The 121,850-nt window shown below is 34.5% G+C and overlaps 17 protein-coding genes and 1 long non-coding RNA gene across 30 annotated transcripts; 6 read left to right on the forward strand and 12 right to left on the reverse strand.

Moving 5' to 3' along the window:
* The first annotated feature begins 9,186 nt into the window (after positions 1-9,186).
* Positions 9,187-19,534, forward strand: EMB1187 (Protein kinase superfamily protein). Its single transcript, XM_022039483.2, has 11 exons — positions 9,187-9,405; positions 9,853-9,944; positions 10,129-10,235; positions 10,669-10,774; positions 11,292-11,414; positions 11,631-11,722; positions 13,099-13,183; positions 17,845-17,950; positions 18,071-18,137; positions 18,987-19,079; positions 19,166-19,534. The coding sequence occupies exons 1-11, from the start codon at positions 9,263-9,265 to the stop codon at positions 19,292-19,294; spliced, it is 1,143 nt and encodes a 380-aa protein (XP_021895175.1). The 5' UTR covers positions 9,187-9,262; the 3' UTR covers positions 19,295-19,534.
* A 1,017-nt stretch (positions 19,535-20,551) lies between these two features.
* LOC110812709 (F-box/kelch-repeat protein At1g55270-like) lies at positions 20,552-24,314 on the reverse strand. 4 transcript variants are annotated; one of them, XM_088207887.1, is made up of 3 exons: positions 23,983-24,314; positions 23,386-23,453; positions 20,552-22,070 (listed from the first exon to the last, which is right to left on the reverse strand). In XM_088207887.1, exons 2-3 carry the CDS (start codon positions 23,410-23,412, stop codon positions 20,811-20,813), a joined length of 1,287 nt encoding a protein of 428 aa, XP_088064013.1. In that variant the 5' UTR covers positions 23,413-23,453; positions 23,983-24,314; the 3' UTR covers positions 20,552-20,810. The 4 variants fall into 4 exon arrangements, with proteins under 4 accessions (XP_088064013.1, XP_088064011.1, XP_088064012.1 ...); XM_088207885.1 differs by having other exon boundaries at positions 23,386-23,590; XM_088207886.1 differs by lacking the exon at positions 23,983-24,314 and adding an exon at positions 23,812-23,964 and having other exon boundaries at positions 23,386-23,590.
* Positions 24,315-27,764: 3,450 nt separating this feature from the next.
* On the reverse strand, positions 27,765-31,700 carry LOC110812718 (testis- and ovary-specific PAZ domain protein). The gene is made up of 4 exons (XM_022039552.2): positions 30,859-31,700; positions 28,631-28,795; positions 28,484-28,535; positions 27,765-28,343 (listed from the first exon to the last, which is right to left on the reverse strand). The coding sequence occupies exons 1-4, from the start codon at positions 31,137-31,139 to the stop codon at positions 28,254-28,256; spliced, it is 588 nt and encodes a 195-aa protein (XP_021895244.2). The 5' UTR covers positions 31,140-31,700; the 3' UTR covers positions 27,765-28,253.
* A 1,425-nt stretch (positions 31,701-33,125) lies between these two features.
* On the reverse strand, positions 33,126-42,297 carry LOC110812691 (RNA polymerase II transcription mediator). Of its 2 annotated transcripts, none has more exons than XM_088207537.1 (9): positions 41,865-42,297; positions 41,393-41,642; positions 40,873-41,080; positions 38,953-39,063; positions 38,701-38,786; positions 35,585-35,960; positions 35,010-35,474; positions 34,588-34,908; positions 33,126-33,750 (listed from the first exon to the last, which is right to left on the reverse strand). In XM_088207537.1, exons 2-9 carry the CDS (start codon positions 41,479-41,481, stop codon positions 33,421-33,423), a joined length of 1,986 nt encoding a protein of 661 aa, XP_088063663.1. In that variant the 5' UTR covers positions 41,482-41,642; positions 41,865-42,297; the 3' UTR covers positions 33,126-33,420. The 2 variants fall into 2 exon arrangements, with proteins under 2 accessions (XP_088063663.1, XP_088063662.1); XM_088207536.1 differs by having other exon boundaries at positions 35,007-35,474.
* Positions 42,298-45,432: 3,135 nt separating this feature from the next.
* On the forward strand, positions 45,433-46,358 carry LOC110812640 (glyoxylase I 4-like). Its single transcript, XM_022039461.2, has 3 exons — positions 45,433-45,673; positions 45,772-45,877; positions 45,958-46,358. Exons 1-3 carry the CDS (start codon positions 45,531-45,533, stop codon positions 46,228-46,230), a joined length of 522 nt encoding a protein of 173 aa, XP_021895153.1. The 5' UTR covers positions 45,433-45,530; the 3' UTR covers positions 46,231-46,358.
* Positions 46,359-46,412: 54 nt separating this feature from the next.
* Positions 46,413-47,404, reverse strand: LOC148253115 (uncharacterized). The gene is made up of 2 exons (XR_015813618.1): positions 46,855-47,404; positions 46,413-46,771 (listed from the first exon to the last, which is right to left on the reverse strand). It is a non-coding gene; the product is annotated as an uncharacterized LOC148253115 (long non-coding RNA).
* Positions 47,405-48,749: 1,345 nt separating this feature from the next.
* Positions 48,750-50,274, forward strand: LOC110812641 (Dynein light chain type 1 family protein). Its single transcript, XM_022039462.2, has 2 exons — positions 48,750-49,441; positions 50,002-50,274. Exons 1-2 carry the CDS (start codon positions 48,974-48,976, stop codon positions 50,155-50,157), a joined length of 624 nt encoding a protein of 207 aa, XP_021895154.1. The 5' UTR covers positions 48,750-48,973; the 3' UTR covers positions 50,158-50,274.
* Positions 50,275-51,517: 1,243 nt separating this feature from the next.
* LOC148253116 (plant/protein) lies at positions 51,518-52,421 on the reverse strand. Its single transcript, XM_088207524.1, has 2 exons — positions 51,722-52,421; positions 51,518-51,588 (listed from the first exon to the last, which is right to left on the reverse strand). The coding sequence occupies exon 1, from the start codon at positions 52,096-52,098 to the stop codon at positions 51,745-51,747; it is 354 nt and encodes a 117-aa protein (XP_088063650.1). The 5' UTR covers positions 52,099-52,421; the 3' UTR covers positions 51,518-51,588; positions 51,722-51,744.
* Positions 52,422-53,276: 855 nt separating this feature from the next.
* LOC110812642 (CCCH-type zinc finger family protein) lies at positions 53,277-58,629 on the reverse strand. The gene is made up of 3 exons (XM_088207836.1): positions 58,292-58,629; positions 57,539-57,649; positions 53,277-54,885 (listed from the first exon to the last, which is right to left on the reverse strand). Exons 1-3 carry the CDS (start codon positions 58,361-58,363, stop codon positions 53,548-53,550), a joined length of 1,521 nt encoding a protein of 506 aa, XP_088063962.1. The 5' UTR covers positions 58,364-58,629; the 3' UTR covers positions 53,277-53,547.
* Positions 58,630-59,627: 998 nt separating this feature from the next.
* Positions 59,628-68,909, reverse strand: LOC110807597 (FAD/NAD(P)-binding oxidoreductase). Its single transcript, XM_088207153.1, has 13 exons — positions 68,443-68,909; positions 67,731-67,773; positions 67,414-67,489; positions 63,517-63,576; positions 63,330-63,380; positions 62,863-62,917; positions 62,665-62,735; positions 62,545-62,596; positions 61,532-61,609; positions 61,097-61,186; positions 60,836-60,949; positions 60,316-60,384; positions 59,628-59,833 (listed from the first exon to the last, which is right to left on the reverse strand). Exons 1-13 carry the CDS (start codon positions 68,614-68,616, stop codon positions 59,777-59,779), a joined length of 990 nt encoding a protein of 329 aa, XP_088063279.1. The 5' UTR covers positions 68,617-68,909; the 3' UTR covers positions 59,628-59,776.
* A 507-nt stretch (positions 68,910-69,416) lies between these two features.
* On the reverse strand, positions 69,417-73,463 carry LOC110818868 (aspartic proteinase A1-like). 6 transcript variants are annotated; one of them, XM_022047888.2, is made up of 14 exons: positions 72,884-73,463; positions 72,266-72,624; positions 72,112-72,172; positions 71,946-72,040; positions 71,720-71,856; positions 71,399-71,567; positions 71,270-71,309; positions 71,123-71,187; positions 70,939-71,052; positions 70,661-70,725; positions 70,402-70,552; positions 70,100-70,219; positions 69,785-69,879; positions 69,417-69,688 (listed from the first exon to the last, which is right to left on the reverse strand). In XM_022047888.2, exons 2-14 carry the CDS (start codon positions 72,605-72,607, stop codon positions 69,598-69,600), a joined length of 1,545 nt encoding a protein of 514 aa, XP_021903580.2. In that variant the 5' UTR covers positions 72,608-72,624; positions 72,884-73,463; the 3' UTR covers positions 69,417-69,597. The 6 variants fall into 6 exon arrangements, with proteins under 6 accessions (XP_021903580.2, XP_021903588.2, XP_021903595.2 ...); XM_022047896.2 differs by having other exon boundaries at positions 71,720-71,849; positions 71,942-72,040; XM_022047903.2 differs by having other exon boundaries at positions 71,720-71,832; positions 72,884-73,462.
* Positions 73,464-76,820: 3,357 nt separating this feature from the next.
* On the forward strand, positions 76,821-78,764 carry LOC110818839 (uncharacterized). The gene is made up of 2 exons (XM_022047845.2): positions 76,821-78,062; positions 78,141-78,764. Exons 1-2 carry the CDS (start codon positions 77,352-77,354, stop codon positions 78,438-78,440), a joined length of 1,011 nt encoding a protein of 336 aa, XP_021903537.2. The 5' UTR covers positions 76,821-77,351; the 3' UTR covers positions 78,441-78,764.
* A 214-nt stretch (positions 78,765-78,978) lies between these two features.
* Positions 78,979-83,971, reverse strand: NUDX19 (nudix hydrolase homolog 19). The gene is made up of 6 exons (XM_088208064.1): positions 83,249-83,971; positions 81,971-82,111; positions 81,793-81,897; positions 81,356-81,455; positions 79,652-79,744; positions 78,979-79,561 (listed from the first exon to the last, which is right to left on the reverse strand). Exons 1-6 carry the CDS (start codon positions 83,831-83,833, stop codon positions 79,272-79,274), a joined length of 1,314 nt encoding a protein of 437 aa, XP_088064190.1. The 5' UTR covers positions 83,834-83,971; the 3' UTR covers positions 78,979-79,271.
* Positions 83,972-84,371: 400 nt separating this feature from the next.
* On the forward strand, positions 84,372-100,593 carry VCL1 (vacuoleless1 (VCL1)). 2 transcript variants are annotated; one of them, XM_088208062.1, is made up of 15 exons: positions 84,372-85,487; positions 86,037-86,327; positions 86,583-86,722; positions 88,888-88,993; positions 89,081-89,173; positions 89,878-89,967; positions 90,065-90,184; positions 90,329-90,436; positions 90,568-90,641; positions 91,650-91,704; positions 98,010-98,191; positions 99,133-99,262; positions 99,439-99,541; positions 99,759-99,856; positions 100,107-100,593. In XM_088208062.1, the coding sequence occupies exons 1-15, from the start codon at positions 84,690-84,692 to the stop codon at positions 100,269-100,271; spliced, it is 2,553 nt and encodes an 850-aa protein (XP_088064188.1). In that variant the 5' UTR covers positions 84,372-84,689; the 3' UTR covers positions 100,272-100,593. The 2 variants fall into 2 exon arrangements, with proteins under 2 accessions (XP_088064188.1, XP_088064189.1); XM_088208063.1 differs by having other exon boundaries at positions 84,373-85,487; positions 90,071-90,184.
* Positions 100,594-101,017: 424 nt separating this feature from the next.
* LOC110812643 (Zinc finger (CCCH-type) family protein) lies at positions 101,018-104,648 on the reverse strand. Of its 2 annotated transcripts, XR_015813509.1 has the most exons (3): positions 103,161-104,648; positions 101,459-101,832; positions 101,018-101,282 (listed from the first exon to the last, which is right to left on the reverse strand). XR_015813509.1 is itself a non-coding variant. In XM_022039464.2 (2 exons), the coding sequence occupies exons 1-2, from the start codon at positions 103,921-103,923 to the stop codon at positions 101,579-101,581; spliced, it is 1,017 nt and encodes a 338-aa protein (XP_021895156.2). In that variant the 5' UTR covers positions 103,924-104,648; the 3' UTR covers positions 101,329-101,578. The 2 variants fall into 2 exon arrangements, 1 of the variants encoding a protein (XP_021895156.2); XM_022039464.2 differs by lacking the exon at positions 101,018-101,282 and having other exon boundaries at positions 101,329-101,832.
* A 3,350-nt stretch (positions 104,649-107,998) lies between these two features.
* On the reverse strand, positions 107,999-109,683 carry LOC110812710 (Ran BP2/NZF zinc finger-like superfamily protein). Of its 2 annotated transcripts, XM_022039540.2 has the most exons (4): positions 109,417-109,683; positions 108,976-109,296; positions 108,426-108,496; positions 108,002-108,323 (listed from the first exon to the last, which is right to left on the reverse strand). In XM_022039540.2, the coding sequence occupies exons 2-4, from the start codon at positions 109,287-109,289 to the stop codon at positions 108,310-108,312; spliced, it is 399 nt and encodes a 132-aa protein (XP_021895232.1). In that variant the 5' UTR covers positions 109,290-109,296; positions 109,417-109,683; the 3' UTR covers positions 108,002-108,309. The 2 variants fall into 2 exon arrangements, with proteins under 2 accessions (XP_088063719.1, XP_021895232.1); XM_088207593.1 differs by lacking the exon at positions 109,417-109,683 and having other exon boundaries at positions 107,999-108,323; positions 108,976-109,295.
* A 3,562-nt stretch (positions 109,684-113,245) lies between these two features.
* Positions 113,246-115,631, forward strand: OTP82 (Tetratricopeptide repeat (TPR)-like superfamily protein). Its single transcript, XM_022039571.2, has one exon. The coding sequence runs from the start codon at positions 113,283-113,285 to the stop codon at positions 115,491-115,493; it is 2,211 nt and encodes a 736-aa protein (XP_021895263.2). The 5' UTR covers positions 113,246-113,282; the 3' UTR covers positions 115,494-115,631.
* On the reverse strand, positions 115,606-117,102 carry LOC148253117 (early nodulin-93-like). The gene is made up of 4 exons (XM_088207148.1): positions 116,883-117,102; positions 116,137-116,198; positions 115,950-116,025; positions 115,606-115,838 (listed from the first exon to the last, which is right to left on the reverse strand). The coding sequence occupies exons 1-4, from the start codon at positions 116,977-116,979 to the stop codon at positions 115,744-115,746; spliced, it is 330 nt and encodes a 109-aa protein (XP_088063274.1). The 5' UTR covers positions 116,980-117,102; the 3' UTR covers positions 115,606-115,743.
* Between the last annotated feature and the right edge of the window lie 4,748 nt (positions 117,103-121,850).

Here is a 121,850-nt window from a genome sequence, read left to right on the forward strand (position 1 = left end):
CGGTGTTAAAAACTTTTTCTAGCCAATTTTGTAATTCTGGCACGACGGCACCGCCGCCTGCGGCGATAGTTTGCCTCGAACAGGCCGTTTTTGGCCAATTTTGGTCAGTTTTAGCCGGTTTTATACTTATCCCTGCGAAAAAACACGTTAAGGGAGCTTAGTTGGCCAAAAAAAATTGAAAAACAAAAACTTACCGCCCGCAAAATTTTTCGGTGTAGCGGCTCCACCGGCTCACCTTCGTGGCTGATCATTTTTCTTCGATCAACCTGTAAAAAATAGAATAGTGAACACAACGGTGAAAAAATTCCACGAAACGAAATATAGAAGGGGCTCATCGGAGGAGGATTTTTTATTTTTTCTGCGGCGCCGCTGGCGGGTTTTTCTCGTAATTTTTTGCACATCCGCCGTTCTTTTTGCTCCGATTTGGCCATGGGGGTGTTCAAAATCAAATTCGAAGCGAATATAAGAATTTTTACCATTTTTAGCGGTCGGAGGTAATTTCGGCGCAGCGGGGGGTGGCGGTCAGCTCCATTCTCTGGTGACTGGTTCTTCTTTTTCAGCAGGGGCTGACGGTTAGGGTTAGGATTCGATGTGAAGTAAGATATTTATACTTGTCTCCCTTAAATCTAGGTTGTTCATTACGTTTGATCTCGATCGTCTGATCGTGTTTAGAGAGGGAATGAATCTGAATTGTTCATCACGATTTGATCTGGATCGATCACGTTTAAAGAAGGAATAAATCTCGACTGTTGATTGCGTTTAATCGCGACCGTCTAATCGCGCCTGAGGAGGGAACAAATATGGACTGTCCATGCATATGGGAATGCATTCGGGCAATCTGATCGCAGGCATGTGGATTACCAGCATGGCCTCCCGCGTGGCACCGAATCAGCGTGCCTTGCCACATGGCGTGCTCCGGTTCGTTGAAGCTGCTGGCTGGGCAGTCCTACGTGGTGCAATTTTCTTTAATTGTGTTTTGACTCATAATTTCTGAATTTTCTTTCAAAAATATCTTTCGAACCCAAATTTTTACCATTTTTTCCCAAAATTATTTTCAATTTCATCATATACCTATTTTTTTTTCCTAATTTTACATTAAATAAAAATTTTTAAATTTAAAAATTATGCTTATATTTATTTATTTTTATTTTTTAAAAATTAATTTCGGACCAAATTTCAGGATCGGGTATTACAACTATTTTCTCCTAAAAAAAAATGAATCCCTTAAATTTGTCTCTCTCTCACTCAATTAAATATTTGGGGATATTGGACTCTGAAGTCTGATTCTAGCTCCTATGTGGCCTTCTCTGTGTGTGGTTCTTCCATAGGATTTTAACGAAAGGAATTTTCTGGTTGCGGAGTACTTTGTTCTTTCGATCCACAATACCCACCGGTACCTTCTCATAGGACATATCCTCTTAGAGTGAAATGGACTCGTGGGTCAAAACATGATAGGATCCGGGTTGTACTTGCGTAGCATAGACACATGAAACACATTATGGACCCTGAATACTTCTAGAGGTAGTGCCGGTCTATAAGCGGTGGTACCAATTCTATTTAAGATTTCAAATTGTCTAATAAATCAAAAATTTAGTTTCTCCCTCTTGCCAAATCTACTGATTTCCTTGAAATGAGTGACCTTAAAGAACACCTAATCACCTTTCTCAAATTCCAAATCCCTTCTCTGGTTATCCGCATAACTTTTCTGCCTACTTTGAGTCGTCTGAATGTTATTCTTGATCTTAACTATTTTGGCTGTAGTCTCCTCCATAAGATCTGAACCGAATAATTTTCTATTACCCACCTCTTCCCAACAGATCGGCGATCTGCATGAGTGGCCATATAACGCCTCATACGGAGCCATGCTGATACTTGCTTGGTAGTTGTTATTAAAGACGAACTCTATTAAGGGTAAATGATCATCCCAATGACCCCCGAAGTCAAGAACACAAGCTTGGAACATATCCTCCAGTGTATGGATCGTCTTTTCTGATTGTCCATCGGTTTGAGGGTGGAATACGGTACTAAGGGACAGTTTTATTCCCATAGCTTGCTGAAAACTAGACCAGAATCGAAAAGTGAACCTGGGGTCCCTATTGGACACTACTGTCACTAGCAATCCATGTAACATGACTATCTTTCGGATATACATTCTTGCTAGCTTGTCCAAAAGGTTGGTAATCTTGATGGTCAATAAGTGGGAAGACTTGATGAGCTGGTCAATAATTAACTAAATGACATCATGTCCCGAGTGTGCCGTAAGCAATCTTGTCACGAAATCTATTGTGATGTGTTCCCACTTCTACTCTAGAATTGGTAATGACTAAAGTAGCCCCCCTGAGCGTTGATGCTCTGTATCGACTTGCTGACATACTAAACACTTGAAAACAATGTTGGTCACATCTCTTTTTATTCAGTTCCACCAAAATTGGGGTCGCATACTTTGATACATTTTAGTGTTTCCGGGATGTATGACAAACTTTGGGCTATAAACCTCTGTCATGATGTCCTTTTTCAGCTCGCTGTCATATGAAACACACACCCTGTCTTTAAATTTAAGCAACCCATCGATAAAGACTCGAAATTCTGGATTTACTCCATGTTCTGCATCTTTCTTGAGGGCTGCCATGGTGGAATCGATGGATTCAGTTTCATTTATTCTCTGGATCAACTCAAGTTGAAATATCATGTGAGTCAAGCATGTAACTCTTTTTAGGTCCTGAAGTCGTACCTGTTGTGCGACCCCTATTACCTTGCGTTCTGAAACCACCAGGTGAGCTAATATACTTACACTTTTCCTGCTGAGTGCGTCAGCTACCACGTTGCTCTTGTCTAGGTGATACAAGATATTACAATCGTAGTCCTTGATGAGTTCTATCCATTTTCTCTAACGTATGTTGAGATCTTTTTGAGTGAATATGTGTTTCAAGCTCTTATGGTCGGTATAGATATGAAAAGTCTTCCTATACAAGTAATGACACCAAGTCTTTAAAACGTGGATAATCGCGACAACTTCTAAATCATGGGTGGGGTAGTTTTTCTCATGACTCTTCAACTGTCTGGACCCATAGGTTATGACCTTCCTATACTGCATCAAAACACAACCCAACCTTAGGTAGGAGGCATCACTATAAACTATATATCCATTTGTCCTACTCGGCAATGTCAACACAGGTATAGTAGTCAATTGCTTCTTTAATACTGAAAATTTTTTTTCACAGTCCTTATTCTACTTAAACTTGACGTTCTTATTTGTGAACCGAGTCAAAGAAACAACTAGGCTAGAAAATCTTTCGACAAACTTGTGGTAATAACCTGTCATCCCCAAAAAACTACGAATTTCCTTGATCGAAGTCAATTTTTCCCAGCCGAGTACTGCCTCAACTTTTTTGGGGTTCATTGACACTCCATCATTTGATATGATGTACCCTAAGAAGGTACTAATTTCCTTAACCGAAGTCAATTTTTCCCAGCTGAATACTGCCTCAACTTTTTCGGAGTTCACTAATACTCCATCATTTGATATGATATGCCATAAGAAAGTAGTCTGCTCGAGTTAGAACCCACACTTACTCAACTTTACACATAACTTATTTTCTTTGAGAACCTATAAAATCTGAGTCAGAGTGTGAGCATTTTCTTCTCTGCTTTTGAATAAATCAGAATATCATTGATAAATACAATAACGAACTGATCTAAAAATTGTATGAAATCGCTGTTCATCAAATTTATGAAGATGGCTGGTGCATTGGTTAGTACAAATGACATGACTAGGAACTCATAGTATCCGTACCTTATTCAAAAAGCTGTTTTGGGAATGTCTTCTGCCTTGATCTTTACCTGATGGTAACATGAATGCAGGTCTATTTTAGAGAAGACATGGGTACCCTGTAACTGATCAAAAAGGTCATCAATCCTGAGGAGGGGGTACTTATTTTTTATCGTGACCCTTTTCAGTCATTTATAGTCAATACATAACCTTAACATCCCATCTTTCTTCCTTGCAAATATGACTCCAACACCCCAAAAGAATACATTATGTCGAATGAATATATTATCCTGTAATTCATTGATCTATTTTTTTAGCTCCTCAATCTCAACACGACTCATGCAGTAAGGAACAATCGAAAATAAGCTGGGTGTCTGTCTGAAAATCTATGATGAATTCAATTTCTCTGTCCACTAATAGTCTAGGTAGTTCATCCGAGAACACGTCCAGAAAGTCTCAAACTACCAAAATCTCTCGAATATAAATTTCTTTCTTATGTTTGCCTAGTTAAAGAAAATAACCGAGTTAAAGCACTTAGTAATAGAAAAATTTTCATGAAGGAATAATGTTTAAGAAATTTTATTAATTTATAAGTGAATCTTTATTAGGAGGGTTGAATACAAGTTTTTTGTGAAAATAATTTACGGTGGCATGATACGCTACTAGCCAGTTCATTCTCAGGATTACATCGAAGTCCCCCGTGTCAATCTTTATTAGGTCTACACTCAATTTTCTATTTGTTATATCTATGATACAGACTCTGTATATAACCTCCCATAGTAGTGTCATACTCCTAAGAGTAGACACAAACAATATAGAATCAAGTCTTTCAGGTAATACATTCAAGTTTGATGTAAAAGTATGTGAAACAAATTAATGTGAGTCACCAGTATCAATCAAAACATGTGCAAGATGATTACATATAATATATGTACTTTGTATCACGTCTGGATTAGTTTATGCATCTTGCTGAGTAAGGTTATAAGCCCTGCCCTAGATAGGAGGTCTGGTCTGATTTTGATTTCTCGGGTACTCCCACATATATGGCAAATATTATTGAGGTGATAGCAGGGTTAGTCCCCATGATATTTGCTGTAGTGCTGACAAGTCTTACCGCATCCTGTTATCAGAATCTGAGGAGGAGCCTGAGTTACTGGCCTAGGTGTCTTGTTCTACTGAACAGGTGCAGTGGGTGCTGGTATGCAGTGTGAAATCGAGGGCCTGAGGTTCTCTACTGCTGGAGAAAAAATAGGAAGATTTATCTCCACTAGCTGTGTCTTGGCCAGAACGACTTAAGTATTGAGGTCGAACACATACAGCTGTTGTCTAATTTCAGACAGAGGCCCCGTTCGAACTTTTTTGTCTTTATGCCTTTATCCATCATGCTCTCAGGGGAATATCGGCCAACCTCAAGGAACTTTCAGGCATATTCTGATACAGTCATGTCACTTCGAACCAGGTATACGAACTCCATTTTCTTCAGATGCTGGAGATACTTTGAGAGGTATTTTGTATTAGAGACCATAAAGAACTGTTCCAAAGTGACTGGAACCGGCATGGTGGCCTACTTGAGTTGCTACCAGTGACCTGCCTCTCCCACCAGCATGTAGGTGACAAATATGACTCTCTGTTCAGAAATCACCCCAAAAGTCGAGAAAGCCTTCTCTATCTTAGCTAACTAGTACTCGGCATCTTCAAAAGAGGATCTTTTGCAAAAGTGGATGAGTCTAGTCTTTTATACATCTCAATATAGCCTAGGTCCATCATGGGAGGAACTAGATCCCGTGGAAGAGGGACTGGATTGTGCTGGGGATGGACCGGATGACCCCGTGGTGGTACTATATGATATGGTAGAGGCACCGAATTGTATTGTGGTGGTGCTAGGTGATGCGGTTGGGGCACCGATCTATACTATGATAATGCTGGGTGATGCGATTGGGGCACCGGATTATACTGTGGTGGTGCCGGATGGTACTGTGGAGGAGTAGGGTCGTACCGGGGTAGCTAAAGATCCTCCTGCTACAGGGGTGACTCAACCTATGGCAGTGAGGGAGGGTCAGCTAACTCCCTCCTTTCTTCTGGAGCTTGCTGGACAACGATGAGTCTCTCCATTATTTCAAATAATCGGTCAACATCCTCTCGAAGCGAACCCTCTCGAGCTGCTCGATTTAGTGGAGGTCTTTCTCTCCTCGTATATCTGTAACTGCATTTCATAAGGAATGGTTGAGTGATAATTCATTTTTTTTGTGTTTCCTAAGGTTTTTATGTAAGGAATGGTTTTGAGTAATGTGGCTTTGATACTAAATGTAACAACCCGGAACTTAAAAAGAAATAAATTACAAATTGAATGCGAAAACAAAATAATAGAGTTAGGTTTTATATTCCTTACACAATAATTTAGAATACCCAATAGGGCTACGAGAATGACCCTTTTAAAAGAACAAACGAAAAATTAAGAAATGAATGAAAAGTAATTAGGTATCCTAGAACGACCTTCACTAGCCTTTAAAAGGAGTTCGGATGGCGAACTATTCACAACCACCTTGTTGATCGGGGTCTGGATTTTGGTCCTCTTGATCTGAAATGGTTAATGAAAGGGTGAGTTATACTAGCCCAGTAAGAATAACACACTACTCACCGATACATAAATGAATGTTGGTAAAAATTATAAAAACAATTAATGAAGCTCTTAATTTAAGTAAATTCATTTATTATAAGTAAAATTATTTATTGTATACTTACCATTTGCGAGATTTTTAAAACTGATTTATAGAGACAATAGCTCAACAATATCATAATCTCATATTTAAGTAAGTAAATATAATAATTTTCTTTTTTTATTTGCCTATTGATATCCATGGGGGTCCATAGGGATATCCCGCTATGCGTGAACCCATATTAAAACTTGTCAACTAACCGGCCGTCCCCATACCCTGTCTAGGATGAGCGCCAAAAATACTATCCCTCAATACCCTGTTCGATATGAGGGTGAAACAAGCCGTCCCCATATTCTATCCGACATAAGCGCCAAAAATATCATCCCTCAATACTCCGTCCGGTATGAGAGTGAAACGGACTGTCCCCATACCTCATCCGATATGAGCACCAAAAATATTAATCCTTGATACCCTGTTCGGTATGAGACGACGTTCACGGTAGTGTTCCCTATATACCCGGTTTGTCCACCATCTTCTAAGATATCCAATAAGACTATCATTCATTCATTCATTCACTTAACCAATCCATTTGTATATTAATTACCAATTTCACAAGCAACCGTAAATCACGCAAGACAAACAATATATATATTACGGAAGCACAATTGAATCATCTTATCAATTTCTAGTATATTATCATGCATTTAAAACTATAGAATCAAACCATCAGTTAAAACAGGACAAACAGTAATAAATAACCGTTTCCGACTCCATTAGTAACCTGTAATTAATTATCAATTTTTTTTTAATTTTATAAAATACCGTATTATTGATAATTAGACTTCAATAACATAACATGAAATAAAGTGAGGGATTCTTACCCGAATCGATGTCCGAAATACTGAACTTTTTACTGCGCTTACTGGCGATCTCTGGATTTTTTAAATTTTTATGCGGAGATTAAAACACGCTTCACGTACCTAGAAATATCCCAAAAAACTTAAAATCGATGCTAAAAATTATTTTTTAGCCAATTTTGAAATTCCGACACGGCAGTACTACCGTATTCCGACGACGACACTACCGTCTGCGGCGGTGGTTTGCCTCAGACTGATCGTTTTCGGCCATTTTTGGCTGATTTCAGCTGGTTTTATATTTATCCTTACGAGAAAACACGCTAAGGGATATCAAAAATAAAATTTACCGGCGGTAAAATTTTTCAGTGCGGCAACTCTGCCAACTCACCTTCATGGTTGGATATTTTTCTTCGGTCAACTAGTAGAAAATAGAATAGTGAACACAATGGTAAAAAAATCGCACGAAATGAGAATCGAAAAGGGGGCTCATCGAAAGTGATTTTTAATTTTTTTCGCGGCGGCCCCGCCGGGCTTTTCTCACAGTTTTCAGCTCATATGTCGTTTCTTTTGCTCTGATTTGACAATGGAGGTGTTAAAAATTAAATTTCGAGTGAATAAGATAATTTTTACATTTTTTAGCGGTCGGAGATAGCTCCGGTGCGGCAGGGGGCAGCGATCGGCTCCCTTTTCCGGCAACTGATTTTTCTTCTCCAACGGGTAATTGGCGGCTTAGGGTTAGGGTTCGGTGTGAAGTAAGATATTTATACCCGTCTCCCTTAAATCTGGATCGTTCATTGCGTTTTATCTCAATCATCCGATCGCGTTTAAAGAAAGAATGAATCTGAACTGTGCATCGCGTTTAATTGCGACCATTTGATCGTGCTTGAGGAGGGAACGAATCCGGGCTGTCCAATCGCGGGCATGCGGATTGCCAGCGTGGCCTCCCGCGTGGCACTGAGTCAGGTTCCTTACCACACGGTGTGCTCCTGTTCGTCGGGGTTGCTAACTGGGCGGTCCTATGGCGCAATTTTTGTAATTACATTTTGACCACTAATTTCTGATTATTTTTTTAAAAATACTATTTGAACCCAAATTTGCACCTATTTTTTTCAAAATTGTTTTTAATTTTATCATTAACCTATATTTTTTCATAATTTTATATTAAATAAAATTTATAAATTTAAAAATTATATATATATATATATTTATTTTTTAAAAATTAATTATGAGCCAAATTTTAAACTCGAATATTACAACTCAATTACAAACTTTAACAAAATTATATAATATATAAACTATCGATTATTTATTTATTTTGCATGTGCATTTATCATAAAAATACTTTAACAAAATATAAGGTATGACGATTCTTTATATTTATATTGAATTAAAAAACTATGTTATGTGCATAATATAAGTTAAAAATTTAGTTAATTATTTATTTTATTACATAAATTACATTTTTTTTTCATTATTTTAAAATTGATAACGTGATATCTAAAGCATTTTATGTATACATGAATGTTAAATAATTTTTAAAGAAAAAAAAGTTACTTCAATATTTGACCAATTGTAATAACTTTATTTGGTTATTTTTTAATTATGGTTTTGTTGTTTTTATTTTTTTAAATTATTTTTGTTTTCTTTATATAGAATTGGCCTATCTAACTTATTATGTTGAATGTTTCTATTTTAAAAAAAAATACTTACGTCAAACTACATCTTTCTTCAGAGGATTTATGTTGAACCATATTAACAAGTAATAAGCAAAGATTTTATTTCTAATAAAAAATAATTTTTTTTTGGGGAATGAATTAAATTAAAAAAAGCAAAAAGAAATAGAAAAGTCCGGTCCATTTATTTAAAAAAAAAAAAAATTGTTTGAAGCAGTGAGATGCACAGAGAAAAAAAATATGTTTGAAGGACTATAAAAACAGGACCACTGTCCGTTTTTGGTTTTGTATCGAAATCCAAAAGTAATGGGAGCTGTGAAGGAGATCGGCGACGAAGTAGGGGTGGCCAAGGAGGAAGGTCAGGGCAAGTGCAGCTTCGATGATATTCGCTCTTCTTATCTTTCCGTCGAAACCTCCCTCTCTTTCCCTCTCATGACCTCCCGCGTCATGTTAGTTTCTGTTCATGCACTTTTTTGTTGAAGTTTTCAATTCATTTCGTTTTTTATATTTATTTCCTTTGGTAATTTATTGTTGTTGATTTGGTGAAGGTTTTAGCTCGGCAGTGTTTAATGATAATTTTTAGTTTTTTGACCTCTGATGGTTTCTGTTTAGTAGCTAAGAAAATGTTACAAGGAGGAGGGAAAATTGAAAACTTAGGTCTTAAATGCTTCGTTGTTTCAGTTTCGATGCTGTGATTCGGTTTCTTTTTAAATACATTTTCATTTCCGATATCTTCTGTTTTCTTTCAATTGTGAGAAACAGAATTCAACATTTGATTTACTCATGTTCTTTTTTTTTTCTTCGTCCATTTCTGTTCAGTTTCCTGCCAAATTCATGAATAACATTCTATGTACGGTTTTAGATTTATATTTACGAGAAATTGGAAATTTTAACAGAGAGCTGTGCAAAGATTTGTTCAAGAAGTGGGCGAATTTGGATAATTCATGCTTCTCTGTGGAGACTGTATCCGGTGGCATCACAAATCTACGTCAGTATTTACTTCTCTCTTTGCCACTTTGATTATCTTAAATTTTTATTAGAATACTGAAAACGCGTCGTGAAGCTTTCATAACTTTTTCTTCGCTGCTGTATCATCTCTGATTTTCATATGCAACTGTTTCTCTGCCTTACCATAGACTGTCTAATCGGGAGAACGTGTTTAATTACTGCAGTCTTGAAGGTTTCCACGACAGAAGAAGATGGGAAAGAGGTGTCTGTAACGGTTAGACTGTATGGGCCCAACACAGAGTATGTCATCAACCGTGAACGTGAACTTCAGGTGATTGCCTATGCATTATCTTGTCCCCACGTGGTTATGTATAAACATGCCATGTTATTAATTATGTTGTGCAGCTGCTGCTTTGTACTTTAGGTGATTTCCTTTCTTTGCTTCAATTTGTGTTTGTGATGGCATGTGTTTTGTGTACCGTTACTTTGTCTATCCTTCAGGTTATATTGCTTTCCTATGCTCTGTTTCTTCTGTGGCTACTATCAATATTTTTAGATTTTTCAGTTGCATTGAAATTCAAGCCCAGTGTAACATAAGAATCCAAAGTAGTGCTTCTTTGATGTTTATATGCCATTCATTCTGAGCTTTGTTTTATTAGGTGTGGTTTTAATCAACTTATGTTGTCTATGTGCTTCATTTGATGACCTTTTGCTAATGTGCTTTTCTGTGTTATTTTCTGGTGCTTGCCACGTCTTGTTTTTAGGCTATCAAGTACCTGTCAGCTGCAGGATTCGGTGCCAAGTTGCTTGGTGTCTTTGGAAATGGCATGGTTCAATCTTTTATTGATGCACGTACCTTAGTTCCCTCAGGTAGGCAATAGAAAGATAAGATGTAGCAGCATGATTAGAAATGGGATTTCCTGAAACTCTTTTATTGGTGCATGTACCAGAACATCACTTGCATGATGTTTGAAGTTTGACAATGTCATTTAATGCAAAGACACTGATTTGAAATTGTTGTGTAGTTTACCCTTTTCCATATGACATCCAAAAAGCTCACTTCTTCAAAGACTTCTATATGCCATTATTTTGAAGGAGGATTTACTTAGTCATTTTTGAGATGCAAGCCTTCTACAGCATCAGCCCTGTTCTTAGGGAGGCTTTTCCTTTTAGATATAACACACAGCAGTTCACTTTCTTAAAGAAACTTATATTTTAGCAACCTCTATTGGTAAAAGAATGTGAATGCATGCCTACTTTGGGCAAGAACGTAAAGGTTCAGAAGTGGAGGTTTGTTTTATTTTAAATTTAGCATTGATTTGAAAGCTTCTGTGTCCTTCTAAACTTTTTAGTGATATTTGCCTCTTTTTTACCCTACTTCTGGCAGACATGAGAAAGCCAAAGCTCTCTGCTGAAATTGCCAAGCAACTAAGCAGTTTTCATCAAGTGGAAATTCCAGGTTCAAAAGAACCTCAGCTATGGCATGACATCTTCAAGTTCTTTGAGAAAGGTTTTTCATCCCTCCAACCCCTCTTTTAATTGATGTATAGTTTCCTCTATATTAGGTTGAATTTAGTGTTTCTGGTTGAAAATAAAATAGTTGAACTAAATCTTGCTTTTTTTTTTCTTAAAAAGAATTCAAATGATTATAAATAAAATTCTCTGCAAACTTTAACTGGTCAGAACATATATATATTTGTCACCAAGATGCCACCTTTTCTTGCAGCATCCACTCTTCAATTTGATGATATTGACAAACAGAGGATGTATGAGACTATTTCATTTGATGAAGTGCATAAAGCAGTTGTGGAGCTCAGGGTAATTTTTTTTTTGTGTTCTTTTACATGTATACATATATAAATACTTACAAATATAAACATAAATGTACATACACATACAAGATATTATACATACACGCACAAACATAGACATGCATACGCAGTTAATAAACATAATAACTGTTTGGGAACAAGCAATGAAAACTAAAAAAATTATGTTTCCTGTGATCTGGCTATTTAACTTTCATCCTTATGCAGTACATGATGTAGCCAGCAGCCTGCTAAGAGTGAAATTCCTCTACTGTAATTTTCTAAAGGGACTGGGAAGCTTAGTGTCTTCTTACGTCGTCATTTTTCATTCCTACCGTAATTCTAGGAATACATTATTTTACTTATTTGACTTCTTTATCACCCATTAGCATGCATGTGATATCTTTTTTTCTTTCACAACCAACCAGGGCGTTCTACCTCAAGTTTCTTCCTAACATCATTTCTGGTACCAATAAGATGAGAAAACAAAAGGCAAAATATGATAGACTGATAGGAAGTAGTTTTTGTTCATCTTCACAAGGAGTCTGATAAGAAGAGTTCATGCAGATCCTTCCTTAATGCTATATTGTATATGTTCTTTTGTTTCAAGTAGTTTTGAGGTCCAGATCTTTTTTCCTATTTATAAAGATGTCTCTTATTAATGGAATGAGAATTGACATGCCTTTTTAGTGCTCCTGTAAGGCTGTTGTTCTGGTTGAATTGACTGGAATCTTATTTTTGAAGCCCTTGCTTCAAAGTTTGTTGTTTTAGTCATTGTATATTGATTTTGTGTCAAGTAGATTTAATGTCAAGATGTTCACTGTTAGTGAAACAGGAACTGACAGGCCTTCTTAATGATCCCATAGAGTGGGTTTTATTGCTGAGTTATCATGGATTTTATTGTTGAAGCTCTGTTTGTAGTTTGTGCTTGAGGTCATTATATATTAATTTTGGGTCGAGTAGGTTTAAGGTCAAAACCTGTATTCCCATTTATCAAAAAGCAGCTCCTGTTAGTAGAACATGAATTTACAGGCCTCCTTTATTGGTAACGCTCTTGTTTCAATGTTTGTAGTTGTTGAATTGACAGGAACTTTTATTGGTAAAGCTCTTGTTTGAAAGTTTGTAGTTGTGTTGTTATGTGCTGATTTCTCTTGTCAATCAGAGTTGAGAACAAAATTTTTATTGCTATTTAGCAAAATTATTTCTCCCGTTAATTGAAAATCAGCAAGCCTTCTTGATGCTCCCATGGTGTGGTCATTGTTGAATTTGAAGCTCTTGTTTTAACGTTTGTCATTCTGGTCCTTTTGTGTTGATTATGCGTTAAGTAGGTTTAAGTTCAGGATCTTTATTCACATCACCAACAGCTGCCTCTTGTTAATGGAACAGGAATTGACAGGCCTACTTAATTCTCCCATAGTGTTTTCTCATAATGACTTGCTTTCTGGGAACCTGATGCTTAATGATGAACAAGGTATTTCCATCCCCTTAATGTATTTCAATGTGTTAGAATAAATTGCTATTGGTTTCTTTTACAACACATACTATACTCTTGATACTACTAATAGGTTCTCTCCCCCACTGCCAACCCTCCCTAAAACAAAACTTCTCTCTGCTGCATCCTTCTTACTGCATGTCTATCTCTAACAATTTGTAAATTATGATACCTTTGATGTGAAACCTAAGGAAACACAGTAAGTTCATTATGTTTACCAGAGAGGGAAAAAATGCAAGGGATGCACGGCAGAAGGGTTTAATTACCACAGTCTCAATTATTTTCACGTGAAGAATGATTGAATTCCATGAATAGGGTCTTAGTGTGGTTTCAGATCATTGTTATGTAGTTCTATAAGTTAAAAACTGAAAGAGTTTATTCCATGCTACAATTACATTTTCTTACATTGGGGAAGTGGGTGGTAAAGAGCATTTAGGAATATCTCATATCTCCAGAAATTAGTAAATTTAATTTAATATTTTAGATTGGTTTGAAACTATTGGATATTTATCAACTATTACTTGAGAATTGTTGCATATCCAATTTGATTTGTTTATCTATGCTAGTTTTAAAGTTACTTTATGTAGCATTTAAGAAATATCACGTTTGAATAACTAGGTACATTTAGCTTAAGATTGAAGATTGCTTTGAAACTATTGGATATAGATCAACTAATACAAAGGAAGTGTTGCTTATCCAGTTTGATTAGTTTACCTATGTCAGGAACCTTGCTTATTGGTTTTTGACTGTAACAAGTATAGAGAAAGAGAGAAGAAGAGAAGAGAGAAGAAGAGTAGAGAGGAGAAGAGATAGCGGAAAGAGAGGTTTGAATTAGGAAATTTAAATTTGGAACTAAACTTGGATTATCTAGGATCACATCAATTTGGTTCGCAGCTCTGCGTTATCTCCAACCACCAACCTACTCTTGTTACGGATCATTCAATTTTTTAATGAAATAGAGGTCGCTATTGGGGAACACCAGGAGCTCTTCAAGTAATGGCTGGACCAAGGAATCATTGATGTAGTTGTTTAATATTTTAGAGAGCCATGCTAGAGTTGAAGTGGTTACGGTGGACAAGACCTCTGCTTCTGTCAACCCCGATTCTTTTCTAGAAAGGGTATTTGCTGTTGAATTAGCCGATCCTTACTTATATTGGATAGTAAGATTCCTTTCTATTGAACTATGGGCAACACCTATTAATTTAAAAGATACCTAAGGCTTCTTTGGTCTGTTTAGTAACAAATCGGGTACCCTCCAAATAATGCCGTCATTGGTTGATTGCATACAATAATGCCAATAGTTCTTTCTCGTACGCAGACTTAGGATGATTCCGGGGACTTAATGCCTTACTAATGAAAACTACGGATCTTCCTTCTTGCATCAAAATGGCCCCACTTGTCACTGGCGTTTGTTTCCATGGTAAAAAGAGTCTCTAGACTTAGGGAGGTATAGCACAGAACTGGATATTATGACAGTTGTGAGTTGTTGGAAGGCCTTGCTGGCATCTGAGTTACACTGAAAAGCTAATTTTTTAAGTAAATCATTGAGGGGCTTGACAATGATTCCATAATGCTATAATTTTCAGTAGTATCCTATCAAGTCCAGAAAACTCAGAGTGCTTTCAAAGTTCTTGGTGGTGGCCAATTTACCATTGCTTCAATCTTCCATGGATTTGTTTTAACTTCCTATTGGGAAATAATATGACCTAGATATTACACCTCTGGTTGTAGGAAACAAGACTTGGACTGCTTGACGTATAATTTGTGTACCCTCAATAATTTCAACACTTCTTCCAACTTCTTGAAGTGTTCCTATTCTTTAAGCTATAAACCAAAATATTATCAGAGAAAATTAATACAAATTTAAAGAGAAAATTTTTGAAGACATGGTTAATGAGAGCCTGGAAGGTGGTAAGTGCATTGGGGAGGCTGAAAGGCATCACTCTGAATTCATAGTGCCTTTGGTATGTTCTAAATGCTGTTTTACAGATGCCTTCTTCCCTTCCTTGGCCTTGGTGGTAGTCCACTCTAAGATCAATGTTAAAGAACGCTAAAGTCCATGGAGTTCATCCAACAGATCAATGGGTGTAAGAAACTTATCATTTATTGTGAGGGAATTGAGCTTCCTGTAGTTTACACATAACTGTTAGGATCCATCTTTCTTTTTAACCAACTGAACAGGGGATGAGAAGGAACTGTAGATGGGGCAAACTATGGTCTTCTAGCATTTTTGGGATCTGTCTCTCTATCTCATTCTTCTAATAATAGGAGTATCGGTAGAGACGTACATTCACGGAGACTCCTTTTGAGCCAAGGAAATTAGATGATCAAAAGTCTTGGGTGGGGTAGACCTTAGGGCTCATCAAAGGCATCCTTGTAATATTCCAATGACGCTGTAGAGACTTATGTGACCTCTTTGGTGCTAAAGTGTCTTTGATCTCCATTACGATTACCAAAAAATTGGCTCCTCCCTCAATGAAGTGCTTCTACTTAAACAAATTTTGGGCTACAGAACCCTTCAAGCTGGATGGATTATCTTGTATGTCTCTTCCTTTGTGGACTATTAACAAGTCACTGTAATGAAACTTCATTGTAGAGTTGATAAAATTGAAAACTATAGTATCAAATTGCTTCATCCAACCAACCTCCAAGATCATACCATACTTGTCTAACCCAATAACTTGAAAACTGTAATAGAACTTGTAACCTCGCTCACCTATGAAACATTTGAGCACTCATTGTCATTAGAAATCTTTGGGGCATTGATCTCCATTATTATAAACTTTTTTCCTTCTACCACCTTATTTTAGTCCACTTTGCAACATTCTGGTCAAGAAACGAGTGTGAACTGCTGCTGTTCAAAAGGACCGAAGCATCATGTCCTTCTAACATTCCCCTACTTTTCAAAGTACTGTCAGCAGATATTCCCTCAATAACCTAGATGGGAGAGCATATCTGTGTTATCTTCCTCACCTGTGATCAACTCCTTCGATGAAGCCTCGACCTTTCATGGGCAATTAACTCCTCTACAGCCATCATAGTTTTGGGTTTGCAGTGGTGCCTGAAAAAATAATGATCTCAGACTTATAACAGGAGGTGGTTGCTCTCTTTGTTTCATTCTCCTTCGGTGGGTTTTTCAAGGTTGAGGTCTGTAAATGCTCCAATTCCCTAGTTCCCTGTGTTCTAGGTTTTCCACCAAAGCGGAATGCTGGGAAGATTGTCCCACAAAGTAGACACTTCTTGACATCTTGACGATGAAGTACTCTTGCAGGAGAGTTTGCTCAAATGCTCGGTTGTGAGTCTGTGGCTTACGTAGCTGTATCATATGTTGTAATTCTGGTTTTAAGTCACTGATAAAGCTAAATATAAATAATATCTCTGAAAGAGTTGGATTGTCTGTCATCAAGGTCCTAAAATGCTCAAATGGTTCCTGATATTCCTGGATAGTCCAGTTTGCATGAGCTCATTGAACTCCTCAATAAAATCCTTCTTGTTAGCCCATTCGAATCTTCGGCACAGCCTCTCCATGTACGCCTCCCACTCTAAGTCTTCATTCTTTGTCAAGCACTCCTGGTACCACACATCTGCAACTTTCTCTAAGAAGAGAGAGGCAACTTCCTCAGTGTTGCACGCTATCAGAGTGGGAAGTGTTCATCAGGCAATTGGACAACTGGCATTGAGTAACTGGCCTGGTTTTTCGACTCCATGGGTCAAAAACCATGGCAAAACATTTTATTGATTTGGTCGAATTGCTGTTTGGTTTGGCACTGTGATTCGAACATCTCTGTTATGAATTTCGTAAGTCGTTGATCGACCGCTTTCACAGAATCCTCCACTTGCTGCATCGTTTATTGCTCATTGCAATGGTCTGGATTGAGTCTTAATGCTACAAAAGCATAGGTTTCACTGGACTCTACTGGCTTTGATACCAATTTGTCAGGAACCTTGCTCATTTAGTTCTTGACTGTAACGATGTAGAGAAAGAGAAGAAGAATAGAAGCGAGAAGAAGAATAGAGGGGAGAAGAGATAGCAGATAGAGATTTGAGTTAGGAAATTTGAATTTCGTTTTTCTGCTTATTTATTTCCCGCCAATTAGCTATATATGCTAATCAGAAGCCGCTCCCCTTGGTTACAACTGAAAAATAACAGGAAATAATACTGTAACTCCAATAGGATATTTTCCGTCATCCATTTATATCTATTTTATCATTTTACCCTTCTTCCTTTCATACACCTTCAGTGGCTTCCTTACAACCTACCATATTTTTTAGTTAATTAATAATCTATAGAATGGAATGCTAGTAGATGGGGTGATTATTTTTTCTATGGTAAAATGAGGATTGCTTGTAGGATTGCTCGGTGATATGAATGAATCATGTCTTGGAACTTGAAATACATAATATAATGCAGGGATGCCCTTCTCTCTCTTGATTTTTTTCCCTCAGATCTAGTTAATGAGGGATATACGATTATTTCCTGGTACTGAGATGCTAGTTGTCTTGAGAGTAGAAGAGGAGGAAATTTGTGTAGGTATGCAACATGGGGGTAGACAAAGAGTGGTATAATACGTCAGATCTACCTGGTGTGGTTTTCATTTTCTTCTCTTACTAACGTGATTGTTTTTTTAATGAATGACCAGAGAAACTCTACTTAATTGATTTTGAGTACGGGTCCTACAATTACAGAGGCTTTGACATCGGAAATCACTTCAATGAATATGCAGGATATGAGTGTGACTATAGTTTGTACGCTTTCTTTCTTAGTTATCACTTGGTGGCTTGTTTTTTTTGGGGGGGGGGGGGGTGTTTAACTACATTGCATATTTGGGCAGCAACCTATTTATTGTGCTCATGGTGTTAATGTAGATATCCAAATAAAGACGAACAGTATCATTTCTTCAAGCATTATTTACGGCCTGACAAACCACATGAGGTATGTACCATAAATCTTTTTGTATTTGGAGCTTTGACAATTACTGTTTTTCGCTTAGGAAAAACAGAAGAAGTTGCTATTCGGCTGAGTTCCTGTGTTTGCTTTATCTGGCCCAAAGCTAAAAGCAGAAGTGTTTTGAGACAAAAGCAGAATATGCAGTTTGGTTTTTTGATAAAGGTCAAATCAAAAACTGAAGTTAGATACTTTTGAAAAATGACACTATATTGAAGGATCTGAATAAAATTGTTAACGAGTATATTTATTAACTTTATGTTTTATAATTTTTATTTGAAATTAAAATAAGCATGATTTAAATCAGTATTTATAGTACAAACATAAATAAATAATTTAAATTATAAAATAATTTATTTAGATAAATTAAGTTATTTAAATAATTGTAAGAAATAATTTTTTTATTTGTCTCACTTTACCATTTCAATTTATTATTAATTTTATAACATAAAAATTAAATATAATATTACATTTCATACCGAAAATATTTTTATAATAAGTTTTATCAAACAATATATTGTTTTCATCTTAAAACTGCTTTTACTAAAATTACTTTTGGAACACTTCTAAATAACTCATATTACAAGTAACAATTGACTGAAACAGACGTTAAGTCCAAATTTAAAAATTTTGCAAAGCTCATTGAGCAGGCCATATGTATACGACATGCAATTGTTGCCCATAAGCATTCGAAGTTCAACTTTGCATATAACATGTTGCCCATAAGTTTATCTATATCTAATTTCTTATGGTACACGTTGGAATGTGTACATGGTGGAAGAGCTTCTATTCTTACAGTCCAAGTAACTTCAGATTAATCTTATCTGTTAACATCAGGTATCAGAGAAAGATCTGAGAGCTCTCTATGTTGAGACAAATACATACATGTTGGCGTCACACTTGTATTGGGCTTTATGGGCACTAATCCAGGTATTCTTATTTCCTTGCTGTGTTCATCACAACTCAAGAAAAGAATGTTTATCTTTTCTTTTTTGGTTGTATTTATTTGTTAATAGGCAAAGATGTCTCCTATCGATTTCGACTATCTTGGCTATTTCTTTCTGCGATACAAGGAATACCAGAAACAGAAGGAGACCAGCTTTTCACTTGCGCAATCTTTTCTCTCAGGATCTGGTAAAGCGTAAAACCGCATCCTACGTGCAAGAAGCATTGCTTTATGTTGTTGTCAATTTGTTTTTACTTCTTAACAAGAAAACTACCACTTCGTAGTAATAGTTCCAAAATTCATATAGGCATTCTTATAAAAATTATTTTTGTATCTGCTTATTGTGAAGGCAAAATGAAACAAATTTGAAGAAAGTGTCCCATCTTGTAAGTCCAACAACCGTGATTTGATTAATTCATGTATAAATTTTTCTTTGGTTTGTTGGCTTGTTGGTTCAGAATTTTCCTGGTGCTAATGAAGCAGGAAAACGTGCTGATTTTCCTTTTGCTTTTCTTATTTTGCTTGCTAATATTTTTATAAGCCAATCACCAGTAGTTCGGTCCACTGTCGAATGTTTACTATAGTTTAATATGGAAAGAAAATCCTCTGCATCTGGTTAGTTGAAATTTTGATACCTGCCACATGGTTTTCTTTCAATTCAATTGATTCCTTAAGTTAAATTTGCTCTATGCTCAAAAGGTAATAATAATGGGAAGAAAGGGCTGCTAACAAAATAGACGAAAATAATGGTGGCTCCTGCCTCGGAAGTAGACTAAGAGCCGTGTTATAATTGCTAAATTTACTGGCTTAGGGGCTAGGCAAGTAATATAAAAACAATAATGTAATTTTATTTTATTTTTTTTTAAAAAAACAAAAATTAATGTTAAAATGAAATTTCATCAATAAATTAAATTATCTTCTATGATTCTAAATTTTTGAAATTATTAATCACTTGAGTATAATTATTTTACATAAAATCAGAATCAGAGATTTTAAACATTTTGCAACTCCATATGTTTAAACATCAGAAAGAAGAAAACTGCAATAACGTTTTACCATACTTGGATCCATGATTTGAAGCAAACCCTACCTTCTCAATAACGTTTTACCATACTTGGATCCATGATTTGAAGCTCCAGTTTTGGGCCCGTGAAGGCTGCCTAGGAGGTCTGTGAATATTCAACTCAGAGTGTGATCTCCTCAGACTCTTTCATTTGAAGGGAGACACAAGTGAGTTTTCTCATTTTGTCACTTACCAATTTATTCTTTTCAAGTCTATTTCTAACAGCCCAGTGAATTCAACGTAGATTGAAACACATCTATTTCCAAGCTTTGGAAAATATGTGAATTCTGCGGTTGCGGACTCCTTGAAAGATCCGTCGGCAACGTAAAGATTAGTAATTGTAAAAGGAGATATACCTAATCAAGCATATAACAAGTTCTGCAATTTTCAACATGTAAACAACTGTGTATCATGTAGTAAAATATTAATAATACTAACAATCTAACAAAACAAACAATCCTCATTGACCCAGCACCTTTCATGGTACACATGATCCTCAGATTTCAATTGGAACCTAAACCAACAGACTATGTGCACTATTAGCTATGATCCTGGCAGGCTATTGTTCATCTTTCGAATCTAAAGATGCGAAAAAAGCATTAAGGTGTGCGAGGGAAGTGCACCTGAGATTCAGTGTAATTTTTTACAGTTTCTATGCTTGAAGAACCTGACAGTGAACTATATGACTCTTCAGACGGTTCCTCCCAGCCAGACTCGACCAAAGATTTGTAACCATAGTCTTGAATTGTCCCTTTCCAGCTATTGTTACCCACAGATGCTCTGAGTTTGCTCCTCTGATACCATCGGATTTCAACACATCAACAAGGGATATGCTCATGTTATTCCGGATAATGCAGAGTTTTCCATTCAGTGGAACAAGAGCTGCAGCTTCCAATGCACGGGAATTCCCCAAATGCATCTTGCTCTCAATATGCTTGCTCCAGGAATCACTCACTTCATCATAAACCCTAAGCTTGCAGCCATCCTTGCAGTCTAAAGCATAGAGGTGACCATTTAGGGAAGCACTTGGGTTTCTCCAGCCTGCAACCATACCGTCATATACTGGATACCAACCATCAGTTTCTGGTTGATAGACCTCGCTTAAGACCTGCCTGTGAGATCCAAGTCCCTTCAAGAACCACTTTCCGTCATATACAACCCCAATGAAGGGTACCATTGCTGTGCTCATATCTGAGATAAATGACCATCTATTCTTGTTGGGATCATATACCTCAGCGGATCTCAAGGACCGATGAACCCCCTCATTCTCCCCGCCAGCTACATATAGTCGGTTGTTTATAACACAAGAACCAAAGAAATGTCGTCTTCGAAGCATATCTGGAGCGCGATGCCATTTATTAGTCCTGGCACTGTAAAAAATGACTCGTCTCATTGATCCCTTAAGTGGGTCTTTGCCACCAAACAAGTAAAGGTGACATCCACTAAGAACAGCACAACCAAACCCAAGGGCTTCGGAATATTCCTTGGGAACAGGCGGGAGAGGTTGCCAAAGCTGGTATATTGGGTCGAAAGCATGCCATGAGATCTTCCCATCACGATCTCTCTTAATAACATATATCCATTCTTCTGCAATCCCGAGGCTCTTCCGGAGTGAGTAAAAGAAGTTACCAGACAAAAGTCGGTACCATCTTTTGCAGACTAGACGAAGTTTTCGGTGCTCAACCCTGGGCACTCGGATCAAGCAAGCAATAGCAAGATCATCAGGGAGTCCTGGAAGTAGGGGAGATTGATTACGGCTCCTGTCACTGCGCGATGGCTTGTTCCTGGTTGGATGAATTGAAGGTTTAATATCAGGTTGAAGACAAAGCTTTGTCCCAGGTACATATTTTTTAGCTCCAGCAACTGTTTTGAGCCCAGCATCTACTCTACATAAGCAAGCTGTTGTGTCAACCTGCATAGGTAAACTTAATATAATAAATAACATCCTGTATAACCACTTTGGCTAATAACAGGGGTAGAACATGATTTAGTTTGACCTAAGCACCAGAAGAAATTGCATTGTTATACACGGATCTTATTTGCTTTCTAAGTACAAAAAAATCAAGAACAAAGGTATTTATTTCTTCAAAGTATGTAATTCTAGACCAAAGTAGAGTGAAACATAAATAGTAAAAACGAAACAGTGCCTTAATATGATCTTTCATCGTGTCCCTGAATTCTTTAGATATAGATAATCATAACTTAACAAATCAAATTTTTTTCCATCTTTTGTTCTCCTTTTCTTTCAAAAAGATTATTTAGTTTGCAAAAGGGATAATTTGCTTAAAAAAATTAGATGGATTATACTTTTTTCCACGGCTACTTGTATCAAGATAATAAATATTGGTGAAAGAAAAGGAAATGAATTGCAGAATGGAAGCATCATACTGAATTAATTCCACTGGTTCTGCTACTACAAGAATGAATATATGATTCATAAAATGCAGGATTTCACAACACAAAAGCAGAAAATAGATAGAATTTAAAAATAAATGATAATACAACGAGAAATTCATCAAATAATCAGACCACAAGTATCATTCATCAACTGCAATGGAAATCGAGAGTACGATCCTTGGCTCTAATTAAAATAAGGAGCCCAAAAACCTAAATTTATCACCATAAATCTTGCTACAAGATTCATCGTATCAACCAATTTCAAGTAATTAAAAGGTGGAATCTTTCTGAATTTTAATGCTGCAGAGAAAACCAAGAATGTTGATTGCCAACTTCTATTCAAGCTTCAATCCAAATAATCAAATGTCTAATCTCTCTTGCAATCAAAGTTAAGGATGATGACTGGTGGAGATAGTTACAACCTTCAACCAGAATGACCTGATGTCATGAAAAATTTCCCTTTTCTTTTTTTCAATTGATTCTAAACAGATTGGCATGCTTAGGTTTAACCATCCAAAAAGAGAAGATGATACAGTTTATTTGTATCTAAATTCTGAGTAAAACTTAAACAAAGATTCTCCAATTAAGATTATATATTTATTGGACGACCGGAAAAGATTGCTTTTTCTGACTTATTCAAAGAAAACAAAACAGTAACAGGCTTAAGTTGCTCCAAATCAATAATTAGTTAAAAGGGGTTCAGACAAGAAGTTCAAACTCACAGAAAGCACAGCGATCAAGCATAATAATCAAGCAGATGCAGATAGTGGAAATCACATGAAGGTGTTTTGAAATTCTATAACATTATATAAAGAAGATGAACAACTTACCAGAGGAGGTTGAATCATTCTCTCCATTCTTCTCTGTTAAAAAAATGATACCCCAGATTTTTCACAACCTAGTTTCCAAAATCAATCACTCATCTTCAGTAATCATTGCCTTACGAAAACAGAAGAAACTACACCAGCATAGGTTGTAAAAAAACCCTAAAGTTTCCTTTCACCATTTTTCCATACTTCATAACCAAATCATCGCCTGTAAATACAGAAATAAATCTAATCTCAGTTCACCCAGGGCCAATAGTTCGTTCAACGAGTAATGAATTTTGAAATTCGCCTCCTAAATCAAAAGAGAACGCAGAAACTGAACAAAACAGCAGAGTCAACCCAGTCTGATAACATCAAGAGCCAACATTATTACCAAATTATAAACAAAATCCATGTCTACAATAAAAAAAACCCGCACAGAAAATCAACCTGACAAGGACGGACGAAAGAGAAAATAACACAACCACATATCCTATCCTTCTACTGAAAACCCAGAAAAGAAAAGAGAAACATATAAAGGAAGGAAATGCGAGACAGCAGGGAAATGGGGGCGAGAAAGAGAGCAGTGAAAGAAGAGATAGAGATAGAGACCCGTCTCACCATTAAATCTTCAGTGGAGTTGAGGGCCCATGGCCTCAACGGCACAACCTACCAAGCACAAGAGTCTGTTCAAGGTGACAGAGAGAGAGAGAGAGAGAGAGAGAAAAGCACACCTAAACCATTAAAGGGAGAGAGAAAGGGGAGTTTGGAATGATGACACTTGGGTGGTTGTTTTATTGGAGAAATGAAGACGACGAACAGATCACTGATCACGAATCACTAACGTATTGGAAGATAGCTATTGTTGGAGACTAGGAAGAGAGTAAAGGGCAGGGGGACAGAGAAAATGGAGGAAAAAGAAATTGAAATTTTTTTTTGTCAAAAGACTCGAAATCCTGAAAATGGAGATGAGAAAATTAAAATATTAATTTATTATAAATCTTGTGGGTCCCACACCTCCACTATGAATTCCGAGAAAATAAAAATTATTTTTGTAAAAAGTAAATATATATATATTTTAAAAAAAAAAAAACTAAAACTTTTACGTATTTAATTAAAAAATATTATAATTTTAAAATAATTATTTAAAATTCAGTAAAAAAAATATAAAAAAAGGAGGAGATAATCAGAATGGGCCACAGGCCCAATTTAATGAGATGATAGTGATTAGATCATGATAACCACGCCGCCTATATATACATACATACATACATACATACATATATATATATATATATTCTGTTTTGTTTTTCAAGTTATTTATTTTAATACTTTATTTATATTATTTGTTAATTTATAAGGATTTTAATATTGACTTATTGAATTGGAAAAAAAAAAAAACAAAAACAATTTGCTTACGAATAAAATTAAATTTATAATTAGATGGGTCTTGAAAAATCATGTAAAACAATTTAAAATATTTTTAATCTCGAGATAATTGATTTAATTTATATGTATTTAAGAATATTCAATAGTTAAGTAAATATAAATTAAGCGAAGCTTCTAAATTTATAAATATTAACGTTATGAAATAAAAATGTTAAACGTAATTAACCACAGTTAAACTAATTTCAAATAACTATTCCTATGAATTGGTATTTAATCAAATATATTAATAAATAAACAATAAATTGAATTATTTCATATCAACATAAAAATTTAAAACAATTAATTATTTCATGAATCTCTACGTTGCTAAAAAAGTTTCGATTTTGAACTTAATAACGTCATAAATAATATAACTTTATTTAGATCATAAGAATTAAAAAATAAAATTAATAAAAAATCGTGAATAATTAAAATACCCATCTCCCTTAAATCTCATGGCTCGTACCAAAAGGATTTTTACCTTATTTTTATATCTATAATCTCTTCGTTATACAAATAAAATGAGAACTTTATTTATATATATATTTTTTATAATTTTATTAAAATCTCTTTTTGTTCTGAAAATATTATTTTTTTAAACGCGTTCTATCAACATCGAACACAACTTATATATCTATTAAGAAATAAATTATTAAATTAGTGCAAAATTTAGAAAATTATTCATGCACTATAAGAGGCCAGAATTGTCATGTGGGATTTTCTTTTTCTTCTTTTTGAAGGAGGGAGAGATGTTGAAAGATGTTTTTTTTTTCCCCCTCCCCCTCCCCCTCCTTTCCTCTGTCAACTTGGGAGACAAGGCATGGTTGAGGTCTTCTGTGGGCTTCAAAAGAAAGTTATTATTATAGTGGGGTTCACATTAAACTATAAAGTTACATTAATGTCGTATATACTTTGGTTATTTATAAGAAAAAAAAAAAAAAAAATTAAGACTATATTAAGAGTAAATGTAAAATTTATTTTCTTTTTGTCGAGGGGATTTGATACCCGTAAAATATTAGTGTCTAAGAATATAAATTTCTTATAAAATAATATATATATATATATAAAGTATAGCAGAGCTGTTACATTATACTGTGAATGCATGCATAGATAGCTTTATGATAATTACTGTAGGATTTAACTCTTTGTTTACAAAGTGGGATTTTCTCAATCTTGTCAATAGAGATGAACTGAGGCAATTTTCAGTTCAAGCTGTGACTAAAAGTGATTGTTGAACCATAATGAGCTTGTAAACAGATTATGTACAAACCCACATGTACACAACAGATGCAAACATACCCATACACACACACACACACACACACACACATATATATATATATATATAATAGTCAATAGATGCACAGGAGGATAATATAGAACTGTGGAAACATGGATGCTCAGATCTGGGTCAACACAAGAATTAGATATTCATGTGAAAATCAGTGCTAGAGATCATATTAAATTAGGACAGTGAAGCCCATAAAAGCATTTGGAAAGAGGTTTGAATTGACTTAATTAGTCCAAGTCAGTCTGTGACACATGTACCCGCAATATTAAAATCTCTCACACCTAGACTATGCTTGTAACCAATTCGAATTTGCTTTGCAAAATTTATACATACAATTTGCAGAAGGCAGCAGTCTGGGTTAACTGAATGCAAATTACAAATGAAATGAAGAAATTATTTAAAATTACGTTCAAATAATAAAAGAAAATAGTTTTATATTCGAAAAGAATGTACTATAATATCTTATAGAGAAATATTAAATTAAACCTAAACTTTATATTTCAAATACGATTAGAAAAGAGTTTGGTGCGGAGAAAGTAACAAGTTTTAATATGCCTAAGATGGTTTCTATTTGTTTTTAAATCCCACCAACTACATTATTTACAATTTGACGGTGATTCAGTTGGAGTATTTCGAGACTTGTTCAAGTGTCCCATCTACTTATTATTTTTGATCGGCGTCCTTCAACAACAGAAGAAAACAAGAGGAGGTTGACAAGGGGAAATTGAAAGGGGAGAGGGTCCATTTATTGCAAGGCCATCATCTTCCTACCTAATAAAAATTTTTAATGTGGGCAATTTTACATTTAGCAAGCAAACCAAACAGGGTATACAACTTCACAAATGGAGAACAAATAATTGACTTCCTTTTCTTGTAGATGCCATACATAATAATATAATATAATATAATATAATAGAAGGGCTCATAAAAGTTGACCTAAAGTCTCAGTAACCTGAATTGTCCCCACAGATATCCTACTGCTGCCTTCACTCATCAAGCTCATTCTGATTGATTCCTTCATTACAGTATCCCTTTTTTGGCTTTCAAGTAATGTCTACGTACACTCATATATATATATATATATATAAATATAAATAAAAGAAGAGCTTGACTTGGTCCAAAGATTTTTTTTTTTTTTTCCAATTCTATGGAATGAAAGTCTAGTTTGGAAGTTCAAGCAATTAAATCAATCAAGTATTATGGAGAATGAATTAGACTTGACTTTTGCTTCAAAAATCTATGGTGTGTTCATAAATATCTTAAATATGTTGAGAAAATAATCATTTTAAGTCCATATAGAAAAGGTTCAAAGGACTCATTCTGTTGTCTTGCTTAAAGTTTATTATTTGGCAGAGGATATGCAAATAAGCAAGTCCCAAACAACAAGACCCTCTTGATTTTGTACTCTGTGCCTTCTCATGTCACAAGGAGTTCTAGACTATGTATCTAATCATTTCTTCATTGCATAAAACTAACAAAGGCTATTCCATCTCTAAATTTATTTTTAAACCTTTTTTTTTTTCTGGGTTTGACTTCTGAAAGTTCTATTAATAATTTTACGAGGATATTATGATACCGTACTTTTTTCTCACCAACCGATTCAATAGTAAACCTTAACCATATACAGTTTTCATTTCAACAGGATCTCAATTCCCAACAGAAACAGAAAAGAAATAGAATGTAGTTGATATCATAAAATTTCATTTCGTAACTATAAAATCAACTCCCTCCTCCACGTTCCAACAATCAGCCACCCTCATGGTGGAAAAGGCACATGAGATGACAGATATTTGTGCAATATGAAGAATGGAAAACAAATCTCCATCTAAAGAACTGTGTCTATGACTAAATGGGGTCTCACTACTATCTACTAGATTCTTTTCATCTTTCTTTAGGGGGTTTGGGGAGAAGAAAGAAGGGACAATTGGTAAGTCCTTCAGTTTCCAGAGAGTCTATCAGAATCTAACGATATATCATCGAGGTTGTGTCATGAAATCTGAAAATAAGGACCAACCTCTTACAAACCCCTTTGTTTTATCCTTGTTAGCAGCAGGAGATGTATTTCGTAGTGGAAAAAACAGAACCTCAATTCAATCCACCGCTGATGCCACTAACCTTCTACATCTGAGATATTAAGTCTTCATCTAAGTCAGTATTGTATCTCCCAAGAAACTTAATCTGTACGGAAGTCATCATACTGTGGCCTAAATCTCCCAATCATAAGATGGGGAAAGACGACTACGCAAGCCATAAACAGGGTGAACTGCAGCCACATAAAACAGTTATTTAGGCAGACTTTACAGTTAAAATATTTTTGTGCAAGGAAATTTTTTGGGGAAAGGACTTTGGACTTGCAAACTATCGTAATCATAAAAAGTAGAAATCAAAGCTTCTGAGATGTACCAGAAGAGGAAGGGTCAAGAAGCCCCATATTGGCCACAAAGCAAATGAGAGCCTGTACATGACATTATTAGTTAAACCAGAAGAGTAGTCATATAACAAAATATAATAAACATAAAAAGAAAGAAATTGCATTGTGATCACACTTACAGGCAAAAGGCGATGAGGCCAAATAAGGTGACATATGGCAAAACAGATAAACTTGACAACTCCCACTTTTCGTCAAATCTTCTGATACTCCATGCTAACATACTCGTATAAAAGAGGATGATAGCATTCACTCCGATCACAAACATCCCAAGATAAAAAGGTGTTCTGCAAGATTAAAATGAGATCGACCATGCTAATTAATTACCATCCTATACCAGTGCAGAATAACTCCTAGATATACATTGAGAAAGTTCCTGCTCTTGTCTCTGCAAATGAAGGAATCCTCTATAGTGTTTAAATAAAATTTTTAAATAAAAATTTCCATATACTAAACTAGTTTCCATATGACTAGGTTACCAACAGAAAAAAGCAAAAGAGAGAAACTTTTCCGCTTCAGAAAATAGCAAAGGCTTAGCTAGAATGAGATCATCAACTGTGTTATAAAGCCATGGGGCTCAAGATTTATTATTATGAAATGAGAATAAACTCCAAATGAAGTGAGCGTGGTTCTGGCTAATTGAAACATCTACCCAATGCTTGAAAGGTTCAAAAGAACCAGAGAAGCATTAGGAGCATAAGCCTCTGCGCATGAGATAAAGATCCTCATAATCCTTCCATTCCCCCATAAGAAATGAAATATTTAAGTTAAGAGGGGGAAGAAATACTTCTATTCATAATATGGACAGGTGATAAATCTATTTGAAAAAGCTGAAGCCAAAACAGAAAAGGAACATCACATAATCTACTTCCAGAGTTCGAAAGAGAGTTGACAAAGAAAAGAAGAACATCACAAAATCATAGTTGCAGAGTTCTAAAGGGGGTAGACGATGTCCTGTACCTAATAAATTGTATAATTCCAATGCTAGGCTGCAGTCAAGACCTACCACAGTCCACAATCTAATGAAAAATAAACCTCAATTATCCTGGAGGCTACTTTAATGGATTGAACTTCTCAGTATAAACTGAGTGACATAAGCAAAAATGGTCAGAGCATGAAGTCTCAATTTTCAGCTAGTAAACGAACCACTAGCAGGTAGATATTATCCCAAGTTGTGTTTCTACGAAGACAAGTAGAGTGCTGCATTTTAACAGCATTCTTACATTCAATTATCAAATGCCGTGAGTGATGTTGTTGGCTTATGGTTTACAGAAAATGTGATCCAGCATCCATGAATAACGATATTGTAGTATCTTCCCCAGTGTTAAATAGTTTAGTTTACTTACAATCAATTGATTCAACTTATTAGAATCTGCTATACAAAGCCTTGATACAATTTATTAGCAATACATAAATAGATCCTACGTGAAATTTGGCATCAAAGACATTAATATTTTATGCAACTAGCAATCGTGGTTTCACCATCACCCTCTCAGTTTAGGCAATTTCTTGGTTAAGACCAGCCAGGACAAAAGCAACATTACGTTATTAGTACCTGAACAAATTAACTTGACAAAGCCACGAACTTAATTGGACAGGGAAGTAACATACTAATTCAGTAATTTAGATCCATGTAGTAAAAACAAATAAAGAGATATTGAATCTATTGAGATCTTAATTCCCAATTAGATATCCCTTGATTGTTAAATGTGAACATATACAATGAATGTTCTACGTAAGAGAAATCAAAATATAACTCAAATGCCTTAAATGCTTCTCATCCAATTAGTACTTAAATTAAACAGATTGCACCATTTGGTTAAGTTGACGGATAACTGTTGCTTATTTAACATGCTTCTCCAATATGAAGTCAGAATTAGAAATTTTATCACAAACTAAATCAGCAGGAGATAAGTGTAGTCAGAAATCTATCTCACATTATCCCCTCTTTCCTAGATATCTAATACCCAATACATTCTCGCTTGAAAGAAAGGTTAGACACAGAAATAAAATCCATATTCATCTCTACTGTCTATAAAGATCAACAATCTTAATTTTTACGTGACTACGTGATTTGCATACAAAAGATTACTCCTTATAATTACAAATTACATTATAAGGTCATCTTGGAATCAACTGGATCGATGATGAGATATTGTATGCATCATTCTCAGTTAAGAAACTTCACCTGCTAACCTCTAAACCAAGTAATGAACTCTCTCTAACTCTAACACAAATACAATAATATCCGACACATAAATGATCTAATTTAGTAATCACCATCAAACATTAAATGTGTTATCAATGCTGTGAAACTACACAAACAAAAAAAGAATAAGCAAGTTGTTACCTTCTTATCCGCTCATCGTGCCACAACAGGTATATCAAGTTGGAGTGACGATCACCAAAATAGATAATGAATATGGCTGAAGCAATCCAAAGCACATTCTCCAAAACTTCAACCCACGTCCTACTCCTAGAACTCACAGGTGAGAGAGGGTGAGACCTCGAGCATGCATCATCCTCGAGATCATCACCGCTGGAGGCATAACCTTGACTGTGCCTTTGCCTCATATACCCACCTCCACTTCTCGGAGTCCCACCTCCACCTCTTGGAGTCCCACCAGACATTTTCACACAAAGAATGATAACCCAACAACTAATAGTCTCCTGGTGCCAAAGCAATGAAACCCTCTCTAATTTCTAAAAACCTTCCCAATAAGATACAAAACTCTCTTCAATTTCTCAACTCAAAACGAAATTCAATTAAAAGAAAAAGAAAGAATCAAGTATAATTGTGTATACTTCTTTTGCCACTCCTTATAATCCCTATATAAACGAAAGCAAAAAAGCAATTCAACCACTCTAATCCATGCAGCACTATGGACTAAGATCAATAACCTTAATATGATTGTATACGGTCCATGGAAAAGAGTTTCCAAAACATGAACAGATCTTTCTCATCTTCAATTCCCACATAGGAGCAAACCCAGCTCTGAAACTTGATAATCAGAGAGAGAAATCGATGGGTGAACGTGAGAATTTCAAGTTTCAAAGCATACCCAATTTTCGCTCCCAAATGCACGGCACTCAAAAACCCAGAAACAGATTCAAATTCTGGTCCGTACCCACATGTTACATTGATTCGGTTTCACCGATTCCTGCCATGAATACGACGCAGAAACGGGAATTTAGAGAAGAATGCGAAAAAGAAAACGTAATAAAGGGTAGGGAACAAAGGGGGTTTAGGTATTTTCCGTGAGTGTGAGTGTTCGTGTGTTCGTGAGGATGACGGAATGGATCCGCCTAACCAAACGCTGATAAGCTGAATTCACTGTCTGTGTGTAGGTGACGTAACTCGAGCCGTGAAGCTTTTGAAAAATAATTATGTAAGGATGGAAACTTCCATAATAATTTTCTTTTCTCACTCGATTTTCTTCCTTTTGTGAAAAAATCCGATTCGTTTCTATTACTGTTTTCGTGTTCTGGAAATTTCATAAACCTGTTTTTCTTAAATTGATTTGATGTAACAAGGGAGAGTCAATGATAATCAATAAAACGTGATAAGAACAAAACGAAGATGAAAATTAGAGAGTCGTCTAATCAACGATTACCTTTTGAATTTAATTTTTTGATTAGGGAAAGTTGTTGATGAAATTGCAAAAAGTTTAATTCAATACAAAAATTCAGTGTATACAAATTTCTAATACAATTAAATCTAACTGATTCTTAGATTTTTTTTTTTGGGGGTTAAAATATATAATTAACATAATTAATATTCTATTTAAAATAATTTAAGAAAATATATAAAGAAATATCCATGTTTTATATGAAAAACAAATTCAAATAAATTTCAACAAATGATATATTCAAAAAAAAAAAAAAACAATCCGTATCTTATAAACACACACATGTATATATATTCAAAATAGTAATTAATAATATAAATTTAATTTATGATTTTAATTATTAAGTATATTATTATTTAACACTATCATATACAATATATATTAGTAGTCATATTAAGAACTTATAAATTAAAATGTACAATAAATGAGAAGATTACATACAATGTATATGTCAATAATCACAAATTTAAGTTTATGTTCATCCACGAAACAAATAAGAGTGTTACATAAATTTAAATATTAATAGTTGAAATGGCTTATTTTGGTTATTATTAAATAAATTGTATAACATATATATATATAGTAAGAACTATAAATTTGAATACATATTTTTGGTTGAGATACAATCCGCGGTTTAAGGTTTCTTAAATTAGCGATATTAATAACCCAAATTCGACAGATCTCAACGGTGGATTGGCAGGTTTTTGTTGGTTTCGGTATCTGACCATATAATATACATACATACATACATACATACATATATATATATATATATTATATGGAGTCTTGTTTGTTATTGCATTTAAATCTTTTACTTGAAAAAATTTATTACAATGACTTAATGAAATAACTTAAAGCACCTTAATTTAAGCACTTTTAACTCCAGCGATCCTAAGTACTCATGTTACAATTCTATTATGAATTAATATAAAAATCTTTCTACGTATTGGCAGGGTGAATTTGTGACCGTAAGGAAAGCTGCAATGAATTGTGGCAGATTTAAAAGTACACATACGTATATTAAATTCGTCACAGCTATTTCCAGCCTATTTCCAGTCAAGTCCTGCGGTGATCATGGGCTTTGTTAAAAAAAAAAAAAAAGAACAGATAAGGTGAAAACTCCACCGCCCAATCTGTCGTCATCATCTTAATCAAGGGCGCTAACGATGCCAGTGATTATTATCATATACACTTTTCCACACCCTATCTATTCAATTTTGGAAATCGGGGCACTAAATAATTCTTACAATCACTATATTGTATAATTGACGGGTGCACGGGAATTAGCTACCACAACCACAACCACTGCATAAGCTCACCAAGTCCATGAGGGTTGAGTATAATACATCCAAGGATAAAGGCCCTAAGAACTTACGGTAGTCTGATGCACCATCAGGTGCATCTGTAGTAAGTTTTCCCTCTTCTGCAAACCCATCCTCCATTACCAACCACCAGGAGATGCATCCTTGAACGTCTTCAGGGTCCACGTGTGCCACCAGGCTCACGGTCTCACCCTGTTCGAGCTCAAAGGACAAAGAAAGGAAATCACAGTTTGCTTTTATTCCTACCATAAGAGCTTCCTCGTGAAGCCACCGAATAACTTGGCTGGCAACCTGTCACCATAATACAAGAATGCACAATTAAGTGGCTACATGATGAGAATTTTCTTGGTAAAAGTACGCATGCTGCAACCTACTCCAAATTTGATATGATATCTTTCGAAAAACTTAAAGCAACAAAAAAAAAAGACATTTGCAGAGAGAGAACAGATTGTTCTATAACAAAAATGGTAGTACTCAACGTTGATAGTATGATGTTTACTAATGCAGTTTCATTTTCTAATCTCTTGTCCTCGTACCGATTGTTAGCTTTCTCACACACACACTCTCTATCTGTCTCTCTCTCCTCTTCCTCCCCCCATCCCCCCTTCTCTCCTGTTGCTCTCTCTATTCCTCTTGCACGTGCAAACCACAGTGTCTCTCTAGAGATAGAAATGGTATTTACTAAATGTGGCAGGATTGAATTTATGAGTGTAGTTTCTTTTTTCCTACTCTCTCTCTCTCTCTAGTCTCCTATTGCTTTCTGTATTTATCTTGTGCATGCAACTGATAATCCCTCTTTCCTCCACCCACCACACGACAGATACCCTGCATATACCTTAAAAGGTATTCCACAACAAACCAGTCAGATCACTATAACTGGATGGAAGAAAAATAGCTGCCCCGGGCCTGTGGTCCCTTGGTGACTGCAGCACTTTCAGGCCAGGGTCACTGGGGAAGATCAGCTCAATTGCTATGCTTAATAATTCCGGTGATGCACAGAATTCTGACAGAAAACAACAAATGAAATGTGGAAAACTAAAGTATATAACAGCTGATGACACATCAATGCAGCGGAAATCAACAACCCATACAACCAAAACAAGGAGAGTTTGAGAATGACATGATTACCTGCTGCAGAATCATCACGGGAAGATCTGCCAAATCGCAATCATATTTGTTCACAGAACATAAATCATCAGAATTCCCTTTGAACAGGCGAACAATATTAGGAGCACATTCTCCTTCCACATTGATAGAGTCATCATTCACGACCACCTTGGTCCGGAACTGTGACTTAATTACATTCTTTTTGCCAGGGGTGTGATGTAATCGAGCTTGAGCACTTGCATGAAGAATGGACTGAGGGACCTTCATAAAGAGAGTCCATGAAGATTTTCGAGAATGCCATGTTGGATGTGATATCAGATGCAGATAAGAAACCTTGCAAACCTAAAGATAAAACAAAAAATTATACTGGTGCATAAATAGAAACATCAAAAGCAAAAACTTATCATCAGTCCATGCCTAGTGAGATATCAAGACGCTACCACGTTTTCCAGCTCCACAAGAACTCTGTTTGAAAAGATTCTATGCGCTAGTGACAAGCAGAAATGGCCAAGAAGTCCGGATACATCCTTGGCTGGTCGGACAGACGCTCGAGTAACAATACTATGCTTGGATGTATCTTTGGACTTTTCAAATACATATTCATGAAAGATCTGTTGTAGATATATCTCACAACTGGTACAGTTAGGAAAACCAAACTTCCTTGCATGAGTATCATTTTCTCCTTCTGCAAACTTCACCCCATCAAATGAGCCTGAAGGTAAGATTTTAGATTCTAAACTATTGGTGCTTGTATCATCTACTGTTTGTTCACCCTTGTTAGATGGCGCAAGTGATACGAACACAGAGGTTCCCTGACCTATGCTCATTTGCAGATAATTTTCTTGGATTCCAGTTACATTCACTCCTAAAGATTGTTTAAATGCTTCACGATTTACCATTTCAAAGACCTATAACAAAAGAAACAATGAAAAAAGAACATTAATAGAAGTTCCTTATTTAGAGGGTTGGGGGTCGAAAATGATCTGAAGTTGTCACTAGGAAAAGAAGGAAAATCCACCTGCTCAGAAAAGATTGACTTGTGCACTTCACGAAGTAATGAATGTGTTTTTTCAATAAAATCATCATCATTCACTGGTTGTTCCTCAATCTCCCTTGAGGTCTCAACTGACTGTGTGTTATTCTTCTTATCAGATTCCGTTCTCAGACCAACACCAAGAAAACCAAAACGAAGAGAACGGCATGAATTTTGGGGTAGATTAATAGCCAGCATACCGGCTGAGTCCTGTTCAACACGAATGGGAGATAGAGCACTTGGTCGGAATACAGCTACCGAATCATATAATGAACTATCAAAAAGATCAAAGGTGAAGCCTTCATTGCTGGGAGCTGAAACTGCTACACGCTGTCGTTTAACTTTCCAATTTTGCTGCAATCTATCAGCTTACCAGGAATTAGTATATAGAGGATAGTTGTTCAAAACTAATACATGATAAGCAAACATCTTCATCATACTGAAAGCAAATAGAAGATTCACAATTAAAAACCAATACATGGAGGATATTTTTCAAAATTAAGCACATAAGAAAGCTCCTTCATCCTACTGAAGCAAATGAAAGATATGTAACACAACGACTTTATGACTGTATATTTTTTACTTGGTAGGTACAAAAAAGGGCTTTTCATGATAGAGGAAGTTCACTTTTAGCAATCAGGGATAATGACTTCATACCTTAAGGTTTTTTATCTAAGAGAGGATAACGGAGGTAGAGCTTGTGCAGTTTTTGATGTTTCTAGAACATTTTGTACTTGATCAGCATATTACCATTTTTGACAAGGAAATTATTGAGGCTTCGCGGTCTTACAATAAGGACAAAGCCCTTGGTCTGAACGGCTTCATATTGACTTTCATTCTCCATAATTAGGGACAGAGAGATGCAATATCCCAGAGCTTTTTAAGAAATTCCATTAAATCTAACCCTTTTGTTAAATCTATCAAAGTACATTCTTAGTTCTAGTCCTGATATTGAGTAGGTGACCAAATTCAAAGGCTTTAGACATCTGGGGGTTTTATCTACTAGCTTATTGCCAAAGTTCTTGCAAAAAGACTTAACAATATTGTGCATCTTGAGATGGGGCAGGCAAAAGAAGCATCTGTGGAGGTTAGACATATTCTTGATGCCTCTTTGGTTGTCAATAAATTGGTTGATGTGGTTTGGATAAATCGTAAGCAGATTGTGCTTTTGTAAACTGAATATTGAGAAAGAAAGCTTCAGGCCATGTTTCTTTGCCCTTACACATCTACCTCCTTAGGATGACGGGTTTCAGCAATAAGTGAGGCATTTGAATTTCATCATGTATTTCTTCTCCTTCTTTGCAGTAATTCCCGACGGTGGGCTGTCGGAGTTCAGCAGGTCTTTAGGAGATCCCCTTTCTCTCTTCCCTTTCATCCTAGTGATGAAAACTTTTTTTCATTTGCTGCTAAGATCTCAAGACAAGTTTGCTTGAGCGGTTAAGTATGGGGATCTCGCTTAGCAGGAGGAAATCACCCATTTGATGTTTGCTGACGGGATTCTTCTTTTGAAGCGCAGGAGAGGCCCTCCTCAACTGAAACTATGTTGTCATTTGCTTTCAGACAGTGTCCGTCATGAGGTTAGTTGGAGTAAATCTGAGGTCGTTTCAGTTGCTTTTGGGGTCAATGGTGCTCAATGGGCCAACTATTGGATTGAAAAAGCAGCTTTTTCCCTACAAAGTGCCTTGGTCTCCCTCTTGGTGCAAAAAAGGAAAAAAGAAAAGAAAACAGAGACGGAAATTTGTGTCTAGAAAAGAAAAGAGACTAGGTGTTTGGAGGTGGTGTTATCTTTCTAAGGGGAAGATTTACTCATTAAAAGTGCAGTCACTAATCTTCCTATTTATTCTCTCTCTCCCTTTCCCATTTCGACAAAAGTGGCTGAGATACTATATATAATACAACCTTTCATGGGGAGACTCCGAAGAATAGAGCACATATCATCTGGTGACCTGGAACATAGTCAATCAACCAACCAGTGAGAAATGGTAGCTTAGGGACCCTTTGTTTGTAAAGCAGCAATGTATATTTCTCTCTTGTAGGAGCTCCCAGTGATGGAAGGTCATAGCAAAATTGGCATTGCATTCAATGTAAGGTGGGTATAGGCACCATCAACTATAGCCCCTGGAGGTAAATTGGTAAGAATTGGAGATATGTCCTTGAGGCTTCTCAGTCTGAGGCATTGAATGACAATCACATTCAGTTTTGGCTTGATCCTTTGTGTTTAATTCATCCTTCAGAGAACTCCTTTTCCTCTATTTTTGTTGTTGTTAGGTATAACGAGGACAGGGTAAAAGACTGTTTAATGGTGAATAGTGGTGGAATCTAATGGAGTGTTCCCCCCTCCATAATCTGAAAATAGAAAATTCTCTGTAAACTCTTTTTACTCTTCTGCTGGAGGCTAACATAAGTTCATTACCCCCAAAAGCTTATCAAGATCATGAAGGTTGCTCCTAAAATTGCCTTCTTCTCTCTTGGGGTAGAATTGACCCTTGACAGCTTGATGAAGAGACACAATGCAATAGTTAATAAATGTTTCTCATGCAAGCATGAGAGTGAATCCCCCATCCTTTTATCTGTTGCTTGGAAGCTAGAAGCCTTTGAATTATGCTCTCAATCTCCTCAACACACTTGGGTGGTCAGTGGTTGGTTAAGAGGGAACTTTGGGCATGAGCAAAACCCTGGCTTCCAAGCAGGAGATTTATGGATCTTGAAATTCCACCTCTCTCTTTTCTCCCATCAAGGATCATTGCCTTAGGACTGTATTTTATTTATCACCCTATTCTTGATGAGGTGAATAGCATTTATCTTCTTTTAGTCTTTTCTCACTCAGAGTGAGATTTCTTTGTAAATGGTTGGCACCCCCTTGGTGCCCTTCTTTTATTATTATTATTATCAAAACAATTTATTACATTATAAATTGTCGTTTCCAAAAAATAATTTTATATTTTATCTTATACTCTGTTTGATAGGTTTTACACTTTCAAGTTTTCTACCAGACCACTAAAAAAAATACAATAATAGAAGCCACAATGCAAACAAAAAAAAGAAGAAGAATAATGAAAATTATATGCAGAATTGCTAACTGTGCTGAGTAATTGAATCACCTGATTAGAGCACCATAAAATCTTGCTTCCCGAGTGATTTTCTGCTCCAAAGCTTTGGCTGATTGCTTAAAATATTTACCAAGATGCTGAAACATGAACAAAATTATAAGAAATTTCACAACAATCTGAGAGAAATCAATACATTAAGGTAATTTTCCAACAGTCATGTCTCTGAAACATTGCCAATGGATCTAAATGTGCAACTTGAGACAACAGCTGCATAAGAGATTAATTGACACAAAAAAGGCATACCCGGTAGCACTGTAGCTTCGTAGCTGCAGATACAGAAAGATCAGACAAAAGCTCATTAGGCAGCTTTGGCCTGGTCATCCCAGCCACCGTTACAGCATCATTAGCTTCTACCTATATGCCAAAGTGAAAACACAAGTGTAAACGCTAAAGACATAGAATACATTTCCTATGTAGTTATTTTCTAGTATAGTTTTCCATTCACTGTTTTCCTTTTCTTGGCACAGGGACCTTTATAATTTACCTATGAATATCTTCTTCCCAGCATAAAGTTCAACATAAAGTAAATCAATTGCATTTCAATCCCTGATTAATGATGGCATTATTCATTTACTCTTTTGAATAATTTTCCATGCCCATTGACATGGAAGGATCCATAATGGGGACAACTGTTCACAATGATAAATAAAGATTTAAACTAATTTTTTATTTTCTCTCAGAATATGAGGAAAGAATATTTAAAAGTGCACAAAAATACAAAAAAGTAATATGAAAATCTAAAAAGTAGAAAATTATTTATTTATAAGGGGTCAAATGTATAAAACTAGATGACAAGCTACATTTTAATCATGGAACTTATCAGAGTTGCGTAATTAACCAAAATATGTCAATCCAACAAAAAACAATTTATCATTAAAAAATTTGAAGGGAAAAAGACACTAGAGTTTTGTAATACTTGAAAGACGTAGTCTGTGGTGACTTACACAATACATTTTGTGGCTCCACTTTTTTGGCTTTAGTGTGCTTGGTCACAACTTTTTTGACTCTTTTGACGATCTAAGATCTATTGTAAATATACTTACAGATCTGTAAATTCTATATTTTTGTACATGGGTCATGCGCCCTTGGCATCATTTCAATACACTTCTCACTTTTATCTAAAAAAAATGATTTTAGATATTATAATAATGATAAATAAAATGTAACTAAACAACGATTTGGCACACAAAATTACCTTAAATATCTCAAAATTTAAAACTCTGAAATCAAGCTTCTTTTTCTTATCTAATAATTTCCGTTCCTTTTCCTTTTTTCCACCTTTCTTGAATTTCAGCGTTCTACATCTCAAGCTAATCTTTAACATTTTATTATATATATATAAGGTACTATCAAATTAAAAAAAGCATCAAACATTTTTCCCCGTTTTTCTCACAGTGCCAGTAATAACCCTAAATGTTATTTTCTATTTTACTAATACAATAGAGTTGTATTTGTATCTTGTATATCTGTTATATGAAATCCCTGTAGGTTTAAGAATATTTTGTATATGTACAAAAAAGAAGCATATCAGTGATATGTTAAGTGAAGTATATAATCTGGATTTTCTCTCTTTTTTTTGTATATGCCAAAAATTAAAATGAGATTTACTAACTTTGCCCCTCACATAAAAAAACTAATTGATCTGGCCAGACTACAACAAGCAAGATGCATAGGAAAGCAAACCATTAAGAGCTGAATCATCCGATCCACATATTTTCATTGAATCTTAATCCTTCAAAAAACACAATCATCTGGTTACAGGGTAAATTTTTTCTTAAATTAATAATATGATCATTTACTTCACCAATTTTAAAATCAGGTTACAAAATGCAAGTGACAACACCAAACATTGCCAAGTTGCCATGTACACTTATAGCCTCAATATATTAAACACTTGATTTGTTTGGTCCATTTCAACTTTCAAGTTTTAATCTACTCAATTTTTCCTTATACTCTCAGCAAGACAAAAGCATAGGTTCTTCCACTTCAAAGTAACACATATTTACATACAAAGAATTACCATAGTAAGATTCATAAGCACTTGAACTAAACATAAACCACAAAAACCGCGACACAATTTAGTTTTGTGTGCTATGAATTGCATTTCAAAAACTTATAATATGGATTGAAGTAATAATGATGGGTTAAAAGTTATAGACTCACAGTGTTGATGAGGTCCAGAATGACAGAAAGCTCCTGGTGAGCCAACTGCAAGTTCTCCACCATACTCTGCCACTGCCATGGCGTGGAGCTCTCCTTGGAGCTCTTCTTCTGCTTCTTTTTCTTCTGCTTATCATCTTGTTCCTCAACTGCCCATGCGAAGTCTATTCTCCTTATCAGCGATACTCTCTTCTCATCATAACCAACATCCCTGTACACACAAAACACCGTAGCATTTTCCATGAAGTTGACAGAAAATAAGCATTCGCTAATCACCTTACAATCATTGAGGAAAACTCAACAAAGTAAGTGAAAACAAAATAAGAGTATGAATTTAGAAGTATAAACCACAACCAAATAGACATCAATAACAAAACAAAGCTAAGAGCAACATTTGGGAGCCGGGAGAATGAACAAAACCTAGTATGGAAGCATCTTGAACATTTGGGCAATAACAATTGAGTTTTTTTTTTCAAGAAAGATGGAACCAAAGTGTAACGATAGGGAAAAGTAAGAAGCATACGCAGGGAAGCGTTCGAGGCCGTTCTCTTCAATGGCTTCCAAGCGCTTAAGGGGAAGCTTGTCGAGCGAAATTTCCAGGTTTCCATCCATTACTCCAGGAAATTTTGCAATACAGAGCCCTAGGAATCGGGCAGACAACAAAGATGTCCGAGACGATCAATTCTCGGTTAATTTAATTCTGTAAAACCTTAATTCCCACTGAGAATGGAGCAATTTCAAGCAATGCTATTCCATTCGAATGGACAGTTAACCTGCAAAAGATAGTGATAAAGAAAATCTGGTTAGAGTTCACTTTTTCTCATAGCTCCATAAAATTAAGTTCGTCTAGGCATTTAATCAAACATGTAGGAGGCGTCCGTATTAATAAGATATTCCAGCAACCTCTACAGTCTTAAAATCCACACGCTGGCAAAAAAACAAGCACATAAAAATCCCAAAATGTCGTATACAAGAACAAAGGAAATCTACATTACATTCTCAGTATCTGCAAATAGACTAAAAGTCACGCCACGCAATGAATGAATTCCCATGCTCAATAGGGGAGAAGCTTGGTGCAGAAAGTCGATGCTGCGGAGAGGAAAATCCCTCTAATTGGCGTTGAGATCCGATTTTCCAAACTAATCCACCAATCGCCTGTCTTACATTTACCTCTGTGCTCATCCGAAAGCCTTATCCAAAATTATTCACTCTCGAAGGCAAATTCTCCCTCAACCACACTTCTGAAGCTCCCTATATTCTTCTGGAGACCGCTTCTTTAAGTACTTCTGCCCCTCCCCCTACTCTCACTCTCAGATTTCTGCCCAATCGGGAGAGAAGAAATTCAGTGGCGGATGAAATGAAAAAGCTGACGAGAAGCGTCTGGGTCGAGTTTCTCAGATCTGATTAGTGATTCAGTATCTCTTGAGGCGGTCGGGTATTTGAGTTTTATATGAACCGGTGCCATGTCATCATGCCATGTCATACAAAATGATGACATGGCATCCACTTGATAAATCTATTAATTTTTTAAATAAAAAAAGAAAAATTGAAAGCACAAGGACACATCGGTAGCAGAAATTAGTTTCGTTTTATTTAATATTAAAAATAAAGGACGTAATTATATAAAAATATAAAAGTTAAGAGAACAAAATCATTTTTCCTTGTAGTTGAATAAATTTATTTCAGTAAAAATTATAAAACTTTAATTATATTTTACTTTTACTTATTAGGCAATCCGAAATTTCATTATCTTATTCTAATTTCTATTGGATAAATTGATTTCACATAATTTATTGTCAAATCAAACTATGTATTATATTAAAATATTAATATAGCAAACATTTATATTTATATTAAATAGAGATATTATTGATATAACAATAAATAATTTTGTCTATTATATTGCGAGAAATGATGTTTCTAAATTATGTTTATTTATAAATAATTAATTAATGTAAAAGTATTTAATTACATTAATATATTTTTTATAATTTAAATAAAATTATTCTTCGTATGTATATTATTATTTTAGTCACTAAAAAGTAACTAATGCTTAAATCTCTAATACAAAATTTACGAATATTACACTAGTAAAAAATTTTTCTGATATGAAGTTCATTAACCAATAAATCACTATATTATTATTTTTTGTCTAGACATTAGTTTCATTATGGAAGTGAGTCGTCTACGTTAGTTGGTATTGGAAGTGAGTCATCCATGAACTTGAACTTGTAATTTATTGTAGCTCCACGATGTATAATTGTCTCCTATTAATTACTAAAATATCAACATCAGTCTTGAGCTATCTGAATGATATAAGATATATATGGATTAAGATGATCGCTGATAATTTATTTTTTATTTCGTATTGAAAATAAAAATGACTTATCTCTTACTCTAATATCATGGTAGGACGTGCAAGATTAAGTTTGAGTAAAGGGAACAAGAAACGTGAAGGAAAGTTTCTGTGTATTCGAGAGTAATTTAATGAATACAATAAATATTCTTTAGGGTTTATATATAACATCGGATAAAATAGTAAGGGCATAAGGTTAATTACGTACTTTGAGATTAATTAATTCTAATAACAAGAAGAAAAAAAAAAATTCAGTATTCAATAAGTTGAGTCTAAACTATTTTATAATGATTTATTAGGAGCTCCAGATAAGGTAGTTAAGCTCAATTCTTTAAATGTAGATAATTCTATGCATCGTTAAAGATATTAATTTACATAAACTACGTTATAATGATTCACATAAAAATATTTTTATAAGTCATCCGAAACTTGAGACAAGATAGCTGAAGTTGGTTGTTTATACGTAGAGAATTTTATGTATCATTAAAGGTATTGAACCAATCGATTGCCTTATTTGACTGTCAAATATAAATTTCATTTATAGAGAAATTCAACTATATGATATTATGAATAATATAATATTTGAGTTAGATCATTACACTAATTAGACATAAGACTATATTGTGGGCAATTCTGAGATTTATTATCCTTACTATTTCTTAAGTTTATATATATATACATATATATTCATATCTTAATATGTATGATAATGTTTGATCCTACATAACTACTAATTAGAGTGACTTTACAGATTAGGTTTACAATTGCAAATTAGAACAGATATTTTAAAGCAAATTAATAGGATTGGTGTGAAGTCCAAAAAGACAGGCAGTGTGGTCAAAACTTTTGAAACTTGTGCTTTACAAGCAGCCATGTTCATGCATGCATGAGGAATATCGCTTTGTGTTGAAAAATCAGTAGCTTCTCATATATTTTATTTTCTTCAATTGTACAATCAAAATTAAAACGATGACGTTTAGGTAACTTATAAGTGTGTGTATATATATATATATATATGGATTTATATGGGTAATTTGATTTTTTTTTTTTACCATAAGTATTATATAATATATACTTAACATAAAAAAATAATTTTGAATTAATTTAAAATGGTCCAAAAATTTTTAAAAAACCCAAAATATATCTCTCTTTCACACTTCTCTCTCTACATGCTTCTCATTTCTTTCTCATCTCAATATACATATACATACACATATCCAGAGAGAGAGAGAGAGAATGCTCTTATGTTTTACCCAAAAGAACACACACACATATATATACATACCTATATATACATTGATGGGAGGAAACAAGCACAAGAAAATTGTTTTTTTCTTTGACTAAATTCAATTAAATCTTCGTTTGGTAGCCTAATGAGAGTACACAAATTGTTTTCTACACTAACATCAACCTTGTCAAAATCAAAAAAGAAAATCAACTTTGCCTCCGCTATTAACTTCTACTTTCTAATCTTCCCAGAAGAAAAGTCTTTAACAACTTATAATTAATACTTATAGAATACTTAATACGTACTTATAATATACAGAACAAGTGTTTATACACATATATATATATATAAATTTAGAACTCCATCTGTGGCTGCTACCTCAGCTGGGAGGCAGCTAGGAGGCAGCTGTCTGGTTTGCTTACTTGCTGATTGCCACCTACTTAAAACGTCAAAAAAAGCAAAACCCATTAAAACCCACGACTTGAAACATTGATATATCCATACACATCTACTTATATAAAATAGTTTTATATACACCAAGTTGTCTTAAGTAGCTGGTACCGTAAGGAAGAAGTACGCTTGCTGTAAGCCTTTTAACGTGTCAAATCCTAATTAATTTGGAATATTTTAAAATTTTTATATTTGAAAATGTTTTCTTCGTGTATTATTATTATTATTATTATCATCTTTTTGATAAGGTAACAACTATTAGAGTTGCAATTAGTTTCAGATTAGGATAATTTAAGATTAAATTGTAAGAAATTTGTTTAGTGAGTTACTTAATTATAGGGTTAATCTTCTATCTTTAATTGAATTTAAAAAATAGAGAGACAGCTAAAATATTTTTAAAAAAATGAAAAAATCAGATGTTTTGAGTCATGTCCACGCAGGAACGAGTTTAACTACCGAGTCACGAAACAAAGAATGTTGCAGATCAGATTACTCATCCTCTGGAATTCTATATATATATATATATACATGTAGTCTTCTCTTATTATTATCCTTCAATTGATAATTTATTAACTTGAAAATCCAAACATCCCACATCGATTTCTCCGTTTATTTTCCTTATCTTCGATGGAGAATCCTCTGCGCCTGAAGTCATTGAACCACGTTTCTTTACTTTGTAGAGACCTTGAGAAATCTCTTGATTTCTACCAGAATGTTATTGGGTTCTTCCCTGTCAGACGCCCTGGTTCTTTCAACTTCCATGGTGCATGGTATGCATATATACATATACATATACATATACATATACATATATATATAGTTACAAGTTGATTTTCCTGTTAATTAAAAGCTGATTTGTGGGTTTTAGGCTGTTCAATTATGGCATTGGCATACACCTCCTGCAATCTGAAAACCCTGATAACATGCGCAAGATTGGCCGCATCAACCCCAAAGATAATCACATTTCCTTCCAGGTATAATTCTTTATCTCTTTTCCAGTTCTCTTTTATTAATGCATGGTTGAGTTGTATCTGAAGTGGGTTTTTAGTAACAGTGCGAAGGCATGGCAACAGTGGAGAACAAATTGAAGGAAATGAACATAGAGTGCGTTAAAGGCAGAGTGGAGGAGGGTGGAATCGTGGTCGATCAACTCTTTTTTCACGACCCAGATGGGAACATGATCGAGATTTGTAACTGCGATGATCTCCCTGTAATTCCCTTGCCGGGATCTGGAGATACCATACAATCATGTTCCCTGATCAGTTGCAATATTCTACAGCAGCAGCAACAACAGCAACAGCAACATATTCAACAAATAGCACAATAATAACTAAAAATACATTGTCTTGTTCTTCCGTTAGTGGAAATAAAAAATATAGAAGAAGTTTGCTATACGATCTTATAAGAATTGGATTGTAATTTGTTCATATTTTTTTAACTCAAATGTCGTAGAAAGTGATTCTTCTTTTCCTACACTCAACGTTCTTTAGCGACACAAAAAAAAAGTAGTTCCCAATCTTCAAAATTTATTTATTTATCATGAAAAAAGTAAAACCTTACGAGGAGAATTGTACAGTACCAGGCACGAGATGCATCTTCTACCTAAACAATAGTCGTAATGGAAAAGTCAATATCAGACACAAAATAAATGTTTGTGAAGAAAAATACGAGATAGAAATTGTGAATGAGCTGGTTATAAGTTGAAATAAGCAGCAAAAAGCTTCTAGAGGTGCATCATCACAAGCAGAACTCAACTGGGTACTCAGAAAGGCACACATAAATGAATCTTAATATTCCAGTAGTAAAAAAGATGAACTGAAAAAGTTCAGAAACCAGGTGAATGAAAAAGCTGAAGCAGTTGAAGGCAGCTGCAGTGAAGAACAAAGAAAAGAGAAGAATTAGGAGCTCCCTTCAGTCCAAAACATATACTTACAAGATCCAAGATATTCACCTCGTGATGAACTGTTTTAGGCTGCAAGGAACTCCTATTTCTCACTTTTCACCTTTAACTACCAAAGAAAAGAAAGAAGACTCGGAGAGGAAAAAAAAAAAAAAAAAAAACATCCTAACAACAACTTGAAAGCAGAAATTAGTGAGGCTAGCGATGCTGTGTATTTATAAACCCCTATATAACAGACCTTATAGAAAACTAAGTTTCTTTAACGAAGACGTATTACATACCCTTGTATTTAATTGACGCGAGATTACATCTCTTAATATCTTTTTAACATAGAACCTATATAATGTAAGTGCAAATATTAAGATAACAAATCCACCTGCCATTATTTATGCTTCAAACCAAACTTTCTGCGTAGGATTAACTTCCGATTTTCGAGTTTTTAAGTGTTTTATACATGGGTGAAGGGAGAATTTTGCTTAAGAATGGTAGGTAGAGCAGAGGGAAAAACAGACCTTATTTGGTTGAAGATTAATTTCTAACCACCAGCCTTGCTATCAAAGTAAATGCAGCAAGTTGGAATAGCTGAGCAAATAATGAATACACATATAGGGCGCATCATTAGCGATCTGCTCTAATTGCCAGCGTGTTCGTTCGTAAACATAGAAAATGTTATTCGTCGTGAAAAATTATATATTATACTATTTATACATTGTAAATACTATAGTTTTAGTTACTAAATTTTAATAAACATTTTAAGTGACTATATCTAAAATTTAAAAGTATGGTTAAAATAAATTGTTAACTAAAGTTATATTTTATTCTTAACTAGCAAGGAATTATATATATATATATATATATATATATATATTAAATTGATGGTTGCTAAAAGTATAAATTATATAATAAGTTGATAAATATGATCTCAATAAATGTTGTTGGTTGTTCAGATATTACCAAATTTAAGGCACCTCTTAAATGTCAGTAATTCACCTGAAATTGACCATCCTCTTTTAACATCTGTGGTTGTACTTCATTGTCTGTATATATATGTTTGTATAGATATATATATATATATATATATATATATACACGTACATTATATTGTTAGCATTGTGTTATTTACATATTTTTCAATATATATCACCCATCATTAAATTACCATTAATTTTTTAATTACATGGTTAATATTTTTTTTTTCTTTTATGTAAGAATTTGTATATTTAAATTAAATTAAATTAAACTGTATTTTTATTAAAAAAATTGTACTTAATTAATAAAAATATTAATATATTGAAGTTAAAAAAATCATTTTCAAATTCTAAAAACATGAAGTAAAATACAAAATACCCAATCAATGCCTTATCGATAAGACATGCATCCCCACCTTCTATGTCAATATTTATTTGGTATGAGTTATGGGTATATATATATATATGTGTGTGTGTATATATATATATATATATGTAGATATACACACACACACACACACACGCAGCTAGCTATACTTTTTTTTTTTTTAATACAATTAATTGTAGGTCCATTACTTTTTGCTACGTAGAGGCCGAAGTTTATGGTTTAACGAGTACTACCTTGTCTTATGGATCCTTGTTGGGTTATATACATATACATGTACATATATATACATATATATATATATATATACTTATAAGGGCCTAAATCAGTGAAGAAAATGCATTTTCTTTCTTTAGAATGTTTGATTGATGGGTGAGACAAATGATTGGGAAATGGGCTCCTTTAATGGAGCAACGAATTAAATTAATTTGGTCTATAAGTCAACTATCATAGCTTAAAACTATATATATATATATATATATTATATAAATTAATTATAAGTAAATAATGAGGGGAGGCCATGCATGCTGGGCTGTCCAGTAACAAAGCCATTGGAGACAAATATGCCCCAAAACACTAATAATCATCAACTCTCTCCCCAATCCCACCACCCTTTTTTATATCTTTCATCCCACATGCCCTGCTGTTACATATACATATACATATACATGTATTTTTTGTGTATAAACGTATTGACTAGCTACCCGCATATATATACACACACACAGTTTTTTTTTTTTATATATATAATACCCTTTACCCATCAAGACCAATTGAGGAGAGTGTTCCTGAATGCACCACTTCAAACTCCATAGAAATGGCTACCCAGGAGATGGCGAGTACTACTAAGCCAACGAAGAAAACGGCGTCGTTCTTGATGAATTTCTACAGATTCTCCGCCTCTTATAAACATCACAAGCCGAAAAAATCCGGCCGTCATGATCCGGACCAGTTAACGAACAATCCCACGACTAACCCAAGTTGTTCGCCGGCGGCAAAGATCAAAGGGTCGACGATGAACAATTCTGAAGAAACGGAGAACGGCTGCCGGATGCAGAGAGGGGGAGGAGGAGAGATGTGCGGCGTCGTCGTCGTGGAGGGAAGTAGGAAATCGGTGTCTCATGCGGAGGCTAACTTGGCGTCGGTGGCGACGTTCCTTCAGGTGAAGGTGTTGGTTTCCGACATGCCGGAACTCATGCAAGTTCATGCCTTCCGGTGTGCTCGCCGGACTTACGATAGCTTGGAGAGGTTCAGCTCTAAGCACATGGCTTTTAACATCAAGAAGGTAGATATATATATATATATAAATTTTAATTTTGTATAATTTTCTTGAGTTTAAATTCAATAGAATTACTTAAATAATCAACTCATTCGGTTTTGTACGTGATTAGTGGAGTTTAAAATTTAATTTAAATACATAAATTAATTTTCTTTTATTTCAACGAAATAATTTAAAACTCTTTTTACTTCCAAAAAAAAAAAAGAAAATTTTTTATAATCAAAATAGTCAAACCATTATTACAACTAATTAATTAAACAAAAATATGAAGTTAATCTTTTTTTGTTAATTACTTAATTAACTGATATAGAGATCGAGAAAAGCCTTAGATCTGACATACCATGTGTAGAACAGCAAAGAATCTTTAATTACAATTAATTAATTGGTCAAATTTGAGTAATCATGCATCTTCTCCATTATAAACCTATTAATAATCTATTAACTTCTTTAATTAAGATCACATAACACTGTTATTATTTTTTTTGGGGTACTCTTTGAATTTGGAAACTGAAGAAAGGGTAATTCTGTACCATGTGATTTGATATTGTGTGTGTATATATGTGCAGGAGTTCGATAAAGTATATGGGCCGGCATGGCATTGCATTGTGGGCTCGAGTTTTGGGTCATTCGTGACCCATTCAACTGGCTATTTTCTCTACTTTTCAATGGAGAAGAAACTCTGCGTTTTGTTATTTAAAACCAAAGTTGGGAGAGCTGTGTAGATTGACTTTTTTTTTTTTTTTTTTAACTTTTGTGTTTGGATGAGATGATTTTTACAGGGTTAAAAAAAAAAAAAAAAAAGAGGTGAAATTTATGAGTTATTTACATTTTTTATCTTTAAAATGTCGAATGAAGATATGAATTTACAGCAGAATTTTACTTCTTTTTTTTTTGGGTATATATATATATGTATATATATATTTATTAAATTTTATGGAATTATTGATAATTAAGTAATCGAATAATAAATAAAAAAAAATATTGAGTAACAGCAAAATTGATTAGTACAATTAATTAATTAATTGGCTGCATTATTCATGGTTTTGTCCTCGTAATATTATTATATTATGACGTGTTGAATATGTTGGCTTTTTCCTTTTTTAATTTAAATAATTTATGTGTTCAAATAATACATATAGAGTAGTTAAGAAATGGGTCATGCGCTAATATATAAAATAATATTATACGTATACTATAAATAATTAACTAAGCTTCATTAGTAGAAAAATCAAGCTCTTAATGGATATTAACTAATGGTTTTTATACGTTAATTTTGGTAGGATGACGTGCCATTATCAGTATTAAGTACTTTACTAATTGATTTTTAGGAATATTTTTTGTTAATTAATTTTCAACCACACAAATTATATATATATATATATATATACATGGTTCAAATGAAGAGCAATTTGAAGAGAATCATTTGATGGATGAAAATATTTTACTATCTTCATCTCATATATGCATGTATATATATATATATATATATATGCTTTGGCCATTTGTTAATTATTAACTAATCAAGAATTGAAAATGATTTTGGCCGGCAGTCTTGATAGGATTGCATATGGAATTAGAGACCATTTACATCAATATCAAACACAACTTCCTTTTATACCAACTACAGTATTCATATTATCACTAACTTTTAATTTAATAATTGAATTTATTTAGGAGAAATTATTTATATATATATATATATATGGTATCTGAAAATAAATGAATTAACTCTATAAATAAATTTAAAATATAATATATAATAATAACTTCTATATATATATATATTTATTTTGTAAAATAAATTTTTTTATTTTTTTAAATATATTACATGGATCCTTCAATATTCATAACAATTGTCTCATTTAATTTGATAAGAATTTCTGAATCCCAAATAACATTATTAATTTTGTGAATGTATAAATTACCCATGTCAGATTGATCAGAATTGGGATTAATCAAATTCCAATTATCCTAATTATGAAATAAATTATCCAAACAGAGAAATTAATTAGGGGGGGAGGGGGGGAAGAAGACAATCCCTTGAAGCTTCAAAGCCAGAAATAGAAATTAAAAAAATAAGCATCCTTAAAATTTCAGTTTCTGAAAATCTCATTGAAAAATCCATGCATGCATCTATTATAAGTCGATTCCTCCTGAAATAAAATGGATTCATCAACTGCTAATCCTTTCATATATATATATATATATATATATATATACAGATCAAAAGTGAAATAAAATGTAAAAAACGAACAAAAAAAAAAGGAAATGGTTTGAGAAATTTACGTGCATGAAAACATACGAGAGACCTACGACGACCTGTGTTTATTATGCGATCTTCTTTGGTGGGTGGCCGTCGTCGATCTTCCAAAAATTCCGCAGAACCCGCAACCAGATACCTTAGGAGAAGGTGGGTCCAAGGCGGATGATGCCGGCGCCGTTGAAGGTGCGTCGACAGTGACAGTCCGAAGGGGAATTCCCCCTCCGCCGCCGTCGACGGAACGGCTACGTTGTATGGTGGCAGAAGAGACTGATTCTTTATGATTACCCCGATGATGATGGTGATGACGGTGATGATCTCCTTGCAAGAACTTGTCGTCCCAAACCAACCCAGAAGATCCTTGCCTCCTAAACGACGTCGTAGATCTCTGCAACCCCGCCATATTCTTTAGTTTCTCTCTGTGATTAATCCTCTGTTTTGGTTCTTAGAGGAAAATGATGGAGACCAGCGATGATAAATACATACATATATATATATATGTATATGTATATGTATATGTATACGTATACGTATACGTATATGTGAAGAAGAGAGGAGAAGAAAAATGAAGATAACCTAATTGTATTATAATATTATTCTTGTGCTGGGGTGGGGGAGGCTATAAAAGGAAACTAGAGGAGGGACGAAAATGAAAAAGGAGAAATACAAATGGGGAAAATTCATAAAAAGGAATCTCGGTTGGGGCGTATTATACAGAGAAGATCGGATAATAACACAGGTAAAAGATTAACACAGCTTTCGGGATTTTAGAGCCTAACAATTTAACACGATTAACAAACTCTCCTCAAAATTTGGCCTTTTTTTTTTTTTTTTTTAAAGTTGGATTTTTTAATGGTCTGGTGCTTTATGCCTAATTCATTCCACCAAATTTACTGAAATATATGTACATAATTTATATATATATATATATATAAATATATATTATTAAGATATCTCCAACTTATTTACTCAAAAAAAAAAAAAAAAAAAATTTCCTTATTAGCTATCAAAAGACTCACATTTTGGAAATGATATCTATATATATATATATATATTTATTATATAATCCTCTCTTTTTTTTTTTTTTTGGTTCATTGAATAGTAAGAGGGAAATTAAGTCAGAAAATCATAAATGTCCAAGTTCTTATCATATTACAGGCACATTAGGTGACAGTAATCTTTTTTATTTTGAGGACCAGATTATTCTCTTAAATTAGATTTAATTTGGTGCCTGTATAATCTGATGGTTTTATATGCATATATACAAACTTAGAAATGGTATTTCCCCATTAGTGAAAAAAGGAGAAAGAATCAAGAATCAGATATTCTATGTCCATGAGAGATCTCAGATGTTATGAATACATATGCTGTGCAGATATGTCCGAGAAGCCAAATCCAAGAAACAAATATCTGAAAAAGTCCAACCTTTGTGATCAAAGTCAACTACCCAGAGGATTTCCTTCAACCAAAACAGAGAAGAGAAAAAAATGATTGCAGAAATATGGCGGCTTTTGTCTTAAAATCCCATTTTTTGCGCAGTTAAACTAAATCTTTTGTTTGAAGGATGGTGAAAAATTGATCTTCAAAAATCTGAACTGACTGTTAAGCAGAAACAAGGTGGCAAAAAACCCATGTTCTCAATACAGATGTAGAAATGTTATCCTCATCTAGTATGAGGAATAAAAATATCTCCATTTAGTCAACAGTAAACAAATGGATGCCAACATATTCCAAGGATCACAAGAAATTAACACAACACTATCTAAAACCAAACTGTTATATCATTATCATCCTACTTTCGAGATGATCATGAATGCTCTTGGACAAAAAGAGGGTTGCCCGCTCTCTTCTCTCAGCTACCATTAGTATTGTCGTCCGCTACGTTATTCGATCTCCTTTTGTCCTTGAGGATTTCACTCAGAGGCTTTGGACCCTCGAAGTCTGCTGCAGCTCCACCCCCTAGAGTTCCATAGTCCCCATGGTCTTCAGCCCTTTTCTTCTCTTCTTTAATTTGGGCAAGTGACTTGGGTCCTGAAAATGCAGAAGGCTCGAAAGCAGATCTCCTTTCCCTCAAAACTGGTTTCCTAGAGATATCAGACGAGTAAGAAGGCCGCCTAGTAAGTCTTTCTTCCCTGTGGCGCTGCCTGGACCGATTAGACTGTGAATGGTTATGCCATCCATGCAATCTGCCATCATTTGACAGTATTCCATTATCCCCCAAGGATTCTATGGAGTTTCTCCCCATATCAGATGACAATCTTCCATGAAGTCGATGGCTCAATCCTTGCCTTTGATCCCTTTCGCGGCTGCGACTGAGCAGGTATTCTGATTCATCCCTTCTTGATAAACGAGCAGTAGAACCGTCAATTTCCCTACGTTTTCTTAGATGGTCCCTAAGATCCATACAATTCAAACCATCAACTTCCAGTTCAATTGGTAATAACTTTTTTCTCTTCCGAGACACTATAGAATCCAACATTTTCTCTCTTGTGCGGCCCGAAGCTCTCCCAGCATCATCAAAAATAAGCTCATTATCTAATTGATCATAGGCATCGTATATCTTTCTTTCATATATGAGTTCTGCGTCAGGGTACACGGGGTCATACTCAGCAGGAGCTTCAAAATCCTCTGATTTGTTATCTACAAGAACATCAAATCCAGGAGATGATTCCCACCGATCCTCTGGTTCAACATGGTCCTCCATTTGCTCCTCAGAACTCTGATCAGCGCATAGATGAGATCTGGTTTGAATTAAACCTTCCCCATGAATCAAGGGGTCTGTCTTGACCACAGCAGCCTGTTCATAGTCAGACCCTGAAATTTCTGCTGAATTTCTTTGCTTTGGAATGCTCAGAGGTGCTGATTGCCTGAGATCCTCCTTAGCTTGAAGTCTTACGTCTATCTTAGCCTTTGGAACAGCGTCAGACAGATTCTTATTTGTTCCGGCTGGAGCTAACCCAGAACCATTCCCTGCAGATGTCTTATTCTCCAGTGAAGGAGTGTCAGTCTTCCAAGACTTCCCAACAGGTGCACCGGCATCAGGACCATGCAGAAAAGTGCATCGGTCACCTTTATTACAGAATCCATTGAAGTAAAAGTAGCAGGGAACACTGGTCTTGTTCACAGGGGCTGAACTTTGATTGGGCACTTGAGCAGTTTCAGATGATGCCTCAGCATGTGATTCCAGGGGCTGTGGAGAAAACAAAATTTTAGGTCATCCAACATTTTTTTAATAGCAAAAGCACATTTCATTAGATATCTACCCAGGGAATGCTGCCTGTATGAATTTTGAATCTTGTTACCATATAATCAATTATATAACAAAACATCTATAAGAGCAAGAAGTGATCCCTCATTTATCAGGATACAACAACCATATCAACAATTCATCCATCATTTACCAGGATACAACCACCACACAGTAAGCAAAGTGCATTACCTGACCCCATGCAGTGGGATTCTATTTTACCATAAAACCTCTCAACTTTCAACTGCTCTATTTCAACACAAAAAAGGGGAGAGGAGGATCGAAGCTATGAGTATCCTCTTAAAACAAGGAGGCCATTAACTCATAAGCTATGAGTTCAACAGAATTGTTGTTCTTTTGGGTCAGCAAATATTGTTATCATTAATAAAGTCAGATAAAACGATGAAGAGTTAAAAAATTAATGAGAAGTTTGTAATTGTAAATTCTTTCCCTTTGTAAATTGGTTGCACTCCCACTGTGCCCTTTAATACTCTTTTTTCTTCTCGAAAAATAATAAGTTCACAAAGAAACAAATGAATAATAATGCCCAAAAGAAAGGGTGTCATCCAGTAGCCTGATTCGAAGTGGCTAGTTTTCATTCACAACCCTACATATATAGTCATTAACGCCAAAAAGATGGCAGACAACAATTGCTGGAGTTAACCAAGCCGAAAATATGACATATTCAAATAAATACAAAGCAAATCGATCCAGAAGTTGAAAAGAGATAGATATGATGGCTGAGGGCCATGACAAAACCCAACTGCATCCTAAACCTATCTATCAGAAGGGTATAAAAAGAATTTTGAGAAAACAACCCTAACGTTGTGATCCTGTACATCATGATCAAACCATAACAAGGTGGCTCACAAGCAAATCTGCAAGATCACTCAACTTAAATTCTGGAATTCATATCAAGTTGTCAAACTGTGGGATAAAATTCTACCTCATGATGCATTTAGAATTATTTAGTAAATTAAAGTATGCAAAAAACCACTTCTCAGGATGCAATTGGTTTCAAGCCGTTAGATGTTCCAGAACTCGTTCCTTTCCAACAACAACAAGAAAGACATAAGTTACTGAAGGTGCAGAAGCTTTGCTGAGCGCATAATAACTCATGACGAAGTTCTTGCTAGAATTAAATATAACAACAAAAAATACAAGGCTGCTGAAAATCAATATTGGTGATTCAAAGAGTTTGATGGAGGTGATCAAGTTCTAGTAGAAGTGAGAAAAATCAACAAAGGAAAACCAAACTCCCAATACAAGGTTTATGGTAGAGCTACTAGATGATCTCCACAATACTAGATGTCGCAGATTTTTTTCACTTTCATGTTTTGGCTGCATTTGATCCAATAAAAACCTAAAGATCGAAGAGAGCTGATCAGAAGAACTAAAGAAATAAATGGGAGGGACAGATGCAATTTTTATGAACAAGATTTGAAACCATGAGGTAGCTGATAACCATTTTGGTTAATTCTAATCCTAGACTCCTGAAAAATCGTTAGTTCTCTCCTTCCATTATTTGGGACAGGATGATTTTGTGGATTCCCTGTTGGCCAAAATACATGGGTACTTTTAAGCATGTCCTTTTGACTTTGTTATAAAGGGATTAAGTGCAGCTTTTCATTAACTCTTTGTTGTATGTTGTTTCATTTTTCATTTTCTTCGTGTGGTGGTTTTGGAGGATATCACATGCTCTACATTTTAACCTTTCTCTTCTCTCTATCTAATAATACTTCTTTTTTCATTAACAAAAGCATTTTGGTTAATGGTTACTCAGTAATATTTTACTGAAATTTTATATGTTCAATAGCAGCACCAAATTAAATTAACAGAATAAGCACACATAAGCAGTTTATTTAGCTTTCTACAAGATGCAGTTGCATTTTTCAAAAATAGTTTAATGATTTTAAACCAAGGTTCAGAAGCAATCTATCAATGCTTTTAAGAAAGAAATCAAATCTTCAGGAGAAATCAACCATATTTGCCCAAAAAATTTACAAGCAACAAACAAACTGTCCTGCAAGATTCAAGTTCTCTAAGCTTGCTAAAACTGAAGCACACGATAAATTATAAATTTCCTAAAACCAATATGAATCTGTCCATCCATGTACAGTTAATAGTAATAATAATAATAATGATAATAATGATAACAATAATAATAATAATAATAAAACAGGTCTTGCCATAAAAAACTTATGTCCTCTAAAGGGCTTTTCCTATCATCTAGGATTCTTCACAAGAATCACTGTTTACTTTAACGAACCTCTATTACTGACCTCCTTTCTAAGTTAAAAACAACCAAATTAATTGCTAGAAGAATTGCAGTTACGAGATTTTCTGATATTGAATACTTGAAGCCCCAAAAAGTATGACCTCCCGTTACCTGTACTAGCATATTGACAACTAGGGGAGGTCAGTCAACCACATCACACTGACAAAAAGAATATATCTATGTAATTTATTCGAGAGCATTTAATTCTAAGGCTCCATAATCATTAAGAGCCTCCGAAAAGTCAGACTTTATTCGACATCTGTCAAATGCAAATAAACGTGGATGAGAAATCATTCATGACGAACAGAATGAGCTTACAGGATGCCTAAAACCACAGGTCGGATTAAGACAGTTCCCAGCCAACCAGTACCAGCAATCCCTTGGGTTCAGCCTTGCTATCTCACTATGTCGATACTCACACTCAAGCCCCTGAAAATGGAAAGCAGAAAGATTACTTCTCAAGTTAAACAAATCTACAAAAGTAAAAAAAAAAAAAAACAAAGTCACCTCGCAAAGCACAAAGCCAACCCCTCGAAAAACAAGTGCGCCAGCAAAATAACTTGGATGAATTAATTAAAGACCAACTCAGATCAGGCATGAAAAAGTTCTCATTCCAATTCCAAAAAATGAAGCAACCAACATAGCCAGTGGCAAACAACAATTCTTCAGAAAAAAAAAAGGTCTAGGTATGGAAGAAGATATGTAATTTTACCCAAAAGCGAGACTACCCAAAGTATTTTCAGTAACTAAGTTTGATTTTAGTTCGAAGATTTCCACGCTTCTCTCGGAGACGAAATGAAGCTAACTAAACTACAAACACCGAATTGCAAAAATTCAACGAAAATGAACATTCACCGATAAATACAAAAATTAGCAGAGATTCTAGATCGTGGTCGTATAAACTAACCCTAGAACTAAAGATCCTCAATATAAGGTCACCGCGAAACAGTCTCCAGGTTAAAAAAATCCATAAAAATTTCACAATGTTAGCAACAGCAGACACAATCAGAAGAATAGATACGAAAGAAATGATGTACGAAGAAGGGGATTCATCATTTTCCAGCAAATAACCTTCTTGCAGGTGAGAGGAGAGGCCAAGAAGTAGACACAATCGGTATTCCTCTTCTGCACCTCCTCGTCCATGTTATCTTTCTCGGGAAAGAAGAGCGAGAAAAGAAGGGTAAAGTCTCGCGGAGTTTGAGAGATAGATCAAAACAAGTCCATCAACTGGTTCCAGCTCGAGCTTTACCCGGCTCACAGATCTTAGCGCAGAGAGAGAGAGAGAGAGAGAGTGGAATGTGGCTTGGGTTTAAAGACGGGTGGTTTTGGTTTTGTAATTCTGGAGGGTTTTTGGAATTTGGGGATTGGCTTCTTGGGGTTACGTCTGTAATATGTTACATGTACTCTCTCCTCCTCCTCCTCCTCCCAATTTGTAATGCTAACTTTTCCCCATTTTCTGCATTTTTAAAATAATAATAAATTTCACATAATATAATTCTTTTAGTACTTATTAATTTTAAATTTTGATTAATTAATTAACAATCAAATTTTGTAGTACTAAAAAAATACTTGAATTATATAAATATTAAATTGATAAAATTATATATCTGAGTTAATCAAAACATATGGCTGCATTATATTTTTTGGATACTCCTAATTTGTATATATATTGAGTTAAAGTCCATATATATATATATATTGAATTATATTTGACATATAACAAAAAAATATATATATGATGAAAAATTTTGGCTGGGAAGTTGATTGAACACAAACAAAGAGGATATAATTGAGGTGGAATGATTCCAATTTGCATGATTATAATAATAGTAACTTCTTGTTCGTATTTAATATAAAGTTTATTACGAACGACAGTAAATTTATAATAATTGTTTCGTTATGATTAAAAATTTAATTAATTAGTATGTTAATAGAATAACAATGATTGAATTAAAATTAAATTTTAGTAAATTTATTATATTTTTAAATAAAAAAATATTTTATAATTATTAAATTGTTTTAATTTAAATAATTATAATGGGTTAAAAATTTTATTTAATTTTGTATTTATTATAAAAAAAAATGAGAAGCCAATTTTTCCAACAAAATTTCTATTTATATATATATAGATATATTAAATTACATTACAATTTTTTTTCCTGTTATTACTGCAAATTTAGCACTAGAGTTTGTATCTTCACTTCTCTACTATTTCTTTAATTATTATGTAAATCATAAATTTAATTTATTAAGGGGGGTAAAAAAAAAAGAAGATCCCAAGTAGTTGGCATTCTTGAACAAATAGAACCTACAAGATCCAGTTGTTTAGAAGTTTTTCTTTTTTCTTCTCCTGGTAAAATCATTACACAGAAGTCACTTCCATGTGGAAAGGCATGGTAGGAGAAACTAATAAAATTGGCAATGTATAAATTCTGAGGATCCAACAATGGTGTTCTAATTTTCCATGTTCTTTTCAGGAAAAAGATATTTATTACATCAAATTTGAGTCGAAAACATAGAAAATGACTGCTTAAGATGCTCAAATGCCTAAGCCTATCAAAATTTGTAAACCATCGACTCGTTGTATCCCAGTTCTCTGAGTATGCCAGTGAGCTGCAACATAGCAAGCCAAAAAGAAAAATACGATTAGATTCCGCGTGAAAATGAAAATTAATAATGGATCTAAAATCTGGTAAATTAGATAGGAGTTCTTAATATTCAGGCACAACTCCGGATAAGCTACTTGTTTATACAATACATGCAATTCTCTTTTAGATTCTTATTTTTATTCTTCTTTACCATATAAGCTAAAAGTTTTATATTAATTTATTTTTAAGTGTTTTTAGAATTGTTTATTATTGTTTTCTATTATTTCAGAGGTATGTTACTCACACATGATACAGTGTCGGTTATATGTTAAAATACTAACTAAACTTAGATTGGAAATATGTTCGTTAACTATAGGTTGCTTTCTTAAATAATAATAGTAATAATAAATTCAGTTATAATTATACCAAAATGAAAGATCTTCTGTATAATTTGTCGTCAAATCATTTAACAGCTTAAATGGTAAGGCGTAAACTGCCACGTCATACCTCTCCCTGTGAGCGGTCTTTTGCCTTGTCTCCGGATATATGTTTCATCATCCCAGGGGGGCCGCATACCTGAACAATAGGATACACTCTTATTCCTGATAAACTGCCCAAGCTAGTTACAAAATAGATGATAAATTTGCACAAGATTGTCCTCTAATGATTCATTTTTGTGGTCACAGCTATATCCATGACCTGTTTGGCCTGAATCTCTTTAACAGTTAAACTTAACACTCCACCATTCAACCACATTACATTTCATCTCACAAGGTCAGGGAAATGGAGAGAAAAAGATGGAGTCAGCCTTGACAAATAAAATGAGACAACCTAATCCTAGCAGATGGTTTGGGTTTATTATAACCCGCGCTTGTCTAGCTTCTGGTTATAAAAAAACTTGACTAGTTGTGTAGGCCTTCTATTAATTTTGAATGAGAGTTATTAAACCAAAGCAAGATTAGTTTAATACCAGGTTGCTAAGCAAAAAGGCAGAGGACGATGAAAAGCGACAATATGCACCACTTACTAGGATAAGAGTATCCTCCCCAGGCGCAGGTAGGCCTTTCACAACCATATCCTTTGATATGAAGCCTACACCTCCTTTCCATTTTTTGGTTGGATTGTCTACAGTGTAAAATATCTGCAGTTTAAGAGGCCAAGATTAAAAGAAAAGGTTAGCTATTGAGAAGTAGGAAAATCTAATTTTTGGCTAAAACAAAGCACATATTGCTTGCTTTCTATTCTCTGTTAAACTAAAAACATCCTTGGTTGCTGAAACAACTCCTACCTTCAAATTTGGATGGTTGGCCGCAAGTATATCAAGCTTCTGCTTAAGAAGTATGTCATCCGGAGAGACATTACCATAAAGCAGTGACACCTGTTGCAGTAAAAAGGATTGAACTTACTCAATTGACTTTAAAAGCACATATCTGTTAATTATATTAAATTAGATGATGTCAGTTTCTTTGGATGTAAGCATATACTTTTCCCTTTTGAATGACTACATATCCAACATCCTGGTAACAAACATTAGTTTTAGTTTCAACAGAACATAGTTCAAAATTTGGGATAGCAACAGCCAAGAAAAACAAAAGCAGTCTTTATTGAATAATATGTGAGAGTTGAGAACATATGCATCCATGGAAAACCCAAATAAAATGTAAAAATATTCTAAAAGATAAATAAATTAATTTTGCAGCTACAGATGATAACAAAGTCTCACCTGAGTATTGTCTTCAGGATTCTTCAATATAGCTTCGATTACCTGAAGCATTGGAGTAATGCCAGTGCCACCAGCAATCTGGAAGATAAAAATACAAATATATTTCAGATAGGCAGAGAGAATGAGTGCAAGAGTTTGATTTAACTCAGAAAGCATGTTATATTGCTAAAGTAATGCATACTTTTGAGAAGAATAGCCGTTTAAATAAATTGTGAGAAACAGATAGATGTATATATATTGAAAAACTAAGATGGATATAAGGAATTGATTTATTTTGGTATCTAGTAAAAGCTCATCTAAACCACATGGCTAGCAACCAACATAAGTATGGATAATAAAATTGAAAGGTCCCCAGAATAAGATTTAGTTATAGGATTGTTAGGGAAGAGGGTAAGCGCTCGTTAAGAGAAAGCTCTTTAATCACTTTAATAAGGGCCCGTTAATGAAGAAATCTTCTCTCTCTTTGATAATGACTCGTAAAGAAAGAACCCTTTCATCGTTGAGTTTATGGAACTCAAACTTTTTAAGACAAATTTCGCATGCTGCTTTATTCATAGGAACTGCAGATTTATATACAACTTTGGAGACAAAGAGAAGATTCTGAAACAAAAGAAAAAGGTGACTCCCAAACTGTCTGTAATAACTTCTTCCCAATCTAGCAAGAAGGAAAAGAGATAGAAGCAGTTTTGACACAGAAAGTCTAGGAACTGCATAAAAGTTTATCTACCTTTTTTCTTCTTATCTCCAGGTATACTCACTGATTTGGCCCATAAAGGTGGCAATCTCTTCTACTATCCTACTTCCCATCCATATTGCACAAGAAGGAAATGCTCTTTGAATATTAAATTTCCCCTTTTACTTCTCTTGGGAACTTTTATAGTAAACGGACTATACAAAATCGTAATTCAAGAATTCCTATATAATTTAAGTGACATCATCAAAACTTCCTCTATTCTTTTATTAACTGATCGCAAGATGAAATTCAAGTTAACACCTAGTTAATGAGCTCTTACCATGCCAATGTTTTTCTTCATATTGGGAGAGTACCTGAGCTTTTCAATGGGTCTGCAAGAGACTAACTGTTTAGTTGTTAAATATATGCTAGCAATGACTATTAAACATGGTTAACCTACCCTTTTACTTCGACCACATCACCAGGCTTTAAACTGGCAAAATGCTGACTCATTTTTCCTTCAGGATACACCTGCAAAATTTTGAAGAACATGCTCAAAAGCAATTACATGAAGCATTACATATTTGATGCTTGAGCATGTTTCCAAGATCCAACTGAAGAAAATCACAACAAAATGGAAGAATGTATTAAAAATCACCTTAATTAACAAATCAAAATATCCTTTGGAATCTGGATCTGATATAGGAGTATAGCTGAAAATCAAAATCAAGGGAATTCAGAAAGTCACCTATGAACAAAATCAAAATCAATATAATCCAACTTTCTTTGTTCTTTTTCTTTTGGAATCAGCATCATCTTATCATGTCTGAAGAGACAACCACAAAAAGGTTTGAGTATAACTATGTCTTCTTTCAGCATTTCTAGAAATTTCTCATCTGTGATATTATATAGAATTGAATATGAACAACTGCGGAGAGAAAAGACTGTTGCCTCATGAGTCATTGTAAAACAAGTGCTCAGGTAGGCCGTTTTTGACACATAATTTAAGAACCTGACCATTGGTTTGGAAGTACATGATGCTTTCAACAAAGCCAATAATCATTTACAATAAACTGGCAAAAGAGCAGTTTAGACTGAGAAATTAGTTTTGAGCAGCAGGCTTACGGTCGAATGACATATTTTGGTTTTCCTTCAGTATCTTGTCCTAATGGGGCCCTGCAGAAATGAGTATGAATCAGAGAAATCAATATGAAGGAAATATCACCACTTAGTTCCAAATATCAAAAAGCTTAATCACTATTATTTTTACACCTGCCAGAGAGCAACTTTGACCATTAGAAATAGAACTTACCTTGTAATGATGCAAGAAGCGACATCTAGGCCCAACTTGGCCGAGGGATCAAATGAAAACCTGCCATTTTGAGAATGAAGAAGGAAATATTCATTCCAGTGACCATTCAAGCTACAATTTTGGTATTGAAGTTTAGCATCAAAAACTATTGTGATATAACAAAATTTTATGAGGCTCAAAAACCTTGCAGTAACATCTAAGTAATTCTCCCTGATGTTGTTTACCATTATATTTCCAGAAATTAATGTCATCATGTTGATCATGCTCTTAAGTTGGAACTTTCAGTAGTACCAAATAGCACCATGAGTTTACACTTCTAAGGAAAATGAAATAAACTATAGCAGTCCAACTTTTACAAGAAAACCCACATCCTATTAGCATTGAGTAGAACAATATATACATGAGATTGCTAAAAATCTTACATGCAAGAACAACCACCCATATGAGGTTAATATTTAAAACACAATTATTTAATTTGTTTACTTCATTGTCTTCTATACAATTTTTAATATAGCAAAATTATGTAAAAAACTTATATTGAAGATGTAACACCCAAAAAAACAAAAAAAAATTCTTTTCATTTTTATTATTATTATATTATTTTATTTTAATTTATTCTATATAAATATAATTTAGTATTAATAGAATTTAATTTAATTTAATTTATTTTAATAGAAATAATAATAATAATAATAATAATAATAATAAAAAGGGGTAAAAATTATTTAGGGATTTAAATGAAAACAATTTTGAGAAAAAAATGGTGAAAATTTGGGTTCTGAGGATATTTTTAAAAGAAAAATCGGAAACCGAGGTCAAAACGCAATTTAGAAAAGTTGTGCCATACCAGCTGCCCGATCAGCAGCCCCGGCCAACCAGGACGCGCCAGGTGGCAAAGACGCTGACGCAGGATGCCACGTGGGAGGGAGCCACGTGGGCGATCCGCGTGCGCACGATCGAACGGTTGAGATCCGTTCCCGCGCGCACGGATGGTCCAGATAAAAAATGCGCACAGACGGCCCAGATTGCATCGCGTACGGACGGTTCAGATTGAATCGCGCACGGACGGCTCAGATTGAATCACGATGAACGGTACAGATTCATTCATTATTTAATCGTGATCGGACGGTACAGATTAAAAGCAATGGACGGCTCAGATCAAAAGTGGATGAGTATAAATAACCTTATCCGCACCCAAACCCTAACCCTAGCCGCCAGAGTCCCTCGCCGGAGAGCTGACTGCTGCCACATGCTGCCGTACCGGAGCAATTTTCGGCCGCCAAACGAGATAAAAATTCTACTATTTGCTCATAATTTGATTCTAAACCCACATATGGCTAAATCGGAGCGAAAGCACCGGCCAATTGGCCAGAAAACGCTGCTGAAGCTCAGCGGCGCTGTCGCTGAGTATCTCGATTTTTGCCTCCGATGAGCCCATTCCCGATTCCCGTTCGATGTGATTTTTTCACCATTATGATCACCGTTTCCTCCTCTACAGGTTGATCAGAGCAAAACACCCAACCGCGACGTGAGCCAGAGGAGCCGCCCCACCGGAGAGCCCCACCGCCGGTAAGTTTCGGTTTTCTGTGTTTTTTCGGCCCACCGAGGGCCCTAAGTGTGTTTTCTCACAGGAACCGATTCAAGTTTGGCTGAATTTGGCCGAAAACGGCCAACCCGAGGCAGATCACCGCCGCGAGCAGCGGCTCTGTCGCCAAAGCACGGCGGAGCCGCCGTGCCGGAATTCTGAAATTGGCCGATTAGGCCTTGGGTCTGATTTTTGGGTTATTTGGGACATGTGTAGGTACCGTAAGCGCGTTTCAGTTCCCGAAAAAAATTCAGGAAATCCAGGGACCGCCCGTAGGCGCAGTGAAAATTTAGTTTTCGGCGTCAAATCAAGTAAAGACCCCTCACTCTATTTCCTATCATAGAATTAAAGTTCGAATAAATGGTAATACTGTATTTTGTGCAATTAATAGATATGTATAATTAATTAAGGTTGCTAATGGAGCTCGAAATTGAAACATTATTCCCTGTCGATTCCTGCTTAATTTATTTTACAGTTTAAATGCATTATGGTATCTGATTTATCTATTCTATGGTTTTAAATGCATAAATCACTGCTTACTTCACTACTATTTGATTTTGGAAATCTAAGATATGCTTACTTTGTTGGATGCACGTTACTTGTTTATGTATTTATGTTTGAGTTGGTAACGGAGACTAAGGACAAATAGGAATGAGATTTGATTTGATAAATGGATAAGATGACAGCTTTACTAGATATCCTGGGAGATGATGGACGGATCGGGTTCATAGGGAATCTTACCGTGAACGTTGTCTCATACCGAACGGGGTATGAAGACTTGGTCATTTGGCGTTCATATCGGACGAGGTATGGGGACGAACGCTTCACCCTCATACCAGACGGGGTATGGGGACGCCCCTGGAATTAAGATTATTTAAAGGGAATGATTCACGTGTAGCAGGGACCCCTATGGATCCCCATGGATACTAGTAGGCTGGCAAAAAACGAGAAACGGTGATAGTCAATTATTGTCAATGAATTCGGGTTTATGATGTGTTTTATATTACTGATTATGCATGAAATTGTGATCTGTATGATGTTATTATCTTTATAGATTGTTTTCACAGGTTCCCAAAGGGTAAGAAAAATAGTAAGTAGTTTTATTTTAAATAACTGTATTGGTTTAAAATTTGTACTCCATTGGTTGTTTTCGGTTTTCTACCAACCTTTGCTTCTGTAACGGTAATATAGTGTGATGTTCTTATTAGGGTAATATACCTCATTCCTTATTTAACAATTTCAGATCAAAACGACCTGGTTCTCGAACCCGATCCACAAGAAAACGGCAAGTAGATACTAGATATTTTATAGTTTCATTTATTTTTTCCATTTCTCGTATTTTTTTTAGAAAATTTATTCCGTAATATTATTTAATACTTTTAAATTATTGTATAAAGGATATTAATCTTAATTTTTTATTTCGTTTCTGCATTCACATTATTATATGTATTTTCTTTTGAATTTCCGGCACTGTTATAGAAGATTTTTGATTCTGTTACTGACATAATATTTCCTAGTAAGAATATTGAAAAGGAAGAACCAATCTGTATGAATAGAGAAACATTGGTGAAACAATACAGACTACACAAGTTATCCAAACCTTTTTAATTTTATTAATTGAAGTTTGCTTCATTAATACTAAATCCCATAAACCAGTATGTCCATTTGAGAGTAACATGGATTTTATAAAATAGTCATCGAATATGAGATATTGATGCTAACTAGATTTTCATCTCAAAAAGCAATAAAAATGAACCAAAAATATAAAACGCAAAAGGAGGCGCAAGTTTGGCTTTTAGTATATGAAAGTTATACCACCTGCAAAATTTCCTATGGAATCACTTTTTTTGTAAACCTACACTCCATTCACTTTCTATGCTTTGTTTGCCTAAATTAGGTATCCCACTATTTTTTTAAAATAAATATTATGTATCCCACAATATATAAATACTCAACCAAACTGCAGAAGCAATTGCCATCATAATCATTTCAAACCTCGTTAACTGGCCTTTAACAAATTTTATTTCTAAAAAGGAAAAACAGCGGAGTTATATTCAGCAAATTAAAGGTTGAGAACAACCATATATTTCTCTTTTTCTTTTTGCTTAGAGAGGGTTTACATTTTCACCAACAATACTGCACCTTTCTTATCTTAGAAGTAACAGAGAATTTCAAATGTGAACCATGTCAAGTACACAGACCAGTCTCAAAGGTAGAAATATAATAACCCATAAGCGCCACAACTTAATAGATTAAGATGCACATTTTAAGTATTCAAACTACAATTAGAATTATTTATCCAAAGAGCTCACCTGAACAATTGAGCATTATGGCTAACTCTTGCAGTGTCTTGCAGCTTAAATTCAATCCATTTATCTGGATTGAGAGCTGAAATACAAAAAGCTTTTGTTTCAGCTTATAACAAGGTAGAAAATGTCAGGAAAGCTACAAAAGATGTTCTGAACTTGACTATCCTGAGGAAATTTTATGGCTCAACCATATAACAAGAAAAGATTCTGCATCTAAATAAAAAAAAAAAAAAAATCCAACATGTTCTCATCACCATATATCTCCCGAGCGGTCTTTATCTATTTTATGCAGTAGATGATGAAACAGAGGGGAGACTCACCAACTTTAGGAACTGTATCTTCCTTGACTTGATCAAGATGAACCTGTGATCATAGAGCATGGCAACACTTCAGAAGTCCAAACAAACAATGATATAAAATTTCAAGTTCACAAAAAGACCGATAACATTATTATATCACTATTTGGGGAAAAGAAACAGACCAGATTAATGTGATCTCCCTAACAAATCCCAAAATGCACCAAACACAATGATCAGTACGATAACCTGCCAGACCCCCAAAATTTTTGTCTACAACTTGCTTACCCAACACCACTCTGACACAAAAGTACTGAGGAAAGCAAACAAATTAAACCATTTTGACAAGTAAAGATTACAAGATAGCGACCCATTTAGGAATCCGTTTTGCCACCCAATTTTCCCAACAAAACTCCTTCACATGCTCCGATAAAAAATTACACCAGCTTAAGGATAAGCAAAGCAAACCCATTATTCCAGTCTCCCAAATCCTCACTCTATATGTCCCACTTAAAAGAAACTATGTGAGCATAAAAAATGCCGATTCAAAAACGCTTACGCCAGCCATCGGCCGGAAAAGGCGAAAAGAAGCAAACACATATTAGAAACTACGCATCGCATTGACAACCAAGAAGAACCAAATGCGGACAAGATGATTCCCAAGTCTGTAAACCTTTACAGTAAACTACAAACGCAAAGGAAGAAAACTCATATGGTATTAATTAAAAGAGATTACCAAATGTGGTTCGTCGAAGAAGTAATAATAGGAGATTCCTCCAGAAATTGCGGCGATCGCACCGAATGGAACCCGGAATCTATTGAAACAGAACTTGGGTTGGGGGCTCCCGAACGTGTTGGCAATTGCAACTGGTGTGGACTTAGCCAGTCTCCTGAAGAACCTAGCAGCCATTTCTCAAAGTGCAAATGAAGCAAGGAACAATGCTCAGTGCATCGGGTCGACGGGGATATAGAGCCTGTATACTTTCCCATCCGGACGGAGGCGTGAATGATACGGTGCAAGCAAGCATATTTTAAGTACCGTATGAATCAATACGTGGGCGTCGCTGATTAGCAATGGAGTCAAACTTTCTAGACGAAGTGGGCCCCAAAAAGAAGATTTTCGAAATTTTATTGGGAATTTAATTAAGGCCGTGGATAATTTACAGGGTTTATTGGGCCTGTCTCAATTAAATAAAGCCCAAACTGCATCCCATTAATTTATAAATAGTAATCAATAGAAATTTGTGTACTTCTTGTATTATTTTTAATATTTATATATTAACCCCCCATAAAAAAAAATATTTACATATTAACCCCAAGAGTAATACCCAATGATTAAATTTCAAAGTTCTAAACCAAATAAGGTCATTTTTAGCGTTACTTAAACAATTTTAATCTTTACCGGTGTGTGTTTTGGACTAAATCTGAATAAAATTAGATAACATAGTAAGAGATTGAACAAATTGATCAGTTTATGCGTAGTCTCAATTTGATCAAAATAAAAGAGTTTGGTTCGAGGGTATAAAAATATATTTATATACATAATTTTTATAATCACTATTTTTTAATTAATAAAATTTAAAAATTTATTTTATTTTATTACCGTAAAATATTATTTAACACTTAGATCCAATTGGGTTGCTAATAGACAACCCTAATAAAACCATAGAAGGAAATGGGCGATTGCAAAGTACAATGGCGACTGCAAAATTGAAGGTGAAGATTCCTCCTCTGCTTATTTTACTATTTCATTGCTAAGTAGCAAATGAATCTAACATTAGAAAACTATCAGATTCGAATTCATAATTTTTTAATAAAACAAACGTAATAACTATTCAAGTAAATAGTAGTTAATAATTTATATATATATATATATATATATTTGAAATAATTAATAGCTACTTGCTTTTGCAAATCCCACTCGAAGATTACCATAGTCAAATACTGTGTGGTATGCTCCAAGAAATATATCCCCCAAGACCCTGCAAGTGTATGAAATTAACCAATTGCAAATACTATATAGTATAATACTAATATCATAAGAAAAAATAAGTACAATAAAAATAATGTGCTAATACCAGAGGGGACCTTGCGGAGCAGCCACATCCAAAGCCACAAATCCACTAAAGCATACTGCGGAACGACTCTCTTTCTCTTCAACTTTAAGGACATACTAAATATAAATATCCAAACCAAAATATATGTAAGAGTACATTTTTCACCTTTGGAAGTTCATCAACAGGAAGTAGACATTCTCTAATTGAGGATTATAGTACAAACGATGAAATTAAAGTTTCTCTCAACCTCTGCGTTAAGCATAGTAGGTAATTCGGATTTGTAGGATAAAAAAGTCTAGTTCCAAGAAGCTGCAAAACCAAATAGATATGATATACCTGATGTGGGGCGAGAGGGAAGGATTTGTTGGCAATGGTAAAGGAAATATGTGGCATGGTTTCCATTTTACCACAGTTGACAAATGATTTTCCTAATGGATTCGGGAGACTTTCACATAGCTTTAACGTTTTCCAATTCGATGCAAGTACAACAAGGACATACAAATTAGTTACCCTTCATAGAGAAGAAACAAACAAGAAGAAAGATCGTTTTGATATTAATAAAGTAAATTATATAGCATAAGTGAGTTTATCAATTTTCATCTTCAAAAATTAAAACAGAAAAAGCAAAAAAAAGTCACCTGGTTTACATATTCGAAAACCCTTTGCTTTGCTTTCTGTTGCTTGAGCTGAACTTGAATCCAAAAAACACTCATCTCACACATAGTGCAAAGAACATTCTCCTGCTCTACCCCATCACTTCGGTTCCTTCTCACTGATTCCGTCCTAAATCTGCACGCATTTAAGCGTGAATGAGTTTATTAATGCATTAAAGACGAGACCAACAACCAAAATATTAAGTGACAATAGAACTTTAAGAGAAAATTATGAAATTCCTGCCTCTTATTTTTCGAGTCATTATACAGGCATAGCCCAATATCAACGCATATAACTTCAGGACGGACCTATAAGAGGGGAGTTTCTGATTAGAAATACTAATAATGCAGTTACGATGATCTCTCAATACTATAACTTAACTTATCTTTACTGTTAGATTTTATTATGAAAAGAAATCTAATGATACAAACAATGAGCACGCTAGTGATTTCTGTGGTATTTTCTTGTCTATTGGGAAAAAAGGTGACAATTGAGAAGTTGTTTCAAAGAGAAAGAACAACCCCAGATATGAGGTATTCCCATAACAGATTCCCATATTCCGTAACAACTTTTTTGCATTCCATGTTTGCTATTCCTTCTGCTCCAATGGCCTGGTTGATTTGAGCTACAATAGCCTGAAAAAAATAAAAATAAGATCAAATAATTAATTAATTAAGGCTGATGGAGTTGAAGGATGAGCAATACAGTTGGGCCAGCAATCCAGGATGTGCCAGAATCCACAATGGCACCACAACCCGTTGCGCAAAATCCTGAAAATTATCCAAACACCTTCTCACTATAAATCATGGACTGAAAATCAAAGTTTTCAAACCATAATTATTGTAGTATCACCTGTGGAATCCTTTCCAACAAGAATATCTCCCACTTGAATCTGCAAAGTGTTTTCTGTGTCACTCAGCAAACATTAATTTGCCAGAGAAAAATCTCAGAAAGAAGGTGATATGGAGTAAGAAATTAGACCTGCCAATAGCCCCTTTTGGTAACAGGGACATAAATGTGATCACCCGTGAAGTGCCTCCAATCAAGACCTCCAAACACAATCTCCCCTCCTACTCCTAAACTTGACTCTCGATTTAACCAGATCGAGAATATCTTTTGATCCATATGTTCTTGTTGCAACATATTCTCCCTGCATTAGTATGCCCATCAATATTTTCAACTATACATATGCAATGGTTATCACCATAACTTTTTCCTTTTAATCACTTCGGAAATCATCATCTAACTAAATTGTTATATCAAAGGTTACTGTAATAAGTTAGTTACAAAATTCTAGCATACCAAACTGGCATGGCTCGTCCAACAGCAATCTCTTGAAATCCAAGTCCAAGAATCCCATCAAACTTCATGCCAAGGAATGCTAAAGTTCCTTCCCTTGTAACCTCAATAAATTCCTGACCATTAAAAAAGGCTAAAATCTAAACTAACTAATGTCAATACATACATACATATTTGTTTTCAAATATAAACCACTCTCTCTGTGCACAAGAACTAATTACGTACCCACCTGATCTTTAATTACAAAATCTCCAATGCTCACATGATCTTGGCTGAAGAAACCAGAAATTGATCCCAAAGCGTACTTGATTTTGCAAGGTATTCCTAAATAAACAATGAACTAACTGAAGTACATAAAGAAATTATTTAAGTATTTGATTGATACCAAAACTTACCAATCTTGGTGTAAGTATTGGATAGTCTTGACCTGTACCTGGGATGGAAATAGCACAGAATCTGCGCCAGCAGTAATAATGGTTTAGAGAATACCTAATGCTTAGCTAAGAACTCAGAAACATTACATAAATTATATATCACGCGGGGACTTACAGAAAGAAGGCATTTGGAAGAAGGGACCCAAAGATTGGCACTACCAGTATCAAAAAGAACATTGAAGGTTTGAGGTGGTGAGCCAACGCCAATCTCTCCGTAATATTGAGTGTCTAGATAATTCTTTAGATACACCACCTCTGCGATATTATCATTTAAGTAATAACTGCTAGTTTCTCCTTCTATTCTGGTGAATAATCTTGTAGCATGCAGAGTGTTAAGGTCAAGATGGCGCTTCTTTAGGCTAACTCTGAGCAGCCCATCATCATCAGAATAACAAGCAACAAAAGCCAAGGAAACCCATAGAGAGATTGCAACGGGAAGAAACTTGGTTGAGAACATGCTCAAACACCTATGTCCTGTGCATTGTTGAGGCAGATGACAAAACTAATCACTGTATATTTTTCTCCAATGCTTATTACCAACATTTTCAACATATAAAAATAAGCAGAAAACATATTTGATACAGAGGATAGATGTATATATAATGCACACACAAACACAAACATATAGTTACATGGTTTTAAAAAGCCATTACGATGAAATGCAGTAAAATAGTAGAGAATGCTTAAACCAGCCAAAAAAAAAATGGTGGTGATGGTGATGAGAGTGGGTTACCTGATGTGGGCAGAATTAGGTTTTTGGGGATGAATATCAAATTTAGAAGGAAGTTAGGGGGTTTTGTAGGTGATTGTTTGAGTGTGTCTGCAATTCCATCTCCATCTCTGTAATCCCGCTCCCTGCTTCGCGAAGCCACCGCGTAATTTCCCCGGATGTCTTGAACATTTCCCGCCAATTTATGGAGAAAATATTCGATATGCCCATACCACGTAAGTTTGCTTACATGGTAAACCTGGCAGTGAGAGTGTTAATCGTTACCGTCAACGCTATTGTCATCTTCTCCAATTTCCTTTGTCTGCTTCTGTCTCTCTCTCTCGACCGTGTATTCATGTTAAATACATTCCCAAACGGTAAGCTACCTCCCGTAGTCGACTTCGTGGCGGCGGCTTCTTCCTCTGCAGCTGCATGGCCGCTAGCAATCTCAGATTTCATCCTGTCCATTGAATATCAAGTGGCGCCCAACCAGACAAACATTCACCTTCCTGCGGCGCACGATCATGGCGTTGGTTTGATCAATTGGATCTGCAAGCAGGCGATGGCCATGAACGGCTCCTAGAGCCAATGGGGCTTTGGTCTGTCATTCATGTTCTCTGTTATATTTTTTTAAAAATTAAATTTATATATTAAAATGTACTCAATAAAAAAGCGTCAAGTTAACGGAAATAACGGCAAAGAGCATTAACGGATTTAACGGATCTATCTATTAATTCTAAATTAACGGCTGATGTGTCATAATTAGCAAACTCGTAAATGAGATGTCACGCTACCATTGGCTGTCCTACCACGTCAGCATATTAAGTGGTGAGCCCGGCGTATCTAATAATTTCTCTGAGAATTTTTGTTACTTTTATTGTGTCTTACGTTTTCTGTAAAAATAAATTTAAGTCTTACGCTTCGTTTGAATGAAAATGAAGTCCAAATTATCTACAAAATAAATTAAACAATATTCGATTATTTTAGGATGTGTTCAAAATTCCAGATGAATTTTTTAATTATTGATTTTATAATATAGTTACATAATAGCAATATTGTAAGAAACCAAACACAAATATTTTCAGTATATCATACTATCAAAAATAAATTATTCAAAAAATAAAATATTTAAAGTTTATATATATTATATCCTATTAAAAATTATAAAAATTAATATATTTGACTTTTATTTAAAATAAAATTATTATTTTTGATTTATTAATAATAATTACTTAATAAAAATATTACAAATAATAATTACAATAACAGTATTGTCACTCGTAACAACAATAATAATAATGACAGTGATAACAATAATAACAAAAATATATATGACAATAATGCTAATGAAATTGTCGTCAGTCACAATAATAATAATAATAATCACAATGACAATAGAATTGTCGCAAAAAAATTTCAGTAATAGTAATAATGATAATAACAATAATTAAAATGATGATAGTAACAATAAAATTGACGGTCGCAATAATAATGATAGTTCTGATGATGAGTAACAATAATACTAATGATAACGATAATAACAATAAATATGACGATAGTAACAATATGATCAGAATAATAATAGTGATAATAATAATAATAAAATAATAGTAATAATGACTTTAATAGTGGTAAGAGTTGAGCAACGGTGAAGATAACATAAAGTGCTAGTAACGATAATAATAGTGGTGGCTTAAGTGAATGATACTTTACCACATTCATAATAATTTTTTTACTAAATAGTAAGTAGGATACGATGAGAGTTTTATCTATTATTTACTCTATTATATTTATTGCACCAAACATCATATAAAATGACCAGTAATATAATGGTCTCGTGGTTGAGATTTCTGTATTATACAAAGTTGTGAATTTGACAATGTAAAACTAATTACATTATGGTGTATTATGACTGGCGATAATTCGTTTATAAAACTTGATTTAGTTGGATTAAAAACTTAATTCATTAGTTTATTAATAAGGTTACAGTGACTAAGTTAATTTAAATTATGGCAAGTCTATTATGTTTCTGAGTAAAAAAAAAAAAATTTACAGTGGTTAAGCTGTTTTGAACAATCTGATGACGGATACATGAAATCAACAGTCAAAATAAAGAATTAGATGTCTACTACAAGTCTTTCAAAAATCAGTTTAGTCCAACGATATGAAACTTCGAAATCTCGACTTAATATTCGAACCAACATGTAATATGCATTACAATTATTAATCTCGTATACAATATTAAAAAAATTAACAAATAGTAGATAAAATAATATAAGTTTGACAAAATCTATAAAGTTAATTAAACTGTCTACTATTAACAATTGAGTTCCAACATTCAAAAATTTATGATTCATAATCAAGAAGTTCTTAGGCGAATTAGAAGATACGGGTTTCTTATTACTTAGGAAAATTTATTTGTTAAGCAAGCTCTGCAACAATAAGATGTCTTGAAGAGTTCTTACTACTCATCAACTTCTCCACAAAGGATAAACCTGTAAAATTTCTTCGATACTCATCATGATCATCCCAACGAAAACCACAAAGAAAAAACAAGAATCTGATTCACATCTAGCCTACTAGTTGACAGGTTCTGAGAAGGACATCAAAAAGTTATATTGTATATATTCAAGAACAATTAATCTTGCAAGCACGTGTCTTTCTCCTACTCGCCTGAGTTTCTGGGGAGGAAGAAATTTCATTTTCCTGAGAAAAACCAGGCATTTTCTCCATCGTCCATTGATAAAACTCACCTTTATACATATATACACATACACGTATGTATATAGCTCTTTGTCTCTTTAGTGAGTTGGGTTAATGGTGTTAAGATCTTTTCACCGTCAATGGCGTCCACCTCTACAAAAATCCATGTCTTTCATGATAATTCACCAACCTACATATACCTTAGATGTGATGTGATGACAAACGACCACTTACGAATTTTAATATTAAAAAAAATTATTTTATATAATAACATAAAATGAATATATTTATTAAAAAACTTAAATAATTTATAAAATTTATAAAAATTATTTATGAATTTGTCAATAATAATAAAAGATGATATCATATTAGTGCATACCTATCATAATATGCACAATTATTATTCCTTTAACAGAACATATTAGCTAGTATAGCAGAATTATCAATTCATTCACTGTAAAATCATAGATTAAGTACCGAATGAAATTTTTTAATAGTTCAAACTGATAAAGAATGGTTAAATCTATCGTTTACAATAAAATCTTAACATTCCCCTTGCACTTATATGAGATTCTGAGCTTATAACACATAATTTTGCTAAGTCTATAAGGTCGTAGTAGAAGAGCTAATGAAAATCCACCCGGAATCGGATAAAGGAAAGTAGGAAGCAAACTCTACAAAGAAAGGGAATAATTGTAGTAGTTAGTCCATGAACTAAAATTAGTACAATTTCTGCTACTTTACATTAGATGCAATCTTATCAATCCACAGTCAAAAAGTTTTTAAGGGTGAAAAATTTTGAAGGTAAAATGACCTGAAGAATATTTTAAGTTGTCCTATTAGTTTGGCTAATCCCCTTTATCCAGCTTTGTCGATCATCTTAAAGGAGACCAAAAGATCTGTAGAAGAGAAAAAATATCCTCAAGATTCATCTTCACAGATCTGTGAGTTTATAAATGCAGGGAATCTACAGTAAATATTGGTTGAACAATAGAATCTGAGTTTTGACAGCAGTACTTTGGGTAAGTGTTTGCATATCTGTCCTGCAGCATACTGCCATTGTTGTCATACTTGTCAGAAAAGATAAAGATAATTAATTTTAGTCCAGGGTAATATAAGTTTGTCTGTATATGGATTTGTAATCTATTTCTTGAATTATTAATGTTATCTATGGTTTGAACGGCAGCCAATGATTCTGTGCCAAAAGGTGAAAAGATGACAATTATTCAGATTCCTTCAATTTTTTTCATCATTGCAAATTCAATGTGCTAAAAATGCATGAATAAAAAAGAAAAAAAAGATTCCCAGAGTTGGAGGATATCTGTCCTTATATACTTCCTTTTGGCATTCCATAGTTACCTAAGTGAAATATCTGAGTCTTTGATATTAGGGCTCTCTTTTCTTCTTTAAGTTCCTAAGGAATTATAGTAACTGGGTTCTGGTTCTGCAACAGTAATAAAATCATCTGTCTAATCTGACAGTTTGTTTAGTGTAGTTTTTAATTCTGGGATCTGGGTGTTTTCTGGGTAGATCTCTGGTTTAACCCTTTATTTGCATAGAATTTGTCACCGAACCAAAACTACTACAGAAAGCTTTTAGTGTCAAAGAAGGATTCTTGAGCTGTAAAAAACCCAGTCATGGAGATTCTTCTGTTTGATGGTTCTGATCATGATGCATTTTTTATGGTTAACTTCTGGAAGTTCATAGGATATATGCAGATTGCAGAAGCTTATATCTGATATTGGTTATATTTACATGTTTGGTGGTGGCACAAGTATATAACAGAACCATGTCTTTGCATATGAGAAATTCAAGACCAGTTCTTCAACGCAATGTACTAAAGAATTTGACTTCATATAGAAAAAGACAAAGTATACATCTACCTCTTGCTGTACAATTATCTTCAGTTCTTGTACAAACAGATGAGAATGGTGATCTTCCCGAATTAAGAAAGGCTTCGAGTACTTCTGTTGCAGCTCAAGCTAAATTGAAGGCTCAGAATCCATTGCTCAGCCAAGCTGAAACAGTGGGCATCATGGGAGGAGTGTCTGTTTTCTCTACTCTCATTTTCTTAGAGAAGCTTGTTTGGATGAGCTCAAGAGAAGGTAAAAAATGCCAGCTTCCTTTTGTCGTCTGCAGCGATCCAGAATTGGGAAGAAAATTCTCATCCTGCAGTTCCTTGGGATTGCATCACACTAAGAGTGAACAGACTGAGTTCAACCATAGTTCAATCATAGAGAATTTTCGAAGTAAACGAGCATTTCTCGAGCAGTCTGGAGCTCACTGCATAGTCATGCCATGCCATGTTTCACATGCCTGGTTTGGTGAGGTATTTGAGGGATGTTCACTTCCAGTTTTTCATGCAGGTGAATGTATCGCCAGGGAGCTCAAGGAGGCAAACCTTAAGCCACTTGAAGCTGGGAGCAATGTCAGGATCGGGTTACTTGCCTCACACACAACTTTAGCTGCCGGATTTTATCAGGAGAAACTGCAGAATCAGGTATGTTAGTTTGATAGTAAAATATAAAATGATGGCCTTGTTTCTCTTTCCTATCCAAATACTTTAATTTTGTAGCAGGGTTTCGAGGTCGTGTTGCCTGATAAGGCAACAATGGAGCACGTTGTAATTGCAGCAACTGAGTCATTAAACAGAAGAGACATGGAAGGAGCAAGGAATCTGTTGAGGATTGCAATCCAGGTTCTTTTGGTTAGAGCTGTAAATACTGTCATTATTGCCTATGATGAAATGCTTGGTCTGTTGCCTCATGATGATCCTCTTCTCAAGAAATGTGTTGATCCTATGGATGCCTTGGCCAGATCAACTGTACAATGGGCTAAATCTGTAAAGAATGCACCAAGGAGAAAAAACATGAAGTGACTTCTGATATCATCACCGTTCATTGTATTGAGTTAGAGCGAAAAAAAATTGAATTTCAGCCAATTGTGGCAACAAAACCAATGTCATAAGCTACATCACCCATTATCTCTACTCTTATAAGCTCTGTTTTATGCTTTATGTAGTGAGATTGTAAAACTTTTATTAGAACTTTGTGATTAAACAGGCTATATTCAGAACAAAAGAATGACGAAATTCATTTTATGGTCAAATGAATTTTATGTAGAACTCATGTATAAACTGAATTTGTATGTTTAGAATAAATCAATAATTTAAATAAAGAGATTCAGACTCTTAAATACCTAATTTGAGAGGTTACAAATTTGGCTTAGCTAACATTTGCCTTAAATGAAATTTCTCACTTTCTAAGCAAGGTAAGTAATAGAGAAGTAATTTTCAAAGGAAAAAACAAAAACTACCATCGAGAGACGGGATAAAATATCACTGGACTATAAAGTTAATGGCATGATACCTTACTTCTTGTTAACGAATTTCGACAACAGTCATACACTTCTATAGATTGAAGAGAAAGATATAAATCTCCTGTATACTTTTGTAAGAAATACAAGTAGAGTATCTTACAATTCCAGACATAAATTTACGTGCTAGAAAGTGATAACCCGATATCGAGAAAGGGAGCCACTTCATTTTAAACACTCACAGCGACTTGTATAAGACATGGATGGCACTTTTTCCTATCACAAGCCATCCAAAGGGGGCAAAATGGACTGAGTCATGTAAAAATAAGCCGAAACATATTCAGAATGTGCAATGAACAGATAAATAGATTGATTCTTCGAACAACAGGGATTACTACAAATTCGACAGAGAACTACTGGGTTGCTTCAGTTGAGCTTGAGTGCCAACAGGAAGGCTTTGATCAACCCAGGAAGAGATTAGATGGTGGGCAATTGCGAAGGGCCCAGGGACGAACATTGATGCAAGTTCCCCACTTTCCACATTAAAATCTGCAGCTAAATTTTGACCTTTTTCAACTCCCCTACACATCTGCTCTACCTTTGCTGCTGCTGTTCTTTGAGCTTTCTTGTATTCAGCAAACGCAAGTGCTTTCCTTATGTCTTCTCTACTGTGCCACTGAGCATCTAAAGAAGCAAATGTTATGTTAACCATTGGAATGCTGAACTAAAAGCACCTCAAACGTATGCCAAACTTAGTTCTACTAGTTAATGTACCTTCTAACTCTTCCTTGTCCACATTTATTTCAAGTGATTTTGCATATGCAAAGAATCCTATCATCAACTGGCATGGCATGCTGTTTGAGCCAACTAGAAACACGTGAATAAATATACATGTAAGAAGATATTAATGACTTATGGAATGCAAATGCACATAGAACAAAAGAACAGAAAATTACGTGTAGTCTAATATGCTTTGAAAACATTGTGTGGGGGTAAACAAGCACAGCTAGAAAATACTCCGTCAAAAAGATTAGAGTAGCGAACAGGCATTTCATCAAATGATTTCAAGACCTGATAACTCTGTTCCAATGGTAATAAGCTAATGAACTGTTAAATAACATTAACAAAAACCACTGAAGAGGGAATGACATTTTGAAACTAGAGTCATAATACAGATCAACAATTTTAATAACTAATTAAATGATGCAATTTCAAAAAAAGAAAAAAAGAAAAGAAACCCATTAGCAACAAATTCGTCACTGAGAAAAGAATATCAGTGAAGTCCACTGAGATGACCTAAACCAGCAGAAAGAAGACCATGCTACAATGGCAAGAGACAACATTATTCAAGTCAATATTATATAGGGAACATGGAAAGGAACCATGTGAGCTAAGCAATAAGACAAGACATGCAGTACTAAAGAATATCGCTTAAAAGAGAGAGAGAGAGAGAGAGAGAGAGAGAGAGAGAGAGAGAGAGAGAGATCCATCCCACAATCAGAAGATCAGCAATCCACAATCACAGGGTTGTTGCAATTAAGGACAATGAGCCAAAATTGTCTGCAAACAGTTTATATCTGGTTTGATCAAAGTTTGTTTGAGTTGGTTGAACTCGAATTCAAAACCAAATTCAAGTCTTAACAAAACGTTTAGTCAAATAAGCAAAACTCAAGCTTGAAAGTAGTTGGTTTTAAAGGTTCCAAACATGTTTATCCATGAACAGATTAAATAGATTTTATCAAAACATATAATATAATAGGTTTTACAAATATGTTTTTTAAATTGTGTTAAATACGTTTGTAAAGACTTTAAATCCAATCACGCAAATAGAACCTCAAATTTGTTCTCATCGAGCTTATCAAGCATGCTGAAATATATTCAAGCTCAATTTTTATCGAGATTTTCTTAGAATCGAACTTCAACTCTATGTTTCTCTAGACAAGGGGAGCTTGACCGTCTATGAATCGAGTTCTGAGACAAATTCAAGCATATAAAGTTCGAAAAATTAAACTCAAGTACTCAGGCATTCGACTAGACGTGATTCATTGTCACCTCTAATTACAAAACTTATTCAACGAGATATCAATATATTTACTCATAAGCTGTATAAAAATGAGTAATTACCCATTTATTTATAAGGTGTCTAAACAACCTAATTTATTTAAAATATCTAATTGTAAAAACAATAATAAAATAAGGGTCTCAACTGAAAAGAAATAAAAACCCAAATAAAACATAATAACCCTCTACTAGTAATAAATTAGAATGTTTTCAAAAAAACTAGTAATGCATTAGAAAATTATGTTGAAGGGTTCCCACATCACAAGATATACATACATACATATATATATATATATATATATATATATATATATATATATATATAGTATTCAACTAGACAATCTAGAATCTGGTATGAGAAACGAAAAAAAAAGGTTTCCTGTTTAAAAACTAAAAAGCATTTCTTCACAAAAATACCCGGCCATGGCTGAGAACTGTGATAAATGACTTCTCCTACTTCAATGCCAGTTTCTTCATATGTTTCCCGTCTCACAGCCTCTTCTAAGCTTTCCCCTGGCTACGGAGTGACGACAGTAAAGATAAAATGAAAATTCCATATAAGAAAAGAGAAAAGTATAACATATTTAGCAATCTTCATTGCACAAACTACTTGAAACAGACATTGAAAACTTGGAAATTGTATTGTAAGAAGCAGATAAATCATGCTCCTGGAATTCTTGTTCCAATTGCACCATTTGTATCCATATGCATTAGGATCCCAATTTATGGATCTCTTGGTTCAAGAAAGAGAAATAAGAGATTCCGAGAATTTAAACTTCTATATAATGACAACACTTTCAATTTTACCAGTTCTTCAGATTGAACACAAGATATAAATACTCCAAGATACACACCTCAATAAATCCAGCTAAGCAGCTCCACATTCGTGGCACAAATCTGGACTGTCTGCTTAAGAGTGCACGGTCATTTTCTCTGTCAATGACCAACATAATGACGACCTGTTTTATATGCACATTAGTCAGAGAGAGAAATCCAACACTTAATGGTGAGAAGCAAGAAGTTTCACCATACTGGGTCAACACGGGGATAAAACCTCTTCTTGCATAAGTCATTGGAGCATTGTTTCCTTCTCCCTGCTTCTGCTGGGACTGTTTTCCCTCCACAATGTCCACAAAAGCGTGATATATTATGCCATTCGAGCAATGCCCTGGCCTGTTTGGGACATTAAATCCAAAAGATGCATATAAAATCTTTGGTAAGTCATTATATGAATATTAACAATTTCAGGTGATGAAAACAACTAAAGTTCACAACTTCCTATCGTGCTTTAGCACAAGAGAAGATAGGGCAAGACAGATCAATGAGCCCACAAGTGATGGTGCATTAAAAACTAGCTACTCCTCTTTAACCCCTCTCTCCTCCCCCGCCCCCTCCCGGCCCCACATCAAAACAGCAAAAAGAAATTAAAAACCCTGTCCATTTGAGAAGTAAAAACAAATGGGAAGACAATTGACTAAGAGAATGCTATGTGAAGGCAACCATGCAATAACTATATATTAAGAAAAAACTGTTGCAACAGTATTCTCTGTGTTATAAAAATGGTCAACAGTCAGCCACATCTGTGAGCCAGAAATTCTGCACATAAGCAAGCATCCTGCGATAGCCAAAATATCCAATTGTGTTGAAATACCTCAAATAAACTTGAAACTGGTTAAGATTGAGGGAGACATGAAATGGAAATTACCTCCTTACTGTTCCAAAGTCCTATAAGATTTTAGCAGTGACCATTAACCGAACTAAAAAATAAAATACCAAAAAGTTATATGCTATACTTTTTCATTTCCCCTTTCTTGCAACTGCTCTCTTTTTGCAGACATCCAAACAAGCGAGAAGGAAAACACTCCTTATCCACCATTTCTTTCCTTTCCCTTCTTTTCCCTATTGACTCTCAAACATAATGGACACTATATGAACTCGAAGAATTCTAACTGCAATATGCCCTCTTATCCAACATAAAACAAGAACAAGCATAATAACAAACTCAGGATATCAATAACATAAAACAACTATCCAAAGTCGATAAGAACCTTGTAAGAGAAACTAATGACTAATGTGACTTCCTTCATCCAGCTATAAACTCATTTAAGTATAACACTGGCCTATCCATGAAAACAAAATATAATCAATGTAAAGAAAGCAAGCACATAAAATTAATTTCTTCTGCAGCAAAAGCATGTCGTAATGTAAAATCTAGAACTTATCTTCAAAGGCAATGACGTAAAAAACTTAAGGTAACCAAATTTGGTATGAGAAGCTACTAAACACCACAGAGAAATTTACACAACTTACATGGCCTGCAATAGATAAATCACCCATAGCCTGTTGATCGGCCCAATCAGTTGCCACCATCAGCGTCCTTAGCTCCACAAAGCAGAATTGCTTACTACTAAATTCAGGAACCAAACCACCCTCGTCAGACACATCGATAGCCCAATACACAACATCATCCTCAACCTTCGAACCCAGATAAACCAATGAGTTCTCACTCAACTGCACCCCGGAACTGGCCAGCAATCCCCGAAAATCAGTCAAACTGATCCAACCCAGATGCCAATCCGGCGCTGGACCGCCCGGACTAGAAGATGCCAACGGCCTTCCCTTTCTAAATGGCAAGACCCTAAAATCAGGAGAAGTTGGTTGGTGCGTATTCTCTAAAAGGCGGGTTTTGAGGGATTCGAAGGCAGAGATTGGCGAGAATGGGTCATCGGGGTTCGGGGTCCGGGATCTCAACGGGTTGCCTGCAAATGCGTGGGACTGTAAGCTCACTGACATGGTGGTTCTGGCGGTGAGGGAAGAAAGGGCTGTCGTTAGAGCTAGGGTTTTGGAACGGAGACAGAAGGTTGGTGATGACGAGGAGAAAATGAGCGAGAGCATGGCAATGGCTCACTGGTTCATCCAGGTGGTTGACAGGTATCGAGTGAGAGAGAGATGGGTGGTGACAAGGACGTTTGGAAATCTGACACGTGTCAGGCAACACGTGGCCAAAGGAAAAACGCCATGCTTCCTCTCTCTTCCGGACTGAATCTGAAAACTGATACCCGCCACCCAGAAATTATTGGGCTGGGAAATATGGGCCTGGAAATCCAGTTCATATTTTTTTAAATGTCAATTATTTATGACATTATTATTTTAATTATCAATTATAGTTTGGTTGTAAATTATGCTATAATATATGAACTTCATTTGAGCTGAAATTTATATATACTTTGATATATTTGCAACAAGAAAATAATTTTTGTAAATTGAATAATATTTATTTATATTTATTTACAATATGATTTTTTTTTTTAATATTCTAGAGGAGTTTATTCTAAATTCTAAATTTCATTTATCCCCGACTATGTCAATTTTCAAAATCAAATAATTTATTTTTAACTTGTTCAGTTATTTATTTTATGTGATATTTTCCTGTTTTTTTTCTTTTTTTTTTTTTTGGGGGGGATCGTAAAAGCTAAATTGGATGAAGATGTATGTCGTCGTGTCTCTGCAACAATCAATTGCTTGTCGTCAATCGGAGATGGAATATTGCATGATTTGATTTCTTCTCTAGCATTACTCAATTACCAATCTCCATATCAATAAACCCTCATTTCGTCCTGTAATCATTCTTCTTCTTCTTCCCCAATCCCTCTCATAAATCATCTCTTTCACTATTCAAGTTCCAAGAACATTGGTAAACCCTCTCTAGAAGCAGAGGACACCCTCCTCTTCTTCAATCCTAACAAACACCATGGCAAATGTTTCCGTCGCTGCTGAGTGGCAGCTCCTCTACAACCGCTACTACCGAAAACCGGAGCTCTACCCGATGAGATGGAAACATGTTGACTTGGGACGCAACAAGGTGGCGTGTGCGCCATTCGGTGGCCCAATCGCCGTGATCCGTGATGACTCCAAAATTGTGCAGCTCTACGCCGAATCTGCCCTCAGAAAACTCCGCATCTTCAATTCGGCTGGCCTCCTTCTTTCCGAGACGGTCTGGAAGCACCCCGGTGGACGTCTGGTGGGGATGTCGTGGTCGGAAGACCAAACCCTAATATGCATTGTCCAGGATGGTACCATCTTCCGGTACAACATTCACGCCGAGCTCATTGAACCCAATGTCTCAATGGGAAAAGAGTGCTTTGAGCAGAATGTGGTCGATTGCGTCTTCTGGGGAAACGGCGTCGTCTGTGTTACAGAGGCTGGACAGCTGTTTTGCGTGCCGGATTTCAGGACCATGAAGCCTTGCAAGTTGGCGGATATCCCGGGGATGGCGGAGGATGCTCTTCTCTTGCCCCATTGCTTGGCGGTGATGGAGCCGCAGTACACGATGTCGGGGAATGTGGAGGTGCTGGTTGCAATTGGGGATGGGATTGTAATAGTGGAGGAGGATGGGGTGCAGAATGTTGAAATGGGGGACTTGATGGGGCCGGTGCAGAAGATGGTGGTTTCTCCCAACGGCAAGTTTTTGGCGCTGTTTACACATGACGGCCGGATCATTGTTTCGGATATGAACTTCAAGAATCTTGCTATTGACTATAATTGTGAGGTTAGATGCAGACTACACGTTGAAGTTTCGTCATGAGTTCATATGGAAAGTTAGCTTTTAATTGAGGTTTCGGTTTATTTATTTTGCCTAAAATTACGCTTGCATTTCTGAAGGCTGTTTCTGCAATAGGTATTCCTGGTTATTAGTATTGTCTGAGCCGAATAAATACTACTAGCATAGAGTCCTTTGCAGTAAGGGTGTGCATAGACATGCTGATTTAACATAATTTGCATTTTCTAGCTGACTGAGGACGTAAAATGATATTGTTTCAAGATAATGACAGAAACCTGGGGACAATGCTCCATGTAGAATTCGCTTATCTAATTTTAGTCTTGGTTGCATAAATGTTTTGCAATGCCAAATTGAAAATTACCTTTCTAATCGTGATTCGAGAGTGAATAAGCTGACGAGATGTTTCTGGATCAATAGATGACACATCAACTCTTTATTTGTTAATGTAGTCATGACCAATTTTTCTTCTCTTGATATTTCCTTAACTTTGGTAGATTCTATATGATTTATACCTATTTATCACTTTGTTGTCTCCAGTCAGCTCTTCCTCCAGAGCAGATAGCATGGTGTGGAATGGACAGTGTGCTTCTTTATTGGGATGATATGTTACTGATGGTGGGTCCTTATGGTGACCCAGTTCGATATTTTTATGATGAGCCAGTAATTCTCATCCCAGAGTGTGACGGTGTTAGGATACTATCTAACACAAGCATGGAGTTTCTACAAAGGGTTCCTGATTCTACTGTATCTATTTTTAAGATTGGAAGCACATCTGCTGGGGCTTTACTGTATGATGCTTTGGATCATTTTGACAGACGAAGTGCCAAGGTGGGTCATTTCTTAAACTTTTATAGTTCCAGTTATGTATTTCATACTGAAGCTAAATCTGAAATTTTGCTAGCTAAGTTGTTTCTTGTGTTAATTCAGGCAGTTAATCTGTTTATTTAACTTGTAAAACTATGATGGTACTTATTTGGAATAAAGGTACATGAATAGGAAAAGGCACGGGAAATGAACATTTTTATTTTGTAAAACTTTCTTAGAGTTTTTAAGGAAGATGCCAATTTCTGATCTTTTTATCAGGCAGATGAAAATTTGCGATTGATACGCTCATCCTTGCCTGAGGCAGTTGAAGCTTGTATTGATGCAGCGGGTCATGAGTTTGATGTTACACGACAAAGGACACTACTAAGAGCTGCAAGCTATGGTCAAGCCTTCTGTAGGTGAGTATAAATTATTGTTTTCTGGGGCTTTTGTATATCTGATTTTCTTCACAAATTTGTTTGGATTGTTAGTGGTGGAAAGGGAAAATAATTCATTTGTATGCTTGGGACTAAATTATACAGGGTTACACCAGCTATAGACAGTTTCTATTAAATGCTTGTATGCATTGTGTAATTCAAGGCTACAAATCCTAAATATTATAGACGGAGAATAATTTCATACCCCTCTTGAAATCCAAAACTTTTTTTTCCTTTGATGCAAGCAATTTACAGTGTCAAAATTCAGTAATTATGTGGTGCATTGGAGGCATTAATGTATGACAATATCTCTTACAGAACTCTGGATCAATTGGCTTCCAGAGACTCTTTCACCTATATGCATATTTTTGCACACATTTCAAACTTTGAAAGCAAAAAACTTTGTGAATTAGTACTGATCTGCTATTGGCATCATTGATTGACCTGAAAAATAGATATTAAATAATGGTCTTTTTCCCTTAGGGTATGTTTAGAACAATGAACTATTTTGTGTAATTGTTTTAGAAATCTTATAGAATTGTACTTGTTCAAGCCAAAGCATGAACACATGAAAATTTAATTCCAAATAACTTTTAAGTTGAATTTGATGGAATCTAAATGAACGTGCTTGAAATAAGTATAAAAATACTGTTTATCTAAAAAAAAAAGTATAAAAATACCGTTAGAGTTTATTTAAAATTGAAATTTCTGTTTTTAATGTTTGAACTAAGTATAAATATTTAATAAATTTCACAAGAATAGTCCATTTGTCCCAGACATATCCTAATTCCCTCTAGAAGTAGGTGGGGCAATTCTGAATTGGAGAACTCTCAGATATGTTGAAAACGTGTAAATCTGATGTTAGAATTTAAAGTCTGAGCTGATCAGTCATTCTCATCAGCTAGTTTTTTCTTATTATTGAAGAGGATATATGTTTAATATAAACTAAGGTCTTCCCTGCCATCAGTCATTCTCATCAGCTAGTTTTTTCTTATTATTGAAGAGGGTATATGTATTTTTTTTATCTCAAAAAAAGAAAGGTCTTCCCTGCCATTACTAAACAATCAAAAGCGAAGACTTTATGCACTCTGTAGAGTTGTGTTGGTCTAGCACTGGATGGTCTTACCCCAAAGAGTATTTTATCCATCTCTTCGAGACAAAATAGACCTTCCACCCCAAGAAATCAGTAAGGTTAGTTATTCAACTCCTACAAATGGATACTGCAAATTGTAGAGCTGCTTAAGCTTAAAAAGGAAAATTCATCTATTTTAATCCATGGCGGGATTTGTCTTTTCTTTTTTGTGTGTGCATGTGTATGTGTCCTGCAGCAAGGAACTGTCTTGATTTTGTGAGAAGATATTTCTTCTGCTCCTGCTACTTTCTTGGCCTGTATACAATTCTATTGTCATGGTCATCTTCTATTGGATTTCAATGGTCAATAAAGTATCCAAAGCAACCTGCATCATGGTGCAGATATTATGGTGCAGATTGCAATCCAAAGATAGTGAATGTTCTTCATTAGTTATAGGTAACAAAGTTAACCAATATCATTTAACTGCCAAATAAATGCCAATAGGAACAATCTGAAGGCTTTTTTAAATGCTCTTTGTTCCTTAACAAAGAAAAATGAAGATCACTTCGCTCTCTGTTCTTGTCATTTCTTTTCCCCATCTTTAGGCCATATAACTTTTATACTTTAGGATGCTTACTGCTTGCAATATGCTACGAAATCTCTTGAGGCATGAAAAAATAGGAACAAGTAGCCTAATCTGAACTTTCTTTCTTGATATGCTGTATTCAAATGAACTCATGGGCACTGTGTTCTTGCCCTGACATTTGGCTCTTGACTATATTCTCAAGGTAGTCAGGATTTAAGCTTTGTGTGATTTGTGGATCCTTGGGTGAAAATTAGGTGAAACAGGGTAATTATGTGAAATAGGTAGTCACTTTCCTTCTATATTCTTTCCTTATTTTATTGTTTCTTGTGTATGACTAAAAATGAGAAAACTTATTGACATATAAGTTTATGAATGATATTCTCTGGTAATTCTGTTGCTGCATTGTCCTTTGTGGCATCACTTGTCTAAGAAGAAGAACCATTTTTCTGATTTTTGTTCACGGTAATGATATCCAGTTGGCTTTGGCAGCAATTTTCAACGAGATCTTATTCAAGAGATGTGTAAAACTTTGCGGGTCTTAAATGCTGTACGTGATCCTGAGATTGGCATTCCTCTTAGCATCCAGCAGTATAAGGTTTAAAACTTATTTAGCATGTGAACTTAGTTGCTGCATTCCACACTGCTTTCTTGAAATTGAACTGAATACATATGTTGCATTCAGTTACTCACAGCATCTGTTCTGATTAGCCGTTTAATTAATGCCCATCAACACCTTCTTGCTCTGCGGATATCAGAGTTCCTTGGAATGAATCAGGTAAGCTTAAGTTTTCTTATTGTTTTATATGAGGATTTCCCAATTATTTATATCTCACATATGAATTATCTTGAAGCTGTACATAAAACTTGCTCTCTTTTAGCAGAAACTTATTCTTTGTGTCATCCAACTGCAGTTATGGTGTGCCATTATTTCAATATTAGATTTAATAAGGTCCCACGTGATTATCACTTTTTTTTTCACGATTATTATCTTCGTTTTTTCTTTTTCCTCGTTCTTCTTTTGGTTTTTGGCCCATGCAGTAATTGCCCTCATATCCAAGGCGAAAAATGACATGATTTTCTATGTATTTGCTCTTATGACGAACTTATCAATTATTTGTGGTTGGTCAGCCTTTTCTTCTAGTGGTAAGGCAATGTTAACACTCTCAGGAATGATAATCTATCACATAGCATTCTCAACTATAAATGCTATTTCTGCTCACTTGTTGACCTTGTTTATTCCTTATTTTGTTGATGTCTAGTATTCTTGTTATCTTGATGTACTTTATTACGGCTCAGTAGACAAAATATCCTGTACTTTTTAGTAAACTATTTTCTTTATATTTCAGCAATTATTGGAAATAATAAATGGAAAAATTTTGTTCATGAACCCTTGGGGACATTTTTGCAGCCTTTCTTTTGAGAAGTAAAGAACATAAATATGCATATGGTTGCTTATTTCTCCTTGTGGGATATGTATAGGAAGTGGTGATAATGCACTGGGCCTGTTCAAAGATTACAACTTCATTGGCAATTCCAGATGTCATGCTTCTCGAAATCTTGCTTGATAAGGTTTTCTTTTCTTTTGAGTTTTCAAATCTACCCTAGAATTACATGGTCTTTAATTCAATAGGTCTGGTTGATTATCTTGAACTGATGTGCTTTGAAGTTTCAGCTTAAATTATGCAAAGGAATATCTTACGCTGCGGTGGCTGCTCATGCGGATAAGAGTGGCCGGCGGAAATTAGCTGCTATGCTTGTTGAGCATGAACCACGTTCTTCAAAACAGGTTATCTTCCTTTCCCCTGTGAATATAGTTTACATTACTCTGAAAATTTTCAGCTTGTAGTTAGTTCATTATGATTCTTTCACTTCCATTGTACATCTGTTATGCCCTGTGAATATAGTTTTGATTTTTGTAAAATCACTTCAGGTTCCTCTGTTGTTAAGCATTGGAGAGGAAGATACAGCTTTGACGAAAGCAACTGAGAGTGGTGATACCGACCTCGTTTATCTTGTTATTTTTCATATTTGGCAAAAGGTATTACTCTTCAGGAAGATTGGTTTTTATGTTTTGTTGTATTATGCCATCCACATATATCAACTAGAGGTAATAGTTATGGAGCATAAACAAAGGGATTCCTTGATTCATAGATTTTTCATTTGATGCAGAGGCCACCGTTGGAGTTTTTTGGAATGATTCAAGCGAGACCTCTAGCACGAGATTTATTTACAACATATGCACGGTAGATACACTTGTTTCTTATTGAATAACATGATGAGAATGTCTGAAAAACTTATGGTTACCTTGTGGCGAAATAAATTCTGAAGCATGCTTGTGAAAAAATACAAATTATAACCTTGAATCATGTGTCTTCAAAAAAAATTTGGGATTTTTTTATTTCCTGCAATGAGGAGGTACAAGCATCAAGTTGAAGAATGAGAGTTAAGTGGCTACTTATGTACAAAAAAAGGAAGTGAAAATCTAAAGGTGGTCATGCCATTTATTTAGTTTTTTCTCTAAGCGGATTCTTTTTATTAAATAGCCACGAAACTAGAGCTAACCGCAAAAGAGGGCTTCCTTGGTTCCAAAGGGAAAGTTGTACAAGAAAAGGAATTAAGATGGTGACATGACAGTGACAGACTGACAGGAGGATGATGACATTGGGAGTTGTATATAAATTTGGTGTTATTGACATGTACATAGTGAATTTGAGAGATTGTAATAAGCAAACTTCGCTTTATATTACATATAGTGGAGTTTTTAACTTCAAAAAGATCTATCATAACAGAATGTTCAAGTGGTTTAAAGGGCTGACTAGTTGATGATAAAGTTGACAACTGGGAAAAGCATATTTACCAGAAGAAAGGATTCTGCTTCATTTTTCAATGATGAAAGATTTTGTTCGCTATGAAAGAAATCGAGGAAATAAACACTTTTGGGAATTTTTTCTCATGTTTAATGATTTCATAAATTGCTTATATATTATTTATGATGTCAAGCGGTGATCTATAAAGCTTGGTGCTAAATAATTGTGAGGTTGTTTATTTCAAAAAAATAATAATAATAATAATTGTGAGGCTGTGATATTTAACGATAATATATTTAAGGTAAAAGAAGTATAGATGAATATTATCTCAAATTAGTGCTCAGGCTTTCCAGCCTTACATCGAAGAATTATCCTTTGGCTGTCAGTCATTCAAGTGTTTGTACTTTTCTTATGTTTGATCACTTCTCTTGTTTTGTTTTTCAGGTGTTATAAATATGAATTCCTGAAGGACTTCTTCCTCTCCACAGGACAACTTAATGTAGGTTTTACCTTCAGAATTTAATTTTAATTTGAAATAATGTGCTGAGCAGAATATGAAAAAGTCGATGTTTGGTTTCATGTGAACTGGTAAGTGCAAAGGATATTTAGCATTGGAAAGAATTGGGGTTACCATGTAAGATGCTCCAATGACCATCCTTAGTCTTATGAATAATAACATATGTGTTGGAAAGAACTGAACCATCAATTGCCTGGTCACAATATATTCCCCTTTACCTATGGTGATCTGAAAATGTGAATTTACTCCCCTAACATACTGGTTTCGTCCTGTATATATATATTCTACCTTGTTTCTTTCTTTGATGATGAGTGCATATCCTATAGCCTTGATTGTAGATATTTCAAGTTAAATGTTCTACCTCTAGTTTTTGTTTTTGAAAGAGAAAGAAGAATGTTGTCAAAGGCAACAAGGGAGCGCCACTATAGAAGGAATTCAAGAAGAGAATAAGTTAAAAGGTACCTAAAAGCCACAACAAGAGAGGGGCTATGGGCATAGAGAGGTACCCGAAGAGATAAGCAGACAATTAGACTTATTCTTTTCGGCTATCATTTGAATTATTTGGAAAGAGAGGAATGGAAGGACCTTTGAGGGGATAGAAGGCATCTTTGATAGTATTTAGGAATCTTGGTTTCAGGTCGTGAGTATTTTGATTAAGGGTCAACCTTTGTATTTAAGTTAGGATTTGGGAGACCTTATTGATGTTTTGTTAAACTTGTAAATCTTTGTGTACGGGTTACATCCCCTTGGTGCTTTATGAATGGTAACACATTTTTTGTTCCAAAAAAATAATCTAAAAGACTCCCTAAATCATCTCTATTCCCAAGAGATGACTTTTGAACAAAACACACAAGATCTGGAATAAATAATCTCTAATCTTGTCAAAAAGAGAGTAAATAATCCCTAAAACTCTTTTGTTATTTCTTTCTGTCCATATTGTACTACTTTTTATGTTTCTAGACATGGTTTAACCATAAACGAGAAAGACATTCTCATTAATTATGATGCCGGTTCTCTTTTCTTGTTTATTACTGGCAAAAGTAGCTTCACTTAGCTGATTTTGGTGGGTGTGTTTGTGCATCTTCTGGGATTTGGTCAGGAAGTAGCATAGTTTTGAATTTCAAATGTAATTAAATTAGATATGTCTCTTGGAAAGGAGTACATAGATATGGGCTTTATAATGTATGCAGATATCTAGAGGAAAAACAGTAAGTGGGTAGCGAATGGAGGGCTCTAGTTTGCTTATGGTAAATCCTGTAAATATTCTTCCTTTGCCAATTTGATATTTTGTTGAATGTTATGTAAAAATATTAAGATAAGTTATATTTACTGTTATTGCTCACTGTTATTTTATTCTTGTTAGACAACCAAGCATCCGTAACCGAATGCTAGCTGTCATTTAGTAGGAAAGGTTGTTAATTTGTTTTGTTTTTTCCTTTCTGTTTTGCCTATAAAATGAGGCACAAAACTTGATGAAATAAGATGAAAAAATGAGTTTTTCTTACTCTCAAAATCTTCATGGTATCAGAGCATACCTGATCTAAATTCTTCAGCATCCCTCTTGCATTCAATAGGCAATAGATGAACAGATTTCCTCTGTGTCCGAAGTCCTTTCGGGCTCTTATCTTCCGGTATCTGACAACCATACTCTCACTGACCTGGCTCCTTTCGTTACTGGCCATCAACTAAATGGCATTAACTATCTACAATGGTTGTCCTCGGTGTTAATGTTCATCCGAGGGAAAGGGCAGGACGAATACATCACTTGAGAGCTCTCACCACCTCCTGCGAATAATCCAAATGCTCGGACATGGAAAGTAGAGAACAATCTTGTTATGTTTTGGTTGGTGAACTCAATGACCACCGAGATTGGAGAAAATTTTCTCCTTTATGAGATTGCGCACGATATCTGGGTCACAGCCCGTGAATTCTACTCTACCTGTGACAACACTTCTGCCATCTTTGAAGTCGAAGCAAGTCTTCACGACCTGCGCCAAGGGAAAAAGACGGTAACCCAATATTACAATTTTCTTACCCGAAAATGACAGCAACTTGACGCTTTTGAGGAACATGCTTGGAGCTGTCCAGAGGATGCCAGGAGATTCCGAAGCATCGTGGAATAGAAACGATTATTCAAATTTCTCTTCGGACTGAACAACTATTTCGACGAGGTAAGAGGACGCATCCTTGGAACCAAACCCCTACCGAACATCAGAGAGGTGTTCTCTGAGGTGCGACGCGAAGAAAGCAGGAAGAAGGTGATGAAGGGGGTGAATCACAACTCAGCCCTAACCTTGCTGAAAGCAGTTCTCTCTCACCCTAGGTTGGTGTAGCTCTCACAAGTCGGGTGACTGAGCGGAAAGGACGGCCATGGTGCGAATATTGTAAAAAACCTGGGCACGTTCGTGGAAGATGCTGGAAGCTTCACGGAAAGCCAGCTGAAAAGAAGTCACCAAAGCAGGAGACTCATCGGGGCAATTTTATCTTAATTGAGGAGGAATCAGCTGCAGCCGTTCCTATCGAAAGTCTATTTAGTCCTGAACAGATCAGCCTCCTTCAGAAAATGTTTTCTCCCAATATGGTTCTTGGTAATGTTTCCACAGCTCATAAAGGTAATTTTTCTGATCTCTCAACTTATTCCTTAAAAAGGGGCATGTGGATTATTGACTCGGGTGCTTCTGATCATATGACTGGGGATATCTCACTATTTAAGGAATACAGTAAGTGCAGAGGTAAATTCTCATTTAAAATTGCTGATGGCTCCAGTTCCCAAGTCGAAGGAACATGAATAATTGCACTATCACCCAAGCTAATTTTGTATTATGTGCTATACGTTCCAAATTTGGATTGCAATCTCCTGTCAATAAGTAAACTATCACAGGACTTGAATTGTATAGCTACATTTAACTCTAAACTGTGTGAATTTTAGGACTTGGACTCGGGGAAGACGATTGACAATGCTAGTATAGATTCAGGTCTTTATCTACTGCAAGCTGACAACTCTTCTCTTAGTAGACAAACTCATCATGCAGTATGTACTAATTCTGAATCTGTAAACAATTTAAATAAGGAATGCCCTATCATGTTATGGTATTACCGTTGAGGACATCCTAATTTCTTATACTTGAAAAAGCTATTTTCTATTTTGTTTCGAAATAAAAATTCAATTTCCTTTCAGCACGAAGTATGTCAACTGTCCAAACATATTCAAAATTCATTCCCAGTTCAGTTTACAAACTCACAAAACCTTTTTCATTAATGCATAATGATGTATGGGGTCCCTCTCGGGTTACTAATATCACCGGGACAAAATGGTTTGTATTCTTTGTTGATGACCACACTAGAATCACTTGAATTTTTCTCATGAAAGAAAAATCTGAAATTGGTAAATTTTTTCAAAAATTTCACACTATGATTAAAAATCAATTTTACACTAAAATTCAAGTATTGAGATCAGACAATGGGTGTGAATACTTTGAAACCACTTTGAGACAATATTTTTCTGACTACGGCATTATTCATTAAAGTTCATTTATTAATACTCCACAACAAAATGGCATAGCCGAACGAAAAAATACACATTTTTTAAGTAGCCCGATCAATCATGTTCACTATCCATATTCCAAAATTTTTTTGGGAAGAGACTGTTCTCACCACTGCATACTTGATAAACCGCATGCCCTCCCGAATTCTTGCATTTCGAACACCTTATAATACACTCTTAAAGGTCTTTCCACGATCTCATATCCTTCATATCATTTCCTACAAAATTTTCAGTTGTTCAGCCTATGTCCATGTTCATACTCACCTCAGGGGTAAACTTGACTCAAGGATTATTAAATGTGTTTTTGTTGGATATTCACCAAATCAAAAAGGATACAAATGTTTTTGTCCCAGGCCTCGTCGTTTCTACACCATTATAGATGTTACTTTCTTTGAAAACCAGTCATTTTATCCCACTACTGATATTCAGAGGGACAATATTAATTAGGAATATCAAGTATGAGATATAAGTACACCACCTCTCACTTCTCTTCCCCAGTCTATTCTCACACCACCTCTTACCTCTCTTCCCTAGTCTATTCCCGAGTCCTCATCAAATTTCTCTGAAACCAGTATCAAAGAGTCTGAACCTGAACCTGTACCTATTACTATCAACAAAGAATTACGTGTCGTGAGTCTATTCCAGTTCTGAGCACTAGGACACATCAGGTAATGAGTTTTTAGGCACAATTTCTGATATTGTTACTATTATAAACTATGATACTGAATTACCTATTGTCTTGCGGAGAGGAACTCGATCTTGTACTATACATTCTATACAGGATTATGTTTCATTCAGCAACTTGTCTTCAAAGTATCATACATTTGTAAGTAAGCTTGATGGCAGCTCCACTGAATCTAAAACAATTCATGAAGCCCTTGCACTACCAGAGTGGAGAGATGCTATTCAAGAAAAGATCAAGACTCTAGAAAAGAATAAGACTTGGGAACTAATAGAACTTCCACCTGGAAAACATAAAGTGGGTGCAAATGGTTATTCACTACAAAACACAATCCTGATGAAAGTGTGAATCGGTACAAAGCTCGTCTAGTGGCTTCACTCAGTCCTACGGGATAGACTATCAGGAGACATTCGCCCCAGTGGCTAAGGACAACACTATCCGGATATTACTCTCTCTTCCTTCTAATCTTGATTGCCCTCTCTGTTAACTTGATGTAAAGAATGCATTTCTCAATGGTGATTTAGAAGAAGAGATATATATGGAAGTTCTTCCGGGCCTTGAGACCACATATGAATCTCACAAGGTGTGCAAACTCAGAAAGACACCCTATGATTTAAACAATCTCCGAGAGCTTGGTTTGACAGATTCACCAAAGTAGTCAAACATATGGAGTATGAGCAGTGTTAGTCTGATCATACTTTGTTTGTTAAGAATAGTGCCTCAGGTAAGAAAACAATTCTAATTGTTTATGTTGACGATATTATTTTAACAAGTGATAACATAGAGGAAATTTAGAAACTCAAAATTTTTATTGCTACGGAGTTTAAGATAAAAGATCTTGGAGTACTCAAGTATTTTCTGGGAATGGAATTTGCTCGTTCTAAAAAGGAGATATGTGTGTCACAACGGAAATATGTTCTTGAGCTACTGAAAGAAACAGGGATGCTTGGGTGTAAACCAGTAGAAACACCTATGGAAACGACTACAAAAGTTGGTTTTAAAACCAATAGCAAGCCAGTTGATAAAGAAAGATATCAGAAACTTGTAGGTAAACTTATTTATCTCGCTCATACTAGACCTGACATCAGTTTTGCTGTTAGTACTGCAAGTCAATTCATAAATCAACCTATTGATGATCATATGAATATAGTATATCGGATCCTAAAATACCTTAAGAAGACTTCAGGACAAGGATTATTTTTTCATAAAACAATGAACAGGAATATTGAAATCTACATATGCAGATTGCGCGGGTTCTATAATTGACAGAAGATCCACATCTGGGTACTATACTTATGTTTGGGGAAACTTAGTCACTTGGCGGAGTAAGAAACAATCTGTTGTATCACGAAGTAGTGCAGAAGTTGAACTTCGGTCACTTGCTCATGGAATATGTGAGGGGGTTTGCTTAAAAAGGATTCTAATGGAAATAAAATTCTCAATTACTACTTCCATGAAAGTATGGTGCGACAATCAATCAACAATCAGTATAAATAAAAATTCTGTACATCATGATCGAACTAAACATGTGGAGATAGATCGGCACTTCATCAGAGAAAAAATTGAAGATCAAACTATTACAATACTTTATGTTCCTACTAGTCAGCAAACTGTAAATATTTTAACAAAGGTACTTCCCAAAGGATCCTTCAAAGAATTGATATCAAATCTAAGCTTACTCAACATTTATGTAACTTAGATTAAGGAGGAGTGTAGAAATATTAGGATAAGTTATATTTACTGTTATTGCTCATTGTTATTTAATTCTTGTTAGACAACCAAGCATCCGTAACAGAATGTTAGCTGTCATTTAGTAGGAAAGATTGTTAATTTGTTTTGTTTTTTCCTTTCTGTTTTGCCTATAAAATGAGGCACAAAATTTGATGAAATAAGATTAAAAAGGAGTTTTTTCTACTCGCAAAATCTTCATGTTGGATGGCTAATTTGCAAAAAGGGAGCTTAAATCAGCCCAAGCGTCCTTCTTTAGCTAATTCTGTATTTGCCTGCATGTGGGCCGAATTGCCTGCCTTGCCTAATATGAAGTTTTCCAAAAACTTACAGGAGGTGGCTTTCATTTTGTGGAAAGAATCATGGGAGCTAGGAAAAAATCCAATGGCAAGTAAAGGATCTCCACTGCATGGTCCACGCATAAAACTAATTGAAAAGGCCCAAAACCTTTTTGCAGAAACCAAGGAGCACACCTTTGAGTCTAAGGCTGCTGAAGAGCATGCTAAGTTGTTGAGGTAATAGACGTCAGTTCTTCACAGGTGTAATTAAAATAAATGTTGGTTCCAATTATAGTTTTTTTATCAGGTTTCTGGATACAGTTATGTTGCTGTGGTTGTAGTTCTGAATGCCATCCGTACTAAAATAACATATTCTGCAATTTGTATTAGTTTGAAATGTACCAAATGAATGTTGTCATAGTATTTTTTTTTTCCGATAAATGGAAAGACGGAACACTTTTTTTTCTTTCCATAGTGCAAGAAAGTATTATTAGAAAGAACAGGAGAAACACATCATTGGAGGATTAGATATCCTCTTGAAAGGAATAGAAACAAAAAATAGAACTGCTGACAAAGCTCAATAGAAGATAAACAGCAAATATCCATAAAAAACAAACCAAGAATAATCATTAAAATCTTCATGTTTCTAAGTCAAACGAACACCAAGAAATTTTCTTCAATATTTTCAAGCTTTCCCTTGCTAGCAAATTTTCCACCTGATTATTTAGATAATAAATTATTTTAAAAAATATTTAGATAATAAATGGGCTACTATGGAGCATATTATAGTAATTTTCTTCATGAATGATTAAGGTAACATGGAAACATGTAATTCAGATGTGACACATGTAGTCCCATTTTATGCACTAAATATTTGGATTATCTCATGCATAATGGAAGGTTTTCATTATAATTAAATAGAAGTATCTCTGGCAACTTAACTAGGACAATTTGTAATTTCTAATTAGGTGATTGTGAGATAAGCAATCTCCTCATGGTACTGAAATCTTGTTTGGATATGGAACAGAAAGCATTTTCTTAAGATTGCACAGCTTTACATTATCAGTTAATGGTCTCTGATTTCATCTCATTCATTCATTTTCCCCTTGCCCCTTCTCTTTTTATTTCCTGGAACATCTGTTTATACTTTATTAATTTGTTATCGTTTCTGTTTGCAGGATACAGCATGAGCTGGAAGTTACAACGAAACAAGCTATTTTTGTTGATTCAAGCATCAGTGATACAATACGTACATGTATCGTTTTGGGAAACCATCGAGCTGCAATGAAAGTGAAAAATGAATTCAAGGTCTGTAAAGTTCTGATCTAACTGGAGCTTTTCTCATTCTTTTGGTGAATTTTATTTTCTTGGATGAAACAAAATTCATCTATCCGTCACAACTTATGTGCCTTAATTGTAATTTAATTCTTATCTTTTCATTTCACAATTTTCCCCATAACTACTTTATTTTTGCCTTCTCTCAGGTTTCAGAGAAAAGGTGGTATTGGCTTAAAGTATTTGCTTTGGCCACGATCAGAGATTGGGATGCTTTAGAAAAGTTCTCAAAGGAGAAAAGGCCACCAATAGGTAAGGTTTGCCTGGGAATAAGTTGGAGACTCTGGTTAGTTTAGCTAGTTACTGCTGGTTACTACAGAAATATTAAAAATGCGCGTTTTAGTATAAATTACCATCCAATACTTGATGGCTACCTTTTACGTTTTGTTAATCTGAATTCAATGTTTTGCTCTTCCCATTAGTGACATGGAAATTGTTTGGTTATTTACATGCATTTGGTGTGTTATAGGCTACCGGCCTTTTGTTGAGGCATGCGTTGATGCAGATGAGAAAGGTGAAGCACTAAAGTATATCCCAAAGCTTGCAGATCCTAGAGAAAGAGCTGAGGTAATCTTGCTTGTCCATGATGTTATTAGACACGCGCTTCAGGTGTTGTTGCTTTCATAGACTTAATTATTGTGTTTTGCTTGATTTCTAATATAACTAGAGGAAAGGAAAAGAAAACCTGGATTTTTGTTGGTGTTTCAGCCAATTTGAATGTTTAGAACGCCACTATGATTCCACAATGATCTCTAAGAAAGTTTCTTTCTAGATCCTTGCTCGCTGTCAGACACTTGTCTTTAATTTTCTTTGACAGGCTTATGCTCGGATTGGGATGGCTAAGGAAGCTGCTGATGCTGCGTCTCAAACAAAAGATAGTGAATTGCTTGGGCGATTGAAATTGACTTTTGCACAAAATGCAGCGGCTTCATCAATTTTTGATACTCTTAGAGATCGATTGTCCTTCCAAGGCGTTTCTTAGTATACGTTTCCTGATGTACCAGTTGCAGTTTCAGTTTACCAGGTGTGCATAGTTTTCTCAGATCACATTGGGCTGGCTGATTTGAGAGTATACTTTTCCTTAAGGGCATCATGTTTGTACCATTGAGCCTCCGAAAGATATCATTCAGTTTTTTGTGTTGTTTATACATAATCTAAAGGGTGTACAGCAAATGAAATGGTTTTGAGTTACAAGACCATGGTTGCAGTTTGATGCTGTGTGAGTTTTGCTCTTTCCTTGAAATATGGGGAAAAAGCAGGACTAGCCAATGTGAAGTTCAATTTTATTTGTGTTTTTGTGCTCACGTGTATTTTTTTCTTTAAGTTCTTTTTGTGGAGAATAATTGAGAACCAATTTTGATGCATTACGGTTTGCGCTGGAAGAACTCTGCTAAGATCTTTTACTCACAGCATTCATCCAGTTAAAATCACTAAATCCTTTTCCCCATTCCCCAACAATGTTCAGTTACTATGAAATACTTTATCATTTGTCTACCGAAGAAACGAGTTCTTCTGTTGACAAAATTTAGACTGGTTAACAGCTTGTGAATTTGTAGAAGGATGCAAAGAATCCTGAGTTTCAGAAGTATTATTGACTTCTATTTTTTCAGGAGATTAGGCTACGTATGGAATGCTTAAATTTTAGTCATGAGATTCATTTGAAAATTTACATTTAAATTATTTAAAAAGATGTTAAAATTTTTTACTTACAATAATAAAACTGATCTCTTAAAGAATTTTCAAGTGAAATATAATAATATACTTTGGATTTTAAAATACATAATTCCAATTCAACATAAAAGTTATACTTCTATCGTCTTCTAATAAAATTTTAAACTAAATACGTACAAAGAGAGCCCTAATCTTGCAGGCCTAAATCCCAGTTAATAACATATTCTTAATGTCTTCTTTCCAAGTGCCAAGTCGTGCCTGAATCAATGCTGCCAAGCAAAGATTGTTGAGTTTGTCATTTGGTTGTCCTGAAGATATATTACTTCAGAGTAATTTGTCAAGGGATAAACAGCAAAAGTCCGAACGCGGGAACAAAAAAATGATACTATTTGATCCAATTCAATCAAAGGTTCAAGAATTATACAATAGAAATCAGCTACATAAAATAATTAAAAAATATTGGACAATTTCAATCAAGCTACGGCCTTGGTTGGATACATTTTATATCTTCTCGTCGCCAGAGTATCTAAAATCTCTCACATCCTTCCTGATATTATTTGATCTCATCAACAGCAGCAATGAAAAAAAAAAGAAAAAAGAGGCACATCATGGATTTACTCAACTCTCAACTTGGCTTGGTAAGTTTGCAATGGGTAAGTCATCCAGCCAATCTGCGTAGATCCTGTTGATTTTCTTGGGTCCTTTCCATTTAAACAAACACTTCTTACCCTGTCCTTCTTCCTGTAAGACAGGACCACTTACTACTGTCTTCATCATAGATGCATCATTTGCAGCAACAATGTTAGGTTTTGCGACAGTAGAGGTTGTATTCCCACCATCCCCTTCAACGCGTCCAACAAACATCTGCAACTCTGAATTTAAGAAACAAAATATTAGAAAACTAGCTCTAATGATGTCACGAACACAGTTTCTGCCCATGTGGGTGTTCATAATGTTTGTCAAATTTTGAAGACAATGAATAAAAAATATAACAGAAAAGAATTAAGTGACTCTCAGCTTTATGTCAACTCTAATTTGCAACCAGGAAAAGATAAAAGACAATTCTAATAAGATTCGTGCAAATTAAAACATATCAAATTGTTATTGATCCCTTGGCTGCTTCAAAGTCACGGTCTTGAATGAGCTGGTCAGCTTTTTGTTCTCAAGGCAGATCTCATTGACCATACTTAAGAAAATAAGCTACAAAAAGTTAAAACCTTCTCAACAGATCCACTCAAAACAACCAGGTTTTCCAGCCAAACTTAATAACTAACACCCATAAAAACTCAAAGTTGCATTTGGTACAGACCTATTTCATTTCTATTTGATCCTTAGATCTAAATTATTTGACATCTAGAAAGTTAGCTATAATAGCTAACTTATACATTTGATCATAGTTGAGTTAACTTCATTCCACAACTATAGACCTGTATTCTCAACCTGTCAATAAAGTAATCACAAAAATCTGTAACTTGAATCAGACATAGAATTAACTTAGGTGTAATTCTCATTGAAAATTCCATCTTATTTCCATTATATTCCCATTCATATTCCATGTGACTATTTAGAATTTGTGGTCCAGGGAGAAGGCAAGGGAGGGAACTGTTAGTAGCTTTTAGTTCCTAAAGGCCAGAAGGAGACTTGTACAGCTTCCAGGAATAAAACAGCTAAACTCTAGTAGTTGAAACCAAAATAGCCACAAGAACAATGTAGAAGATAAGTAAATACTTAAAGCAGCGGATATAAACGCTGGAAGTGGCACAAATTCTCATTCTGGAATTGATGTTTATATTGGCACACAGTGCAGGACACAAATAAATAGCAATTATCACCTAAGTGAACAAGAGAATAAAGCTCATCGCAAAAAGGTCCCCTCCCACAACCTCAAACCAACTAAAGAATCAACTTAGCAGCTATTATTTTTCTAAACTGATTAATCATAATATCTTTTGGACTAAAATGTTCCAAAACAGTTACTAGAAATCAAAAGAAACCAAGTAAATGAACAGCAGAAAAATAAGCACCCGACAAAATCATGCACGCGGCCACTAATTTTCTATCAATTTTTAATATACCTATTGCCTCTTGATGGTCTAAAGTACTTGAAAAAGCATGTCAAGAAAACATATCAGCAAGATTAATCCCAAATCCAACCTAGAGAGCAAAATCACAAATCAATTAATATAATAATCATTTATACCTGCTTGCCCATGAGCAAAGTGGCATTTATCGGAAAAGGGACAATGACTGGTTGTCTCCCATTTTGTACATAATTTTGTCTTCCAGTAAACAGGCTTCATCATCATCATCATGTTGTTGTTGTTAGCAGACCTATTAACTTCAGATTGAGTACCCCCGCTTCCATGCACCACTGGCGGAGGAGTGGTTCCAATGCTGATAGCAGAGCTTTCTCTAAACCTATTATCATCTCTAAACTTGGCAGGATCTTCATGAAGGAAATTGCACCTTTCCCCATAAGGGCATTCCTCCCCATTATAAAACTTTTTGCATAGCTTCATCCTGTGAATGATCCTCTGATCATCCTCCCAATTCCCTGATGATCTTTCCTCATCACCACGCGCCCCTACAAGTTCTTGCCAATTTGGTGGGGGTTGTCGCAAATCTTCAACCCCATGAGCGAAGTTGCAATTCTCACCATTCCTGCAATTACCAGCTCTGAATTTGGCACACACCCGGGTCTTGAAAAAGATGTTGCTTGTCCCCTTGTTGACTGGAGGGTTTATGGGTGTCCTAGAATTGGACTGGTATGGTGAAGAACTAGATTGGTTATCTTCGTGCCTTGATCTCTTGAAAGGAGGAGGCTGCTGCTGTTGATCAAATTGTGTATGAAGATCAAAGCTTTCATTGCTCATTGGATACTGAGGCCATATGCCAATTGCATCAGACCCACCACCATTGAAAGGTGTTTGCATAATCGAAGGGTGAGAATCAGAGTAACTCATATCAGTTAAATTTCAAGGCCTGAACTTTTCTGTCAGTTGCAGAATAAGATTTTTATCGGTGATCAATTGTCAAATATATCGTCGGAATGAGTAATCAGACTTTTCGGCACAATAGAATTTAAAAAAAAATCCAAAAAAAATAAAGAGATGATGATCAATAAAGACGGGAGACAACGATATTCAAACAGAACACAAGTAAAATCTCGGAGAAAAAACAATAGTTATATAGGCAACCAAAGAAACCTGGATTGAACTTGCTTACATGAATGATGAATGCTTAGAGAAAAAGAAATCTCGAAAATCAACGAAACCTAATTGACTTCGGCAGAAAGACTAGGAACTAATCACGAATACCCAGATGAGTATTTGGATTTAATACAAATTTAATTGCGAAAAATCAAAACTCCGAATTGGATTAAAACTGAAAATAAACAGGGGTGATCACTGATCAATGTCAGCGTCTTGAAAATACAATGTGAACAACTGAAATTGGGAAACCCTAGATGCTACTCAAGGTGAGAACAGTGTATTTATATACAAGGGGCGGGATCGGTGGGGAAGTCAACAGCAGTAGCCGCCAATGCGCAAATCCTAAACCTAATTTGATTGTAGCCCTAACAAGAGGAGAAGAAGAAAACCTAAAAACTAAAGCCCTAAGTGGCGAAAACCCTAACTCCTCTAAAACCCTGGCGTCACGGAACTAACCGACCGTTAAAGATTTCTTAATTATTACTTGCTAACTATAAATAAAAAATTTTGGAATGGTTTCCAAATATTTAATTTCATTTCGTACGGCTCGAACAAAAACATCTCGATATTGATTGAAATAGATATATAATAGAAAGTTCGAAACTTCTTAATTCTTTCATTCAATATTATTTAAAAAATAAAAATTAAAAAAAAATTTGTGATTAAATACTAAAAAAATTAAATCGATTCATTTATTTTTATCTTATATTGATCGTTAAAGGCCTCTTGAATTTTTTATATTATCTATTTGAGTTTTTTTTATTATTTAATATTTATACGTATCCTGATTTTATTCTTATTTCTTTTATTATTAATATGAATGCTTTTATTAAAATCCTACGAATTAGTTGAAATTTTATATTCATATTAGAATTAAGATAATTCAATAAAACATTCCATTCAAACCCTAAAGATTTTCTGAATAAGAACCCTAGATGATCACTTATTCAATGAATATAATGACTAAAAAAATAAGATACAAAAAATCATTTATCAATTTTTAATTTTTTTTCAATCAAATCACGTTAACGTGTGACATTTTATTTTCAATTAATTGGTCACAAAAATTAGATTTATAAACAACTATATATTATTTGATTTCATTTCAATTAATCTCACTAATCCTGAAGTCCTTCATAGTTACAATCTTAAAAACAAAATACTTTTACGGACACATCAACTAGGTATCTTTTAGAACTTCATTAGGGTATTATTTATAAAAATTAAATCTACATAGTTTATATATATCTCATTACCAATTATACTAATTTTTGTAGTAACATCTACAACATAATATATTTAATATTTAAATCCGATTTAAGATATGAATAAGTATGTTTTTATTATACATTTGAAAATAAACCCTAACTACCAAATACATAAACCTTAACCGTCAAAATAAGATGGTATTACCTAATTTAAGATATAGAGTTATATTATTCTCGAGTTCTCAATAAATTTTTTTATTATTTTTGAGTTCCCAATAAAATTTTTTACATATAGAAATATAAATCTTAATTATGAGAAGATGTATATAATCATGCCGTTTATAAATTTCTTGATGTACCAAATTCCGATAATATAATATACGTTTTTAAAAAATAATAAGATAAATATTTTTAAAACAAAGTTTAAATATTTTATTTAAAACTTAATTTTTGGTCTCCACTTTTATATGATAATACATAGTAAAGTAGGGTGAGAATTTTATTAATAATAAAACAGTTATTCTATACATATATAGGATTGATTATTTAAAAAATGTAATTCTTATAATATAAACGAAACTAACTTTAATTTGGAGGGTTGAATAAATATTAATCTCGAGAAATTGCTTTTACCCTTATTTCCCCCCTTTAAAAGTCAAAAACAAATTTTTACAAATACTCTACTTTACCTTATTATATTTTAGCTCTCAAAATAAAACTCTATAATTCTCGATCATATTTTAGAGTACTCCTCATTTTAAAGAACACATATTATGCACACACAAATCAAAATTCACGTTAAGAATATTTGGTTGTTCCACTCTGTATGTTGTTGTAAGAGTGAGTATCGATATAGGATTGGACTAAACTAAATCAAACTAAAATCAAATAGAAAAAAATTTTCAAATTAAAGATTGAACTGTTCTAACTTTAGTTTACATTGAATTGAACTGAACTGAAAACTTTTTATTTTGACCTATTATAAGATCAAAGTAAACTAAACATAAAAAAAAAAATTATGTTTAGTTGTAAATCAAACATTTGACTGAATTAAACTTATCGGGTTAATATAATTTTTGAGTTCGAAGCAGATAACGCTCACCTCGCTATTTCTTAAGTTCTGAAAAAATTAACATATCAAAATAGAAACATAATAAAAAGGTAAAGAAAACAGCATTTATGTTTATATCATCATCAAAATCAGAAGATTAATTTCAGTGAAATTAATAATTACAAGTATAATAATATCAAACAATTGCAGAAGTTGACATTCTCATTTTCATATGCTTATCAGAATCCTATTATTTTCTTCTACATAATTTTTCTTCCTTTTAGAATCCATTTGTCATTGATTGGGACAGAGGAACACACACACACACACACACAGACCCACATGGATATGTGTATTGCTTGGGAATCTTAGACAACACAGTATCCCACCTTAATTTGTCACCATAATTTCCCCTTGATTCAGCTTTAGAATTGAACCAGAAAACTAACAGTGCTAATTGTCTGAACCCCTATAATTATATCATGGGGAACTGGTTCACTTTAAATGGGGCACTTTGCTTCTGTAACATACAGTTTCCATAGACAGATTGTAAAATATATATAGGCTCTTTTCAGCTAATGATATTACACCTTTTAACATCTCCAAAAGATGTTATTACTCTAATAACTTTTTCTATTACCACCCAGAAGTTTTATTATAAAAATTTAAACTTCAATTATTAATATCGATTGAGATGAATTTTCTGTACGAATTCTAATTCTGTTAATTGTATTCTTATTTTATATAAATAGTAAGATAATAATAATACAGATACTTTTTCGACAAAACTTACTTCACGAGAAGGATAGATATGGATTCGCAATGAAAACATATTGAAAATTAATATATAATTTTTCTCTCTCAAACTTAGCTCCAATGAACAAAAATCTTATATATATACATATATGGAGTGAAAGAAGAAAAGGGCTCAAATAATTTGTAGCTGCTTGTGCAGAGAAAGTTGCCATTTTAAGTCGATTATGAGAAACTTAAACTTGTCCTCTGAAACAAATCAAGTAATTTTCAGATATTTCCATATATGCAAATTAATTAAAAGTTTAGTTTAGAAGATGGTTAGATGATTAGATGTGACAAGAAGGTGAAATGAATATCAACAGCTTGAAAGCTAAACCATTAAAAATCCAAAAAGTTGGATTTGACTCACTTTGAGCTTCCCACTGCATCTGTGCTTTTAAAGTAGTAGGGGGAGCATCTGGTTCTTATCTTCATATAGAGTTATTATCCAATTCTTGTGGATTTGATGCTTAAAGGGATCATAAATTATTGCTCTGAAATAAAAGCCTATGAAAATGAACTATTCATTGAGATTCCTTGAATCTTAATTATGCCTAATTTTGAATTTTTATTTTCTCTTTTCATCTGGGTTTTTGCAGCTTTTTGGATTAAACTAATGATTTAATCTAATTCTAGTGGTGGTCCTTTAGTAAGATTTCAATTTCCTTTCTTAGATCATAATAACCACAGCCAAACATTCCTTGGACCATTTTATAGAACAAAAACCAAGAGGATAGGAATTAGTTTGATGGGTGCTAAAAGCATGGCATCTTTGTTAATTAAAGAAGGAAAACAAAAGAAGAAGAGAAAAGCCATGCATACCCATGAGCCAGCAATTTTTTTTTTTTTCTCATCACAATTACATGGCTATATATATATATATATATATATATATATATTTATAGTATACATGCTTGTTAAAAAGTGGCCTTCAACTAAAATGAACCGTTGAAAAGTTATTGTTTTCAAGAAGAAAGAGTAGTAAGAAGCAGTCTTCATTGAAGATCAGGTCATGATAAGTGATAAATTAGTTGTACTACTTGTCCTCCACCAAACAGTCCCTCAAAATTCTTTTCTTTTTTTCTAAATTGCACCACCTGAATATAGAAAATAAGAAGGGTGTTGATATATTGTGGAAGTATGAATTTACAAGTGTTCATTTGCAGAAATTAGAAAGTATACCAATGGAGATTACTTACCGAAATCCCTTGGCGTTTTACATTTGAAGCATTCCATCCTGCTAGCATAGTTGTGAACTCCACATCCCATTCTGTTGAACAAAAATTAAAAAGTTGCTTACATTAGAATCATGTAACTCTCCATTAAGGACTTGAAAACTAAACCTTAACGATTCTAGTCCTCCGTTACGTTTCTTGAAGAAAATAAACACCACCAGGCTAACTTTCTGTAGAATTTTTTTCATGGAATTGAAAATGGCAAAGTGGAGACATTGGTTGAAGGGCTAAAGTGCATTATGTAAATGGAGTTTCAAACAATGTAGTCTCGTCCCATTAAAGCTAATACATGTATATACAGATCTGCTATTTGCACCCTCCCAAACTGATCCCTTATCCAATTTTCTTCATTTGGTAGACACAATGTAAGCAGTGAGTGAAAAGAAACTAGGGATTTCCGGGCGGAAAACATTTCCTGGAAAAAGTTCTTGGGGGAAGAAGGGCCAATATTATAATCATATAAAGATTGTAGAATGAAAATGGAAATGTGAAATGTTGAGGACTCGTGACTGACCTAGTGCAAATCCAGTCACCAGTTTTCCATCCAGGAGGGAGATCAGAGCCTGTCACGTGACTTGCATAGGCACCATAGTCATTTTTCACAGTACCACAGCTATAGCAGCTTGTTCTGCTGGCATAATTGTGAGCTCCACAGTTCATGGCAGTGCAGTACCAATCTCCAGCCAAGACTTCTGTCCTGTTATACAAGTATGATGATACATCTGGGCCGCCATATTTTGGGTAGCTGCACTGTCTGCACATCTCCCTCTTCTTGAAGTTCATGTGTCCACACACCGCACACATCCAGTCACCTCCTGACATGTTCATTCTAGTCCTGATCAAAAAATAGAGCCAGAAAAGTTAATCAGAAGCAAACAGCAGACTTTTTGGCCTAATAAGAAGTTGATGACAACAAAAAGCTTCTTATGAGAAATAGAAGAATATGGAGGCTAACCTGAAGAAAATAGAAGAGTAAGGGGGGGAGGGAGAAAGAAAATGGTGGAAGTGTTAAGTTGCAGAAGAAATTCAATGGAGTTGGTGATTTTGGTTCATGGGATTGGAGGGTTTATATACTTGTGAAGGTTATACAAGTGGGTCCATGGATGCTTAGTCTGTCATTTATGTTTTGGCTTGTTCAGATTTGGATTCTAAAGCAGTAGAAAAATTTTATGAGATTTAGATGAACACTCTCCTCACTATTCTTGGGAAGGAAGGAAGGAAGGAAAGAAAGGAGTTCTAAAGGTGTCAACTAGCTAAATTAGCAAGCAGTGCATGCACATACACATACAAATTTTTGAAATCCCACTTTTACCCTCTCTTTTTATGATTCCCCTTCGCATTATTGCAAAGGAAAAAACACTATGGAAGAGGATTATTCTCTTCTCCATGTCCATTTCTAATAAGGTGGTATAAGGGGAAGATGTTACTTGAATGATGACGGTGATATTTTGCTTATGGAGATTTCTCCGCTTACAGGACCAACGAGGACATATACGAGACTGAACATATCGAACACTGATTCATCCGAATTCAAACACCCACATTAGACGAATGATGGAGCATCATGTTTATGTATAAGGCCAATGTAGATGCACAAGTATGATATTGATATAATTAAATTTGACACCTATATTAGCTTACGATAAAGTATCATGTTTATTTATAAAATTAATACAAACCCACATCTGTTTACACATATTGAGTATTAATACGGTTCAATTTAAATCTCTATTTTAGAGTAATGATAAAATATCATGTTCACGTACAAAGTCAACATAAAGGCTTACGTATTTGCTCATATTGGATGTTGACACAATCAAATTTGAAAGCTACGTTGCACTAATAACGAAGAATCAAGCTCACGTGCATGGCCAATATGGGAGAACACGGATTAACGTGGAAAAATAAATGTCGATACATAATAAAAATATTTTTCAGAAACTACTTAATCAATTTTCTATATAACATTAACCAACTATGGTAATAAATTTTAGTTCTTAAATATTTTTTAATAATTTAGTAAATTTTTTAAAAACTAAAATCTAAGATTATCCGTGTTTTAATAGTAAACTATAGTAATTGTTAACCTAATTAAAATCTTGTGCCACATCGGATTACACATAAGCAGTCGAAGACTTTTGGTATTATCAAATTCATAAATAGAGACCAATAGGTTTAATCCAAGTGGCAGATGAGCCTCCCCTGAGTAGAAACTCATGTTGTGCTACAACGCGGACAGTGAAAAAGTTTGATATAATTCATAATTTTATTTATTTTTTACATGGAATCAATTCCTCATAATGCACTACCTTTGTTTTGCCAAAATTCTCTTCTTCTCTTGTTTTGATTCCTTTTCTGCAATAATTCAAAAGCAAACCAGTTAAAGATTCATACAGCCATTGGCTACTCTTTCTTTTCTCCTCCTCCTCCTCCTCCTACCCACCTCCACTACTTCAGTGTATATACATGTCTGCAAATAAGATACATGTACATATATATATATATATAGATAGATAGATATATTTCAAGTCTGTGACATGACATGATCTGACCACTACTTGGAAGGCCTTTTTTTCCTTTCCTTTCAGATGTAACATTATCAGGATATGGTGGTTGAACTGCAGGCTCCTGGAGACCTGCCAGGTGTCAGGAACAAGTAAGGTTCCAAGAAAAACAGACAAGTATGGCGGCCTGGTAAAACCAACTTTTGATTTCTGATAAAAAAAAAAGAAAATAGAAAGAAAAAGAAGAAGAGAATGTTCTTTTTCAGCAATTTAATTGGAATAAGGATTGCGGCGGGACGACGCCGAGCAGATGGGGCAGGCACAGCAGGACCTGGTGATATATACATATACACACATAGATATAAATATAATTAGAAAAAAAGGTGGTGCAATGAAGTTAGGCACCTTTTGGGAACAGTAATTTTTCAACATGTTTTTTGGGATTTGATAGTTCTGTTCTCACTAATCTTTACATTAGAATAAATCATTAATTTATATATATATATATATATATATGTAAAGTATTTTGGTTTAATCTTCAACTCGATGAGTCAGACAGAACATGTTACAGGGAATTGGCCTCTGCATATGCATTGGCAGGCTTTTTTTTACTCGTAAAAGAAAATCAATGTTATCTTCTCTGTTCTGCCAGCATAAAACGACTACGTTTTATCTCATTCACATCTAAAAATATTACCGTTAACACAAACACTAATCACATTTATCATCTCGTCTCCATTAGATCTAAAAAAATCAATCTCATCGTAAGAAACTCAACTCTATATCAATGTAAAGTTGGTAGTCTTTGTTGCTTTATAAAAAGGAAGAATCTGCAATTGGTCCAAGTTCTAACCCCTTAAACTTTTAAGACATTACATACATATACACACATATATATATCATTAATACTAAGTGGTCTGATGACCTCTCCACCTTACAAGTAAGCAATGTGTGCTGAGATGGCGAACACATTCAGCGTCCACGTGGGCGCGCGGATGCTCGCGTGTTGACTTAGGGTTTGATAAGGAAGAATCCAGTCAACACCATATAAAAAAAAGCAGACATGGTGAATGTTCAACATGAAAAATAAAAACTAAAAACCTCAGAGAGTGCACAGCTTCTTTATTCTGTATTTGTGACTATTTTTAAAAGGAGGGCCTCAAGAATACTTGGAGAATCAACATCGTAGGGGATAAATTAAAGGTTGCTTTTTGGAGTTTTGAATATTCCCACATGAATTGTCACATCTCTGTCTCCACCGCTTAAGGAATGAATGTCTAACAACAATTCATCATTTCTTGAATTCAAAGTATTTTTGCTTAGCCTAATTTTTCTACTTAAACCCAAATTTAGTCCAACAAAGATTTTAAATATATGAGTGTGTGTGTGTATATATATATATATATATATATTGGTAGCATGTGACAGATATTATTCATGCTTAAAGTTCATCTTTTTTTTTTTTCTAAATTAATTAAAGAGCTTAATTAGTGATTTTTTGATGGGACAAAGTATCAAATCCAATCGTGGTATTATTTTTCTTTCCAAGTCTAGTAGAACTTTGAACATAGTAAATTGGCCCCTCTGCACTCAATGGGACATCACTATGTACATATATATATATAATTACTACGCAATCAATATATATATAATTCTTAAAGAAATATAAAAGTTTTTAATTGAAACAAGGAGTAATTTATCTATAATTTTTGAGTAATGTACTTAGTGTTGAATGTTGTCAAGTAGCATATAATAATTAGGTATTATTAAATACTATATGGCTAGATAAGTAAATATTATATATTTGCCACTTAGTATTAATATTAATGATGACGAACATATTTTTAAAGTAAATGACATATGTCGTGCTATTAGAGATGAACTATAATATACCCATATAAAAATATTAATAATTAGTAGAGTCAAAATTATTATGGAATGTAAACAATATAATAATTACTATACGATAGATACCAAAAGTAAGATATAAAATATATATTCAATCCTCCAAAATTAAGATATTATTATATTTTTAATTATTGGGTTCGTTCAATTTATAAATACAAAAATTTCAGACATCATATGTTATAATCCAGACGTAATAATTTTTTAATAAATAAAATTATTGGCCTAATAAAAATACTTCTTTAATTTTCACTAATAAAATTTTATTTAGTTAAACCTCGTGAATATCAAACTCCCAACGGTTAGTTTTAGCGGGTGATTTAAATAGTGGATTTACGAACCAACGGTATTTCAAATTCTATCTGTCACCCTTATCCTTTCCCTCCTCTGCAAAACGCAACACGAAAAATCTATGGTGCTCTCTTCTCCTTCGCCTGCCATTTCACCTTCCACTCTCCATGTCCTCCCCTGCTCAGACCCTCCATACAAGCTCCTTCAAAACCACCCGTGTCTCTCTCTCCTCTCCGGGTGCAGAACCATGGAAACCCTCAAACAAGTGCATTCTCACTTCATCAAGACCGGTCTCCACAACACCCATTACGCCATGAGCAAGCTCATCGATTTCTGCGCCGTTTCTCCTTTCGGTGATCTCTCTTACGCTCTTTTAGTGTTCGAGTCCATTGAGGAACCGAATCCAGTGATATGGAATACTATAATTAGGGGATACTCGTTGAGTTCGTCGCCGGTTATGGCCTTAGAACTCTACGTACGAATGATATTTTCTGGGATGGTACCGAATTCTTACACTTTCCCTTTCCTTTTAAAGTCTTGCGCGAAAATGGCGGCTATCCATGAAGGGAAACAGATTCATACCCATGCTTTGAAACTTGGGCTTCAGTCTGATGCTTTTGTTCACACTTCTCTGATTAATATGTACGTGAAAAATGGCGAATTGGACAGTGCGAGATTGGTTTTTTATAAAAGTAATTATCGAGATGCGGTGTCCTATACAGCTTTGGTCAGTGGTTATGCTTCAAGGGGTTGTATGGATGAGGCCAGACAGATGTTTGATGAAATGCCTAACAGAGATGTTGTGTCGTGGAATGCTATTATTGCAGGCTATGCTCAAAATGGTAGATGTGAAGAGGCATTAGCAATCTTTCAAGAAATGCTTGCAGCAAACGTTACGCCCAACGAGAGTACAATGGTGACTGTCCTTTCCGCATGTGCTCATTCTGGTTCTGTTGCTTTAGGCAACTGGGTTCGGTCCTGGATCGAGGACAATGGATATGATTCGAATCTTCAACTCCTTAATGCGCTTATTGATATGTATGCGAAGTGTAATGATTTAGATACAGCCCGTGGCTTGTTCGAGGGTATACCAAGAAAGGATGTTATTTCGTGGAATGTGATGATCGGTGGCTACAGTCATATGAATCAGTACAAAGAAGCCTTGATGCTGTTTCAGCAGATGTTGAGATCAAAAATGGAGCCTAATGATGTTACCCTTTTAAGCATCCTTCCCGCTTGCGCTTATTTAGGTGCTCTTGATCTTGGCAAATGGATTCACGCTTATATAGATAAGAACCTCAGGAATTCATCCAATGCCTCTCTTTGGACAAGCCTTATCGACATGTATGCTAAATGTGGAGATATTGAAGCAGCTAAACAAGTCTTTGATTGCATGAAACATAAAAGTTTGGCTTCTTGGAATGCCATGATATCTGGGTTTGCCATGCATGGAAATGCAGATATGGCTCTTGGTCTTTTCTCAAGAATGAAAGAAGAAGGTTTAGAACCAGACGATATCACATTCGTTGGTTTATTGTCTGCTTGTAGCCATGCTTGTTTGGTAGACCTCGGCCGTCAATATTTCACTTCAATGATTAAGGATTACAAAATTTCTCCAAAACTCCAACACTACGGATGCATGATAGATCTTCTCGGCCGTGCTGAGCTGTTTGACGAAGCAGAAGTTATGATGAAAACAATGGAAATGGAGCCAGACAGTGTTGTATGGGGCTCTCTGCTTGGCGCATGCCGAGTCCACGGACATGTTGAGTTGGGCGAGTCCAGTGCCAAGAAACTCTTTGAATTAGAGCCGGAGAACCCAGGTGCTTACATCCTGCTCTCAAACATTTACGCTGGTGCTGGTCGATGGGATGATGTAGCAAGAATAAGGACCTTGCTAAACGACAAAGGCATGAAGAAAGTTCCCGGTTGCAGCTCAGTTGAGGTTAACAGTGTTGTTCATGAGTTTCTTGTCGGTGACAAAGTGCATCCGCAGAGCAAAGAAATTTACGAGATGTTGAGTGAGATAGACGAGCTTTTAGAGAAGGCTGGGTTCGTAGCGGACACATCGGAAGTGCTGTATGACATGGATGAGGAATGGAAGGAAGGGTCACTGAGTCAACACAGTGAGAAGTTGGCTATTGCTTTTGGTTTGATCAGCACGAAGCCAGGGACGACGATTAGAATTGTCAAGAATCTGCGTGTCTGTAGAAATTGCCATTCGGCTACAAAGCTGATTTCGAAGATTTTCAATCGAGAGATTATTGCCCGAGACAGGAATCGCTTCCACCATTTCAAAAATGGTGTCTGCTCCTGCAACGACTACTGGTGAAATGTTTATACTAACAAATGTCTCATTGTAAATTAGTCAAGTTTAGAATCCAATCACAGCCAGTAATATATATATATATATATATAGGTGTATTTAGTATCTGTTTCTGGTCTGAGAATGAAAACCCATCTTTATTTATATACAGGTGATGGAGTTTTACATATTAAATATTGATTGCTAATCTTGAAACTTGATGATCCTCATAATTGGGTACAAGAAAAGTCAAATGCTTTGGCAGCAGATACAAATTTTAGGCTTCAACATTGGAGAGATTCTTGAAGGAGTTCCTCCTTGCTGTTTTGAGGACAGTCTTGTCAGCTACTATAAAATATGCTGCACCTGCCACTGCATGGATTAATCAACATTAACAAAAGTTAATTAATTAATTATTCTAACAATTTAATATTAATGATGATGATGATGATGATGGTGATACTGGTGTAGTAATTAATCAACCTGTGGAGACTATAAGAGCTTGAGCAGTGTGATTTAGATTGGCTCTTGCCCATGGCAGCATCCTTACACTAGCCAGCTGCAGATTAATCATAGCAATATTTATAAATCCCCAAACATAATTTACATAATTTCTTCCAAAAATCATTAAAAATTTATCAATGCAGGAAAAAAAAAAAGAGAAACTTACAGTCGGAATTGCAGATGCAATGCCAGCAACAACAGCTGCCTTAGCTCCTGCAACTACTCCTTCTGTTAATCCAAAAAAAAATTCTTGTTAATTAGCAAAACAAAGAGCATTAAGAGATAAAAATGTTTTTTTTTCTTGGCATAATTACTTATGTTAATTAAGATTAATGCAAACCAAATCCAAATTAATTTTTTGAAGAACAAAACACCAACTTATTATTTTCTTGTTCTTTTTTCCTTTTATGTATCACCAACTCATGAGCCTTGACCGTCTAATCACTAGTGTGATGCATTAAGCCATATGGACCACGTTTGGGCCAGTTGTTCAAAGTAAAGCCAGGAAAAAGGGTCCCTGGGTTATGGATCACGGTCCCCAAACAGTGACCAGAGATAGCAGACCCAGCTTTATCCATTCTGATTAAGGCTGTTTCCATTTCCACAATCTGCTAAAAAAGAATACCTCTTTTGATGCATACACTGCTCTTGTCAGCATACCCAGAAAGAAACTAATCAATACAATCATATCAAATAATTAAACCACTCTTGATGTTTTCTTTAACTCCAAATTAATCAATTAATTGACTAATTACCCCACAACCCAAATTATTTCAAAACGTATAAGCTTCCTTTTTGTTGAAATAAAAAAAAAAGAGGACCCAACAAAAGCAAGTTGATGAAGAACTCCTTCAGTCACACAGAAAGTGAAACCCACAAAAATGTAAAAAGGAAAAAGAAGAAAAGGGTTACCATGAGCACAACGCTTTGCCATGGAGAGCCTTTGGTCAAGCGAAGCCAATGTGTTCCTTTCCAGAGGGGACTCAACTTGGAAATCCTTAGGCGCCATTGATGATTTAATGTGAAATTTAAAGGAAACCCAGAAGATTTTTTCTAGTGAAAATGGAAACCCAGAAGACAGAATTTAATTTGAGACTTCGATTGTTTGGATTGAGGAATTTGTGAAGGCCTTAGTGGGTATTTATAGTGAAAAAAAAAAAAAAAAAAAAAAAAAAAAAAGTTGGAATGGTTAGTGGAGCTTTGTGTGTGTTGTTTCATGTGGGGGGAGAGAATTTGATGGTTTCATGTGAATTCCAGGGTCAGAGTCGCCTGTTTTCACTTCGGTTTCTGTTGCAGTCGGTTGATTCTTTACCTCTCTTCCCAATATACCACTGATAATTTCCAAATATTATATTTTTATGAATTTAATACAAGGGTGATCTGGTAATCTCAGCAGACCCTGACAAATCCAGTACATATCTAGAAAACCTGGGGTATCTGTATATTTATATCTGGATTTTCTCTCTTTATCCCACTAACTTTCTTAAATTTACACAAAAAACCATAAAACTGTCCTGTTTTTATAAAAAACAAAAATTAAGATGCTTTTTAGAGCCTCTTTTTTCACACACTGGAGGTTGAAAGGCAGAACCGAAGCCAGTGGGTTTGATGGAAAGCTGCCCTAAAAACCATGGGTACGAATGATCCTTCAGTTTCAGTTCCCCAAACCCATCACCCGTGAGATGGTGACGAGTGTCCCCAACCAAGGGCTGAGATTTACAGGGCACAAAAGACTGTGTTTTGATGGTTTCGTTGGTTGGTGTTAAGTGGGTGGGCAGTGTTTTCTGCTGGGTTTGGTTTGCTCCCTCACTTTTTACTTGCTTTCCTAATTTCTTCACATGTCTAGTTTTGTTTGGTAATTTAATTGAATTCTATGGCTTACATTTTTTTTCTTCTTCTAATCATGGTAGAAAAGTACTTTATGTATTGCAATTGGAGTTTATAAACATAAAGTAAAAAGGAAAAAAATTTGATCTTTACATATAAAATTTTGAAAAGGAAATTTAAAGGAGTGAAGAGGGTAATGATTTTGTTATTAGAAAGGTAAATATCCCTTAAATTTAGGGGTAAGTAGGATCAAGTGCAAATTAATTAGTAATTATGCAAGTTAAATTCTATGTAATCATGCATGGAATTATTAGGGATTAGAAAATTAATATTAATTATTTATAGCTATTATAATTGGGATTGTACCACAATGTCATGAGAGGACTTAGCTTTTGTAACGTGCTCTTTATGTTTATACCTCATATATTACAAATTGATGGGTTAAATGTCAAATGATTTCGATGGACCAAAGCGACACATGAATTTCATCCGATTAATAACTTCCTCTAAATTGTAATCCCAACAAACCCTTTTTTTTTTTATGTATATGATATACAAAATATATAGAATTCAAAATTTTACTTTTCTTCATAATTTTCTCTGTAAAATTTTATTCGTTAAAGAAATTTAACTGTATAAAATATTCTTTCCGTCTGTTTATATCACGATTTGTTGGAATTAACTTTAATTTGATTATCACAACCTTATTAAAATACCAATGAGTTAAATTTTTAATCTCATTGAATTGAGTATTATAGATCAGTTACCTTCGATTTATACTACGCTAATAGAGTGACAAGTTTTGTATGTTTAATAAATTTTAAATTCGTGATTTTCAAGTAAACTGTAATAATATTAGTTACTATAGTAACATGTTGATGGTTAGTACAAATTATAATGATCATTTAAAATTTGTAGTTAATATATACTTTTAGTATAACATAAAGTATGTTGGTATATAATTAATAGATTTAACCTTTCCATATAGCTCATAGGCTACACCATGTAATTAATATTTCAAATACATCTATTATTTGGATTAATAATCTCCTTAGAGAAATATTTTAATAACCACACAAAAATAATGAATAAAGATATTGAAAATTTTATCCATAAGCACTTCATTGTCTAGTTCGATTCTTCCAATATTTAAAGTAAAATATAAATTTTTCCAAGTGTGTCTATTTTTCTTAGTTATATATTATTATTTCTTAATTTTTTTGTATAAAATTTTAGTTGATAAAATTAAGCGTCAACTAAATACTAACTAATTAATTAATAAGATGTTACATTGTGATTTGATAGTTAAATGAGGTACTGAGATTAAAACGATATCATCTTATGATACGGAGTTGAATGAATTGCTTAGAATAAATAGTAACCCGAATTTTATTTCAATTGAACTACTCTAACATGCCTTAGCAAGTGAAAATATCAAAAGCTTAGATTATAAATTTTTTTTTAGGTGATATTTAGATGCGTAATATAAGTTGACCTAGTTCGATGGACATATTAACTACGGTATAACATTTAAAATAATAATTTATACTTATAAAATTAGAAAAGTAAAGAAATAATTTTATTACGTAGAGTATACCATTTTACTTATTATTTTTATTATGGAGAACGCAAATTGAAGAATTCACGAATATGAAAAAAAGTCAAATCCTAAAGAAAATAGCTCGTGGTAAAAACAAGATGGACTTTGGCAAGATATGGTTGAATTTTTTTTAATTCGGTCTTCACTTTGTAAACTTGATAAAACGACTTTGCTCCTCGGTTTTATTTAATTATAAATAACTAACTACTTTGACGAAGATTTGTAGCATTATTCAAGTAAATATAGGTTGAGATCATAGAAACATGAGCTTGTGACATAGCTAACCTAATTATGAATCGGTCAATGCAAAAAGTACGAGTAAAAGACCAGGATCTCGTATAAAATATAAAAGATCGTTCATACATAAATAGTTCAAGCGAAGTTAAAATCTTTACCGAACTATGAATAGTCATCATATTTTTAAATAACGTATTTCTGAGTTTAACGCACAGAAACAATGAGGAATCAACTCTTAAAAAATGTGTTAACGACAGTGGGACCAACACATCATTATATTATGCAATTTTCGATAGGAGAATACTCTTATTTTTTTCATTTTACGAAAACACTAACGAGTGATTAATTTTATATTACCACGTGTATCGTACTGTTAATTACTATATGCTCGATATATTACGTCATGTATAATAAATTTTTTAAATATATAATACAACACATAAATGAGTTATTTATATCCAAGTTCAACAACATATTGAAAAACAAAATCAAATACGAAAAAGACATTTGATGTTCTTATCGCACCTTGAATGAGATGGAGACCTAAAACTCTCAAGATATTGTTGTTATAAATGCAATAAAGTGAAGTCATAAGCCGTAGATAGATATAGGTCCTACCACAATAAGGTATATACAAACTACATTTATAACCTAGTAAGAGAAACTTTGTTGATTCCCATAAACTTCGATTATAAATAAGTCAAACTAAATTTCTTTGTTTCTTTGCACGAACATGAAAATGTCTATATATGATAATTTATAAACTTTGTATTCTTTCTAGAAATACATATATATACACACACACACACACATAAAAATTGAAGAAAAAAAAAAAAGAGAGTTTCCTATCGTTATAGAATTTTAATGAACTACCATAATCAATCAATAACATAACATGAAAGGTGGTGTAGGGTTAGAAGAAGCAAACTCAACCACCAAGGTTGAAATACATATATACATACATACATACATACATACATACATACATACATACATATATATATATATAATAGAAATAGGCCTCCGTTTTCAAACGAGCCATTATGAATTTATGATCGTCATTTTCAAAAAAAAAAAACAATGGGCATCGAACCAAACCATTGCTTCAAGTAATTATATCTACCTATTTGTAGTAGTAGTAAAAATTGTGCATTTCAATTCTTAATTACATTTTAAATTCATTATAGGTCAAAATTTTCTCACACCCATTAATTTCTTTTGTAAATAAACAAGAACAAAACTATGTTTGCTCCCCAAAAAAAAATTAAAAATAATAATAATTATTATTTATTTATTGATATTTTAAGCTCTTTTTTTTTGTTTTTTGTGGGTTGGTGGCGGTCATAAAATTGTGTCCTTTGGTTTTTATTACCCTTGTCGGTGAAAGAAAATCAAAATCTGCAGGCAACTTCAAATAATAATTTATCACGACATAAATAAACGAAGGAAAAAATATTTCACTTTCTCACCCCATAACTTTTCAAATTTACAATTTTCAACCCCCTCCCCTCCCCCAACCTATGCACTCGAGTACTGCACCATCCTGCAACAGTGCCCGCGTGCTCCCTCTCTGCATTTCTGATCCAAGATGACATCATTTTCCTTACCCAATTTTCGGATCCATTTTTAATTAATTTTTTCCCCTATTATATAAATAAATATATATATATATACGTATGTATAATAATTTGAAGTTGACCCATCTACTCTGACTAAATTTTCCATATATATATATATATATACGGTCTTTGTCATCTGACCCAATTCCAATAAATTAATTTCACATATTATATATTAATTAAAATAGACTATTATTTTGTAGATTATTATTAATTCATATATATATGTGTGTGTGTGTAATTATGCATGGCAAATTTATGTGATGGTAGTCAATATAAATGTGTTAATTTATATTTTAATAAAATGAAATATATATTATATGTTATTAATGCATGATGAAATTTATTAATATTTTAAATAAATTTAAAAATATTATTCTGTGTTATATATACATAATCAATCTTAAGGTTTTATATGCAATATGATTTAACAATGTACTCAATTGTTATTATCATTCATTTCAAAGTGGTCCACATTTACAATTATATACCTCTTTTACATATGCTTTATTTTACACATGTTATACACTATATATATATAATATGTTTTACTATTTTATAAAATTTTAAAATAAAGAGTATTTACTATCCACATGT

The sequence above is a fragment of the Carica papaya genome, chromosome 7, assembly GCF_054855325.1.
Source record: "Carica papaya isolate Zhongbai chromosome 7, ASM5485532v1, whole genome shotgun sequence".
NCBI classification, from domain to species: domain Eukaryota; kingdom Viridiplantae; phylum Streptophyta; class Magnoliopsida; order Brassicales; family Caricaceae; genus Carica; species Carica papaya.

Bases quoted from the DNA above. Each gene is read 5' to 3' on its own strand.
- EMB1187 (XM_022039483.2), top strand. From the start codon at position 9,263: ATGGGAGCTGTGAAGGAGATCGGCGACGAAGTAGGGGTGGCCAAGGAG. The intron at 9,406-9,852 runs GTTAGTTTCTGT...AAATTTTAACAG, and splicing joins CTCATGACCTCCCGCGTCAT to AGAGCTGTGCAAAGATTTGT. The intron at 9,945-10,128 runs GTCAGTATTTAC...TAATTACTGCAG, and splicing joins CGGTGGCATCACAAATCTAC to TCTTGAAGGTTTCCACGACA.
- LOC110812709 (XM_088207887.1), bottom strand. From the start codon at position 23,412: ATGGAGAGAATGATTCAACCTCCTCTG. The intron at 22,071-23,385 runs GTAAGTTGTTCA...TTACCTATGCAG, and splicing joins GAATGATTCAACCTCCTCTG to GTTGACACAACAGCTTGCTT.
- LOC110812718 (XM_022039552.2), bottom strand. From the start codon at position 31,139: ATGTCTGGTGGGACTCCAAGAGGTGGAGGTGGGACTCCGAGAAGTGGA. The intron at 28,536-28,630 runs GTAAGTGTGATC...TGTCATGTACAG, and splicing joins GGCCTCATCGCCTTTTGCCT to GCTCTCATTTGCTTTGTGGC. The intron at 28,344-28,483 runs GTACATCTCAGA...ATGTGGCTGCAG, and splicing joins TCTTGACCCTTCCTCTTCTG to TTCACCCTGTTTATGGCTTG.
- LOC110812691 (XM_088207536.1), bottom strand. From the start codon at position 41,481: ATGGATGGAAACCTGGAAATTTCGCTCGACAAGCTTCCCCTTAAGCGC. The intron at 35,475-35,584 runs GTGGATTTTCCT...CTTTTGTTATAG, and splicing joins AGTCAATCTTTTCTGAGCAG to GTCTTTGAAATGGTAAATCG. The intron at 33,751-34,587 runs GTAATCATGTCA...TTATGGTGACAG, and splicing joins CCGTGATGATTCTGCAGCAG to GTTGCCAGCCAAGTTATTCG.
- LOC110812640 (XM_022039461.2), top strand. From the start codon at position 45,531: ATGGAGAATCCTCTGCGCCTGAAGTCATTGAACCACGTTTCTTTACTT. The intron at 45,674-45,771 runs GTATGCATATAT...TGTGGGTTTTAG, and splicing joins TTCAACTTCCATGGTGCATG to GCTGTTCAATTATGGCATTG. The intron at 45,878-45,957 runs GTATAATTCTTT...TTTTAGTAACAG, and splicing joins ATAATCACATTTCCTTCCAG to TGCGAAGGCATGGCAACAGT.
- LOC110812641 (XM_022039462.2), top strand. From the start codon at position 48,974: ATGGCTACCCAGGAGATGGCGAGTACTACTAAGCCAACGAAGAAAACG. The intron at 49,442-50,001 runs GTAGATATATAT...ATATATGTGCAG, and splicing joins TGGCTTTTAACATCAAGAAG to GAGTTCGATAAAGTATATGG.
- LOC148253116 (XM_088207524.1), bottom strand. From the start codon at position 52,098: ATGGCGGGGTTGCAGAGATCTACGACGTCGTTTAGGAGGCAAGGATCT.
- LOC110812642 (XM_088207836.1), bottom strand. From the start codon at position 58,363: ATGGACGAGGAGGTGCAGAAGAGGAATACCGATTGTGTCTACTTCTTG. The intron at 57,650-58,291 runs GTTATTTGCTGG...TTCCATTTTCAG, and splicing joins CTCCTCTCACCTGCAAGAAG to GGGCTTGAGTGTGAGTATCG. The intron at 54,886-57,538 runs GTAAGCTCATTC...TTTTCTCCACAG, and splicing joins CCTGTGGTTTTAGGCATCCT to CCCCTGGAATCACATGCTGA.
- LOC110807597 (XM_088207153.1), bottom strand. From the start codon at position 68,616: ATGGCTGCTAGGTTCTTCAGGAGACTGGCTAAGTCCACACCAGTTGCA. The intron at 62,736-62,862 runs GTGATTTTTAAT...AAAATTTTGCAG, and splicing joins ATTTTGATTTGTTAATTAAG to GTGTATCCTGAAGGAAAAAT. The intron at 61,610-62,544 runs GTAAGAGCTCAT...TTTATCTTCCAG, and splicing joins TGAAGAAAAACATTGGCATG to ATTGCTGGTGGCACTGGCAT.
- LOC110818868 (XM_022047888.2), bottom strand. From the start codon at position 72,607: ATGTTCTCAACCAAGTTTCTTCCCGTTGCAATCTCTCTATGGGTTTCC. The intron at 70,726-70,938 runs GTTGTTCTTTCT...CCCCTCTTATAG, and splicing joins GGGAATACCTCATATCTGGG to GTCCGTCCTGAAGTTATATG. The intron at 70,553-70,660 runs GCAGGAATTTCA...AAATGCGTGCAG, and splicing joins AATGACTCGAAAAATAAGAG to ATTTAGGACGGAATCAGTGA.
- LOC110818839 (XM_022047845.2), top strand. From the start codon at position 77,352: ATGTCTTTGCATATGAGAAATTCAAGACCAGTTCTTCAACGCAATGTA. The intron at 78,063-78,140 runs GTATGTTAGTTT...ATTTTGTAGCAG, and splicing joins AGGAGAAACTGCAGAATCAG to GGTTTCGAGGTCGTGTTGCC.
- NUDX19 (XM_088208064.1), bottom strand. From the start codon at position 83,833: ATGCTCTCGCTCATTTTCTCCTCGTCATCACCAACCTTCTGTCTCCGT. The intron at 82,112-83,248 runs GTAAGTTGTGTA...TGTCCCAAACAG, and splicing joins ATTTATCTATTGCAGGCCAT to GCCAGGGCATTGCTCGAATG. The intron at 81,898-81,970 runs GTATGGTGAAAC...CATATAAAACAG, and splicing joins TTTATCCCCGTGTTGACCCA to GTCGTCATTATGTTGGTCAT.
- VCL1 (XM_088208062.1), top strand. From the start codon at position 84,690: ATGGCAAATGTTTCCGTCGCTGCTGAGTGGCAGCTCCTCTACAACCGC. The intron at 90,185-90,328 runs GTTATCTTCCTT...AAATCACTTCAG, and splicing joins AACCACGTTCTTCAAAACAG to GTTCCTCTGTTGTTAAGCAT. The intron at 98,192-99,132 runs GTAATAGACGTC...TTCTGTTTGCAG, and splicing joins GAGCATGCTAAGTTGTTGAG to GATACAGCATGAGCTGGAAG.
- LOC110812643 (XM_022039464.2), bottom strand. From the start codon at position 103,923: ATGAGTTACTCTGATTCTCACCCTTCGATTATGCAAACACCTTTCAAT. The intron at 101,833-103,160 runs GTATAAATGATT...TCTTAAATTCAG, and splicing joins CTTTGCTCATGGGCAAGCAG to AGTTGCAGATGTTTGTTGGA.
- LOC110812710 (XM_088207593.1), bottom strand. From the start codon at position 109,289: ATGAACATGTCAGGAGGTGACTGGATGTGTGCGGTGTGTGGACACATG. The intron at 108,497-108,975 runs GTCAGTCACGAG...TTTGTTCAACAG, and splicing joins GGTGACTGGATTTGCACTAG to AATGGGATGTGGAGTTCACA.
- OTP82 (XM_022039571.2), top strand. From the start codon at position 113,283: ATGGTGCTCTCTTCTCCTTCGCCTGCCATTTCACCTTCCACTCTCCAT.
- LOC148253117 (XM_088207148.1), bottom strand. From the start codon at position 116,979: ATGGCGCCTAAGGATTTCCAAGTTGAGTCCCCTCTGGAAAGGAACACA. The intron at 116,199-116,882 runs GTAACCCTTTTC...TTGGATTAACAG, and splicing joins GGCAAAGCGTTGTGCTCATG to AAGGAGTAGTTGCAGGAGCT. The intron at 116,026-116,136 runs GTAAGTTTCTCT...ATTAATCTGCAG, and splicing joins TTGCATCTGCAATTCCGACT to CTGGCTAGTGTAAGGATGCT.